Below are 144,179 nucleotides of genomic sequence, written 5' to 3'. Positions count from 1 at the left end.
CAGAAATCGGGATATGGGACTGAAAGTTCCAACCCTCTGTTCCTGGTAAGTTCCCCCGGCAACCACAGTCATCTTTAAGGGAATTCCCAGAAGTCACTTCATTAACCTAAACTCAGGTGTGCTTGAAAGGTTCTTGTTATGAATAACATGACACCCATTTCACCTTTATTGCTCTGAAGCAATTTCAGGAACTGAGGACAAGAGACCAAATATAAAAGATGCTCTTATTGGTCAGGAAATTCCTAGGGTTTGGGGAGCTGTAAGCCAGGAACCATGGACAAAAACCAAAATATATTTATAAATCACAATATCACAACATCTAAATAGAAGCCAGCTGGCAACTGCAAGACAGTATGAAGATAAAAGTTTGTTGACTGACCTTCAACCGTTGAGACCTTACTTTATAGGAAGCACAATTAACAAACATTTTTTCCTCACAGCCACACAAACTCTAAGGAGACAGAGAGGCAGTGCTCCCACCAGAATGGAGACAGTATTCTTCCGTGTACTCATAAGGAGAAGATTATGACAGAAGAATGGTTTTATTATCAGGTGCTCTCCTTTTACTGGCAATAACAACCGAAGAACTTAAGGGCATATGAAATAGGCCTTAAATGGACTTAAGTGCTGGGAAATTTTCATAAGGGTGTTTTATTTCTTCTATGGTAAATCTGAGAACCAATAAAATTGCTCTGATAATTCATTATGTTCTTTGTCGAAGTGAAGCTATTTATATTCTAAACTTTATGCTATGTTTTTACATTAATAATTATAATGTACCTCATTCGTGAATGCATGAAAACTAGCTATATAACAAGGGAAATGTAATTTAGAGACGTCTTCAAGGACTGCATAATGTAACAAATAGTTATGAATTCCTGTTGCTACTGTAAAAGTATATATATATATATCCTAAATATGACTGAAGTAAATGATCCCCTTAAGGAACCTGTGAAATATGTTTTTATTTCCACACAAACTGTAGCTGTGTTGTACTATGATTAAAAAGAAGTCACTTAAAAGTGAGAATAAAGATGTAGCTTATTAACACCTTGTTTTGTGAATTGGACGTGCAAAATTAAAGCTTTCTTCCAGGGACAAATTGAAGTTGGTTGTGTATATGGGGTGTAAATGAATAGTGTCCATCTAATTAAAGAGAAATATGTAATTTTCTTTTCAAAATCCCATTCCAAATTAGCTGTGTCCTAAGCGGTTATTCAGAAGCATTAACATTATCATTAATTATCATATAGGCCCTTGGCTCATTATAATGGGATGTTCCTATGATCCAAAGTTGCAAGATAAAGACAGATCTAGGATCTTCAATCTGTGGAAAATCAGCAGTCCTGAATAATTAGAGCAATACTTCCAGAATACTATTTCTACTCAAGCGTATTTTCATTTACAATGCACTTTTAAATGTTAACCACACACGTGTCTGACTAGTAGGAACAACTGTTACAACTGTGTACAATTATTCAAAAATAAACAATGTAGATTGAAAAAACTTTCAAGGGTCACAAGAATAAAATTTATATCAAGCATTTCTTGATCTAGTGATATATTTGAGTATCATTTTTCTGAAAATTAAAAAAACATGAATATCTTGATAGCTAGTTACGGTATCAAAGGAAAAGATATTCAAAAGCATGACTATTTTAATAAATGACGCATATGTGGGAATCAAGAGCGTGAAACCTGCACATTTAAAATTCACTTTAAAAAAAAAAGGAATCAGGGAGAAGACTGGGGTTGGCGGCGTGAACACAGCCTGCAGGGGGTTAGTGCACCACGGCTAGCCGGGAGGGAGTCCGGGAAAAGGTCTGGAGCTGCCGAAAAGGCAAGAGACTTTTTCTTCCCTCTTTGTTTCCTGGTGTGCGAGAAGAGGGGTTCAAGAGCGCTGCTTAAAGGAACTCCAGAGACGGGCGCGAGCCGCGGCTAAAAGCGCGGACCACAGAGACGGGCATGAGACGCTAAGGCTGCTGCTGCCGCCACTAAGAAGCCTGTGTGCGAGCACAGGTCACTATCCACACCCCTCTTCCACGGAGCCTGTGCAGCCCGCCACTGCCAGGTTCCCGGGATCCAGGGACAACTTCCCCGGGACAACGCACGGCGCGCCTCAGGCTAGCAACGTCACGGTGGCAGAGGCCGCAGGCCCGCCCCGCACTCCGTGACCCTCCCTACCCCCCGGCCTGAGTGAGCCAGAACCCTCAATCAGCGGCTCCTTTAACCCCGTCCTGTCTGAGCAAAACACAAACGCCCTCCAGCGACCTACACGCACAGACGGGGCCAAATCCAAAGCTGAGCCCCCTGTGAGCTGTGAGAACAAAAAAGAGAAAGGGAAATCTCTCCCAGCAGCCTCAGAAGCAGCGGATTAAAGCTCCACAATCAACCTGATGTACCCTGCATCTGTGGAATACCTGAATAGACAACGAGTCATCCCAAATTGAGGAGGTGCACTTCGAGGGCAAGATTTATGATTTTTTTCCCCTTTTCCTCTTTTTGTGAGTGTGTATGTGTATGCTTCTGTGTGAGACTTTGTCTGTATAGCTTTGCTTCCACCATTTGTCCTACGGTTCTATCCGTCCGTTTTTGGTTTTTTTTTTAATTTTTTTTCTTAATTAATTTTAATAACTTTATTATACTTTACTTTCTTTCTTCCTTTCTTCCTTCCTTCCTTTCTTTCTTTCTTTTCTTTCTTTCCTTCCTTCCTTCCCTCCTTTAGACAACGAATCATCCCAAATTGAGGAGGTGGACTTTGAGAGCAAGATTTATGATTTTTTCCCCTTTTCCTCTTTTTGTGACTGTGTATGTGTATGCTTCTGTGTGAGATTTTGTCTGTATAGCTTTGCTTCCACCATTTGTCCTAGGGTTCTATCTGTCCGTTTTTTTTTTAATTTTTTTCTTAATAATTAATTTTAATAACTTTATTATACTTTACTTTCTTTCTTCCTTTCTTCCTTTCTTTCTTTCCTTCCTTCCTTCCCTCCTTTAGACAACGAATCATCCCAAATTGAGGAGGTGGACTTCGAGAGCAAGATTTATGATTTTTTCCCCTTTACCTCTTTCTGTAAGGGTGTATGTGTATGCTTCTGTGTAAGATTTTGTTTGTATAGCTTTGCTTCCACCATTTGTCCTAAGGTTCTATCCGTCCCCTTTTTTTTCTAAATAATTATTTTTTAATTTAATAACTTTATTATACTTTATTTTATTTTACTGTATCTTCTTTCTTTCTTTTTTCCTTCCTTCCCTCCTTCCTTCCTTCCTGCCTCCCTCCCTCCCTCCTTTCTTTCCTTCTTTCCTTCTTTCTTCCTTCCTTCCTTTCTTTCTTTCTTTCTTCCTACTTCTACTAATTCTTTCTCTCTACTGTTTCTCCCTTTTATTCTGAGCCATGTGGATGAAAGGCTCTTGGTGCTGCAGCCAGGAGTCAGTGCTGTGCCTCTAAGGTGGGAGAGCCAAGTTCAGGACACTGGTCAACAAGAGACCTCCCAGCTCCACATAATATCAAATGGCGAAAATCACCCACAGATCTCCATCTCAACACCAGTGCCCAGCTTCACTCAACTACCAGAAAGCTACAGTGCTGGACACCCTATGCCAAACAACTAGCAAGACAGGAACACAACCCCACCCATTAGCAGAGAGGCTGCCTAAAATCATAATAAGGCCACAGACACCCCAAAACACACTACCAGACGTGGACCTGCCCACTAGAGAGACAAGATCCAGCCTCATCAACCACAACACAGGCACTAGTCCCCTCCACCAGGAAGCCTACACAACCCACTGAACCAACCTTAGCCACTGGGGACAGACATCAGAAACAACAGGAACTACAAACCTGCAGCCTGCAAAAAGGAGACCCCAAACACAGTAAGATAAGCAAAATGAGAAGACAGAAAAACATACAGCAGATGAAGGAGCAAGATAAAAATGCACCAGACCTAACAAATGAAGAGGAAATAGGCAGTCTACCTGAAAAAGAATTCAGAATAATGATAGTAAAGATGATCCAAAATCTTGGAAATAGAATGGAGAGAATAAAAGAAACGTTTAACAAGGACCTAGACCAACTAAAGAGCAAACAAACAATGATGAACAACACAATAAATGAAATGAAAAATACTCTAGATGGGATCAATAGCAGAATAACTGAGGCAGAAGAACGGGTAAGTGACCTGGAAGATAAAATAGTGGAAATAACTACTGCAGAGCAGAATACAGAAAAAAGAATGAAAAGAACTGAGGACAGTCTCAGAGACCTCTGGGACAACATTAAACATTAAACCCAACATTAAACATTAAACCCAACATTCGAATTATAGGGGTTCCAGAAGAAGAAGAGAAAAAGAAAGGGACTGAGGAATATTTGAAGAGATTATAGTTGAAAACTTCCATAATATGGGAAAAGAAATAGTCAATCAAGTCCAGGAAGCACAGAGAGTCCCATACAGGATAAACCCAAGGAGAAATACACCAAGACACATATTAATCAAACTGTCAAAAATTAAATACAAAGAAAGCATATTAAAAGGAGCAAGGAAAAAACAACAAATAACACACAAGGAAATCTCCATAAGGTTAACAGCTGATCTCTCAGCAGAAACTCTGCAAGCCAGAAGGGAGTGGCAGGACATACTGAAAGTGATGAAGGAGAAAAACCTGCAACCAAGATTACTCTACCCAGCAAGGATCTCATTCAGATTTGATGGAGAAATTAAAACCTTTACAGACAAGCAAAAGCTGACAGAGTTCAGCACCACCAAACCAGCTTTACAACAAATGCTAAAGGAACTTCTCTAAGCAAGAAACACAAGAGAAGGAAAAGACCTATAATAATGAACTCAAAACAATTTAGAAAATGGGAATAGGAACATACATATCGATAATTACCTTAAATGTAAATGGACTAAATGCTCCCACCAAAAGACACAGATTGGCTGAATGGATACAAAAACAAGACCCATATATATGCTGTCTACAAGAGACCCACTTCAGACCTAGAGACACATACAGACTGAAAGTAAGGGTATAGAAAAAGATATTCCATGCAAATGGAAACCAAAAGAAAGCTGGAGTAGCAATTCTCATATCAGACAAAATAGACTTTAATATAAAGACTATTACAGGAGACAAAGAAAGACACTACGTAATGATCAAGGGATCGATCCAAGAAGAAGATATAACAATTGTAAATATTTATGCACCCAACATAGGAGCACCTCAATACGTAAGGCAAATACTAACAGCCATAAAAGGGGAAATCGACAGTAACACATTCACAGTAGGGGACTTTAACAACCTACTTTCACCAATGGACAGATCATCCAAAATGAAAATAAATAAGGAAACACAAGCTTTAAATGATACATTAAACAAGATGGGCTCAATTGATATTTATAGGACACTCCATCCAAAAACAACAGAATACACATTTTTCTCAAGTGCTCATGGAACATTCTCCAGGATAGATCATATCTTGGGTCACAAATCAAGCCTTGGTAAATTTAAGAAAATAGAAATTGTATCAAGTATCTTTTCTGACCACAACACCATGAGACTAGATATCAATTACAGGAAAAAAATCTGTAAAAAATACAAACACATGGAGGCTAAATAATACACTACTTAATAACGAAGTGATCACTGAAGAAATCAAAGAGGAAATAAAAAAATACCTAGAAACAAATGCCAATGAAAACACGACGACCCAAAACCTATGGGATGCAGAAAAAGCAGTTCTAAGAGGGAAGTTTATAGCAATACAAGCCCACCTTAAGAAGCAGGAAACATCTCGAATAAACAACCTAACCTTGCACCTAAAGCAATTAGAGAAACAAGAACAAAAAAACCCCAAAGTTAGCAGAAGGAAAGAAATCATAAAAATCAGAGCAAAAATAAATGAAAAAGAAATGAAGGAAACAATATCAAAGCTCAATTAAAATAAAAGCTGGTTCTTTGAGAAGATAAACAAAATAGATAAACCATTAGCCAGACTCATCAAGAAAAAAAGGGAGAAGACTCAAATCAATAGAATTAGAAATGAAAAAGGAGAAGTAACAACTGACACTGCAGAAATAAAAACGATCATGAGAGGTTACTACAAGCAACTCTATGCCAATAAAATGGACAACCTGGAAGAAATGGACAAATTCTTAGAAATGCACAACCTGCCAAGACTGAATCAGGAAGAAATACAAAATATGAACAGACCAATCACAAGCACTGAAATGGAAACTGTGATTAAAAATCTTCCAACAAACAAAAGCCCAGGACCAGTTGGCTTCACAGGAAAATTCTATCAAACATTTAGACAAGAGCTAAGACCTATCCTTCTCAAGCTTTTCCAAAATATAGCAGAGGGAGGAACACTCCCAAATTCCTTCTACGAGGCCATCACCTTGATACCAAAACCAGACAAGGATATCACAAAAAAAGAAACCTACAGGCCAATATCACTGATGAACACAGATGCAAAAATCCTCAACAAAATACTAGCAAACAGAATCCAACAGCACATTAAAAGGATCATACACCATGATCAAGTGGGGTTTATTCCAGGAATGCAACGATTCTTCAATATACGCAAATCTATCAATGTGATAAACCATATTAACAAACTGAAGGAGAAAAACCATATGATCATCTCAATAGATGCAGAGAAAACTTTTGACAAAATTCAACACCCATTTATGATAAAAATTCTTCAGAAAGTAGGCATAGAGGGAACCTACCTCAACATAATAAAGACCATATATGAGAAGCCCACAGCCAACATCATCCTCAATGGTGAAAAACTGAAAGCATTTCCACTAAGATCAGGAACAAGACAAGGTTGCCCACTCTCACCACTCTTATTCAACATAGTTTTGGAAGTTTTAGCCACAGCAATCAGAGAAGAAAAGGAAATAAAAGGAATCCAAATCGGAAAAGAAGAAGTAAAGCTGTCACTGTTTGCAGATGACATGATACTGTACATAGAGAATCCTAAAGATGCTACCAAAAAGGTACTAGAGCTAATCAATGAATTTGGTAAAGTAGCAGCATACAAAATTAATGCACAGAAATCTCTGGCATTCCTATACACTAATGATGAAAAATCTGAAAGTGAAATCAAGAAAACACTTCCATTTACCATTGCAACAAAAAGAATAAAATATCTAGGAATAAACCTACCTAAGGAGACAAAAGACCTGTATGCAGAAAATTATAAGACACTGATGAAAGACATTAAAGATGATACAAATAGATGGAGAGATATACCATGTTCTTGGATTGGAAGAATCAACATTGTGAAAATGACTCTACTACCCAAAGCAATCTATAGATTCAATGCAATCCCTATCAAACTACCACTGGCATTTTTCACAGAACTAGAACAAAAAATTTCACAATTTGTATGGAAACAGAAAAGACCCTGAATAGCAAAAGCAATCTTGAGAATGAAAAACGGAGCTGGAGGAATCAGGTTCCCTGACTTCAGACTATACTACAAAGCTACAGTAATCAAGACAGTATGGTACTGGCACAGAAACAGAAAGATCAATGGAACAGGATAGAAAGCCCAGAGATAAACCCACGCACATACGGTCACCTTATCTTTGATAAAGGAGGCAGGAACGTACAATGGAGAAAGGACAGCCTCTTCAATAAGTGGTGCTGGGAAAACTGGACAGGTACATGTAAAAGTATGAGATTAGATCACTCCCTAACACCATACACAAAAATAAGCTCAAAATGGATTAAAGACCTAAATGTAAGGCCAGACACTATAAAACTCCTAGAGGAAAACATATGCAGAACACTCTATGACATAAATCACAGCAAGATCCTTTTTGACCCACCACCTAGAGAAATGGAAATAAAAACAAAAATAAACAAATGGGACCCAATGAAACTTCAAAGCTTTTGCACAGCAAAGGAAACCATAAACAAGACCAAAAGACAACCCTCAGAATGGGAGAAAATATTTTCAAATGAAGCAACTGACAAAGGATTAATTTCCAAAATTTACAAGCAGCTCATGCAGCTCAATAACAAAAAAACAAACAACCCAATCCAAAAATGGGCAGAAGACCTAAATAGACATTTCTCTAAAGAAGATATACAGACTGCCAAGAAACACATGAAAGAATCCTCAACATCATTAATCATTAGAGAAATGCAAATCAAAACTACAATGAGATATCATCTCACACCAGTCAGAATGGCCATCATCAAAAAATCTAGAAACAATAAATGCTGGAGAGGGTGTGGAGAAAAGGGAACACTCTTGCACTGCTGGTGGGAATGTGAATTGGTTCAGTCACTATGGAGAACAGTATGGAGGTTCCTTAAAAAACTACAAATAGAACTACCATATGACCCAGCAATCCCACTACTGGGCATATACCCTGAGAAAACCATAATTCAAAAAGTCATGTACCAAAATGTTCATTGCAGCTCTATTTACAATAGCCCAGAGATGGAAACAACCTAAGTGCCCATCATCGGATGAATGCATAAAGAAGATGTGGCACATATATACAATGGAATATTACTCAGCCATAAAAAGAAACGAAATTGAGCTATTTGTAATGAGGTGGATAGACCTAGAGTCTGTCATACAGAGTGAAGTAAGTCAGAAAGAGAAAGACAAATACCGTATGCTAACACATATATATGGAATTTAAGAAAAAAAAATATCATGAAGAACCTAGGGGTAAGACAGGAATAAAGACACAGACCTATTGGAGAACGGACTTGAGGATACGGGGAGGGGGAAGGGTGAGCTGTGACAGGGCGAGAGAGAGGCATGGACATATATACACTAACAAACGTAAGGTAGATAGCTAGTGGGAAGCAGCCACATGGCACAGGGTTATCGGCTCGGTGCTTTGTGACCGCCTGGATGGGTGGGATAGGGAGGGTGGGAGGGAGGGAGACGCAAGAGTGAAGAGATATGGGAATATATGTATATGTATAACTGATTCACTTTGTTATAAAGCAGAAACTAACACACCATTGTAAAGCAATTATACCCCAATAAAGATGTTAAAAAAAAAGGAATCAAAATAGACAAGTGTGCAGCAAGTTATGGGTACTATTATAAGACTACCCCGATCATCTAATAACAAAAGGATCTTTGATACTAAAAAGTCTAATTAGCCACTTGCCCCATGACGGCCATCATTGCTGCCATCATGTTTTATTCACACAGGCAGGTAGTAGAGATAGAGACTGATATGGGATGCCATGTGTATTTAAACCAGAGATTTACCACTTAGCCCTTAAAGCCAACTTAGAAGACACCATCTAGAGATTGGAAGATTTGTCCTTCTTCTGGAAAAGCTTCCATTGAGACAAGCAGTTCTAAGGCCACCCTGGAGACTCAATTTACTATTTGGGGTTTTAAGGTAGTTCACTCTTAAATCTCTTGGAAATGATACACATTCTTGAGAAAGGAGAAATTATCCAACTATCCTTGAACTATTCTAGGTTTTGTATTAATACATTCAAATGCCAAGTAGTTTATCATTATAGATGCACACATACCAAATTAGCTCTTGTTCTAACCTCAAAATCTGGGATAACTCCTGGCAGCTGAAGAAACGTTCTGTGGTTAGGGATATGCATTCAAGGTTGATGACTGGCACTTTCTAGTAAACTATAGATGATGGCATATGCCCTCTCACTGCCTAGATTCACCTTATAAAACACTGTTAAATAAAAGTCAGAGCTGAGTGACTTTTTTAATGACAAACTATTACACTGAAAAAGTAATGTAACCATTATTAACACCTGAAAAAAATATACAACCTCTCACTATATGATTCTGGTTTTAAACACAATTTTTAAATTATTACTTCTCTTTTATTTTCAAAAAGCCTTAAGAGGACTCTGAGAAAGCATCTAGATAATTTGATAAATATGAAAATAAATTTAGGCATGCTGAATTAAGTTAGTAATCCAACTGGTAGATGGTAACTTACAAGTTTTAAAGTCATGTAAACTGAAATAAAAGGAACATTTTCCTGAAAATGTTAAAATGCATGAAAATTAGCTGGTATATCCTAAAACCTACACAGCCTGGTATATTCTATAGCTGTAATTTAAAAAGATAGCTTTATATACCATCTGGAATTTATCCTTACACTGAATTTAAGTAAGAAAAGTACCACTTGTTATTGGAGGAGGATAATAAACTCCCACCAGAACTGACTTACATGAATGCCTATTAAAATATCACTGATGTAGAAATTAAATAATTTTTCAGCTCCAGGTGTGTGAAAGACAGAGACAATTTTCAAAGGAGTTTGGCTACTAACTTCCTCCTCCCAAAGGTCTTTGAATCAAGACAACTTTAGCCATTACTTATCCTCAAGTCTCACATTCCAAACTACATACCACTGCAACTTTAAGTTAACCAGACATTTTAAAATGAACAAATATTTAGGTAGATAGTAATGGTGAGGGAGGTCCATCTACAAGTGGGCTGGCCATGCCAGGGGTAGGGAGTGAGCCAAATGATAGTAGGTTACAAGAACAAGGGGAGAGATGAGCAGCAGAGTCCCAGTTATAATTAGAACCCAGGTATATGACATGGGATCCCTATTTCTCTCAGCAGCTAGGATTTTATTACCCTATGAGGCAGAGAGTGTGCCCTCCATTGTTTAAAAATTTAATTCCCTGCATGGTTTAGGACTGTGAACTTAATATCTATTCGTTGAATAAGTGAATAATTAATGATGACTAAAATCTGTCCACAGGTCATGTGTAGTTCTGAGGAAAGACTTCAGCTATTAAAGGATCTATTAGAAGTCTTACTTTCTAAAAAGACTCTAATTGATTATTGATATATATTGCTGACCATTTCACTCTCACATGGTAGAGAAAGCAGTGAGGTTCTCTTGGCCCTCTTCCTCTGCGTTCCACAGCCCTCTCCCCTGGTCCACGAAGGGGCAGTTTTGTGGATCTCAGTTCATTTGCACTTCTGCTAGAACCTCCTTCCATTCTGCAATGTAGCCACCTTCGCTTCTACCCAACATTCACTGGGGGAGTGGGGTGCGGGGAGCAAGAAGAAATCACCCTCTAGACGTCAAAGGGAAGAGAAGCATCATTTGGGCCACCATGACTGTCTCCTAAGCTCCAACAAATATTTCTACTGGATCTCAATGCTGTTTTCCATTGAGCCCAATCCCAAATTGGCCCCGAGTTACACAGAGGAATAAAGACTGGGAAATTATTTACCCAAACTTCCCTAACCTAACTACCAAGATGAAAAAAGTAAATGCTCAACTCACGTCCTTTTTTCTCCGTCGCATGGCGGTGCCTCCTGGTGTCGGAAACTTGACTGATAACAACCCGTAGCTCAAAAGCGTTGGTAATTTTGCCGAACCTTCTCACCTTGTCCAGTTACACCTCCAGGCAACCCCTCAGCCGGTCAGTTTAAAGCCCAGATGAACAGCCAACTTTAATTATGACCAATCAAGACTGTACCAGAAGCTGGAGTTCCTGACTACCTGATTTGCTGCCATCAGGAGGGCTAAAAATAAGAATTTGGCATCGAGAAAAGCTGATATGTAGGCAATGCCCAATAGAGACCTTTTTTTTTTTAGTTTCAAATGTATAATATCATCAGGTCCACACACCTGGGATAAAACCAGGCTTACATTTAAAGAAGCTAAAATTTTTTGACGACAATGGTAACTAATTTTACACAGGAACTTTCTTTTTAACACGCTGCTCTCCTTGTGAAACCGTGGGTTAAAACCATTTCACCTGCCTTCACTAATCAAGGTCATTTTACGACTTGCAAGTATTCCGAGCTGCACGCAGATAGCTTAAACAATAAGATGCTCGCCCGAGTTACTTTTCAGGAACTTGGAGTCAGCTGCGTCTAGTTCCCCCGGAGCTGGTTAAAACCAGATAGGACCACCAACCCTTCTACTGAGCATGCGCGGGTGTCCTCTCATTGACCTTTTGACGTCAGAGGGCCGAAAACTTGATGCTTAGAAAGGCAGAGGCCTGTAGCCTGGTTACGCATGCGCAGACAGCGGTTACCGCACCTTTTTCCAATCACGTTTTCTGCGCTTCTGAAGGGTCAGGGTGCCCTGCTTCGTTAGTGTTATACCCTGAATACTTAGAACCTCTTACCTTCAGAGAGGCGGATTTGAAATTTGTTTTCCTGGTTCCTCGCTTGGCTGCTTTGCGAATAATCACTATCTTTGCTGCAAACTTCGGCGGCTCAACATCTTGTGTTCCTGTGAGTCAGGCAGAAGGAACCTGGTTCAGGTAACACTTGTGTCTTAAATTTTGTGAGTTGCTAATATGATGCTATCTTTTTTAATGAAGTGTCCTTTTTTAAATAAAAAGGGAGTGGAAAATATACTATAATGTTTACATTATCAAAGCTGTAGGAAGGCTGTGTATATATTCCATAAGTCCCCATCATCCACCTGGTGGCCGTTTACACAAGTCGAAATTCAAATACCAAAAAAGGTAAATAAAATTTGTGTTTTCCTGGCCTTACTGGCTTCTGAGCCCAAATCTATAAAATGAGGAGTAACTTCCTAATTACTCACACTTTGCTCTGTGGAATCAAAACAGATGGATTAGAAAGGTGATTCCATAGTAAACAACTAAATGTGATCACTACCTTCTGTGCTTTCTTGGTTCATGTTTTTATTGTTTTGGGGTTTTTTTCCTTTATAAGCAGATAATACTTTTCCATAGCAATGTAAAATTTGCAGCTGCATTAGAAATGTCAATTTATTTTTTTATTTAGGTGTCTTTTCCAAAAGGTGTACAAAACAAACGAGAAAGTCTGGTGTTGGAAAGGATAAAGAAGAATAAAGCTTGAAAAGGAAGGAAAATTAGTTATATGAAACAAAAGTTCTTGAGATAAGGGAGCTAGTTACTTAGATTAAGGTTCTGTTCTAGTTTTTATTGTTTGTTCCTCTCTTAGAAGACAATATTGATAGCAGATAAGAAAGAAGGGTTTAAAAAGAAAATACCAAGGTGTTTTGAGATTGACAGTTTCATGAAGATGTTACAGAAGGTGTCCCTTTTCCAGCATTTGTCAGCATGGTGTTATATATGTGTGCAATGTGGAGAAGAGTTCACACACATTGCTGGGTGGGTGATCAAATCGTGATTCCCAGAATAGAATCAGACACTGATTCATTTTCCTCTTGAGATTCCATAATCTTAGTATCAAAAGCTGAAAATTCAGAGGAGGTGAATATATATATAATCTTTGTAAAATTAAAAATCAGGAGCCTATTACAGATAAATGTGCTTTGCTTCACAATCAATACTTAAGAACATTATAGATTTAAACAATATATACATGGTTAAAATAATATAGTCTAATATTGGATGTGTAATGTAACATTGTTCAAAATGCTTTTTAACCATGGAAATTGATCGTTAAAGCGATTATCATGGTAATTTTGGAGGTAAATGGCATTGTGGGTTATGGCAAAATGTCTCTGTTCAAATTACATGATTCTTTATTTTTTTGGCCATGCAGTATGTGGGATCCCCAATCAGGGATCGAACCCTCGCCCCCTGCAGTGGAAACGCAGTCTTAACCACGGGACCCCCAGGAAAGTCTGAACTACATGATTCTTAACAAAATAATTACCTCAAAGAAATATCTGTATCCCATGAGTACAAAAAAAAGAGCATTCTCAAATTAAGATAACTTAAATCTTGATTTAAAAAGAGACTACTTACAAAGGTGTGGGGTGATAGGAGTAGAGGCACCACAGTAAGTAGTACAGAAACTCTGTCTTAGTAGTGGCAGAGAATCCTGGGGAAGAAGCCACCTTGAGACAAGAAAGGAACATGACCTTCTTAAGAGACACAGATTGGCCAAGGAGACCTAGTAGGGAGGGACCTTGTGGAATAACCCCTGACCCCTCTCTTCCTCCCCACTAATCTCTTGAACACAGACAGAAGCCAAAGAGTAAGGGAGCCCACTGTTATATTCAATACAGGTCATTCTACTTGGATAGAAGCGGGGTAAAGTGTGGAGTACAACTCGGAATAAGGAGCAAACAGAATATTTCACATGTGCCAGTCTAGATCAATCATGTCAACAATGGGGATTTTCAGTATTTGAGTTCTCCAATGAAACTTACATGCATCGCTGTATTGTTTTGCATTTACAGTGATTCCAGATATGGGTGCAGACATGAAACTTTTATTACCTTCATTGTGCTTAAGTATGCAAAGGCTTTGGCACAACTACATACAATTTATCATATAAAATGTTTTATCATAAATTGATTTCAAATTACTTCTTCATATTAATTGGGACATCACATTTTTTAATGACTTGAATACATATGTTATGCCTTCAGTAACATTTTAGAGTAGTGAAGAGGCCATTTAAGAACTTGTTATGAAGTGGAGATATTGGATCAGATAGAGCTGAGAACCCTTGACTTAGATTTATCACTATTCATTCTAGGGCCAAGGAGGGCCCACTGAAGCTCATAGTGTCCAATTCCTACATAAAATAGGGGTTCTATTAACCAGAGGAATAAAGAATGTTTCTTATGAAAGTAAAAAGTATATCCTCTATGGCTTATAACCTATGCACTGTCTAATAATCAAATAATTAAAAGTTAAAGCCTCATGATGTGAAAGACATTTGATAAGTACTTTGAAACAAAAATATGGTCCCTGTTTTCAAGTAGTTGGCAGTCTGATTGCTGAAGCAAAATAACAGGTCTTTTGAAGAACATTAAATGGAAGAGAATGTAAGAACATCTTCTCTGTGTGTCTGCAGCGTGAGCTTTTTTTTGCTTCCTGTTAAGGGCACATTCATATGATTTAATAACTGAGCATAGAGCACCCTAAAGGATAGTTTATTATTTTATTTATTTGCCAACCAACAACTTTCTAGATCAAAAATCAGCCATCCTTTCCTCAGGAATCAGCCCTAGGAGAAGCTGTGGGCAAAGGCAAAGGGCAATTGTAGCCCCACAATAACTTTACTCTGGAAATCTCCAGGCTGTCAGTGTCTAAAGCCTACTTTTTTCTATCAGTCAGGTAACGATGTAATTGAGGTAAGCTTGGCATGCCTCGCTCTTAGTGAATCTCTGTCGCCAGCTTTTTATCCTAAGTGCTCTCAAAACACCTATTTAATGGACCTTCCTGAAATTGTGCTCACAATCAATATGAAGCTCACTGATACAGTATTTTTGGAATTCACCATTTGCTTCTTTATTAAACCTGGAATACTTACCTATCTTCAGGGTTCTAATATCCCAAACTCTCTCCTCGAGTTTCTCAAAATCACCAACATTTTTTTCCACTAGGATTCCTAGAAGACTTCTTAATAGTGTATTTTTCTGACACGTAAATTATTTTATAGCAAGGAGAATATGACATTATCTTTCCCGAACCTAAACTCACAATTACACGTCTTGTATCATCATTGAGGACCTTATCCTTAATACCAGAGATCTCTTCTTTTATAAATTTTAGTCTTGGAAATAATTTCTAACTTCTCTATAAATTTAACCAACATTCTTTACTTGTATTCTGCTATTAAGAGAATTACATAATATATTGAAGACTAAAACCTGCCCAATTTTCTGATGGGACTAGGAAGGGTTTTTTTTTTCTCCTAACTAGGCAAAGATCCTGATTTTTCATGCCAAAATATAGGCAAACTCAAGCATTCAGGCTCTGAGATTCTAAGAAACTTGATACAAGTTGGCTTTGGGTAGTTCTAGTTTCTAAATTATAACATGGGCATGTAAACATGAAGGGGAAAATCAACTATTACTATGTAAACTTCATGCTATTCAAAGGAAACTATGTATCCATGTGTTTGGGCTCACAGAGCAAGAAGTTTAGCTTGCTTGGATGTCACAAATGAAAACTTCTATTGCTATTCATAGAATTCTAATACAGTTAAGCCATCTCCAGAGTAGCACCCATGGGGAAAAGAACATATGGAAAACTAATTGTTTTTTGATTTGGCATTCCTCTGGATTAAATTTAGCACTTTCTTTTTAAACTCTCTCCTTTTGCCGGTCATATGTAATAAACTTTCTAGCAGTACAAGAGCTACTTCCATAGGAAAGGATGGAGAGCACCACACCCAACAGGGATTCTTTGCTTGATACAGCCAAGCTAGAGCAGCTTCTAAAGGTGTGTCTGAACAGTGTTCTTCTGGATTCATATTATTCACCCAAGTATGCCCTGAAAATCCTATCTGTTTATGCCATTTATAAAGCTAAACTAAGAGGTCACAAGTGTAGCATTCACAGACTTCAGACTCTGACAAAAATTAACTGTGCAGTTCAAAGGATTTTTTTCTTATTTGTTTTACCCTTCTGCACACAGTCATAATGCTGTCTTGCTGACTGCCCTCTGGGAGCAAAGTCATACCAACCAGAAATACATACCTTAAAGAGAGATGTCTATTACTCTGCTATGAATTCCATCTCCTATTATGCTTTAAGGATGCTACAGGGCTTCCCTGGTGGCGCAGTGGTTGAGAGTCCGCCTGCCGATGCAGGGGACGCGGGTTCGTGCCCCGGTCCGGGAGGATCCCACATGCCGTGGAGCGGCTGGGCCTGTGAGCCATGGCCGCTGAGCCTGCGCGTCCGGAGCCTGTGCTCCACGGCGGGGGAGGCCACAGCAGTGAGAGGCCCACGTACCACAAAAAAAAAAAAAAAAGGATGCTACAAACTTGAACCATTACTATGTAGATGACATTTCCAGCAAGCCTCCAAATAACATTTTATGAGATTTCAAATGCTAAGATTATGAAGCAGTAAAAGATTTCAGGAAATAAAGAACAATATATGTATAGATGGTATTAAAACACAAATTTGCAATTATGAAAGCATATAATGAGTAGCAAGCTTTATTTTAAACACCAGTTAAGTCAGAACCGCCACACAGGGAATAAAAGTGAATATTAAACGATTGTACCAACAATAACAAACCTTTCTCTTGCATGATGGAATTTAGTATTTACTGAGGAAAGTATAAAATAAGATGCCTTCAAGAATTTGTCTACCAGAGACAGTGTGGAGAAAAGGGAACCCTCTTGCACTGTTGGTGGGAATGTAAATTGATACAGCTACTATGGAGAACAGTATGGAGGTTCCTTAAAAAACTAAAACTAGAACTACCATATGACCCAGCAATCCTACTACTGGGCTTATACCCTGAGAAAATCATAATTCAAAAAAGAGTCATGTACCACAATGTTCATTGCAGCTCTATTGACAATAGCCAGGACATGAAAGCAACCTAAGTGTCCATCGACAGATGAATGGATAAAGAAGATGTGGCACATATATACAATGGAATATTACTTAGCCATAAAAAGAAACGAAATTGAGTTATTTGTAGTGAGGTGGATGGACCTAGAGTCTGTCATACAGAGTGAAGTAAGTCAGAAAGAGAAAAACAAATACAGTATGCTAACACATATATATGGAATCTATAAAAAAAAAAAAAGAAATGGTTCTGAAGAACCTAGGGGCAGGACAGGAATAAAGACTCAGACGTAGAGAATGGACTTGAGGATGTGGGGAGGGGGAAGGGTAAGCTGGAATGAAGTGAGAGAGTGGCATGGACATATATACACTATCAAATGTAAAATAGGTAGCTAGTGGGAAGCAGCTGCATAGCACAGGGAGATCAGCTCAGTGCTTTGTGACCACCTAGAGGGGTGGGATAGGGAGGGTGGGAGGGAGACACAAGAGGGAGGGGATATGGAGATATATGTATAGCTGATTCACTCTGTTATAGAGCAGAAACTAACACACCATTGTAAAGCAATTATAGTCCTATAAAAATGTGGGAAAAAAAAGAATTTGTCTACCAAATTAAGAAGTGCATACACTGGCCAATAAATAAATAAATAAATAAAAAGCAAAATGAATATTAGTCAAACAACAAATTACATTTATTACCTTTGTATTAATAATATGTTGAACATTATTAAGCATTAACATTTCATTCTTTGAGCCAAAACATACTTAACATCAACCACACACAGCATTGATATACTATTGAGAAAATAAAAGCTTACCATCTTCCAGTTCCTACTAAAGCCGTTATGTGTTATTTCATGCAATAATTACAATAAATCTATGAGGTATACACTGACTTTATCATTTTACAGAGAAGGCAATTGAATTGTACAGAGTAAGTTGTAATGTCATCCATATAATCAGTGGCATAGTTGAGACCTGAAGTCATCAACTAGTAGAGTTTAATTTATGAAAGAAGTACAAATGATGGTTAAAAGCATGGGCTCTGGATTCAAATTCTAGCTCATCCCCCTTAGCAGCTCTGTGATTTGGGAGAAAGTTCCCTTACCTCTCTGTGTCTTATTAGTTTTACCTATGCATCAATTTGTGCCTCTTTTGTGAGCTGGTGAGTATTATGCTAATTGATGCTTATAGAACACTTAGTGCCTGGCTCTTGATAAAGATTAGCCATCTTGTACCATTTTCTTTACCTTGAATAGTTCATGGCCTCATAGAAATCAATGTCAATATGGATAAATGCTTATAAAGGCAACAGGAAGAAATATAAAACCATATAAACAACTCCATTTTACTGGAAAGCATATTTGAAATCTATGTTAAATTGAGAAGGGGAAGGGAAGGCCTCTAAGGATGAGCTCATAATGGGGGATCAGTGACTGGAAACTGATGAGGCTTGTCTAGATCATTCTCTTGGAGATCCTGAGACTTAAAAGTTTTGATAAAGGAGAAGAGATGATTGAATAGTGTTGGGAAAAGACATTTCTGAAGCCAGCAGATATGACAGTTCAATAACAAAGACAAATGCAGTACAGGGAAACAACATAACGTTATTTAATAAGTAATAACGTTATCAGGTATCAGTAATGTCTGTCCACAGCTGAGCAGACCCTTACAGCTTGGGTGAAATTGATTGTCTTTAAATGCAACTTTTAAGATTTAAAAATCTATTGTCAGTGAGTAAAGTGGGGATTACCATCAATCGGATTACCATCATTCTCGGATCATATTACAATGTAACTCTCTTTTATCACATTCCAGACATTCCTTCTTCCTCCTGAAAACATCTTTGAAAACTGTGGCATCTCTACGCCTTTTATGTCTGTCATCCATAGACCATCAGCCTCTTGCTCAGTCTTCCATTTAATCCTGAATTCTGTTTATCCTACGTCACATGCCCTCTCCCCCAATGCAGGTTCTTGACTGTATTCTTAGCACTGACTGTGGTTACTTGGCTCTTTAACCTACTCCATTCCCCGAGCTACATCTTCAAGTATTTCTCTCTGAACTTCACCTCTAAGCACCTAGGATCAATTTCTTGCTTTCCAACTATACTTTCCCAGTGCTCCAAGTATCCCCAATGACCTCTTCTACTCTTGCTTTTCATCTACACAGATGCCAAATTCATTGATCCCTCCAATTTATCACATTTTTTGCTTATTCCAAGCCCTTATGTGTCCCTGCAATCTGTATATTTCCTCAGGAATTATGGCCCCATGGTGTATTTATGACGGTAGACCGTATGTTAGGCACTATAAAAATAACAAATCCTGGCCTCTGCCTATAAGAAGCTAGTTTCCAGCCTAAAATACTGACAAGAAAGTAAAATGCAGAATGATAGGTCTCCAGAAGCTGATGAGCACGTACCCAATTCAGATTGGGAAGATCAAGGAAGACTTCTTGAAAGTGCTGATAACGTGCTGTGACCAGAAGAACAAACAAAAAAATTAGAAATAAATAGAAACAGAGGATCCATGAGTGTAGAGAAAGGACATCCCTGTAGGCCAAGGAAGCTTGGAGTTGAGAGAAGGCATGAAAACATATAGGAAAGTTCATTAGCTCAATATGGTTGGAGAAAACAGTATGAAAGGAAAAGCAGGAGAGAAAGCTATAAAGAGAATTTTATCACAATAGGGTCTATATAAAATGCTAAGCTATTTGGACTTCTTCCTTATGGCTACAAGAAGACCTAGGAGAACTTGATGTAAAAGAATGGCATGCTTAGATGTGTGTCTTAGAGCACTCATACAGCAGCGTGGAAGACTTAGGAGACAAAACTTCCAACGACATGAGATTGTGCAATCAGGTACCATCAGTGGAGATAGAAGGAAAGGGTTATAGAGGTTAAAGAGTTGGAATAGATTGGCTATGGAGGACAAGTGTGCATTGGAGTAGAGGAAAAGATGCTGAGTATGACCCATGGCTAGAGGTGGATGACCCAGTGGCTGGTGTGGCTTTCACAAAAGATTGAGAAGTAATAACCAGAGAAGTAAGGAGAAAATTATTGGAGTGTTATATTTCCTTCTTGGTAGAAACCTAAGTAAAACGTATAATCAGATACTTGATCTTTTAACTGATCTCTACTTATATTGCTCCTGAATTAACATACATTTCAGTCTGAAAAACTGCTCAGCACTTTTGGCTGGCAGGTTATCTATTATACCCAGGTATTTTTGCTAACACCAGCTGAGGTATAGGTTTACCGAGGGTGCCTAACCTGTTCTCTACCATATATACCGTATTTTATCATTGTATGTACAAGATTATTTAAATACTATGAGCATCAATAACAATATAAATTTAGTTATAAATACTGTGAAGATTAAAGGGATGCTTTTTAAATGGCTGTCACATCTTAGATGCTGAGTTTGCAGTATGTGTTTCTAATAAACAGAATAATTAAACAAACTATCTGATTCATGATTGTCTATAGGGGAGAGACTTTAATATTGCCCTGAAACTTAGAAAACAAAGGACCATCAGAGGAGTGAATGGTGATCCAGAGTCTGTACAACTTTAGCATAAAACACAGTTCACCTGAGTCAAACATTATTGCTTTAGGGAATTACACTTTTTAGTCAATATCCAAAATTTATAATTTCAAAAATAAGGCATTGGTCTAGGAAAATTACCATTGCATATATGAAAAAATGGGGAAATCTTCCCGAGTGTAGAAATTCTAATTATTTCCTTCATCAGCTGTTTCCAAATGCAGCCCATGGAAAGCATACGTTAGGGTTATTTGGAAGGACATGCAGAAGTAATACATATCCTCAACTCCCCAACCCAGAGATGTAGGAGAAATGCTAAAATCCTGCCCAATCACAGATAGATATCTCTATGTTATAGTGTTGTCAGTAAAGGCTTCTAACAATGCCTCATGGTTACACCAGATTTGATCATTAAAATGACTCATAAATGGTTCTTATTATTCACATCACATATTAAAATAATATTTCCCAAACTAAATATTGTCTTTCATGAAAATTAGCCAGAAAATGATGACCCAAGCTTAGTCCATAATAACTGCAGAAGCATTCAAGGCATACCAATGCCTCCTGTGTTGAGAGATTAACAAGAAATTACATGTTATAATGTAAAATTTTATCTCATTTGGTAACAGGTGATCTTCATTTTGCAGCAATAGAGAATTCTAGAATTTATGAGATTCCAGTTTCTCAGGAAGCTGACATTTCAAGAGGAAGCGTAAGGGAAGGAAGAACGTCAACCCTCATTTCAGGTAATCAGAATTTAGCAAATATCCTTCCTTTGTTGAAGTCGCAATGGGCACTTCAATGCTATCATTAATTCTTTCATTATTAGATAATACTATGGGAACTTCACGGGAAATAGGCACTATAGCTCCATCACAAATCGAAACAAGGTCTTTTTTATGAGAAGCATCCCCATAAAAGCACAGTTGCAAGATCACAACTCCTAGATAATTTACTTATTACCTCTGCAGATCATGAATTATCTGATCAGCTTTCCTGTATCTTCACTTGTTCACATTTGATTCCATCATTCTATCAGTTGTTACAGAAGCATCTTACATTAACTTCCCAACTACTGTTTCGTATAATGTTGCCTTGCCATCTTGAGCAACAAAATATAGGGCTCACTCAATGAGGTGACGTAGACTCTGGCCTGTGCAGTCTTGCTTATATATGGCACCCTTTTCTACCAACACCAAGGGCAGCCATACCTACAACCATCTAGAGAACACTGAAATGGGAGAGTCCATAGATCAAAAGGCAATAATAAAGGGTTAGTGCAGGATAAAAAGGCTACCTAGACTCCTGCTTAATCCAAATCTGAATAGATTCAAAATGCTGGTGCTATTCATGCCTCTTCAACAGTTCCAAATCTATTGATTTTTCTGGGCTACACCTTCCACTGCTAAAATTACTAAATGTATAGGAAATACTACTGAATGTTGATAACCTTGTTTTGTGCCTTTGAGCGCCCTTATCTATAGTTGTGTGTTTCAGTGATCTAACTTGGGTTTAGACCCTAAACTTTACTTGCCTTGATAAGGTAAAGTTGTTAAGATTCTGCTTATTTCTTGATTGTTATCATATCAACACTTGATTTACTGAATTCAACAGTGAGAATAACAAATAAATACATTCTGTAACCTGGACGCATCTTAACCAGGCATGTTCCTTGGTCGTGCTATGTACAAAAGTGTGTGGAGATAGATGACCTGCAATGCTGCATTTGTTGCCTGTGAAACCAATGGGAAAGGCAGGCTACTGAGGTTTACTTATGCAAAGGCATATTTCCCACCAGCAGTTTTGGGAAGCTTTACCCACAGCCCATATATCTTTTGATATGTGGGTTACCTCTAAGGGAGAAAAACTGAACACAAGCATCAAATTTACATAGAGCTGGACCTGTCCCAGAGCTTTTGCATAAATTTTCTTATTAAGCAACTGTTGTACGTCAGCACATTCACACTATCAAACTTCAAAACAAGAGACCAAATTGTATATTTTGTGTTCTGTAAAATTTGATAAAAATATTTTTAAGCTTATACTCTTACAAATGCTGTTATTAGATTTTTATGGCATATTAGGATATGCCAATTAGGAGATTACTTTCAATTTAATTTAACCAGCCCCCTGCGGGTGGGCTAATTAGTTATACATCACAATTATATTGGTGGCCATGGGTCTCACAAGAAGGTCCTAAGAGTGTTATTTCACCTACAAGGGCATGAATGAAGAGACTTAATGAAAATCAGTCATTACAAAGGAAGAACTGTGGTAGCCTAGCTTTTCACTTGTAAAATCCAATTAATTTTACCATTTAATATTTTAACCTAGCAGGCATTCCTCTTATAAACATGTAAGAATAGTAGAACTTGAAACTTGCTAAAAATCCAACTATAAATGTCCTATACACTTTGACGGAGGTAGCTGTTTGGAGTTGAGCTTTTGCCAACTAGACACCCCTAGAAAATCTTGGGGGGGAGTTTTCAGGAAGTCATCACACCCCCTAAACATCAAGGTTATTGCTTTTAACATAAATATAAATAATTTATCCACTATCAACCACTTTCAACAGTCCAGTAAGTAGTCTTTATTGCTCATTGCACTGGCATGATATACATAAACAGATGATCCATCTTCTGTGGTACATTCAGAAAGTTCTACCTGGTAAAGTCAAGTTTGGAAGTTACCTTCCATGTGATATTTTTCTTATAAAAATATGTCCACTTAAAGGCCTATTTCTATCTTTTTCTCATTTTCACCTCCAGCCCATCTTTTGTCTCCTGCCTGTACCTCATGATCAGTGCCCTGTAGCATTAAATATTTTTGGAAATGCTTCAACATAAAGTTATTAGATATAGAAAAAAAAGTACTTTACCAAACTTTGTTTTATTCATGGATATCTTTACCTACTCAGCTATAGATAACTATTTATAGGTTCCATATGCTATTTATATGCAGTTTAGAAGAATTTTCTTCAAAATCAAAAGTTTTACATAATTAAAATTATGTGCTATTGTAACTATACAGTGCTTCCACTTGTATTTCAAAATTTAGAAATTGAAGGAATCAATGTCCAGGTGCATAGGATTTATAATACAAGAACAAAGGTTGCTACAGAAAGCTGTCTGCCTTATATATGTGTCTAATGACTGTTTATATGATTTTGTATATACCAGTAACTGGAGACCTGGACTGGTCAATAATTATATTAAACAAAAGAAAGAAATATTGCTCAAATTTCAACAACCAGCCAAACTGAGTAGGTTAACCCTTTGAATTAAACAGACACTAGACAGCCTTTACAAATTAAACATTTTCACTGTTTTAAAAAGTTATATAACCATCAGAGTATGAGGAAAAAAATGAAATAATCTACTTTAACTTTTTAAATTATATTAACCAGAGAGTGCTTATATCCTAACTTCATTAGTGTCCTTTGGCTTTAAAAAGAAATCTTTCTTTGAAAATTCACACAAACTAATGCTGGCATTTACTTGAGGTACTCTTTAACCTTTCGGACAACATTTTGAGAACTCATTAGCCACATATCACCATAATACAGGCTAGTAATACACGGAAATAATGAGGTCATTGTAAAGTTTAAATCAGTGATAGCGTGATCAGGAATTTTCGTTAACCTAAAATGCTTAATTAGCTCTAGAGGTAGAATGAAAGACAAAAATCACCACTACTGTTCCTTTGCTATTAAGAATCAGTGAAATCTATAATTAGGGAACATTAAGGAAAGGTTAAAGATGAGAATACATGCAGTCTATCTATAGGAAACCTAAACTGTTTAGGTTAATGAAATGTCTACTAATTAGCAAGTTCACAAGAACCTAACTTTTATTTTATAAATGCCATAATAGAAAGTATTAGAGCTCCATGCACACACCTGTGTCCCAACTAGATTACTGCACAGTGCTACCTCTTTCAAACTTCTATTCATTCCATTCCCCGCCCCGCAATTATCTGGATGCTATTAAGTATCACACATTTCTGGCAATTCTTCATGAAGTACAAATTTCATTTAATGATATGGATTTGAAGATGTTGAGAAACAGTAGAAACTTCCTATTTTTTAGAAAAAAGAATTGTTGAATTTTCAGCGTTTCATTAACATAATGTTATAAGATGCGATATTTCCTCACTTTCCTTTGTCATTTCTAATGTTGACCAAAACTATTCCTTTCATTCAAAGATGAGAATTTTACCCATAAAAATCCAGTTTAGGGCTTCCCTGGTGGCGCAGTTGTTGAGAGTCCACCTGCCGATGCAGGGGACGCGGGTTCGTGCCCCGGTCTGGGAGGATCCCGCGTGCCGCGGAGCGGCTGGGCCCGTGGGCCATGGCCGCTGGGCCTGTGCGTCCGGAGCCTGTGCTCCGCAATGGGAGAGGCCACAGCAGTGAGAGGCCCGCGTACCGAAAAAATCCAGTTTAAACTGGAAAAGAGAAGGCTAGAATCAAATCGTATATGAGGGGCTGATTGTATAATAAGTAGCAGGGCCAGAAACAAAGACAAAACCAGAATATTAACAGAATCAATCATTACCACAACACCAGTTCCACTTCTATACCATGAAGTTAACCACTTATCCACAGAAAAACAATCACTGAAGGCAGATTTTTTTTGGTGAAAGTTGATTATTGTTGTCCTTGCCTGCATCAGCTAAAATGATACCTGCAAATAATACCTTTTATCACTGTTCTTACTTTCAAATGTATGGGTATATCTGATTAGCTGAGCCTAAATTTTATATGCACATCTGCCTACATGGGATATTGGAACTTCAAGCCTTGATTCTGTTTACAGAGGGATTTACAACTTGGAAATTTCTTTAAATACAGAGAGGTCTTTTCAAAATATGATGTACAAAAGTTTAAATTACAACGATGTGGTAGTAGCTCATATCTGACTAACTCAAATGCAGAGGAAGAAATATAAACTCAGATCAAAACATTTGAAAGACATTTGATATCATAGAATGAAAAAGTAAATAGGTAGAGATATCGGAGTATGAAAGAAGATGACAGCATTAGTTAAGTTCACATTAATTCAGTTTTATATCTGATGACACTCTGCAGTCTCTGAAGAACTGGATGACTATATGAAGCAGTAAAGTTTTTCTAACTTGAGGAATAAGTAATAAGTACCGAGTTCCAGGCTAAAAGAAAAGGAGGTCTGGGAAATCGAGTGGGGTGGGAGAGAATCCCATACAATTGAAAGCCACAGAGGAGAATGTCACAGATAGTAAAGATCTGAACTATGCATATAAACACCATTCAGATTATGGGTGACCCCTAAATTACACACCCATAGGGGAAACTCCATTAGACCCCAGCAGAAAGCAATAGCTGGGGAATTAGAGCAGAGATTTCAATTACTACCCACCACAAAGGAATGAAAATTTGATGTTTGAGTACAGATAGATGCATAATACTAGAAGAAGGTCACTCTTCAAAGGAAAATAACAGAACCCAGAGTCTCTACAATGTATCAACCACAAAATCTAGTATATAATTAAAAATAGCTAGACATAAAAAGAAACAGGAAAATATGTCACATTAAAAAAAGCAGGCAATGGAAAGAGACGTTGAGATGGAGTACATGTTGGAATTTGAAGACAAGGACATAAGTATGTTCAAGATTAAAGGAACAGGTGGTCATACATATGAATATATGGGGAATTTCAGGTGAGAAATAAAAATGGAGAAATGAGGAAATAGAAATTCTAAAACTGAGAAATACAATATCTGATATGAAAATTTTACTTGATAGTCTTACCAGAATGGCAGAAGAAAATATCAGTAAACTTGAAGACAGGTCAAGAGAATTTTCCAATATGAAGAATACAGAGGAAAAAATACCAATTAAATTCTGCAATGGAATGTAATTTCTCTAAATTGACTGGACTGTTCATTGTCACATCATATGCCTTTTTCATCACTTTAATCCAGTGATTTTCAGACCACAGTAGATTTGCTTAAAATTTAAAAAATATCTTTAAGAGCTGAATTAGTGTCTTAAGGAGTAACACCCAGGCTTCTAATTTTTTTTGTTGTCAACTCCCCAGTGATTCCACTGTGCAATCTGGCTCTGCCTTATTCAACCACGTGTACTTCATTAATTTTCTCCAAACTCAATTTTCTTTTGTATGTGAAAGCCAGTTTTGACTATAAACATGACCACTTAGTTTCTTTGCAACTACAGTATATCCATTTATTTAACCAATATTTATTGACAACTGACTATATTTTCAGTTGCATGCTAGACTCAGGAATGTAGCTGAAAATTACCCAGGTAATTTTGCTGTTTGTTTGAAGACAGAGAAGTACACTCAGTCTAGAATCAAAAATGAATGTGGGGGCTTCCCTGGTGGCACAATGGTTGAGAGTCCGCCTGCCGATGCAGGGGACACGGGTTCATGCCCCGGTCCGGGAAGATCCCACATGCCACGGAGCGGCTGGGCCCATGAGCCATGGCTGCTGAGCCTGCGCATCTGGAGCCTGTGCTCCGCAACGGGAGAGGCCACAACAGTGAGGCCCGCGTACTGCAAAAAAAAAGAATGTAAAGTTCCAACAACAGAACTACATTATTCTATGAAATTCCCAACTGCTTTTATAATTTAGGTTGAAATTCTGCTAATACACAGGAAATTAATATACCATGTCATATAGAAATGGTTTAATTTTTAGGTTAATAATCTTCAACTGTTAAAAATGTACTATCAATGCCTTTTTAAAATATTTAATTTATAAGTACTTCTCTTGGAATTTGCTTGTCTAAAAATCTTTCAGTCATAAATTGATAAATAAGTTTATCTAATTACATTCAATTCATAAAATGCTGATTAATGGGGCACAAGGCTTTGAATTATAAAATAGAGGTAAATTTTTAAAAGCTAGCCAAGTTCATAACATACATAATATATATATTTTAAATTATTGTCATTAATAATTCTCTTCATCTTTAATCAGATTTGTTCTAATAGTTTGAGACTAAAGTGGACTGTGGTGATTAGATTAAATGCTTTGTTATGTACAGATGAAAATTGTTCAATGCAATTTCACATGATATTTTGCTGATATAATATCCAAGTTCCCACATAATTTATAGTTTAAGGTTTCGCTTTTAGTTTTTCCAAAGAAATTAATGAGTTTCTTCCCTGATATAAAGTTTAATGAAGCTCAAAATGCATTGAAATATTTATATTTTAGATTGAAAATTGATGAGTTACTATGATTTTTATCATCAGGAGGTAAAAGGTAGATTTTAAAATCTTACTAGTTTAAATAAATGCCACTCTATCTCACATAAAGATTAGCTGTGTATATGATATCAATATTTAGGGGTAAAGAACATAGTTGCTCTGTGTTTACATCTGGCTTGACAGGTGTGTAATGTTTCCCATCATTTTTTAAATTTATGAAGGCAAGTGTCACTTTATACTAGAAAGTTATTTTCTGCTGGTGACAAGGCTGAGAATTGCTGTAAATTGCCACCAAATGGATGACAGTGGCTGATGCATGTACACGTCACGTGCACAGCCACTGGACGGCAAAATTTAATTGTCAGTTCACATTCCCCTTCATCTGCCCAGAATTGCATCTAGATTCCAAGGACCACTGCGGGGTTTTCTGTATTGTTGAGATTTTGCAGTGGGTGGGAAGTAGCACCAAAGTTAACCATCAAGATAGACTTACTCTTATTGGGTCTTTAGTCATTAGTCCATGAAGATCACTGCTGTGTCCACTTTGTTCCAAGGACAACCATAAGACCTCTTCAGATCTGCCAGGTCTGTGGAACACATATTTCTGATATCAGGTCCACAGGCTCATGATGAAGCTCCCTTGTCATTCTACCTGCTGCACAAAGTGCACTAATTTGACTAAGCATCTCACTTTTTTCTTGAGAGCAATGTCCAGGATAGGGTCCCAGAGAGGCTTCTCAGGCCGATCTGATTCCACCACATTGCAGACATTTCTCCTGCTCCTGCAGGAGCTGGTACAGGGGAACTTTAGGATCTTGTTTTTAACCACTCTTCTTGGATTCTCCAAATCCATTTCCAACAGTCACTCCCCAATACCAGTTTCAACCTGAAGTGAGGAGAGGTTCTCACCATCAATTTCTAAGCTCTCTTAGAAATTGCTATCTGTGCTGCTTCTCCTCTGTCTTTTCTCTTCCCTACCCACAGCCTAACCTAGGGGATCAAGGGGAAGACAACTTCTCTACATCTGTGATCCCAAAATGTTTGGGTCCTGACCTAGGCTTTAAAACCCAAGAGCCTGACAAAAAAGTTGCCTGGTTTGGTTTTTTGCCCTATGCAGTGTCATCCATATTCAAATAAAAAACATATAAATTATAATTATACCACATCACCCGACAACTGGTCTTTGTAGTTTATTCTGTCTCTTATGATTTTTTTAAAATACATAAACAAATTTTAAAAGGGTATAAACAGTGACATAATTTAGTTTCCTCTCAACGAATGGATTTTTTTTTTTTTTTTTTTTGCGGTACGCGGGCCTCTCACTGTTGTGGCCTCTCCCGTTGCGGAGCACAGGCGCCGGACGCGCAGGCTTATTGGCCATGGCTCACGGGCCCAGCCGCTGTGCAGCATGTGGGATCTTCCTGGACCGGGGCACGAACCCATGTCCCCTGCATCGGCAGGCGGACCCTCAACCACTGCGTCACCAGGGAAGCCCTGAATGGATGTTTTATCTGGAGTCCTAGAGCAATACCCAGACTGTTTCAAGAGTGCTTAGTTAGTATCAAAATTTTTTTAATTAATTCATTAATTAATTTTTTAATCTATTTTGTTTCTGGCTTGTGTTGGGTCTTTATTGCTACGTGCTGGGTTTCTCTAGTTGTGGCGAGTGGGGGCTACTCTTCATTGCGGTGTGCAGGCTTCTCATTGCGGTGACTTCTCTTGTTGTAGAGCACAGTATCTAGGCACACAGGCTTCAGTAGTTGTGGCGCACAGGGCCTAGAGAACATGGGCTTCAGTAGTTGAAGCGCACGGGTTCAGTAGTTGTGGCACATGGGCTTAGTTGCTCCGCAGCATGTGGGATCTTCCCGGACCAGGGCTCGAATCCATGTCCCCTGCATTGGCAGGCAGATTCCTAACCACTGTGCCACCAGGAAAGCCCCTGGTATTAAATTCTTAAGACCATCTACAGTGTCCACTTGAAACCCAAAAAAAGGTAAATTAAGGGGAAGAATAGTTCTTCACTAATTAAAAAAGAAATTTGCATATATGTATGCATAAATCTGATTCACTTTGCTGTACAGTACAAACTAACACAACACTGTAAAACAACTATACTCCAATAAAAATTAATTAGAAAAACAAAAGAAACTTTCAAAACTCACAAACCAGTGAGTATAGTTGAACAATTAAAGATCTATCAGGAGAGAAAAAACAATTCTTTCCTGCCCCTTTACACTTTAATTCTATATGTAAGCCAGGCTTATTTCACAGTTTGTATTAACCCCAGGAACTGTGCTGACTCATGAGTGTTATCTTGGAAATTTGTTTGGCAAATGTAGTTACTGGGAACCAAGCTAGGTAAAGAGGGAAAGGCCTAGCTCTGACATAAAGTCCACACAAGGAGTGGGTCACATGCTATTAGACAGACACCCCCAGCTCCCTTCAGGGTTTGGTAAAGAAGGTCCTTGCTACTGGGAGATAATACAGATTCAACTATTTCAGTTACATTCAAGGTAAATGGATTGGCAAGGGTGTCTAAGATGAAAGAGTATATTACCCACAAAAGGACATTTCGAATAGTTAGTACTTGAAATTCAGAAAGAAATTAGGCCTTTAGGTTGAGTGAAACTTGCAAGAAAAGCGGAGATCCAGTTTTAGAATAAAATTAGGCCCTAGGAAGGTTTATAATTGAAAAATTTAGAAGAAGCCAAAGCAGAAGGCTGTCTGCCGGGGCTTTCAGGCAGTGAGAATGATTGGACCACTAAGCCAATTACCAAAACTGGAGCTCAGGAATATGGATTCTTAGGGGACAGAAACTTACTTGCCAGATTATTGAGGTAATTATGAGGTAGACAGTGGTAGAGAGAAAGAGCATGAGTCTGGAAATAAATGGGGTAACCTGAGATCTTAATTGGAAAACTCCATAACTGTCAGAGGTGTTGCAGAAATAAAACTTTAACTGTGAGCTCTTTTAATCCCCAGGATTGGTTCTAGAGACAGGGAGAGGAATATAGCCTACAGATAAGTGTGTGTTAGTAGCAGGGGATGAGACTGTGGATGGGAGAGAGGTATTGGGTTGACCAAAACGTTCGTTTGGTTAACGAATATGCTGTTCAATAAAGTTCTTGGTGAAAATGAAAAATTTGTCTTTTATCTTTACTTCACACCAAATGAACTTTTTGGCCAACCCAATGTTAAGGCTGAAAACTGGATGCAGTCTTTAAACTACGTGGAGGGATTTGACCTTTGTTGTTCCCCGCCAGCAGCTGCCAGTAGTTCTCAATCATAATCTCCTGGAGGGCTTGTGAAACCACAGTTGGCTGGGAGAGTTTCCAGTTCTGTAAGAAACCCAAATTGGAGCAAGATGGGGTAAGCTGGACATTGATGACACTGTGGGCTGCTCCTGGAAAGAACATTGACTTTGAGAGAGGTAACTATTCAGCTTAGGACAGGGGCAGACGGACAGGGAGAGGTGCTGACAGTGATGATCTGAGCCATACACCAAGACATCTTACAATTTACTCTTTATCAATACATCCAAATGGCATTGTGTCTTTAGACGCTTTAAGAGGTTAAAAATTAGAAACATACATCCAATGACATTCATTTGCCCTTGGGTAATATATCAGTCTGGATGCTTCCAGCTTGCCCTTGCTTGGTTAGAATTTTGGGTAGCTCAGAGGAGAATTTCACATTTGATCACATGAAATTTTAATGGATTCAACTCAGCCACTGACCTACTGTTGACATTTAAAAGATACACCTATATAAACCCATCTTTCTACATGAGACAATTCAGCTCTTGTTTTCCTTGTGGATTTAAATATTTTTCATAGTAGTAATGCAAAACAACATGCATAACGCAGAAAGCTGCTTGAATGCTTTGTATTGTTTTATCATTATTTAGTTATGTGGATCAAAGTCACCTTAAAATTTCAAGGATTGACTATAGATTGAGGAACAATTCATGTTAAAAGGCTGCCCTCTTGTGACAATGTGTTGTGTGTTTTACTGGTAAAACGACCTTATACCCTTTAGAATCCAACTCATAATAGTATTAAAAAGAAATAAAACCTGAACATATTTTGAGATATTTTAATAATACTTTGCATATATGGAAATTTCGGATAATGGATAGTTCTGATTAGATAGATGTTCCAGGGAGATGAAGGTTTAAACTTCTCTCATTATTTAATTTACTTAATGGATATGTTTCTAACATTTATAAACCACTTTCCTGTTTCTTTTTAAAAAAATAGTTAAATTTCACTATAGATCAAGGTGTCAGTGGCACATATCATAGAACTTAACAGCTTAAGTTGTCATCTATGTTCCTGTAACCATGAATATCACCTCCAGATTGAAGAATCAGTTAATCAGTAAACATCAGTAATGGAATGATGACTAGTACATATCTTCTGGCTTTCAAATGCTCTTGGCCTAATGTAGGAGAGAGATGATATAAATAAACAATTGCAAAGAAAGACTGTAATGTTTTGTGATATCAATTTGGGGGGTTCTTTTTTATTTCCAGTATTTTCTGAGGTCTTCTTCCCCAGTTCTAGGAGCAAAGCTATTCTGGTCTCACTGATTTAGAGAAATAGCAAAGAAGAAGGAAGAATTTCATGGAAAGGCATAAAAACCTGCAATTCTTTCTGTCTTTTGACTTCTGGAAGCCTGAGCCTTAGGGACAGTTTGGAAGCATCATGGAACTGGTGGAGAGCAGTATTTTGCTGAGTGAGAAAGACTTGTACACATGTGAAAGGAGAAAGCTTGTCCCCAGATTAGGAAAAAATCTACTGTCGATACCTCTACACTCTCTCCCCATGGTTGAGATGAGGGGAAAGGAGGGGCCCCTTGATGAACAGTAGAGATCTAGGAGCAGTTCTCTAGAAATATCCTAGGAGATGTAAAGGTCCCAGAGAAAAAACAGCAACAAGGGTGTCTAGGCGGAAGGGGCCAAGGGGAGACTCATGGAGGATTTGTGCACTCCAAGTACGATAAAGCAGCAGCAGTGAGCTTGTTGTCCTCAATGTGTCATGCAGGAATGGATGAAGGAGAGGCCAGCAGCAGACTGTGTGGACAGATGGCCAAACACTAAATGCTTAATCCCACCTCCATCCCCCATGCTCTGGCTCTGCTCACCAAGGCTATGCTCTGCCACCCTGATGCCATCTTCAGGACTATGGCATCATTCTTCTAGCTCCTGGGAGTGTTGACAGCTGACTCCTTGCAATAATGCAGATGAATATGCAGATGAATAAAATGATCTCATCCAAGTTCACAACCCCTTTTCAGGGACAGTCCCTATCCAAAGACTGGTCGTGTGGACATAAAAGGTGTGGCTTCCTTACTCTGATTTAGAAGAAATTTTAGACCCTCTCAGAGTCAAAAGAGGAGTAAAATAATTTTATCAAAGACTTAATAAGCAATCCCAAGAGTGTAACATCAAAATTGCAGTTAAACATGGTACTTCATAATGACTTAAAATGAATAGTTTAACTCCAGGTACGAGATATCTGGGATATACAAGAATTTGGTAATAGTTTTTTCTCTAGAGCAGGGAACTCTGGATCTATGTCCTTTTAGTGCATTTTTATTCTGTATCATATTGAGAGAGGAACCCTTACACAAGCAATAGGAAATTCCCTGTAACACTATATACAGATTCCAAGAGTTCTGTAACTCAGACAACTTAGACAGGAAAACTATGGCCTACAAAACCCTGTAAGATAACTTTAAAGAGGGCTTAATTGATTAAAAAAAACCATATTTATGTAAAAAAAAATGCACGTGAAGAGTTTGGGTAAATTGTTTCATGAAAAGTGAGAATTTCTATATCAGCATATCATCTTATATAATATGTATAATTAATACATTTTATAAGTAGATGTTTGACTTTTATCCACAGCATAACTTCTGTATTCAATTTATACATTCGAGTTTGCTCACATGAAAAACTGGATCTTCTCAATGGGAAAATTTGGGAGATCTCTAATACCCTCCCTTTCCCCACCCAGGGACATAAGTAGATATATATAGTTATTAGTCAGTGATTTTTTCCCTAGGAAGAAAGAGAAAATAAAAATAACATTTAAGACGCTTATCATGATCTCTTAAAAAAAAAAAAACTGAACAAAGAAAAAATACCCTTATTTTGGAGAAGGAGTTGCCGAGATGTGATGCAATTTGGGCCTAGACAGTATTGATCTAACTCATTTGGGACCTCTGTGTTTGGCAGGCATGGATTTTCAAACCATCACTACTAGTAGTACTTCAAATAGCAGGTCCCATTCAGATTTTATCTCTATTATGTAGATCAACTAAATCTGCCGTGTTCTTCAAGTCCCTGCTATTGCCAGAAAGAAAGACTATAATACGGTCTTTCAAAATAAAACGCATACAGTTTTCAGGTGGATGGTATATAGCAATCCTTAATGGTTTCTCTTATGTTTTTACTCACTCCATTTGAGGACTTTTTTTTTTTTTTTTTTTTTGCGATACGCAGGCCTCTCACTGTTGTGGCCTCTCCCGTTGCAGAGCACAGGCTCCGGACGCGCAGGCTCAGCGGCCATGGCTCACGGGCCCAGCCGCTCCACGGCATGTGGGATCTTCCCGGACCGGGGCACGAACCCGCGTCCCCTGCATCGGCAGGCGGACTCTCAACCACTGCGCCACCAGGGAAGCCCATTTGAGGACATTTAACAGAACTCCCACTGGGTTTTCCCTTTGGAACTCAAAAGGGGTCGCAGCATGTATTAGAGAAGGGATGAAGAAACTTATGTCATGTTAGAGGGCCACATCTACACAACACATGAACTTTTCCTTTGCTCTTTCCAGGCTGTTGTGACAAAACTCCAATGTATCACTGTGCTGAATCCTTCCATCTTTTATTTCCCTTGCTTACCTAACATCTCCTTTTATTATCCTACCTCAATATGTTCAGGGCTCCAGCAGAGGGGTTGGTAATGTCCTCTCCAATAAGGCATATGAGAGATATGTCTTTTTAATAACACAAGTATGCTCGTGCCTTATTGTTACCTGATAATCTTAAATAACTCCTGACTAGAATAACTCCTTTTCTATGACATACAAAACTTCATATAATCTGACCCAGCTGTATAGCATCTGTTCTCTCTTCTTGCCTCATACTCTACAACTGTACCAAGCTACATTCTCCTCTATAGGCCTCTCTTTGCATGAGCTAATCCCTGAACATCCACCAGGAACCAATTTAATCATCTCTATTATCAGTCAAGCTTTCCCTAACCTCCACTGCAGCTGATACTCAGCCTCTGCTCCACACCAGCCCTCGGAGTAATCATTATTTCTGCAATAATCACAGGGTATGATAACATGTGTTTAACCAGGTCGCTTTTCTAATAGAATATAACTTCCTTGAGTCTAGGAATTCAAATTTCTCCCTTTTTATATTCCAAATACCTAGCATACTTGAGCAAGGCTCGTTGTTAAATACACAGTAACCTCACTCCTTTCAAGGAGATGCATGAGGAACTCTTGAATGTTTACAAATATTTTAAAGCTGCAAAAGTAAGTCTTCAGAGGTACACTCTCTAAAAAATGTTTCAGGAGATAGCTAGCACAAAATTGAAGGAGATGAACAAAGTTGGAGGACTGACATTACTCAACTGTAAGACTTACTATAAAGCTACAGTAATCAAGATGGTGCAGCAAAAGGATAGCCAACTAGATGGATGGAACAGAACAGACAGCCCAGAAACAGACCCACATAAATATAGGACAAAGGAGCAAAGGCAGTACAGGGAGCAAAGGTCACTTTTCAACAACAGTGCTGGAACAATTGGACATCAATATACAAAAGAATGAATTTAGACAAAGACCCTACCCTTCACAAAAATTAACTCAAAATGGATCGTGGACCTAAATATAAAATGCAAAGCTATTAAACTCCTAGAAGATAACATAGAAGAAAACCTAGATGACCTTTATCATGGCCATTGCTTTTTAGATAAGACAACTCCCAAGGAATGATCCATGAAAAGAGTAATTGATAAGCTGGACCTCATTAAAATTAAAAACTCTGCCCTTCAACAGACAATGCCAAGAGAATGAGAAAATAAACCACAGACTGGGAGAAACACATCTGATACAGGACTTATGCAAAATATACAAAGAACTCTTAAAACTCAACAATAAGAAAATAACCCTATTAAAAAATGGGAAAAAAAACCAAACCTTAACAGACACCTCACCAAAGAAGATATAAGGATGATGAATAAGCATGTTAAAAAATGCTCAACCTCATATGTCATCAGGGAAATGTAAATCAAAACAAAAGTTAGATTCTACTATACATCTATTAGAATGGCCCACATCCAGGACACTGATAGCACCAAATGCTGGTGAGGATGTGTAGCAACAGGAACTCTCATTCGTTGCTGGTAGCAATGCAAATTGGTACAGCACTTTGGAAGACAGTTTGATGGTTTCTTATAAAGCTAAACACACTCTTACCATATGATCTGACAATTATGCTCCTTGATATTTACTCACAGGAACTGAAAACTTATGTCTACACAAAAACCTACAGGTGGATGTTTATAACAGTTTTATTCATAATCGACAAAACTTGGAAGCAACTAAGATGTCCTTCAGTAGGTGAATGGATAAATAAACTGTGATCTATCCAGACAATGGAATATTTTTTCAGCACTAAAAAGAAATGAGTTCCCAAGCTATGAAAACACATGGAGGAAACTTAAATGCATATTACTAAGTGAAAAAGCCAATCTGAAAAGGCTACATACTGTATGATTCCAACTATATGGCATTCTGTGAAAGTACAGCTATGGAATTTATCCAAACCCATAGAATATACAACGCTAAGAATGAACCATAATGTAAGCTACAGGCTTTGGGTGATTATGATGTGTCAATGTAGATTCATCAACTACAATGTAGATTCAGCACATTTTCCACTCTGTGGGGAATGTTGATAATGTGGGTGGCTCTGTTAGTATGTGAGCAGGGGGCATATGGGAAATCTCTGTACCTTCCTCTCAACTTTGCTGTGAAGCTTAAACTGCTCTTTTAAAAAGTCTTAGTAAAATAAAATTTTCCAGCAGTATTCAAATTGAGACCCTCTGGCTCACAAGCAAGCCAAATGAGCAGCTTCCAATGATGTCAGAGCACAATCTTACCCTGACATATATTGCCCATGCAGCATGGCCGCTCTGTAACTCCTGAAGTAGCTGACACCAATGACCAATGTCCTGCTTCTGGTCTCTACCATACATAAAGATAACAGTTAGAATAATTACTATGTCTCTGTGAATTCTGTCATTATGTTCTAGACATTATAATTATTTAATCCACACACCAACCCTGTGAAGAAAGTATAATTAATACTACCACTTCTCAGCTAAGGAAATGGAGACACAGGGTGCTTAAGTAGTTAGGTGAAAAGCACCCAGATGGGAAGTGGCAGATCCAGGATTTGAACTCAGGAAGACTATCACCCAGGCTTGGATTGGAAACCACTCTCCAGCACCACATCCTCCAGCAGAGTCAGAACCCCAGACACTCTGATTCTGTGAAATGCATTCAGAAATGCTTAAGACATGAAGTCCTGTGGGATGACCAATTTCCTTCTGTAGCTTATTTTGCAAGATGAGATTTCAGGGAGAAAATATAGTGACAGTGATAGCGACATTGTATTGTTTTCCCCTATACATGTATTCATCACAACGTTTTATGCCTAAACAGGTAGTTTGCATGTTCATTCCACACTTAAAAATAGATGCACTCAATCTGGTAAAACCCAGAGAAAGTGGGCAGAGTATATTTACAATCTTGATAAAATGTTTCAAAAATAACCCCATTCCCAGGCTCTTTAGGATCAGATGCACAGCCACCCATGGACTGGATTCCTTAGCTTTAGCTTGGTAGCCTTGAATGTGGGTGTTCCATGTTGAGTTTAACTTTGATTGCTCCTAAACCATAACAGTTGGTACATACAGGACTCCACAGAGTTCTCACTGATTTAGATGTTCTGATATTCCGGCAGTTCTCACCATGAAGGGATGGTGCTTCATGGGCATTTCTGTTGAGATTCTCTTTTTTTTAATCAGAAACCAATTCCTCTTGCCCCACCTACATTTGAAAATTTACCATTGAGTTCATTTATTCTAATCTCTTTTTCTTTTTCGTCTATCAATTTTACAGCAGAAAATAATCGCTACACTGTTACGACTAGAAATGACTGGCTTTATTTGTACGTCACCTCACAATATATTGTTATTTTTTTCTTAATACTATAAAGTTCATATCTCATAGTTATTATAATTATTACTATTTAGAGTGGTACTAAATAAAATCAAATTTATATTAAGCTTCTAGACTCAGAAATTAATTTTTAATACCATTTCAGAATATGATAGCACATTAAAGGCATAGTGTTATGTATTTTAAAAACTTGTTGTTTTTCTTTTTTTGAAAAACAGGATTTTGTAGGCGGTGGTGGGAGGAATGTAGATACAATTTTGGGGTCTCTTTCGTTTCTGCACAGGTTGCAGGCACTGACCTCCTAGTTCTTGACTGTCTTTGAGAATGTCTATAAAGAAAACAGCCATAGAATATAAACCATGTCTCCTTCTGGAGCAAAGAAAAGATTTGTTTACTATACAGTATAATACAGATAATGCCTCCCTCTAGGGAAAAGTTCTGCAAGTGAAGTGCATCAGCGTCCCTAAGCTTAGGTTGCTCTCCTGCACTGCAGTGTTCACGCATCACTTGGCCCACTTTGTGTTGCCCTGTGAGAGCTGGAGCTGTCAGAGTTGGATACTCAGCCTATGCTATTGTGAGGTTATTTTTTTCACTGAGTCAGAAATCATATATCTTCAGCCAGCATCCATGAAACTATAGCAGAGAAATTTGTTAGCCTGCAAGTAAGGAAATGTCTCAGGAATTTCTAAGTTCCTGGCAAATATGATCTAAAAAATCTTTCAATGTACCTTTTTATACAGAGATACATGTTTGGAGTGAATCAGTGAAGTGGGGAGAGAGAAATTAAGAAAAATGCTCACAGGGATAAGATTTTATGATTGTAAATTTTACTTATTTTTCCATTTTTCTATAATTGATAGGTTTATAAACATAAAAATTAATGTTTTATAAAAAATAACAAACTAAGTATACTATACTTCATTGCAAATGTGAAGTAGATCTCTTTTATAATTGTATTTTCAATGTTTTCTAGCTAATAATATAGGGAAGTTATTAATTTCTGTGTATTCTTTTATATTCTACCACTCTACTACATTCTTACGTTATGAGGGTAGTTTGCTCTATTGTGTTTTGTTTGTAGACAGCATTATCATCTAATAACTTTGGAAAGGAGAACTCACGACATTGTTTGCAGATGGTGGTAATATATTTCATTGTAATATGTTATACTAAAGTATCCTATATAACATTCTTCTATAAGATACATATTATATTTTGTTTGTTATCTAACAATTATATATATAAAATACACAGTTTTTCTTGCTGTCATCCATGCTCTGCCTATTTCAAGTTTCAGAAAGTGTATTGCTTAACTTTTGCTGTATAACAAACCGTCCCAAAACAGTGTCTAAAACAACCACCGCTTTATTTAGAGTTCATGACTTCATGGGTTGGTTGTGTGTTTCTTCAGGTCTGGGCCAGCTCTGCCAGCCTCTGTGTCTGTGGTCAGTCCTTTCGATGGCGTTTGTTGGCTGGGGTGTTTCAGTTCTCCTCCATTTGGTGTCTCATCCTTCCAGGAGACGAGCTTGGGCATTTCCACTGAGGTCTCTGGGATCCAATGGTATCAGGTACTTTTCAGGACTCAGCTTGCATCACATTTCGTTATTGTACCAGTGTCCAAATTAAGACATATGTTCAAGCCTACAGGAAGGGTTTGAGGGGCTTATCTACAGGAATGGTTTCAGGGAGATTTGAACAAATTGCGGGCCATTACTGAAAAAAAAAATTTACCACAGGTGGCAGACCATCATTGCCTGTCTGTATTTGTTTCCAACAGCATAATTTTCCTGGACTTGGGGACTCCTGATGACTGGAAAGTGAAATAATGGAGGAGAGTGTGAAAATTTTCTTGCTCTCAGAAAGTAATTACTTCCCAGTAGATAAATGACCATATACCTCTAGTTGGAAAGTGAAATGGAATCACAGAGCAGTGGGTCAACCTCTTCCTCCTTATTCTCAGCTCAACTGTCTGCCTCAGTGTCCTATTTGACTTTGATTATCATAGTTTCCTCCTGAAGTTTGGAAGATTGTGAACAGTTTTCCTAGATTGCAGAGATTTTCAAACCTAGATTCTGTGTATTTCCTTGACTCGTTCAATGGGAAGGGAGATAAGGGTGAATCCAGCACTGTTGGTTGCCAGCACCCTAACACTGGGGTGTCTTTCAAATAATTTTCATTTACCATATGTGAAAGACTGTGCCTATATTCAAATCTATAAATATTGATCAAGTGTTTTTTGGTACAGGCTGTGGGAAAATAAGGTTGAAATAAGATAGTCCCTATGTTCAGTAACTCATTATTTAACAAAAACTGTATCTTGGCATTTAGATGGAAAGTTTCTTGTGGGAAGTGACCCAGGTCACATGGTTCTGAGAATACATTTACTTTAAACATTAAAATAATATTACTTTTAATAAATTCTGATTCTCTTTGTCACTCTCTCTCTTTCTCATCCCATATCCCCCATTTAAATAGTATTCTGCTAGGAGTAAACCCACTTTCTAGTTCTTCACTCTTCATTAATTTTGACAACTCTTATCTTGAAAAAGCTTTTTCCATAGACATTTTCCTAATTAAACATCTCTACTACCAAGTGTTAAAAAGAAACACAACACTAATAAATATTAGAGAGTAAAAACTCCTTTGAAAACTTAGGACAGGTTCCACTGACAAAGTTCCAATGATTTCAGGATCTATGCCTGCAGTAGACTTTTTTTTTAACCTTCAAATTGTTTCTTTTCCCAGAGAGTTATTAAGGAAAAACCTAAAATTTATAATTCATCTGTGTTTAGAATGTTAATATTTTAATACTTTAACAATATATGTAAAAGAACTTTTTAATTCTAAATGCAAATTATTCTTAAATACTATAATTGTCTTGACTAACATTGTCTAATATTAAAATCAAATCTGGTTTTACTACATTCTTAGAAAAGAATGTAAGACAATAATAATCTTAAATTATCTTCGTGAGGGCTCTCTGATCTCTAACCAGAACCACTTGAAACATTTTGTTCTTCTAAGTAGCCAGCAATCATTGGTGTCTGCCCACTCCTACCCAGCTAAGCCAAAAAGAAACTTACTGCTTCATATATTTAATTTTGCATTTATCATCCAACAGATGTTTATGGAGCCCCTGAAACAAACCAGGCATTCACCTAGACCCTGAAAATACAAAAATGTATATATAACACAAAATTCCTTACTCTCAGGAAGATCACATTCTAGTGATGGATATGAACAAGTAAGCAAAGAGTTATAATACCCTATGCTGTAACAGAGACATGAAATAGCATCTTTGGGGAACAGAGGAGGAGGCAAAAGCAAAGGAAGGAGTGAGTTTGGGAGAGATAACAAGTTAACCATGGAAAAGGCCAAGAAAGGGCCCAAGCGTGAAGGAAGGTGCAAGGGTAAACCTGAGTTAAAGAGCTGGAAGGTGCTGATGGGGATCAATAGGAAATCTGGAAGAGTTTTCAAAGGGTCCTAGTGAATCTGGGTGAATGATCTGTTGCTTTGAATCTTCAAACACTTTCTGCAATATTATGTTCCATTTAAAGCACTTTAATCATGACTGCTAGCCTACATGCAAACACATTGTTCCATGTCCCTGTGAGATATGTAATCCTACCCCCAGCCAAGAGCCTCACATTCCAGAAACTCAAGCCATGGTACAGAAATCCAAATTCAACTCATCAACACCATCTGCATAACCAGCTGTTCAACCTCCCATATATCCTTCTTTTTTCATGTACCACATGTTCATAGGATAAAAGAAATTATGAATGAAAATGCTCTCTGTGCACTGAAGTCCTACATTTCATAACTCCAATGGCATCCCCTAATGTCCTCTGACAATTCTGTTTATGCCACTTGGAGAGGCAGGTTATACTATCTTGGGGAAGGATTCAGGTATTTGGTAACTTTTAGCAGCATCTTCATCCTAAGATCCTGAAAGCACAGACCAGAAAACCAGCACATGTGTCTTATAACTTGCTGGGATGTTCCCGTGCAGCAAGCTTCATGGCTGTTGGCAGGCACTCACTGGCCACATCACAGTTTCTCAGGGCCGGGCTTCCTCCTTTGTCCTGTGCTTTTTATTGAGAGCATTTGACTTCCTGTTCACCCATTCACAAACATTTACAGGATGCCTAATAAATACCCAATAGATAACTATCAAAACACAACAAATATATCTTTCAAGTATTGAAAGTAATAGTCTGAAGGATTTTTTTTTTTTTCTATTTCTCCCCTTAGTCACTGAAGGTGATAAAATAACATACCTGATAGGGCATTTGTAAGGACTAAATGAAATATTGCAAATGAAAGACTTAAAACACAGACTGGCATATAGTAATTACTCATTATGTACTTGCTATTATTATTATTAGAAAAAACAGGATTAATGCATAGACCATAAATGTTATGACTCGCGACAACACTTTTATGATTACGGCTGATTGTAAGCTTACATAATTGTGCCTTGTCAATAATGGGCACCCACACACAATTAAACAATTATCCAGTAAATTAGATTGGTATTGCAACTTATCTGAATGGTGCAATTTTTTTAAATTGTAGTTTGTTAAAACAAACAAAATCTAGTTGCCCTTTGATTATGTCCACTTAAAATTTCAGTCAACTATTGTGTGTAGCAAAGTATGATTTGTTGCTGTGTTGGGGATTTATTTTTTTAATAAAATGTTTATTATTCAATGGAAACACAAAGAGGGCACATCAGTAAAATATGGAACATGTTATTTAATTAGATAAATCCTCAAATTAACTTAAAAATACACTATATGTTGTTGAGAGGACTTTGAACGACAATGTTGAGTTCGAGACTATGACGCATGCCAAGTAGGCATCCTGAAGGATAAAGAACTTAAACAACTCCTCTCTCTGTAGCTTTCTGTATCTGACCCAGAGCAGCATGTCTTCAAAGCAGCCTGGTGTAACGCATTTTGTGCGTAATGGCTATCTGTTCCTTCTGTTGTCCTAGATAATTGCTATAAAAATACCTGTGCTTCATCACACAGTCGTTAACAGCCGTTAACAGTTAACAGTTAAATTAACAGTCGTTCAAACAGTTAATTTTTTCCCTCTTACTACTATTTTTGATCTATGATTTCTACAAATTTGGAAAAAAACAAAGATGATTAAAAGTATTGCTTGAAGACTTGTGGATCAGAGGAGTTTACTTCCCTCACCCTGAAGACAGGCTCCAAAGGTTTCCTTTCATTGTTCATCTTAAAAAAAGTAGAGGGTATTAGGACACTGGTGAAGGTAATGCAATAGGAAAACCTATAAACATTTCATAAGTTTATATCTTCAACTTATCTGTGAAAGATTCCATCACTTATGACAAGGACGTTTTCTTACGATGATTACAGGGCCCTAATTTAATGTGCTGTGGGACAAGTCGGGTACTGTTTCTCTGCTACCCAGAGGTCCTAAGCAGTCACAAATACTGGAGCAGGATTTCTGCCCCTAGGAACGTATCTCGAATGCATTTTATTTAATTTTAAATGTCACAAACTGAGATTCAAAATTTCTGGGGATATCTGACAAACTATTTGAGGGGGATTAGAAAAGTGAAATTACATAAGCGTCCGTGGTTTTGTTTAAGAATGTGGGAAGTTTGTGAGCAAATGCCCAAGTGACAGAGAGGAGAGAGAAGTATCTATTGCTTGGAGTCAGAGGCCTGTAGAGTGAAGGGCTGAGGCAGAACCTGAAGGAGCTATTTTCAAGAAGGACTGACAGACAGTAGAGGTGCAGGCAGCACTGCTTAAATCCCTAAGCAAAATGTGAAGAGCCTTCTACTTGTTTCTGCCTGGAACACACATATAATACATCAAGGGTCTTACACGTCAGTGTTTTCCAGGTAGGCACCAATAATGGTCCCAATTCACCTTCAAATGTCATTACACAAAGGTCATCATTGTGGAGCTAATGAGTGATAGAAGGTATTATGAGATGAACTTTTTACCCCCCAAATTCATATGTTAAATCCCTAACTCCCAGTACCTCAGAATGTGAATATATTTAGAGACAGGGTCTTTAAAGAGGTGATTAAATTAAAATGAGTCCGTTAGAGTGGGCCATAATCGTATAAGGACACAACTACCCAATCCTGGGTAAATTAGTTAACATTTCTGTGCCTCTGTTTCTTCATCAGTGGAGATAACAAGGCCAATCTCATAGGGCTTTTGTAGGGATTAAATGAATTGATGTATATAAAGTATCAAATTATGCCAAGAATACAGTGATGTATGTAAGCGTTAGCTGTTATTATTTTTATTATTATTATCACTATGGGCAGACACTAGTCAAAGTGCTGAATCAATCTTCACAAAGATTCTTAGGTAACTGCAACATGGTGAGGTAAATTTTGTTACTCAAGATCACACCATTAGTAAATGGTAGACCCCAGATCTGACATTAAGGATTTCAGGCCCATAGATTATCGTGCTCCACAGAAACAAAGCCTTTATTTACAAAGCATTACAAAATGCCAAATAGCTCACTAAACAGAAGGTGTATTTATGTTTACAAGATTTACATTAATCCAAGTGACTTCTCAAAATGATAAATTTACAAATTTTTAAAAAATTCATTTATTACTGCATTCTGAGCGGAGAATGATACTATTTAGACAGTGTGTTGAAGCAATAAGCTTCTCTCTTTTTCTAAAGACATATTATCTATTAATACTAAGTAATTAAGGGAAACATTCAATGAGAAACATTTGATTAAGGTAAACAGAAATAAATAGCTTTTAAAATATATTCAGAATGCTTTAGCATATGCATTTAAAAATATTCTATATTTTTGATTCTTAAAAATTTATTCAAGAAGTAGAAATATCTGAATTTCAGATTGAACAATGCATTCTGAAAGAAATACTAATTGTGTTGTTTCCATTTACAAGTTCTTTAATTCACAAACAAGTTGTTACATTTGATAGAAGAAGGCATTTTATATTTCATCTGGTGTGCATGTATTTGGACTGAGAAATATTTCCTCATTTTCTTTAAGTACAAAATTATAAGTGCATAGTGGTGGTCTGTGAAAGAGAAAAACAGAGAGAAAAAATAACTATTAGTAAAACAGCAAATTTATTTTCTTCTCATAAATATTGGAATACCCTATGCCTGTGACTAACTAGTTCTCTAAATGCAGGGAGTTGAGATAAACCTCTGGGATCATTTCTACTCCATCTAATTTGTCGATGAATAGACACAGCATTTGTGAGAAAGAAAAAATTCTCTGTGCTTCAACATCTTCTCTCTTTGCTGCTTCACTGGAAAACTTACATTGAATGGGAAATATTTTTGGATACTGAAATAGCTGAAAACTGAACTCAACTCTTAGTAGCTGGGCCACTTCTTCTACCATGAAAGCCACCATGGAAGAGTTGGGCTGAATTGCATAGACAATTTTGCCAAATATTTTAATCAATCCTCTGCCACCTGCTAAAATGGAAATAATAACATTTAAAATATTCTATATCTTGGAGAAATTGTGTATTTAGTATTTGAAGGTTTCTGAGAAGTCACGTCACTGTGGTGAATCAGGCATCTTGTCTCATGATTTATCTTCCTGTTAATGTCTTGAAAACTTCAAAAAAGCAATCAACTAGAATAAGCAAAGATTGGTCAAAATTCAGGAAAGGAGCTAAAGGAAAAAGTGGTGTAATAAATGGAAATTTCCTGTATCAGCCATACTAACTTAGTCAAGGAAAAGAGAGCAATTCAACTGCACAGGTGCTGGTAGTTCGCCTTTATTTGACATATGCACTGCTCTAGTTCAAGAGATATATTGCTGTCTGTCTCCTTCTAGCTTGATTAAGACACCGTTGAACATGTTTTAAAAATATCAACAGCGTTGTTAGGTTAAATTCTTCCATTTTAAATCAATTGTATCTGCTAATATTTGAAAAGTAGTAAAATATGAACATATTCATCTTTAATTCTAAAAGCTGATATAGAATACTACAATATTTTCCACTTGAAATAATAAATGCATCTAGGAATTTTAATTTTAATAGTATAGAAGTAAATATGAAATGACAGTACCTCAATTTGATAAGATTCTGATTCTTAGATATTAGCAAAAGTAGCTTTTTGTTAAATTGTCGGAGTTCAGAACATAATCGAAAAATCAGATATAATCCTTTCTCCATTATTAAGAAATAAGTGGAAGAATGACTTTACCACTTCCCCTAACAAATACATATATACTTATGTCAATTTTTAATCTAGCCTGCTACAGCCTTTATTCAGTGAGTGAGCCTTCAATGTTATGGATATCCCTGATCCACCTAATTTTTAAGTTGTCATCATAGGACAAGGGTGTTATTAGACTTATTAATAAATTACCTCAGTCATTAAGTAATTCTTCTATTCACATATTCATAATACAATATTATGGCAAGTGTGCTCTTATTTTCTACAAAAAAACAAAAGCTCATAACCCTGTTACCATTGAAATATATTCAATATAGTAAATGTATATTTTTATTAAATATTCCACATTTTACAAAGCTTCTGCAAGCATTACAAAACAGTTTAGTCAGGTTCATTACGCCTACCAAAGTGAAATTTTACCAAAACATATGAGAAAAATTAATTTTCTTTGTTTTTACATTGTGAAAAGCCTATCTGGTTCTACTGCCAGGACTCTGATTTTGAGATCATTTATCCTATGTTATTAATAGTTCCTTCTCCCCGAATCAAAATTTTTAAACTCTATAATTTAGAAAAAACTATGTGATATATATGAACTATCATAGGAAGAAGACTATTTAGTGGATTTTTTTAATTTAAAAAAAGAGCACTGAATATTGCATTTCTAATGCTTTGTTTACCACAAATTAGCAGAAATGAGCACAGTACATTGATAAAGTATAAACTTTAATAAAAAATAATAGAAGAAATCCAAGTGTTAAAAAATCTCTCTAAAATTCAAATACAATTAGCTTTTAATTTTAATCCATACATATTCTACCAAATTACAGGGAATAGACATGCTTCTTTATTTAAAAAAGCTCCCTAGGGCTTTTACACAACATATCACCACACCTATGCATCTAGTATTTTTAAAACTTACTTAGGACAAGGTTCCCATAATTAACAAAGGTGTCTGTTCCTACCTGCCAGATGATCAGGTAAAAAGAATAGAATGGTCTTGCCTCAGTAGTGGAGGTAATTAACCCTAAACTTAGCACTACTCCAGTCCTGCCTAAAACACCTTGAAGGCAGGACCTGAAAGAATCAACCTGTTTAAAAGTAACTTAACAGCATCTTGAGAATTAACCTGAAGAATATTTATAAGAATACAAAAATATGGAGCACCTAACATGATGAAATACACAATGTCTGATGTCTCATCAAGAATTACCAAGCATGCAAAGAAGCAGGAAAATGGAACCATATGAGGGTCAACCAATTGAAACCACCCGAGAACTAGCATAGATGTGAGAATCAGCAGACAAAGGTATTCAAAGAGTTATTATAACTGTATTTATATGTTCAAATAGCTAGGTAGAGACATAAGAGATATTAAGAGAGTCAAATCAAACTTCCATAGGTGAAAACTATAATATCTGAGTTGAAAAATACCCCGGATAGGATAAATATCAACTTAGACATTGCAGAAGAAAAGAATAGTGAACTTGAAGACACAGCAACAGAAACTATTCAAAATGAAATGTAGGGAGTAAATGAAATTTAGAACTTCACAGAGTATCAGTGAACTGTGGGACAACTTCAAGCAGCCTAATAAATTTGAAATTAGAGTCCCCAAAGGGAGAGGAGAGAGTAGGGGCATAGAAAAAGATATTTCAAAAAGAGTTAAAAATTTACATAAAATCTGATGAAATCCGTAAACCCATGGATCCAATAAGGTCAAACAGTAAATACAAGAGATATGAAAAAAAAATTCCAAAAAGCCACATCGAATCAAACTGCTTAAAATCAGTGATAAGGAGAAAATCTTAAAACCAGCCAGAGAAAAGAGGCTTATTTTCCTCATAGGAACAAAGGAAGGATAGTAATATATTTCTCATTAAGATCAATGCATGGTCTAAGACTGTACAGCAACATTCTTAACGTACTGAAAGTAAAACAACAACAACAGCTATCAAACTAGAATTCTATACACAGAGAAATTATCTTTCAAAATAAAGACGTCATAAAGACTTTTTCAGACACACAAAAGTTGAAAGAATTCACAACTATCAGATCCTACAAAAAAATCTTAAAGGAACTCCTTTTGTTATAAGATAAATTATACCAGATGGAAATACGCATCTACATAAGGGTTAGAAGTGCACCAGGAATGGTAACAATATGGAAAAAATATATAAGACTTTTCCTAATGATTTATGTATCTTTAATGGACATAACTCTTTGAAGAAAAGTGATGCACTGTACTATAGAAATCTTAGCATATGTATAATTAAAATGTATGCCAATAACAGCACAAGAGAGAAATGGAAGTATACTACTGTAAGGCTCTCATGTTATATGTAAAGTAGTAAAATTCACTTGAAGGTACACTATGATAAAATAAAGATTATAATATAAACCCCAAAGAAACCACTAAAATAATCAAACAGTTATAGATAATAAACCCACAAAGAAGATCAAATGTAATCATAAGACTCCTCAATTTACCAAAAGAAGGCAGACAATGAGAAATTAGGAACAAAGAACAGATGGGACAAACAGAAAACAAAATAGCAAGATGATAGATTTAAACCCAAATATATCTACAATTACATTAAATTTAAAGATGCAGATACCCTCAATTAAATGGCAGAGGTCATCAACATCATTTGTCATTTGAGAAATGCAAATTAAAAACACAGTGAGCTACCTCTACACAAGTATTAGAACAGCAAAAATAAAAAACAAACAACAAAAAAACTGTTGAAGGTGCAGTTTTTGCAGTAGAACTCTGATAAGTGCCAGTGGGAATACAAAATGTACAGTCACCTTGGAAAAGTCTGTCAGTTTCTTATAAAGTTAAACATACACTCACAATATGACCCCACAGTCTCTCTTCTAGGTGTTTATCTAAGAGAAACGAAAACGTATGTTCACATAAAAACCTGCAGGCAAATATTTATGTTGGCTTTGGTCATGGACAGATATCAAAAATTATGAACAAATTATATTTCCTCCAACTGGTGAATGGATAAAGGAACTGTGGTATATCCATACAATAAAATACTATTTAGCAATAACATTCCACTGATATAGGCAACAACATGGATGAATTTTAATTGTCTAAAAGTGAAAGAAGCCACACTTATAGGGCAACATACTATATGATTCCATTTATATAATGTTCTGGAAAGGGCAAATCTAGGTGCAGAGGTTGTCAGAGAGTGGGCATGGGGAATTGAAAATAAAGGGGCAGCACAAGGCAGTTTTTATGATTGATGGAAATGTTCTGTATCTTAATTGGGGTGGTGGTTTTATGACTCTATGCACTTATTAAAACTCATAGAACTGTATACCAAAAAGAGTACATTTTACTTATTAAGTAAAGTTTTTAAAAGTAGATTTAGTTCACCTTTTCTCAGGAAGTCATCCAGGTACCACCACTTGAATATTCCTCTCAGTTCCTAAGTTTGAAAGCCTAGTCCACTGGAAAAGCTCAGAAGAACTATGTTGTTTGTGTAGTCTCTATCATAGTTTGTTACAGATAGCTAATTACTGATTGAGTAGATATACAGTTTAGTCTGGACCATAAGGCATCATATTTTTATAACTCACGTTCCCAATGATTTGGCAGTGCTCATTCTCATTAATTGCACATTATCTGTATGGACAGATCTAAATGGGAAAAGCAACTAAATGGTTACTGCAATTATCTAGGTAATTAAACTTTAAAGCACATATTTCATCCAAGCATCTGTTAGCATTCACAGCCAACAGGGAATGTTAAGAGTTTTGTTAACCACCCACAAAATGTATTTTAGGTTTTTTTCCCCCTGAGTAGAAGTAATTGCATGTAAATTTTGTAAATTTAGTAAATTTTCATAGTCTATCCACTGTTTAGATTTTACATAAAAATTAAAATGACATGCATGCTTATTTTTTTTCTCTGTGGCCTATCCCAATGACTTTACCGCATTTCTTACTTAACCAATGAAGGAGTTGTATATAACATTTGTCTGTGTAAAACAAGATTAAGGAGACAGTGAATCAAATATAATAGTGGACATACCTGTCTGCCTTTACACTTTCTTTTCCTCTCATAAGTGACTTGAAAAAGAGAAATAAATGGAGCAACCTATGACTGTTGGGTCACCGACATTCTGTGTCAAGGTGTGAACATCATGTGGTGAGGTAAAAGATTTGAAAATGTTCTTTCTATGAATATAAAAAAGGCACTTGTTTAAAGTGCAGATAGTTGTCTATACATGGATACTGTTTATGAAAAACAAAAATTGGGGAAAAAGTATTCAACATAAAGGAAAATCTAAGTTGAATATTCTACAAAAGATGAAATATATTGAGTCATTAACTTACAGTTAAAAAGAGAAAAATTGCTTATAACCAGGTACATGATGTTGCACAGCTCCAAGTCCAATGTGGTCACATTATTATCTGTGTGAACAGTGACCCTTGAAGCTATTATTGTAGTGAATAAGCTGCATGATTCTACACAAAAAGCCTGCTTATAATTCAATGTAAATAGTTAAATTCATGATTCAACTGTAGCATGTGTGACTATAAGTAAGTATGACAAAATATTAAGTGTTATCTCTTAGTTGTGGGATTATATATGAATTAAATTTTCCAAATGTTCCACAGTGGGAATAATTGACTATATTTATTAGTGAAAAACTGTTATTCCTATAAAAAGAGCAGCAACTAAAAGCAAAGAAAACAACAAATGAAAAAAGCCAAGAAAAGTTTGGCTTCGAGTCATTGCAAAGGCACTTCTCAGCTGAGAAACCTTAGACATGTTATAAAGCCTCTGAGTTTCTGTTCCCTTACTAGTAAAACAAAGAAAATACTTAACTCATGGAGTTGTTGCAAAAATTGTAAAAATAGCATTTGGGATGTAGTAGATGCTAAATAAATTTAACCACTATAATTCATCTTGAAAGAAGTTCACTAATATTAAAACAAACTTCTCTGGGATATCCTTTCGAAGAAGTAATCAATCCTTTGTACACAATAATGTTTCCTTAAATCACATGCATCATCCAAAACATGCATCTTGGGAAAAAAACTAAAAATCCTCCTTCTTATATTACTAGTTCCCTAAAGGAGAAGGTTAAATTGAGTTTAGGGCAAATAACTCACAAGATAAATTCCCCTTTATGAGATAAATTTGCAATCAATGCAGATTTCTTTTTCTGAAGTTCTTAACTCTGCTGAGAGTCTTCCTATACCCACAAAACTCTGATGGGTGAGGATTCTGATCACTACATTATAAGAGTGGGAAGTGTGGCAGAAGTGAATAGAGAGTTTGGATAAGAAGTTTACAAAGTATTAATGAATGGAACTTTTACAAAAAGGTAGAAGTGTTTTTATGGTTGGAGAATGTGACATAGTTTCACAGACTTATTGGGAATGAAGCATTTTATTGATGAATTACCTCAGCAAAACAGGCCGATATTTTTCATATAATTATGGGCTGGGCCAGTCTATTGCTTGAGCTGTGTATTTATAGATAAAAGGAGGTATAATAAGAGTTAAATTGGGGACAAACAAAAGAAGGGAATAAAAATGAAACGAAAGGATTGCTACTAACTGAGCATCTGGGGGCTTCCCTGGTGGTGCAGTGGTTGAGAGTCCGCCTGCCGATGCAGGGGACACGGGTTCGTGCCCCGGTCCGGGAAGATCCCACATGCCGCAGAGCGGCTGGGCCCGTGAGCCATGGCCGCTGAGCTTGCGCATCCGGAGCCTGCACTCCGCAACGGGAGAGGCCACAACAGTGAGAGGCCCACGTACCGCAAAAAAAAAAAAAAAAAAAAAAAAAAAAAAAAGAAGTCTAACAGTATCTGCTATGAGCCGAATGTATACTTCACATATATAATGTCACTGAAAACATATGGAACATATTGCAAGGCAAATATAGAAAGAAAAGCAACTATTTTGTGAACGCAGGTTGATTGTAAAATGCATTTATATTTATATATTTATGTAATGTACTTTTAATCAAATTTTATTAAGATTTGTATCAATTATTGGGTATTTATATAATAACTATAATTGTATCTTACAGCATAGTTAGTGAAAATACATGTGCTGTAGTTTTTAGGATTATAACCTGAAATTTCTTGCTTACAATGTCCAATTATACAATTACCATTTAAAATTATGTCATAACTTTAGGCAAATTAAAAAGGTAATTACTGGGCTTCCCTGGTGGCGCAATGGTTGAGAGTCCGCCTGACGATGCAGGGGACACGGGTTCGTGCCCCGGTCGGGGAAGATCCCACATGCCGCGGAGCGGCTGGGCCCCTGAGCCATGGCCACTGAGCCTGCGCATCCGGAGCCTGTGCTCCGCAACGGGAGAGGCCACAACAGTGAGAGGTCCACGTACCGCAAAAAAAAAAAAAAAAAAAAAAAAAAAAAAAAAAGATAATCACTTATCTTAATTATCAAATATTTTTAAAAAATTTATATAACTGCAACAAAATTTTAATCTAAGATAAATAATTTTAGAAGTAGAATATGAATAAAGCATCTTGTCCCTATATATGGTAAATAAAATATTGAATTTCTAAAAATATTTAGGTATAGTAACCTGTTTGTTCAATAGTCTAATGGTATACAAAAGAAGCTCATTTCCAGTCATCCTAAAACCTTATTCTTATATGAGGCATAGTTTACATTACATATAGAAACACACAGTGGCTATTCACACTGTTGACATTTTTTGGAATTCTTTATCTGTGTCACCTCTCAACATTACACAGACCTAGAGCACCATTTGAGGACCCTCGAGAAAATGGGCTGTGGAGAGTGAAGATGGGGGACAGGCTTCAGAATGAGTGAACAAACTTTGTAAAAATGTAAAACAGTTTTGCCAAAATCGTTACCTTTAAACGCCCTTCACAATTCTAGCGTTCCAATCCCCACATTCTCCCAAAGTACCCTTGGCCTTTTAACCAGGCAGTTTAAAAGACAAAAAATGAAGTGTTAATGAGTTCAGCACAAATAGTATAACTGTAAATTGGTTTTCTGAGGTTACTCTCTAAAGACAGTTCTTTGGCTGTTCTTAACCAAATACTTACCCTCATTAAATCTAAGCTTCATGTATAATATTTTCAAAAGAATATTGAAACTATTTAATGAAATGAAATACGAAATTAACAAAAGAAGTTACCAGGAAGTAAGTAAAGCATAGAGGCCAAAGCTACAAAATTATAGATTTAAATGTTTAATTAATTTGAAAAAGGACAAACGTCTAAATTTATACATAAACCCTCATGATACTGGAGTAAATTATTTGAGGAGTTACTTCAATGTTTAATCTCACATTGTCTTGTCAGTCAAAATATTACATTATAGTCATGCAGAACTATAAACATAGCTGTTTAAAAAACCTAACTTACCCCCAAATTGTTTGAAGTATCCAGACCCTGAAAGATCTGAATTTGAGTGCTCTAGCTTAGCTATTCATTTATTGCTTTCATTCACAAGTTAATTGTGTCAGCCAGTCAGAATTATATTTTTTAGTTAAATCAATATTTAACTTTAGTAAGATATATTACAAGCCAGACAATCAATGTTTAATTAATGTTTTGCTGACTTATCAAAATATTTTCAGTCTCTCTGTAGTGGTCTGTTATTTTTGCCACCAAGCATCTATCCCTTTTGGGTAATATTACCCTCATCATTCTTTACCCCACTCTCAATCTATAAACTTTGGATGAACTTGATCCCATCTTGTCTCAGAGTTAAGCATAAAACACTGAAAGAACTTATTTCCCTGGCCAAGGAGAAGAATATAATTCCCCAAGCACAGTGTGAGGTTCAAAGATATGTACTTGCCCAATCAAAATCGGTAAGATGCAGGGGGACCTTAAAACTTTTTTTTTCCCCCTGAGGGGTGTGAACTTGGAATCAGGTAGGTATGACAGTTACCTATCATAGTACCTATTACCATCATAGTGTTAGCTAAAACATGCATCACATCACATCACATCACATAATTACCATTTAGTTTGTGGTGAGAGCATTTAAGATCTACTGTATTAGCAACTTTCAAGTATATAATACAATATCTGTTAACTATAATCACTCGGCTGTACATTAGTTCCCCAGAACTTATTCATCTTATAACTGGAAGCTTGTACTCTTTGACCAACGTCTCTTTTCCTCCACCTCCCAGGCTCTAGTTAACCACCATTCTAGTTTCTGTGTCTATAATTTCAGCTTTTTTAGCTTCCACATGTGATATCATACAGTATTTCTCTTTCTCTGTCTGACATATCACTTAGCATAGTGTGCCCAAGATTCATCCATGTTGTCACAAACTGCTGGATGTCTTCTTCCCTGTGGCTGAATAATATTCCATCACACAAACACACACACACACACACACACACACCCCTTCCACATCTTTTTTTTTTTTAACATCTTTATTGGAGTATAATTGCTTTACAATGGTGTTGTTAATTTCTGCTTTATAACAAAGTGAATCAGCTATACATATATCCCCATATCACTTCCCTCTTGCATCTCCCTCCCTCCCACCCTCCCTATCCCACCACTCTAGGTGGTCACAAAGCACCGAGCTGATCTCCCTATGCTATGCAGCTGCTTCCCACTAGTTATTGGTTTTACATTTGGTAGTGTATATATGTCCATGCCACGCTCTCACTTCATCCTAGCTTACCCTTCCCCCTCCCTGTGTCCTCAAGTCCATTCTCTAGTAGGTCTGCATCTTTATTCCCGTCATGCCCCTAGGTTCTTCATGACCATTATTTTTTTCTTTTAGATTCCATATATATGTGTTAGCCTACGGTATTTGTTCTCTTTCTAACTTACTTCACTCAGTATGACAGACTCTAGGTCCATCCACGTCACTACAAATAACTCAATTTCGTTTCGTTTTATGGCTGAGTATTCCATTATATATATATGTGCCACATCTTCTTTATCCATTCATCTGTCGATGGACACTTAGGTTGCCTCCATGTCCTGGCTAATGTAAATGGAGCTGCAATGCATGATGTGGTACATGACTCTTTGAATTATGGTTTTCTCAGGGTATATGCACAGTAGTGGGATTGCTGGGTTGTATGGTAGTTCTATTTTTAGTTTTTTAAGGAACCTCCATAGTGTTCTCCATAGTGGCTGTATCAATTTACATTCCCACCAACAATGCAAGAGGGTTCCCTTTTCTCCACACCCTCTCCAGCATTTATTGCTTGTAGATTTTTTGATGATGGCCATTCTGACTGGTGTGAGATGATATCTCATTGTAGTTTTGATTTGCATTTCTCTAATGATTAGTGATGTTGAGCATTCTTTCATGTGTTTGCTGGCAATCTGTATACCTTCTTTGGAGAAATGTCTTTGGAGAAATTTAGGTCTTCTGCGCGTTTGGGGATTGGGTTGTTTTTTTCATATTGAGCTGCGTGAGCTGCTTGTAAATTTTGGACATGAATCCTTTGTCAGTTGCTTCATTTGCAAATATTTTCTCCCATTCTGAGGGTTGTCTTTCATCTTGTTTGTGGTTTCCTTTGCTGTGCAAAAGCTTTTAAGTTTCATTAGGTCCCATTTGTTTATTTCTGTTTTGATTTCATTTCTCTAGGAGATGGGTCAAAAAGGATCTTGCTGTGATTTATGTCATACAGTGTTCTGCCTATGTTTTCCTCTAGGAGTTTTATAGTGTCTGGCCTTACATTTAGGTCTTTAATCCATTTTGAGTTTGTTTTTGTATATGGTGTTAGGGAGTGTTCTAATTTCATTCTTTTATATGTAGCTCTCCAGTTTTCGCAGCACACCTTATTGAAGACGCTGTCTTTTCTCCATTGTATAATCTTGCCTTCTTTATCAAAAATAAGGTGACCATCTGTGTGTGGGTTTATCTCTGGGCTTTCTATCCTATTCCATTGATCTATATTTCTGTTTCTGTGCCAGTACCATACAGTCTTGACTACTATAACTGAGTAGTATTGTCTGAAGTCAGGGAGCCTGATTCCTCTAGCTCCATTTCTCTTTCTCAAGATTGCTTTGGCTATTCGGGGTCTTTTCTGTTTCCATACAAATTGAGAAATTTTTTGTACTAGTTCTGTGAAAAATGCCAGTGGTAGTTTGATAGGGATTGCATTGAATCTGTAGATTGCTTTGGGTAGTATAGTCATTTTCACAATGTTGATTCTTCCAATCCAAGAACATGGTATATCTCTCCATCTATTTGTATCGTCTTTAATTACTTTCATCAGTGTCTTATAGTTTTCTGCATACAGGTCTTTTGTCTCCTTAGGTAGGTTTATTGCTAGGTATTTTATTCTTTTTGTTGCAGTGGTAAATGGGAGTGTTTCCTTAATTTCACTTTCAGATTTTTCATCATTAGTGTATAGGAATGCAAGAGATTTCTGTGCATTAATTTTGTATCCTGCTACTCTACCAAATTCATTGATTAGCTCTAGTAGTTTTCTGGTAGCATTTTTACGATTCTCTACATATAGTATCGTGTCATCTGCGAAGAATGACGGCTTTACTTCCTCTTTTCCGATTGAATTCCTTTTATTTCTTTTTCTTCTCTGATTGCTGTGGCTAAAACTTCCAAAACAAAGCTGAATAATAGTGGTGAGAGTGGGCAACCTTGTCTTGTTCCTGATCTCAGTGGAAGTGGTTTCAGTTTTTCACCATTGAGGACGATGTTGGCTGTGGGTTTGTCATATATGGCTTTTCTTATGTTGAGGTTGGTTCCCTCTATGCCTACTTTCTGGAGAGTTTTTATCATAAATGGGTGTTGAATTTTGTTAGCTTTTTCTGCGTCCATTGAGATGATCATATGGTTTTTATCCTTCAATTCATTAATATGGTATATCAAAATGATTGATTTGCATATACTGAAGAATCCTTGCATTCCTGGGGTAAATCCTACTTGATCATGGTGTATGATCCTTTTAATGTGCTGTTAGAATCTGTTTGCTAGTATTTTGTTGAGGATTTTTGCATCTATGTTCATCAGTGATATTGGCCTGTAGTTTTCGTTCTTTGTGACATCTTTGTCTGGTTTTGGTATCAGGGTGATGGTGGCCTCGTACAATGCGTTTGGGAGTGTTCCTCCCTCTACTATACTTTAGAAGAGTTTGAGAAGGATAGGTGTTACCTCGTATCTAAATGTTTGGTAGAATTCGCCTGTGAAGCCATCTGGTCCTGGGCTTTTGTTTGTTGGAAGATTTTTAATCACAGTTTCCATTTCAGTGCTTGTAATTGGTCTGTTTATATTTTCTATTTCTTCCTGGTTCAGTCTCGGAAGGTTGTGCTTTTCTAAGAATTTGTCCATTTCTTTCAGGTTGTCCATTTTATTGGCATATAGTTGCTTGTAGTAATCTCTCATGATCCTTTGTATTTTTGCAGTGTCAGTTGTTACTTCTCCTTTTTCATTTCTAATTCTGTTGATTTGAGTCTTTTCCCTTTTTTTCTTGATGAGTCTTGCTAATGCTTTATCAATTTTGTTTATCTTCTCAAAAAAACCAGCTTTTATTTTAATTGAACTTTGATATTGTTTCCTTCATTTCTTTTTCATTTATTTCTGATCTGATCTTTATGATTTCTTTCCTTCTGCTAACTTTGGGGTTTTTTGGTTCTTGTTTCTCTAATTCCTTTAGGTGTAAGGTTAGGTTGTTTATTTGAGACGTTTCTTGTTTCTTAAGGTAGGATTGTATTGCTATAAACTTCCCTCTTACAACTGCTTTTGCTGCATCCCATGGGTTTTGGGTCGTCGTGTTTTCATTGGCATTTGTTTCTAGGTATATTTTGATTTCCTCTTTGATTTCTTCAGTGACCTCTTGGTTATTAAGTCGTGTATTATTTAGCCTCCATGTGTTTGTATGTTTAACAGATTGTTCCTGTAATTGATATCTAGTCTCATAGCATTGTGGTTGGAAAAGATACTTCATACGATTTCAGTTTTCTTAAATTTGCCAAGGCTTAATTTGTGATCCAAGATATGATCTATTCTGGAGAATGTTCCTTGAGCACTTGAGAATAATGTGTATTCCGTTGTTTTTGGATGGAATGTCCTATAAATATCAATTAAGTGCATCTTGTCTAATGTGTCATTTAAAGCTTGTGTTTCCTTATTTATTTTCATCTTGCATGATCTGTCCATTGATGAAAGTGGGGTGTTAAAGTCCCATACTGTTATTGTGTTACCATCCATTTCTCCTTTTATGGCTGTTAGCATTTGCCTTATGTATTGAGGTCCTCCTATGTTGGGTGCATAAATATTTACAATTATTATACCTTCTCCTTGGATTGATCCCTTGATCGTTATGTAGTGTCCTTCTTTGTCTCTTGTAATAGTCTTTATTTTAAAGTCCGTTTTGTCTGATATGAGAACTGCTACTCCACCTTTCTTCTGATTTCCATTTGCATGGAATATCTTTTTCCATCCCCTCACTTTCAGTCTGTATGTGTCCCTAGGTCTGAAGTGGGTCTCTTGTAGACAGCATATATACGGGTCTTGTTTTTGTATCCATTCAGCCAGTCTATGGCTTTTGGTTGGAGCATTTAATCCATTTCCATTTAAGGTAATTATCGATATGTATGTTCCTATTACCATTTTCTTAATTGTTTTGGGTTTGTTATTGTAGGTCTTTTCCTTCTCTTGTGTTTCTTGGCTAGAGAAGTTCCTTTAGCATTTGTTGTAAAGCTGGTTTGGTCGTGCTGAATTCTCTTAGCTTTTGCTTATCTGTAAAGGTTTTAATTGCTCCATTGAATCTGAATGAGATCCTTGCTGGGTAGAGTAATCTTGGTTGTAGGTTTCTCCCTTTCATCACTTTAAATATGTCCTGCCACTCCCTTCTGGCTTTCAAAGTTTCTGCTGAAAGATCAGCTGTTAACCTTATGGGGATTTCCTTGTATGTTATTTGTTGCTTTTCCCTTGCTGCTTTTAATGTTTGTTCTTTGTGTTTAATTTTTGGTAGTTTGATTAATATGTGTCTTGGTGTGTTTCTCTTTAGATTTATCCTGTATGGGACTCTCTGCACTTCCTGGACTTGATTAACTATTTCCTTTCCCATATGAGGTAAGTTTTCAACTATAATCTCTCAAATATTTTCTCAGACCCTTTCTTTTTCTCTTCTTCTTCTGGGACCCCTATAGTTCGAATGTTGGTGAGTTTAATGTTGTCCCAGAGGTCTCTGAGACTGTCCTCAATTCTTTTCATTCTTTTTTCTTTATTCTGCTCTGCAGTAGTTATTTCCACTATGTTATCTTCCAGGTCACTTATCCATTCTTCTGCCTCAGTTATTCTGCTACTGATTTCTTCTAGAGAATTTTAAATTTCATTTATTGTGTTGTTCATCATTGTTTGTTTGCTCTTTCGTTCTTCTAGGTCCTTGTTAAACGTTTCTTGTATTTTCTCCATTTTATTTCCAAGATTTTGGATCACGTTTACTATCATTATTCTGAATTCTTTTTCAGGTAGACTGCGTGTTTCCTCTTCATTTGTTTGGTCTTTTGGGTTTTTACCTTGCTCCTTCATCTGCTGTGTGTTTCTCTGTCTTCTCATTTTGCTTAACTTACTGTGTTTAGGGTCTCCTTTTCGCAAGCTCTAGTTAGTAGTTCCCGTTGTTTTTGGTGTCTGCCCCCAGTGGCTAAGGTTTGTTCAGCAGGTTGTGTAGGCTTCCTGGTGGAGAGGACTAGTGCCTGTGTTCGGGTGGATGAGGCTGGATCTTGTCTTTCTGGTGGGCAGGTCCACATCTGGTGGTGTGTTTTGGGGTGTCTGTGACCTTATTATGATTTTAGGCAGCCTCTCTGCTAATGGATGGGGTTGTGTTTCTGTCTTGCTAGTTGTTTGGCGTAGGGTGTCCAGCATTGTAGCTTGCTGGTCATTGAGTGGAGCTGGGTCTTGGTGTTGAGATGGAGATCTCTGGGAGATTTTTCACCATTTGATATTATGTGGAGCTGGGAGGTCTCTTGTGGGCCATTGTCCTGAACTCAGCTCTCCCACCTCAGAGGCACAGGCCTGACGCCCGGCCAGAGCACCAAGACCCTGTCATCCCCATGGCTCAGAATAAAAGGGAGAAAAAAGAAAATAAGAAAAAAATTTAAAAATAGAATAAAGTTATTATAATAAAATATAATTATTAAAAATAAAAAACGGAAAGAAGGAAGAGAGCAACCAAACCAAAAAACAAATCCACCAATGATAACAAGCACTAAAAACTATTCTAAAAAAAAAAAAAACGGACAGAACCCTAGGACAAACGGTAAAAGCAAAGCTATAACGACAAAATCACACACAGAAGCATACACATACACACTCACAAAAAGAGGAAATGGAAAAAAAAAATATATATATATATATATATATATCGTTGCTCCCAAAGTCCACCGCCTCAAGTTGGGATGATTCGTTGTCTATTCAGGTATTCCACAGATGCAGGGTTATGTATGTTGATAGTGGAGATTTAATCCGCTGCTTCTGAGGCTGATGGGAGAGATTTCCCTTTCTCTTCTTTGTTCGCACAGATCCTGGGGTTCAGCTTTGGATTTGGCCCCACCTTTGCGTGTAGGTTGCCTGAAGGCGTCTGTTCCCCACCCAGACAGGATGGGATTGAAGGAGCAGCTAATTAGGGTCTTTGGCTCACTCAGGCCAGGGGGAGAGAGGGGTATGGAGTGCGGGGCGAGCCTGCAGCGGCAGAGGCCAACGTGACATTACAACAGCCTGAGGCGCACTGTGTGTTCTCCCGGAGAAGTTGTCCCTGGATCACGGGAACCTGGCAGTGACGGGCTGCACAGGCTCCTGGGAGGGGAGGTGTGGAGCTTGCACACAGGCTTCTTGGTGGCAGCAGCAGCAGCCTTAGTGTCTCATGCCTGTCTTTGGGGTCCGCGGTGATAGCTGCAGCTTGCGCCCGTCTCTGGAGCTCGTTTATGTGATGCTCTGAATCCCCTCTCCTGGCGCACCCCAAAGCAATGGTCTCTTGCCTCTTAGGCAGGTCCAGACTTTCTTCAGGGCTCCCTCCCGGCTAGCTGTGGCGCACTAGCCCCTTCAGGCTATGTTCACGCTGCCAACCCCAGTCCTCTCCCTGCCTCCGACCAAAGCCCGAGCCTAAGCTCCCAGCCCCGCCCACCCCAGCGGGTGAGCAGACAAGCCTCTCGGGCTGGTGTGTGCCGGGTGCCCCGATCCTCCATGTGGGAGTCTCTCTGCTTTGCCCTCCGCACCCCTGTTGCTGTGCTCTCCTCCGCGGCTCCGAATCTTCCCCTCTCCGCCACCCGCAGTCTCCACCCGCGAAGGGACTTCCTAGTGTGTGGAAACCTTTCCTCCTTCACAGTTCCCTCCCACTGGTGCAGAACCCGTCCCTGTTCTTTTGTCTCTGTTTTTTCTTTTTTCTTTTGCCCTACCCAGGTACATGGGGCCTTTCTTGCCTTTTGGGAGGTCTGAGGTCTTCTGCCAGCGTTCAGTAGGTGTTCTATAGGAGTTGTTCCACGTGTAGATGTATTTCTGATGTGTCTGTGGGGAGGAAGGTGATCTCTGCGTCTTACTCTTCCGCCATCTTGAAGCTCCTCCACATCTTCTTGATCCATTCATCCTTTGATGGATACTTAGGTGGTTTCCATATCCTGGCTATTGTGAATAATGCTGCAATAAACATGGGAGTACAGATATCTCTTCAATCTTCAATATCCTGTTCTCATTTCCTTTGGATATATACCCAGAAGGTAGAATTGCTGAATCATATGGTATTTCTATTTTTAATTTTTTGAGGAACCTCCATACTGTTTTCCATAGTGGCTGCAACAATTTACATTCCTACCAACGGTTCACAAGTGTTTCCTTTCCTCCACTTCCTAGCCAACACTTATCTCTTGTCTCTTTGATGATAGCCATTCTAATAGGTGTGAAGTGGTTTTGACTTACATTCCTCTAGTGATTACTGATACCTATTTTATTCCTAAACTGGCATACAATGAAGAAAACCCAAATGGCAATATTTAATCTATCTACTTTTTTATTAATTTATTTATTTTATTTATTTTTTTGGCTGTGTTGCATCTTCGTTGCTGCACGCAGGCTTTCTCTAGTTGCAGCAATGCTTTCATTGCAGTGTGCGGGCTTCTCATTGTGCTGGCTTCTCTTGTTGCAGAGCATGAGCTCTCGGCATGCAGGCTTCAGTAGTTGTGGCACATGGGCTCAGTAGTTGTGGTTTGTGGGCTGTAGAGCGTAGGCTCAGTAGTTGTGGTACACGGGCTTAGTTGCTCCATGGCATGTGGGATCTTCCTGGACCAAGGATTGAACCTATGTCCCCTGCATTGGCAGGCGAATTCTTAACTACTGTGCCACCAGGGAAGTCACTATCTATTCTTTTTTGAGCTATAAATCAGATAACTACTTATTGAAGATAAAATATAAAATCCTCAGTGATTTTTTGGAGGAACCAAAGATCTCAATTCTAATAATTACCACAAACTATTATTTGCCTCTTTGTTTTTAAGGAGTCTATAAGTTTTAAAAATTCAAGAGGTAGATATGGAAATAATTTTAAAATCACATCATCAACTTCAAAATCCAAAAACAATTTCTTATTTAAATATTAAAATATTAAACAATTTCACTTTTTGTAAACACTACAGTTTTTAGTATATGCTAATTTTTCTACATAGTAACCAAGAAGAGCAATAATTGTTAAAGTATACAGCAAATTACAACTTCTTAAGAAAGTCCTTCATTTAGTATCAGTATAAATTTAATTTATCAAGGTCCCTTTATAAGAGGAAATAATTTCATTAAGTTTTTTCTAATTATGGCATACATATATTTTTATTATATTAAAATGAGTCATTAACCATTATGTTATGGTAATTTTGCCATTTTAATGATTGCCTAACATTTCATATTGTGGATACTCCATAATAAATTTATCAAGTGCCTCATTGTTGAGCAGTTAATTTATTTCTAATTTTCAGCACTATAAATCAGACTGTGAAAAGAGTTCTCTTCTATACAAATATTTATGTGTATTTCTGATATTGTATCTATTTCACAAACATTTGTGTAACCCTTATTCTATGTCAGACAATATCCTTTATAAATGTTACAATATTTAACCTTAGTAGTGAAGTTGATTATCACTACACTCATTTGACAGATTAAAAAACTGAGACACAGAAAGATGAATCAATTTGACAAGGTCAAATTGAACTAGCAAGGAACTGAACTAAAGTGAAAACTCAGGCACTCTGAACATTACCCTATGCTACCTGGTCTCTGAAGTATAAGTTCTAGAAGAAGAAATAACAGGCTAGAAGTATTAACATTTGAGGATTCTTGACATATTTTGCTAAATTCTTTCCAGAATGTGCTTATAAGTTTACACACCTACCGGCAGTGAAACACAGTGGAAATTTCTGTATAACTTCAGCAACAACAGATATTTTTCTTTTTCCATCTTGGGAAGAGATATATCTCATTGCCTTAATTTTAATTTATTTGAATACTATTGGGGTTACAAATTTTAAAATATGACTGTTAGCCATTTATTCCTTTAATTTTTTAAACTGCTCTTTGTCAATTTATTTCTGTGGTTCTTCATTTAACTATTCACTTAGTGTCTATTTTGTACCAGGCACAGTTGAAGTACTTGTGTGAACAAAATGGATAAAATCAATGTCCTCAAGGAACTTAAATTCTACATGGGAAGAGACAACCAATAAACAACAAACATAATAAATAAGTATGTAGTATACTACCTATAAGTCCTCTGAGGAAAAACAAAACAAACAAAACTTGAGCAAGGTCAGGGAGATCAGGAGTGGTAGGATTGCTATATTGAAAAAATGACATCTGAGCAAAATCTTGAAGAGAAAGTTAGGCTTCTAGGGAAGGCAATTTTCAGGCAGAGGAAACAGCCCGTGCAAAGGTTCTAAGAAAGATCCTGCCTGGTCTGTTCAAGGAACAGCAAGGAGGCCTGCAATGCTGGATCTAAAGAGCCAGTTCAGTGAAGGAAGAGCTGAGGTCAAAGAGGTATGGGATAGTGGATGTGTAGCCCCCGAGTCAGGTGGGATTTGTAAACCATCGTGAGGGCTTTGGCTTTTATTGAGACTGTGGTTGAATACTGGATATGTTTAGAAGGTAGGGGCAAAAGATTTTATGATTGGATGTGGAGTGTGACAGAAAAAGACGTCTATGCTGAACCCAGGTTTTTTGACTAAGGCAACTAAAAAGATGTTTCTCTATGTTTTAACTGAGATGTGTCTTTCTGTATTTTTTTAAAATGTATTAATATATAAATAATTTAAAGCCATTCTGTATCCCACACATTATAAGTTTTCTTATTTTGTTTTTGTTAATGTTTGTGACATACAGATTTTATTTTCTTAATTTGTATGGAGGCAAATTGATTAATATTTTCCATTTAGTTTCTCTGTCTTGGCTGTCATTATTCTGCATACATAAACATTTGCCTATGTTTTCTCCTTACTGTTTTATATTTAATATGTTACTATATCTATAACTAATTTTGAGTATGTTATAATTAAGACATTAAACTCTTTTTCAGTTGTCATTTATTGTTGTGTCATTACTTGAAAGGTTATTCACATGATCTACAAAATTACGTTTTGGAGTTTTCCTTTTACTCCCTTAAATGCATATATATTCTTCTGCCAGTATCAAATTTTTTAAATTATTGCTGTTTTGGAATTTGCTTTTCTGTTTCATAGTTAAAGTTATAAACACGACTCTCATTATTCAAATTTTCTTGGCTCATCTCAGTAATTTGTTATTCCAAGTTAATTAGGAAGAGCTAAGCCATCTCTTCTGGAGATTTTGATGGGAGTCCTGTTAAACTTACAGGTGAGTTTAATAAGAATTGCCATTGCTACAGCATTAAATCTTCCATTCCATGAAGAAGTTTTGAATACTTGCAGAATTCTATACTTATCACTCAATCTTAAAAATAAAATATATGAGTGGCTCAAAATGTTGCTCTCTTTTAGTTTCCTGGTTCTTAGTTCATTCTATCAATTTGAGATCTGTATCTTTTTCAGTTGAGGAGAGATTCCTTTCATCAGATCTGTAGTTACTTCTTCTGTTGTGTCTCCTCTTCAGCAATACTAGGTATCTACATTTTTTCATTTTAATTATTTCCCCAAAAAATGATTCCTCAGTCTTCTCTATTACCTTATTCTGTAGGTTATTAAAAATGAGTTTTCTACATTATAATTCTACTCTTTCTTGTTTTTAATGTTGACACTAAATTTGATGTTGACCTTAGTTTCTTAAGTCTCAGTTCCATTTAATCACGGTCAGTTGTTTGATCATCTTGCTCTTCACTTGTTCCTTCACGGATTACTGTTTCCTTAAATATTATTGAGAACACCAAGCAATTCTTTGTGAAATTTCCTGTAATAAATCTTTTAAAAAGTCAACCTTATTTCTAAATCTTGACTGTTGGATCTTTCTCATGTTGCTGATGCTGAATTAGGCACCATTTTGTTGTGTTTTTCCTGTTCACCTCTGCTTGAACAATGAGAGATGAGTATCCAGCTCTGGCACTTGCCCATATATACATTATCCTTGGTTCCTTTTACTGTACAGATGTATGGAACTAAATTTCTCTTTCTCATAGTGAGCTCATGTGCTGTTTTATATACAAAGATTCTAGCTAATGCCTGGCCAAGACTTACAGCATATGCTTCTTCTAGACTGAGGAAGAAACTCTTTTGTTTCTCTTTCCAGTTATGATATACAGGGAGAAGACTATATTCCAGAACAATATAAATCCTTTACATTTAAGTGCCAGAAACAGAGCATGTAAAACTATAACAACTACACTTCTTTATTCATACTCAGCATCCTGAGGCTCAGACAGGTATTAATGGAGGAGACTAGTGGAATATGATAGTGCAAGTTATCTCTCCGTTACAATGACATTTCACTCATTGACTGTTTTTTTTAAATAAATTTATTTATTTATTTATTATTTTTTGGCTGTGCTGGATCTTCGCTGCTGTGTGCGAGCTTTCTCTAGGTTGTGGCGAGCTGGGTCTACTCTTTGTTGTGGTGTGCAGGCTTCTCATTGTGGTGGCTTCTCTTGTTACGGAGCACGGGCTCTAGGCCCTCGGGCTTCAGTAGTTGCGGTGCTCGGGCTCAGTAGCTGTGGTGCATGGGCTTAGTTGCTCCGTGGTATGTGGGATCCTCCCGGACTGGGCTCGAACCCTGTGTCCCCTGCATTGGCAGGCAGACTCTTAACCACTGTGCCACCAGGGAAGTCCCCACTCATTGACTTTTGAATGACTAAATATTCTCATACCAAAAGTTTACAAAATAACATACTTCAAAGAATTTTCCCAGTTCTCCTTTGTTGAAGTAGACCTCATCTAAATGCATATGCTTACCACTTATTATTTTTATTCTCCAGAAATTCTTATTTACTGTGTTCGACATTCACAAAAAGGTAATTGGGAAATCAAGTATATAAATACAGGAACATAAACAGAGATAAAGATAAAGTGTTGCAGTCAACCAAAGAAGAGAGATTTCTAGCAATCCAGAAACCCATTGAAATGACTGATAAAGTTCTAAGGCAGACATTTGTCTCACTTTTTTCATGTTTATTGTGTCTCATGAAATTATTGTGTTTTTTCTTTGCTTGGGTAATGTGATTCCAAAATAAATCTCATCTAAGCCAAAAAAAATTTTTGTATCTTTTAGATATTCCAACATTTATATAAAATACAATCTAAAATACAATAAACAGATATTCAAATACATGAATTTTTAAACCACTCCTTAGCAAAGCAGTATTTTCAAGTTTAAAAGATAACATTGAAATCAAAATTTAGTTTTCTTACCTTTCTGGATATGTAAGTGATTTTAACTTGAGACGCTGAATAGTGTATCTGCATGTGGAACATTGCTGATTTGAGCTCTGAAAATATGCCAAACTAATGGCTGAAATATTTACAACATCATTTAAAAACTGAGCAAGAATCTTGAATTCTTGAAGTTTATAAAATAATCTGTTCTTCCTAAACAGAAAATTTCATATCTCATTATATTAGTAATTCAAAATGTAATACAACTTCAAAATCAATACAATCTTATAAACATTAGATAGAAATACCGATATTATAGGGAAAAGGCCAAACAATAAAATATGTGGTAAAGTATTAATTAAAATAATTTAAACAGTAATTAAAAACAAAATAAAATAATAATAATATATATATCCCCACACTCAAATAGTTTGGGAAAACTTTTCTGAGAAAAACTGGGACATCTTGTCTTTCTGACTTGGTATCTAGATTGTACATATTACTAAGATTAGAGAAGTCACATTTTACTTCTTTTTATAGGCCCCTGAACAACTATTGCCATTCTTTGAATAGACGGAGCCCTCAGATAGTGATGCTTTGTTGTTCTGTGCCACTTTATCACTTCATGGGTCTGCCTGACTCCAAAGGAAACAGAAAAGGAGTATGAAGAGGAGAAAGGTAAGAAAGAGGAGGAGGAGGAAAGACAGGGAAGGGGGAAGGGATGGAGGATGGGTGGAAGGTACAAAGGAAAGAAGGAAGGAAGGGGATGAAGGAAGGAGAGAAGAGAAGGAAAGGGAAAGAAAAAGAAGAGGAAAAGAAACTGAAAAAAAAATCTGTTGAAATAATTTCTTCCTTTGAGGCAACAATGACTGACTTGAGCAAAGGCAACTATCACACATAGAATAGCTGAAAAGCAACTAGCGGGACACCCAGCACTTCTGCCATCTTATATTTGTCCCTGCTCTCTTCTACTTTTGATTCTCCCACAGCCTCTAGATCCAGAAAAGGTTGTTATCACTCCCCTCAAAACCCATCCCTCCTCCCTGCGGCAGAGTGACTACCTCCTCTTTCATAGAATATAATGTCATTGGTCATATCTCTAATTTCTGTCCAAGAGCTTATCTAGGTTTCTCAGAGATACTTCAGAGTCAACATATCCAGATGGAAACATGTTGTCTTCCCCCCAAAACTCACATCTGCTCCACCGGTTCCAAATACCAACTGTGTGCTCCACCAAGCCTCTGCCCCCAGCTGAGCCCTGTCTGATGAGACCCAGACACATATACCCGCTGTTACTCACCATATCTACTTGGATATCTCAAGGATGCCTAAAGCTCACTAAGTTCAAATTTAATGACATCTTCCCCAACACTCAACTCTCACCAAAAAAGAAAAACAAAACCCCTAAAACAGGGGTCCCCAACCGCCGGGCTGCCGACCAGTGCTGGTCCATGACCTGTTAGGAACCGGGCCACACAGGAGGTGAGTGGCAGCCGAGCGAGTGAAGCTTCATCTGCCGCTCCCCATCGCTCACATTACCACCTGAACCATCGCTAGCATTACCAGCTGAACTCCCCCCGTGCCCCCGCAGTCCCTGGAAAATGTGTTTTCCACAAAACCGGTCCCTGGTGCCCAAAAGGTTGGACACTGCTGCCCTAAAACTTAGAAATTTTCTTATAATTTTAAATGGCACCACTATCTATTGCCCAAGCCGGACAACTAGGCTTTGCACTTGAGATCATCCTCTCTTTATTTTTTATTTTTTAATTAAAAAAATTTTTTTAGCATCTTTATTGTAGTATAGTTGCTTTACAATGTTGTGTTAGTTTCTGCTGTGTAACTAAGTGAATCAGCCATATGCATACATATATCTCCATATCCCCTCCCTCTTGCGTCTCCCTCCCACCCTCCCTATCCCACCCCTCTACGTGGTCACAAAGCACCGAGCTGATCTTCCTGTGCTATGCGGGTGCTTCCCACTAGCTATCTATTTTACATTTGGTAGTGTATATATTGTCAATGCTACTGTCTCACTTCATCCCAGCTTACCCTTCCCCCACCCCGTGTCCTCAAGTCCCTTCTCTATGTCTGTGTATTTATTCCTGTCCTGCTCCTAGGTTCATCAGAACTTCTTTTTTTAGATTCCATATATATGTGTTAGCATACGGTATTTGTTTCTCTCTTTCTGACTTACTTCACTCTGTATGACAGACTCTAGGTCCATCCACCTCACTACAAATAACTCAATTTCGTTTCTTATTATGGCTGAGTAATATTCCATTGTATATATGTGCCACATCTTCTTTACCCATTCATCTGTCAATGGCCATTTAGGTTGCTTCCATGTCCTGGCTGTTGTAAATAGTGCTGCAACGAATATTGTGGTACATGACTCTTTTTGACTTATGGTTTATTCAGGGTATATGCCCAGTAGTGGGATTGCTGGGTCATATGGTGGTTCTATTTATAGTTTTTAAAGGAACCTCCATACTGTTCTCCATAGTGGCTGTATCAATTTACATTCCCACCAACAATGCAAGAGGGTTCCCTTTTCTCACACCCTCTCCAGCATTTATTATTTGTAGAGTTTTTTATAATGGCTATTCTGACTGGTGTGAGGTGATACCTCATTGGAGTTTTGATTTGCATTTCTCTAATGATTATGAGCATCCTTTCATGTGTTTTTTGGCAATCTGTATATCTTCTTTGGAGAAATGCCCATTTAGGTCTCCTGCCCATTTTTGGATTGGGTTATTTGGTTTTTTGATACTGAGCTGAATGAGCTGCTTGTATATTTTGGACATGAATTTTTTGTCAGTTGCTTCATTTGCAAATATTTTCTCCCATTCTGAGGGTACTATTTTCGTCCTGTTTATGGTTTCCTTTGCTGTGCAAAAGCTTTGAAGTTTCATTAGGTCCCATTTGTTTATTTTTGTTTTCCATTTCTCTAGGAGGTGGGTCAAAAAGGATCTTGCTGTGATTTATGTCATAGAGTGTTCTGCCTATGATTTCCTCTAAGAGTTTTATAGTGTCTGGACTTACATTTAGGTCTTTAATCCATTTGGAGTTTATTTTTGTGTATGGTGTTAGGGAGTGTTCTAATTTCACCCTTTTAAGCTGTCCAGTTTTCCCAGCACCACCCATTGAAGAGGCTGTCTTTTCTCCATTTTATATTCTTTCCTCCTTCATCAAAGATAAGGTGACCATAAGTGCGTGGGCTTATCTCTGAGCTTTCTATCCTGTTCCATTGATCTATATTTCTGTTTCTGTGCCAGTACCATACTGACTTGTTTACTGTAGCTTTGTAGTTTAGCCTGAAGTCAGGGAGCCTGCTTGCTCCAGCTCCATTTTTCTTTCTCAAGATTGCTTTGGCTATTCGGGGTCTTTTGTGTCTCCATACAGATTTTAAGATTTTTTTTTCTAGTTCTGTGAAAAATGCCATTGGTAGTTTGATAGGGATTGCATTGAATCTGTAGATTGCTTTGGGTAGTATAGTCATTTTCACAATGTTGATTCTTCTAATCCAAGAACGTGGTATATCTCTCCATCTATTTGTATCGTCTTTAATTTATTTCATCAGTGTCTTATAGTTTTCTGCATACAGGTCTTTTGTCACCTTAGATAGGTTTATCTCTAGGTATTTTATTCTTTTTGTTGCAGTGGTAAATGGGAGTGTTTCCTTAACTTCTCTTTCAGATTTTTTGTCATTAGTGTAAGGAATGCAAGAGATTTCTGTGCATTGATTTTGTATCATGCTACTTTACCAAATTTATTGATTAGCTCTAGTAGTTTTCTGGTAGCATCTTTATGATTCTCTATGTATAGTATCATGTAATTTGCAAACAGTGACAGTTTTACTTCTTCTTTTCTGATTTGGATACCTTTTATTTCTTTTTCTTCTCTGATTGCTGTAGCTAAAACTTCCAAAACTATGTTGAATAACAGTGGTGAGAATGGGCAACTTATCTTGTTCCTGATCTTAGTGGAAATGGTTTCAGTTTTTCATCGAGAATGATGTTGACTGTGAGTTTGTCATATATGGCCTTTCTTATGTTGAAGTCGGTTCCCTCTGTGTCTACTTTCTGGAGAGTTTTTATCATAAATGAGTGTTAACTTTTGTCAGCTTTTTCTGCGTCTGTTGAGATGATCATATGGTTTTTATCCTTCAATTCATTAATATGGTATATCAAAATGATTGATTTGCATATATTGAAGAATCCTTGCATTCCTGGTGTAAATCCTACTTTATCATGGTGTATGATCCTTTTAATGTGCTGTTGGATTCTGTTTGCTAGTATTTTGTTGAGGATTTTTGCATCTATGTTCATCAGTGATATTGGCCTGTGCTTTTCTTTTTTAATGACATCTTTGTCTGGTTTTGGTATCAGGGTGATGGTGGCCTCGTAGAACGAGTTTGGGAGTGTTCCTCCCTCTGCTCTACTTTAGAAGAGTTTGAGAAGGATAGGTGTTAGCTCGTATCTAAATGTTTGATAGAATTCGCCTGTGAAGCCAGCTGGTCCTGGGCTTTTGTTTTTTGGAAGGTTTTTAATCACAGTTTCTATTTCAGTGCTTGTGATTGGTCTGTTTATAGTTTCTATTTCTTCCTGGTTCAGTCTCGGAAGGTTGTGCTTTTCTAAGAATTTGTCCATTTCTTCCAGGTTGTCCATTTTATTGGCATATAGTTGCTTGTAGTAATCTCTCGTGATCCTTTGTATTTTTGCAGTGTCAGTTGTTACTTCTTTTTCATTTCTAATTCTGTGGATTTGAGTCTTCTCCCTTTTTTTCTTGACGAGTCTGGCTAATGGTTGATCAATTTTGTTTATCTTCTCAAAGAACCAGCTTTTAGGTTTATTTAGCTTTGGTATTCTTTCCTTCATTTCTTTTTCATTTATTTCTGATCTGATCTTTATGATTTCTTTCCTTCTGCTAACTTTGGGGTTTTTTGGTTCTTGTTTCTCTAATTGCTTTAGGTGTAAGTTTAGGTTGTTTATTTGAGATGTTTCTTGTTTCTTGAGCTAGGATTGCATTGCTATAAACTTCCCTCTTACAACTGCTTTTGCTGCATCCCATGGGTTTTGGGTCGTCGTGTTTTGTTATTTGTTTCTAGGTATTTTTTGATTTCCTCTTTGATTTCTTCCGTGATCTCTTGGTTGTTTAGTGTAGCATATTGTTTAACCTCCATGTGTTTCTATTTTTTACATTTTTTTCCCTGTAATTGATATCTAGTCTCATAGCATTGTGGTTGGAAAAGATACTTGATACGGTTTCAATTTTCTTAAATTTACCAAGGCTTGATTTGTGATCCAAGATATGATCTATTCTGGAGAATGTTCCATGAGCACTTGAGAAGAATGTGTATTCTGTTGTTTTTGGATGGAATATCCTATAAATATCAATTAAGTGCATCTTGTCTAATGTGTCATTTAAAGCTTGTGTTTCCTTATTTATTTTCATCTTGCATGATCTGTCCATTGATGAAAGTGGGGTGTTAAAGTCCCATACTGTTATTGTGTTACCATCCATTTCTCCTTTTATGGCTGTTAGCATTTGCCTTATGTATTGAGGTCCTCCTATGTTGGGTGCATAAATATTTACAATTGTTATACCTTCTTCTTGGATTGATCCCTTGATCGTTATGTAGTGTCCTTCTTTGTCTCTTGTAATAGTCTTTATTTTAAAGTCCGTTTTGTCTGATATGAGAACTGCTACTCCACCTTTCTTCTGATTTCCATTTGCATGGAATATCTTTTTCCATCCCCTCACTTTCAGTCTGTATGTGTCCCTAGGTCTGAAGTGGGTCTCTTGTAGACAGCATATATATGGGTCTTGTTTTTGTATCCATTCAGCCAGTGTATGTCTTTTGGTTGGAGCATTTAATCCATTTCCATTTAAGGTAATTATCGATATGTATGTTCCTGTTACCATTTTCTTAATTGTTTTGGGTTTGTTATTGTAGGTCTTTTCCTTCTCTTGTGTTTCCTGCCTAGAGAAGTTCCTTTAGCATTTGTTGTAAAGCTGGTTTGAATTCTCTTAGCTTTTGCTTGTCTGTAAAGGTTTTAATTTCTCCATCGAATCTGAATGAGATCCTTGTTGGGTAGAGTAATCTTGGTTATAGGGTTTTCCCTTTCATCACTTTATATATGTCCTGCCACTCCATTCTGTCTGCTGAAAGATCAGGTGTTAACCTTATAGGGATTCCCTAGGATGTTATTTGTTGCTTTCCCCTTGCTGCTTTTAAATTTTTTCTTTGTATTTAAATTTTCATAGTTTGATTAATATGTGCCTTGGTGTGTTTCTCCTTGGATTTATCCTGTATGGGACTCTCTGCACTTCCTGGACTTGATTGACTATTTCCTTTCCCATGTTAGGGAAATTTTTAACTATAATCTCTTCAAATATTTTCTCAGACCCTTTCTTTTTCTCTTCTTTTCTGGGACCCCTGCAATTAGAATGTTGGTGAGTTTAATGTTGTCCCAGAGGTCTCTGAGACTGTCCTCAATTCTTTTCATTCTTTTTTTCTTTATTCTGCTCTGCAGTAGTTATTTCCACTATTTTATCTTCTAGGTCACTTATCCGTTCTTCTGCCTCAGTTATTCTGCTATTGATTCCTTCTAGAGAATTTTTAATTTCATTTATTGTGCAGTTTATCATTGTTTGTTTGCTCTTTCGTTCTTCTAGGTCCTTGTTAAACGTTTTTTGTATTTTCTCCATTCTGTTTCCAAGATTTTGGATCATGTTTCCTATCATTACTCTGAATTCTTTTTCAGGTAGACTGCCTCTTTCCTCTTCATTTGTTTGGTCTCATGGGTTTTTACCTTGCTCCTTCATCTGCTGCATATTTCTCTGTCTTCCCATTTTGTTTAACTTACTGTGTTTGAGGTCTCCTTTTTGCAGGCTGCATGTTTGTAGTTCCCGTTGTTTTTGGTGTCTGCCCCCAATGGGTGAGGTTGGTTCAGTGGCTTTTGTAGGCTTCCTGGTAGAGGGAACTGCTTGTGTTCTGGTGGGTGAGGCTGAATCTTGTCTTTCTAGTGAGCAGGGCCATGTCTGTTGGTGTGTTTTGGGGTGTCTGTGAACTTATTATGATTTTAGGCAGGCTCTCTGCTAATGGGTGGGGTTGTGTTCTTGCCTTGCTAGTTGTTTGGCATGGGGCCTCCAGCACTGCACCTTGCTCGTCGTTGGGTGGAGCTGGATCTTAGCATTAAGTCGGAGATCTCTGGGAGAGGTCTCACCAACTGATATTACGTGGGGCCGGGAGGTCTCTGGTGGCCCAATGTCCTGAACTCGGCTCTCCCACCTCAGAGGCTCAGGTCTGACACCACCCTGGAGCACCAAGACCCTGTCAGCCACATGGCCAGGCACATGGACCCTGTCAGCCACATGGCCAGGTACATGGGGTTTTTCTTGCCTTTTGGGAAGTCTGAGGTCTTCTGCCAGTGTTCAGTAGGTGTTTTGTAGGAGTTGTTCCACATGTAGATGTATTTGTGGGGAGGAAGGTGATCTCCACAACTTACTCCTCCGCCATCTTGAAGGTCCCCCCATCCTCTCTTTAACTCCTACATCTAATCTATCCCATGTGCCTGCTGACTGTCTATGAAATATCCTGAATCTGCTTTGAATCCATCCTCATTCTCATTTTTCCATTTCCACTGTAAACACTTTATCTCAGGGCACCATTGTTCCTGGTCTTTATTCTTGCAACAGCATCCTGTCTTTTCCCTCTCCAATCCACTGTGGTTAAATTGTTTTTCCAAAATAATAATCCAGTCCTGGCTCCAACCAGACTGCCCCAGCGCAAACACTTCATTGGTTTTCACTTGCCAAGTGAATAAAATAGAAATCCTTGAACATGTCCTACATGTTCTAATTCCTACAAAATATAAGTGTTTTCTACCTCTCTCATCATTCTCTTCCTTTCCCTGCCTCTGTTCTCAGACATAATAAACTTCCTTCAGCTCCCAAAATGGACTCTACTTTCTCCTGCTTCAGGAGTTTTGCCTTTGTTGGCCCCTCTGCCCAGAATGCAGCAGAGCGACTAACTCCTGCTCCTCCTTTTGGTCTCAACTGATATAAAAAGGCGTTAGAGAAAGTTTAGTGACCCCACTAACTATTTCACATTCCCTATTCTGTATTCCTGTACATACTATAATTTGCCTCAAGACATTTTTCACAGACAGATTTTTATTTACATATTTTTATAATTATTTATTTTATATCCCTCATTAGACTGTAAATTTAATGAGGGTAGGATCATGTCTGTTTTTCTCATCATAGTATATTCAGCACCTAGTACAGTGCCTAGCTCAGTATAGATATTCATTAAAAATTGTTTGAGGGCTTCCCTCGTGGCACAGTGGTTGAGAGTCCGCCTGCTGATGCAGGGGACATGGGTTCGTGCCCCAGTCCGGGAAGATCACACATGCCGCGGAGCAGCTGGGCCTGTGAGCCATGGCCACTGAGCCTGCACGTCCGGAGCCTGTGCTCCACAGTGGGAGAGGCCACAGCAGTGGGAGGCCCATGTACCGCAAAAAAAAAAAAAAAAAAAATTGTTTTGAAAACAGGAATGATGAACATCATCATTTTATTTGTATTATGTATTTGCAAACTGCTTACTAGAGAAAAATTATGAAAGGACAGAAATCTATAATTCTCCCTAAATTTTGTCCTTAATTTCTAGTACAGTTCAAGAAATTTTATTGAATGATTAAATTGGCTCCTCTCCATGTATCTCCTAGCTCAGTAAATGGCACCATAATTCAAATAGTCACCAAGCTTAAAACTCAAAGTCACTCCAGATTGGGTTTTTTCCCTTCACTTTCACATGTTTAATTAATCACAGAAACGAATCTACTCTAAATCCTAAAAACCCACTTCCACTGACTCTATCCAAGCCTCCATTATCTTTCCTATAAATTATTACAATAGCAACCACTCTGAACTTGTTCCACACTAATCTCCCCATTACTCATCCATCTGGGGAGTCATTCTACCCTGAATACACAATATTGACACTCTGTTTAAAATCCTATATTGCCATATTAATATATTTGGCATCCTATTATGATGTGTAAGTGATTTTCAGTGACACAGAAAAAATGATCACACTATAGCATTCAGTATAAAAATCAGAATGCAGAACACATTTGCAAAATGATCCTAATTTTGCTAAGTAAAAAAATAATGTATGCATGTTCAGGGGCATGTAGAAGAAGAAGAAAGAGGAGGAAAAGGAAGAGATGAAAGTGGAAGAGAAGGAGATGGAAGAGGAGGGGGAGGAAGAAAAAGAGGAATGTTTATAAACCAAATAGTAAATGTGAATATCCCTGGACAATGTAATTATAGATTATTCTCACTTTCTACTGTATAACACATTTTCTACAGCAAAAAAAAATTCCTTTTCTAATTTTTAAAAGGGAAATAAAAGATCATTTAAAAGTCTCTGATTGGGCTTCCCTGGTGGCACAGTGGTTGGGAGTCCGCCTGCCTATGCAGGGGACACAGGTTCGTGCCCCAGTCGGGAGGATCCCACATGCCGCGGAGTGGCTGGGCCCGTGAGCCATGGCTGCTGAGTCTGTGCGTCCGGAGCCTGTGCTCTGCAACGGGAGAGGCCGCGGTGGTGAGAGGCCCGCGTACCAGAAAAAAAAAAAAAAAGTCTCTGACTTCCCTGGCATCTAATAGGGTTAAAATCCTAAAGCATGTATAAATTTATGAGCAAAGAATTATTAATAGAAAAACAAGAAGCCATTGGCCAGGCTTAGATGGATAGATTTACCATGCATATGGGTTTTATATTTTACATTGTTCATGAAAAAGGCAATAATCAAGTGTTTGAATAAAAATGCATCAGTATTTCATGGTGTTCTGCATAGAACATGATTCTTGTAAAGGAAAGCAAGACTCACAGTTTGCCTTCTGAACAAGTTTGAAACAACTGCTCTAGGACTGCAATCTGTGCTATTAATGAACTCACGTACTTACCTATCCATGCCTTTGAAAGCACCATCTCCCATTCCCTGACTGCAATACCACCCTTTCAAATGCTTCCTTGCTTCTTCCTCTGTACTCCCATAGCACATAAGTGTTCTGCTACTATAAAACTTATTACTCAGAGCTGTAATTATGCATTAGTCTCCTCCAGGATTCCATGACCTCCTTGAGCATGGTAACATTGCTATTTCAGTTTGGATCACCATGTGTCTGATCACCATGTGTCTGATAAGAATAAGTGATGAATCATACGTATATGTGTGCATGGGTATATACATATATACACAATTCTAAGCAATTTAAAGTAATAAAATATTATGGGGTGATATTATTAGTTATTACAACGCATTCTATCAGTGTTCAAAATTAGGTGGAAAGTTTCTTCTCTTCTTCTAACTCTTGTAGTAGCTAGATGTATCACATGAACAAGTTATTTAGTTTCTTTCATATTCGGCATCTCCCTCCATAGAATGAATGAATTAGAATATGACACCAGAGATCCATTTAATATTTAACAGTTTAAGACTCACTGCATAGAAAATTTATACTATTTAGATTATCCTCCAAAAGCTCAAGAAAACATATTTTACAAAACAAAAAGATACTAAATTCTACTTACTCAAAGAGCCTTGGCTCTTCAACCATTCCAAGTTGGTTTAATAATTTAAATGTAATACAGCCATCCTTCATTGTTTTATCCAGAACAATTATACTGAGAACAAAATAATAGGCTACAAAACAAAAATATGGAATGCAATTCATGTTATTTTTTAACTTTGGTTTGGTGGAGATATGCATGTAAATATATATTTATGTAATCTAGGCATATATAATATCTGCAAATAATATTGTGAGGCACTCATTTGGTACATATGTAATATATTTTACCTATTGTTAATCTTTTTTTAACATTTATTTATTCGGCTGTGCCGGGTCTTGGTTGTGGCATGTGGCCTGCAGGATCTTTAGTTGTGGTATGCGAACTCTTAGTTGCGAACTCTTAGTTCCTTGACCAGGGATCAAACCAGGCCCCCTGCATTGGGAGCACGTAGTCTTAGCCACTGGACTACCAGGGAAATTCCCTCTTGTTAATTTTTAACTGGTCTTGAAAATGAGGAATAAAAGCTTGCCAGACAGTCATGGGTATGGTGAAAAGTTGGTCAAATAATTAGTAAATACTAACTTGTCTGCAAATCGAAAAATATCAGAATTTAGGTCAATTAAACAATTTTTCTCTATCAATAGCACATCTAAGGTAAATATGATAAGGTTCCTTAATCATCTGATTAATAGTCCTAGCTAAATTTGCTTGACAAATATAATTCCCGATTTCACTGGTTGTTTTGGAATGACCGTAAAATTAGACAGTCCTATACAGAGTGAGCTCACAGTAGTTCTTTTTCAAAATTCCCGTACAAAAAAATTGATATATCTTTCAGAGGCAAAGATGCTGAACTCATCCCTATACCCGATATTGTCTGGTGTACACAGAAATTTCTTACTCTCCGTGAATTTTCCCAGTATTGTGCAAAACTCTTGGAAGACAATGTATATAAACAGAACATGGGATAGATGAACTTTTCTTGTGAAATACATATGTACTAAAATTGTGCATGCTAGCCATTAAATGTTGCTACTCAACAGCCCAGAGTAACTTCTTGCCTATGCCAGATGCTTAGTACTACCTCAAATAAGGTAATGGATTTATAATTGACCCTCATCAATTGCTAACACAAAAGACATAAAGGAACACTTCTTACTTTGAAGTGACTGCCCAGCTTTAGATAAAATACTTTGGTTCCCTCACCCAAAAAAGTGGGTGCTCATACTTGCTCAGATGATTCCTGGCAGTATGATATATTGAGATGTTACATAATAAGCCTGCCTCCTGCTACAAGTGTATAGACATTCTGGGTGTAAATTGAAAACAGGACAAAGCTCAGATGAAGGAAGAGAAAATATCAGGAGACAGCAATGAAGAGAAATTAAAGGCAAGGCTTAAGAAGAACTGAAGCCCTGTATCTGCATGGGACTTGAGAACTGGGTGTAGCATGGAGACAAAGGATGAAGTGTCAATTTCCATGGTACAGCAGGAGACAACACTAAGTGATGGAGCTACAATGAAAAACATTGCACAGTCAGGGACCTTAGCTCTCTGCTTTGTCATTGAAAGAGAAACTTGAAAAATTCTTCCTACTGGTTGTGTATGGGTCTTAAGTGGAAAAATAAATTCCTTAAGACTAAATAAAACTCCAGGTAACACAGAATTTAAATTTACAAGTCCCCATTGGCTAAGGACCTCCAAAAATTTACATGAAAAATCCTCTAGTATTATGGTAACTAAATTCTGGAAAAAACAAAATCCAACTTGTTCCTGAAGGGAGAATTTTGAAGAAGAGCAGACTGATGAGAGTTTTCTGTTAAAATGTGACATGAATCTTTATTTTGAAATAACACAAATATTTTTTTCTTTAATAGAGACTTGAACTGACCACTGAGACTAGAAAATAACAACAAATCATGCATAAATTAATAGGTGGATAAATAAATACATATATACATACATAAGTTTAACCAGAAGAAAAATATAGATTATCTGCAGGGGACAATTAGACTGCTAATAAATGATAAGAAAATTATCTTAAAATGAGAGAATTAATATCTTCAAAGTACTCAATGAAAAAACTCTCAATGTAGAATTCTATTCCGGACTAAATTTACATTCCAGAGTAAGAAAAAGATAAGGACATTTTCAAGGAAACAAACAAACAAACTGAGAAACATTACTTAGTGAAAAGTCATTAAGGATCTATTTTAGCAAGATAGAAATTAAGTCCCAAAGGAAGGAGTTGGGAAGGGAGGAAAGGACAAGATAAAATGTAGAAAACTGAAATTGGTAAATATAAGTGAGCATTTGATTAATGATAATATTCATAATAATTATTTATTGTTAAATAAGTGAAATAAAATACTACTGAATATAATACTGAGGATAGAAAAGAAGACACAAGGTTCAAAGGCTCTATGAGACAAATTGTTGTTGTGATAAAATCTGATAAAATAGTCTGTGAGGCAAAAAAAAAATGCATTTTTATTTATGAAGCACAAAAAAAGAGCAAAGTAAAGCAAATCACCAGGAGAATATGATAATCCTGAAGCTTTATGTAGCTAAAACTCACAGTCTCAGAATACATAAAGCCAAAACCTAAACAATATAACTCCTGCTAAAATGGAAGATTTAAACAGGACTCAAATTGTCACATAGAGAAAATGTACAAGATGTGACTGAAAATTACCCATTATACCAAGAACAAAGAAAATCACAACTCTGGTGAGAAAAGACAATCGACTAATGCCAGCACTGAAATGAATCAGAGGCTGGGATTATCTGACAAGGATTTTAAAGGAACTGTCCTAAAAATCCTTCCAAGTCAGAGTCTCTTGAAAAAAAATGAAGGAATAGCAAAATCTCAGCCAAGAAATAGAAGCTATAAAAGAAAATAAAAGTAGACATTACATAAATGACAAATACCATAATGGATACAGAACTCACTGGACAGCCTCAATAGCAGAGTGGAAATGAAAGAGGATAGAAATCAGTGAACTGGAGAACAGATCGATCTGCCTGAAACTCCACCTGAAAACAGAGAGAAAACAGACTGAGAAAAAAAAATGGACAGAATCTCAGGGACCTGTGGGAGTATAACAAAAGAATTATAATTAAGCTTCAGAAAACTAGAAACAAAGAAAAATCTCTTGAAAGCAGCCAAAGAGAAATGATGTGTTAACTACAGGAGAACACCAAATTGAGTTACAATGGATTTCTCATGTGAAAACACAGAAGCCAAAAGGAAGAGACACGGCATTTTTCAAGTGCTAAAAGAAGGAACTCAACTCTAAATCTTATACCCAGAAAAACTATCCTTTGAGAATAAAGGAGAAATAAAGACATTCTCAGACAAAGAAAAACTTAAAGGATTTCTCTTTAACAGACCCATTCTTAAATATTGTAAGAAGGAACACAGAGGAATTGATGAAATAAATAATCTTGGAATATCAGAAACAAAAAGGTAATAATGGGAAGAGAAGAAATATGGGTACGTACAATAAATTATCCTTATCCTTGTGAATTTATACATCATATTTGATACTTGAAGTAAAAATTATCACATGATCCGATACTCAAGACAATGATATATAAAAGTGGAGAATGTAAAATAACCTAAATGGAAGTGAAGTTCCCACGTTTCACTTGACGTGGTAAATGTTGATACCAGTAAACTGTGAAAAATCACATATGCATATTATAATTGTGGTAGACCTCCCCAAATATGTCCGTGCCCTAATCTCTGGAACCTGTGAATATGTTACCTGAAATGGCAAAGGATAATTAAGATCTCAAATGGAATTAAGATTGCTAATCAGCTGCCCTTAAAATAAAGAGGTTATCTTGAATTATCCAAGTGGGCCCAATGCAGTCCCAAAGATTGTAATCACAAACCCTTAAAGGTAGAAGAGGAAGACAGAAGAAGAGAATCAGAAAAAGAGATGTGATACAGAAGAAAGGTCAAATTGATTATTTCTTCTTTATTCTTCTTGGCAATGATTATTTCAGATATTCTGGGGTATGTACTTTTCAATATAAATTTAAAACAAGGTTGTCTGTGTTTAAAGGTACAAACAGAACTATAAAACTGTTAGAAAAAAATTGGGGGTGAAAATCTTCAGGACCTAGGGCTCAGCAAAGAATTCTTAGATACCGAAAGCATAGTCCATGAAAGGAAAACATGATAAATTAGACCTCATCAAAAGTAAACACTTTTGCCCTTGTGAAAGCCCTTGTGAAGAAGATGAAAAGACAGTCAAGTTTCAGACTGGGAAAAAATAATTGCAAACCAAATCTTCAACAAGGAAACAAGGACTACTATCAAAAATATATAAAGAATCCTCAAAACTCAATAGTTAAAAAAACTCCAATTGGAAAATGAGCAAAAGACACACTTCACCAAAGAGGATATACAGAGAAGATACACAATCTCATAAGCCATTAAGGCAACAAAGATTAATACCTCAACAAGGCATCACTATATACCTATCAGGAGGGATAATTTTTTTAAATAATGACAACACCAAATGCTAGTAAGAAGACACTCATTATATCACTCATACTTTGCTGCAGGTAATGTAAAATGGTCAGCCACACTGAAAAACACTTTCTCAATTTCTTATAAGGTTAAATGTACAATTAACTTCTGACCCAGCATTTGTATTCCTGGGCCTTTCTAACAGAGAAATGATAACCTAAATTCACACAAAAACTTTTATACAAATATCCACAGCAACTTTAATCATAATAGCCAAATCTAAACACATGCCTAATGTCCTACAAGAGATGAGTGATTAAACAAACTTCAGTACGTACGTACTGTGGAATACTACTCAGCAATAAAACGGAATGAATTATTGATACATGCTGGATGAACCTCCAGAGAATCATGCTGACTTTAAAAAGGCCAATTAAAAGGTCACATAGTGAACGATTCCCTTTATATAACATTTTCAAAATGACAAAATTTTAGGCGTGTATTAATGGATGTCAGGGATTAGAAACAGCAGGACAAGAAGCTGGTATATATGGCTATAAAAGTGCCACCCAAAGGGTCTGGTAGTGATGGAACTGTCCAATATCTTCACTGTGGTGATAGATACAGAGCCCTATATGATGATTAAGTTGTACAGAGCTAAACACACACACACACACACACACACACACACACCAGTGAGGAAATATAAATAAAATGGATGGATTCTAGCAATATCAGTATCATGTGGTAATGATATTACATTTATTCTATAGTGCTACAAAATTTTACCACTGAAGAAAACTGAATAAATTGTACACAGGATCCCTCTGCATTATTTCTTATATCTGCATGTGAATCTAAATTTTAATTCAATAAAAATTTTAAATTAAAAAATGGATGAGCCCAATTCTGAATGACAGGGCACATCACAAATGTTTAAAGAGTATCTTAAAAATTGATAATAACTTTGACTGCAAAACATCTGCAATAACTGACCTAAAATATTTTTAAATAATAAGAGTCTATTTTAAATATTTATTCCCCAGTAACCAAGATCAATGGCAGTGACTGGAAACTTATTTCATAAGATTCTTCATATCATAGGATTTGCTTTTATTTATAAAGCACTTTAAGATCTTGCTCTCCAAACAGAATAATTTTACTTTTTTAAATAGCTCCTCATAAATCTAATTAGTTATTACATTTCTGAGATTCTCTTCTGTTCTTCAAATTTTTTCCTCTTGTCTAAATATATTGGGAAGATTATTATTTACTTGCATATTTTTGTATTTATATAATTTAGTTTCAGTTTCTGAAAGGGTGGTAATAATGTAGACAGATGTCTTAAACTCTGTAAGCTGACATAACTCTAAACGTGGGAAGAAGAATCATGGAAATTGGGGGTAAAAAAAAAAAGACCTTGATTTTTTTGGAAGAATATTACCCAAAGCATATGCTCATTTTATTCAAAAATTAAGTCCTTATTTGAATTTGTATAACTGGCTCTAACAAAATTTAAAGTTCCTTGAAAGTACATTTTGAGATTTGAATTTTGAATAAAAATATGAATTACTATATAAAACTAATCAATTGTTCATTTGTTAAAAATGTTAACTTACTACAGAATGGATTTGTGCCAACAGTATCCAAAAATACAGTGGTCCTGAGAGTTCTGTTCTCTATTCTCTCTTTTAAAACATCTTTCCATAGCTCAGTTTGATAACCTGAGATTTGAGAAATAGAATATTAGTAATTGGACTTTTATCAAATAGCATACAAAAATATCAAATCACTAAAAGAACTAAAGGATCAATGTATTATGATAATTATTATAATTTATGAATTTTTATAATTAAAAAATCATTTTTCAAATAATTTCACATTCTATTTATTTCAACTACAGTAACAACTCTTAAATTCAAGATTCACAAATAAATCTACTCCCTGGAAACCTTATCAGAGCTTTGCACATGCCATATAGTTAAAGTCCATTTGTATAAGTTTTTACTATTACAAATGCAGAATTTTACTTGAAACTCTTTTCAGTTAATTCAGCAGAATAAATTGATTAGATAAAACTTGAACACAGAATTTAGCTCCATGAGCACAGCCTTCAATTATCCTATATACACATTCATACAGATACAGTACGCATATGTATACATTATATATACAATGTATATATTATAGATAGCATCTATGTACACTATATATTGTATGTATAATATATATTTCAGATACAAACAATATTTGTACATACAGAATATATAACATATACACACACACATATTTAATATGCTTCCTACTTCATGTATGTGTCTGTTTCCACACTGCTACCTCCGAATTCGAAATTTGAATGCAGTAGAAAGAATACTGAATTGAAAATTCAGAGATTTAACTCCCGTTTTCACTTGTGCCCTTCAGCAATCCATATGTTCACACGGGGTCACAATTTCCTCATTTATATGGAAAAGCAACGGGACCAGAAAAGCAATCCCCAACATGAGGACTGAAGAAAACTAATCCCACAAGATATTTTGTGGACAGAAGGGGTCTATGAGGAAATAAGTCATGCAAAGCCTGCATATTGCCTGCCTCTTCTAGCAATTCTCTAGTATATTAGTATAAACCTCCTGTGAAAGAAAACCGCAGGAGGCTGTTTAATTCAGCCTTTGTAATTGCTACCCATTTCATTGAGGTTACTTGGCTTTGGAAACATTTCTGGTAGAGCCTATCATGATACTGATCAGATGTCTACATGCCCATGACACGCTTGGGGTCTGGTATTGTCTTTGGCAAACCCTGAACAAACAGCCTCTGAGATTCTTTCCAGCTCTAACATTCTATTTTTTATATGGATTCTTTTTTTCTCTATAATTTCCCACTGGCAGGCTTTAGTTATCAAAAGTTGCAACACTTAACTGCTCTTAAGTTTATTGATTTAGATGGTGTGAACCATGCGTGATTCATATCTACTTGCTAATAGCAAATGAAAAGCTAACCATGGTTCACACCTCTTCACTTGTTAAGAATTCCCTTAAAAATACAAACTAACAAACAAACAAAACCCTCAGTACCACTAAGAATGCACAAGTTTCTTTCTTTAGTGGAAATATAGATGGATGCTAAAGAGTGAGATCCTTTTGTGAATCAAGAACAAGTATCATCATGAGACGACCAAATGCGCCCACAACATGGAACACAGAAAGGAGGTTGACCAAGTTCCTCTCACTAAGAATCTGAAAAATATTTAGTAGGAAATAACTATTTTCTCTGTTCCACGGAAAATTTTTCCATAAAATGTTAATAGCATATTCACAAGTAAGTATGAAACCTTCCAGCAGAAATTACTAACAAAATTACATTGTTCATTTTCCACAAAGAAGTATAGTAAGTATGATAATCTCTCTTACCTAGTTTAGGACACGATTTTTCCTTAAAGTCGGCACAATCCACACATGAACCAGTCTTGTAATCTTTGTACGAATGACAAGGAAATGAAATAAAATTGCAGCTTGTCTCCAAAGCTGCCATGAATAAGTAAACTGCTCTCTGATGGTCGCATTTAATAAATTCAAGTCCTTAAGTGTTCAAAGTCAAGCAGTTAGATGTATTAAGCCAAGTTCAAGTAAGTTTGAAAAAAAAATATTAAGTTCTACCTAATGCTGTGCACTGTATGAATATCAAAGTGCTGACTACAATGCAGTTTTATCTCAGGCACCTAAACAAATGTTACCATTTAAAACTTAAATGTAATATGCCTTTTACATGAGATTTATTAGAAATTTTTCTAAAGTAATAACACAGCAAAAATGTTTAATTTCAATTATTCAACAAACTCTACACACAGTGCTACCATATTTAATAACTAGTGTACACATATCTCCCTTCTAAACTCTCACGCTTAACATTTCTATTCAGTGTCAGAGATGAATGTGAAACAAGGCGACATTAAAACTTTATCATGTCCCTTTCCTTTCCTAACTTCTCACATCCCTATCCCTTTAACCAAACTTCTCTAGTTGCAGTGGCCTTTAATGATGTGGTACGTGACTGGTTGCCACTGTAGACCTCAGAACATTTTTTTGCCATAGCTCTGAAGTGAGCCAAATTCCACACCTGGAGATGTTGCTCAGCTATTTATGTACAGAATAACCAAGTGCAGAAGTTCATAAATCTGTGTTTGTACAATACTATGGTAATGGTAAAAATTAAATCCTGAAGCCAAACTTGTGTTATATAACTTTGCTATACATGCTTCTTCATTGACTTATAACTTCTCCTAATGTTTAAAATGATAAACTAAAACTGTTGAGACTATAATGTAATAGGTTTCACCCATAACCAAATGGGATGTCTACTGGTAACATTTATGAACCGAGAAGGATCACATTAAACCATTTTCCACCAATAACTCCTGAATCATGAGCAATGGTGATAAAAAAAATCTTGCCCCCAGATTAATAAGGGAAAAAAGTAAACTGATTTTCTTTCATTATTTTGACTCACGCACAATTTATTCTAAAATACTATTGGTATACCTGAAAAAATTGATTTAGGACAGCCAGGTTGCTTTTTCCCTCCATTTGGATAGAAATCTATATGTCCCAAGGGTTCTTTAATGCCTAAACCTGAGAAGAAAAGCACCCAAGAATCACAAAGTAAATATAATCAGGTCAGCAACACTTATGTAAAACAAAATCTCCTATAAAATCCTTTGAAAGTGACTCAAAATTTGAATTGAAAATAAGATAAATGCTATTTTTTAAAAGCTGAGTTTTTCTGGTATTAATTCCTCAATTAATTCCTCATGCAAATTATGTTTCATTAATTTAACACATTTACATGTGATCAGTTTATTATGGGTCCATCACAGTTCTTTGCGCTATGAATATATAAGTGAAAAAGGAAAATAGAGCAAAAATCCTTATCATAGTGGAAATTACATCCTAATGGGAGAAAGACATAATAAACAAGTAAAAATACAGTATGTCAGATAATAATAAGTGCTGTAGAGAAAAATTAAGTAGAATAAGGAACAGTGAATGCCTAGTGAGTGTGTTAGGTTGCACTTTTAAGTAGTTTGGTTGGGGAATTTCCCACTGAGGAGGTGAGAATTGAGCAGAGATGTGAAGGATGTGAGCAACGCAGTGAGTCAAGAAGGTATCTGTGTGCACATGGAGTATTCAAAGAATCCAGGTTAGCTGGTGTATTGCGTGAGAAAGAGCATTGGAGGAAATGAAGCCAAGTCATTTAGGATCTTTTAGGTGAGTGTGATCATTCGCTCTCATTCTGGATAATAATGTGTAGGATTTGGTGCTAGACTCACTAACTGGAAAAATCGAACGCTGCTTCTGCTAGAACAAGTTGTGCCAGAGTGACACGAAACATGTAGCTATGATTTAAGAGTTTCTGTATACACTTGTCCATTGATATCCATGGGATATTGGTTCCAAGACTCCCCCCGCCAGTCTCCCGCCCTCCCACACGGACACCAAAATCTGAGGATGCTCAAGTCCCATATATAAAATGGCGCAGCACAGTCGTCCCTCTGTGCCCAAGAGTTCCACATCCGCAGATACGGACGGCCAACTGTATCTGTAGAGCCTTGGGGCACCAGGGAAGATGCAAGTTCTGGGTGCATTACCACTATGGGGTCTATAACCCAGGGGAGCCATAGGAAGGAAAGAGGTTAGCAAGCTCAGAATATTCAGGACTGCGGTTAGATATAAAATCTTGCTGCCAAGTAAGATTGCAATGCTTTGGGTTGGGGTACAAGAAATTTCCTACAACATAATGAACTCTTGAGAGAGATCAGCAATAGATTCAGTACAATGAAGATAAATACTTGGGTCTGACGGTACGGATTAAGTTGCAGTTAGTTGATTTAGTTCTAGTATGTATCGGAACACGATAACAGCTAGTGAGGTGTTAGCAGGGCATGAGGACACTGGGCAGGTACATTACAGGGGAGGGGATACAGCATATAAGGAAAGACAAAGGACACCTTACATGACTTCCTTAGAACTCCCTGGAATCCAGGGAAGCATATGTATGATTTGATTGTGACAGTGGTGAGGGTATGCTAACCAATTCCTCTACATTCCATTATCCACTTAGCTTGTGGAATTTTAGTAAGGAAGGACAGTCTTCTAAATATAACCCCAAAAAAGTCCAATAATTTTGGAGATCTTTACAATTTCCTCCTATCTGAACTCAACATAGAGTTCCAAGACTAGGGTGTTTCAGGTTTAGAGCCATCATTTTCTCCAATCTGCTTCTGAAGTAAAATCAAACCAAGAAGACTGCTCAGGAATCAGGAAGAAGCAAAAGATATTTATTATTACAAGCAGCCCTTGATTCAGGCATGTCATTTCCCTTTTATCAGATGGAAGGGGCAGGGCAGCTTGGTCTGCTTAGGCCATTCATTCTTTTGATTTCAAGAAGGGTGGGGAGAGCAGATATGGCTTTCTAATTTTCTTTTTATTGTAAAATATAAAACCTACATGCAGAAAAGAACATAAAACTAAAGATTAATTAATGAATATAAAGCAAATAGCCACTTAGCTACCACACCCATGTCAGGAAATAGAACCTAGAAACTCCCAGTGTGACCTTAACCCAGTAACTAGCTTCTTACTTTTCTATAAAACTAAGAACCATGTTTACTTTTAATTTTTTTTTTCTTTTTTGCTATTGCTATTCTTTACCTTCCACGGATGCCTCTAAAACAATATATTTTAGATTAGCTCATTTTGGAAATATATTTGTATTTGTATTCATATTTGTATCTGGCTTCTTTCAATTATCAGTATATTTGTGATATTAAACCACATTGTCAGGTGTAAATGTAGTCATTCATTTGTAATCATTCATTGCTATATAGTATTTTATTGAATGAACATACTACAACTTATTTATCCATTCTGTTGGTGGACATATGTTGTTTCAAATTTGGGGTTAATATGTGTTAATACTATGAACATTCTTGAACACACACATCAATGCATATGTGAAGGAATATCTGTTGGTTTTATACCTAGGAGTAGAATTGCTGTGTTATAGAATATGAATATCTTCAATTTTAATAAATAATCCTAAATAATTTGCCAAAGAGGTTGTACCAATTTACGCCCTACCAACAACATGTGAACATTTCTGTTATTCTACATCCTCTCCAATAAATGGTCTTGTAAGGCTTTCTAATTTTAGTCATTCTGGTAGGCATGTGCTGTTTCACTGGGGTTTTAATTTACATGTTTCTGCTCACTGAAGATTTTAAGAACTTTCCATTGCCTAGTTGGAATTTCTCTTTTGTAAAATGTCTGTTCAAGTCTTGATTTTTTTTAATTAAGTTGTATTTTTCTTTATTACTGATGTATAGTGCTTACTTATCTCTTTTCCTGTTTTGCCTTGCTGTTAGCTTTCATAAAGTGTTCTTTAGTGAAGTTCTCAATTTTAATATAATCGGACATCTTAATGTTTGAATTTGGCTTATGCTTTTTCATGCACACTGAAGAAAAATGTTATGAAGATTTTTTAAATAATATCTTGTAATATTACAAGCAATATTTATTGCTTTTCCTTTCACATTTATACACACCATAGGAAAAGAATTTTTGTGTTTTATGGGAGTTAGAGACCTTTTTATTTCATTTTGAGTTTTCAGTTGACTGACACAGAACCACTTATCAGAAAGTCTACAAATAACAAATGTTAAGAAAAGGGAACCCTCGTACATGGTTGGCGGGAATGTAAATTTGTGCAGACACTATGGAAAACAGTATGGAGGTTCCTTAAAAAACTAAAAATAGAACTACCATATGATCCAGCAATTCCACTCCTGGGTGTATATCTGGAATAAATGAAAACACCAATTTGAAAAGTTACATGCTCCCCAGTGTTCAAAACAGTACTATGTACAACAGCCATGACATGGAAGCAACCCATCAACAACTGGATTAAGAATATGTGAATGGAATATTATTTAGCCATAAAAAATGAAATATTGACATTTGCAGCAACATGGATTGATCTAAAGAATATTATGCACAGTGAAATAAGTCAGACAAAGAAAAACAAATACGATATTACTTATAAGTGGAATCTAAAATATAATACAAATAAATGTATATACAAAACAGAAACAGACACACAGACATAGAAAACAAATTTATGGTTACCAAAGGGGAGAGAGCAGGAGGAGGGACAAATTAGGAGTATGGGATTAATACATCAAACAGATAAGCAACAGGGTTTACTGTATAGCACAGGGAATTATACCCAATATCTTGTAATAACTTATAGTGGAATATAATCTGTAAAAAAAAAAAAAAGAGAAACACTATCCTGTATACCTGAAACTAACACAATATTGTAAATCAACTATTCTTCAATTAAAAAAATGAAACCCAGAAAAAAAAAGAATCATTTTCACACCGTCCAGCAGTACCAAACTCATAATAAATGTAATAAGTCCCATAACTCTGTTTTCTTTTTTTTTTTTTTGTGGTACGCTGGCCTCTCACTGCTATGGCCTCTCCCATTGCGGAGCACAGGCTCCGGACACGCAGGCCCGGCGGCCATGGCTCACGGGCCCAGCCGCTCCGCGGCATGTGGGATCCTCCCAGACCGGGGCACAAACCCGCATCCCCTGCATCGGCAGGCGGACTCTCAACCACTGCGCCACCAGGGAAGCCCTGTTTTGCGGTGTTTTTTTTTTACTGACTTTTTGGTCACCCTTACACTAATGACACTGTCTCCACTATTACCATTTCATAAGACTTGATATCCGGAAGCACATGTGTTTGCACTTTTTTCTTCTTCAAGAACACTTTAACAGGGGCTTCCCTGGTGGCGCAGTGGTTAAGAATCCACCTGCCAATGCAGGGGACATGGGTTCGAACCCTGGTCCGGGAAGATCCCACATGCTGCAGAGCAGCTAAGCCTGTACGCCAGAACTACTGAGCCTGCACTCTAGAGCCCGCTAGCCACAACGACTGAAGCCTGTGTGCCTAGAGCCCGTGCTCCGCAACAAGAGAAGCCCCCAGTCGCCACAAGTAGAGGAAGCCCGCACGCAGCAACAAAGACCCAACACAGCCAAAAATGAACAAATAAATTAATTTAAAAAAAAAGAATAATAATACTTGACCCTTTGCATTTCCATGTTAATTTTATAATTAGCTTGTGAGGTTATTTAAAAAATATTGGCTTTTGACAAAGATTGCATTGAATCTGTAGGTCAACTTGCAAAAATTGACATGTATACAACACTCACATTCATATGTGTGGTTTAGTTCCTTTTTATTTTGGTCTGCAATGTTTTGTGGTTTTCTGCGTAGAGCACTTGCACAATTTTCTTAAGAGTTATTTCTAGATTTTATCTTATTAAAATGGTATAATTCTAAAGTTTTATTTGCTAACTCTTATTGCTGGTTCCTAGAAAGAATTGAATTTTGTATATATAGCTTATATTCAACAACCTTGCTAAATTTTCCTGTGAATTCTAATTATCTGGAGATTCTTTGGGGTTATCTATGTATGCAAACATATCATCTGAAAATGATTTTATATTTTTATATCTTTTAATACTTTTCTCCCCTTACTGCACTTAAGACATCCAGTAAAATGTTGCTTCAGAATGACTAGACTAGGCATCCTTTTCCAGTTCCCAGTCTCAGAAAGAAAGTCTTCCAAATTCCATCATCAACGTGACATTTTCTACAGATTTTTGAATAGATATATTTTAACAGATTGTGGAATTTTACTTCTTTTCCCAATTTTCCAGTTTTTGCCATACATAAATTCTCCCTAAAGCTTTTTCTTGATTTGATTGAGATTATTAAATGAATTTTCTCCCTTATTCTTTTGCTAAGATGAATTAAGAAACTGATTTTTGAATGTTAAACTACATTTGCTTTTTGATAATAAATCCAAATGGATGTGATTCAGTACCAATTTTATATGCTGCTGGCTTACTAATTTTATATTTTATGCAGAATTTTTGCATCTATGATTATTACAGAGAATGTCCAGCAAACTGTCTTTTCTGCAATGTCTTTCTCAACTTTTGACATTAAGTTTGTGATGGCTTTCTAAAAAGGTTGCAAACCATTTCCTATTTATTTGTTATTATCTGAAGGTGTTTGTGAAACAGTGGTCTTATTTATCACTTAATTGTTTGGTAGAGAACAAAAACTTTCCTGGGAATTTACTCTGATGGAAGGCTTTAAATTACAGTTTCTATTTTATCAATAGTTAAAAAACTCTTCAAACTTTCCCTTTTCATTTGTCAGTTTGGTAAATGCTTTTGCTTTTCATAAGAATTTTTATATTTCATATATCATACCATATGGTCATATATTTTCATATTTATTTGCAAAATATTGTTCATTACATTGCTTTGTGATGATTTTAATATCTATAGTATCTGTAACACTGTCTCCTTTATTATTATTGATATTAGTTGTGTTTTCTCTCCTTGTCCTTTCTGTTTTCTTCTCTCCAAGGACTCATTACTCTGGAGGGTGATATATAAAGTTCAAGCATTCTATGTTCCTTTCATTTTATTGAAAGAAGGTAAAAATGACATAGTTTTAAATAATTAATGTTGTCTTTTTAAAGTGCAAATTTTTGGCTTTTTATATCACTTCTAATTGATATTTTTATTCCATTTTTGTATGTTTATCATCAACTTCTTAATATCTATGGGTATGTTTTATGTTTAATTCTTAATTTCCCAAGATAGATGCTTAGATTATTGATTTTCAGCCTTTTAAGATATCTGTAACTGGACATTTATTTCTAGTCATGGCTTTTGCTGACTCCAACAAACTTTAATATGTAGTAACTTTAATACTATTGAATCAAAATATTTTATATTTCCATTATTATTTATTCTTCCTTCATTAGTTATCTAAAAATATGTTTCTTCTAAAAATATATGGATTTTCTACTTATATTTTTCTTATTTATTTATAGTTTAATTGCTTTGAATATAGAGAATACTACCTTTTATGCTTCCCCCTCTATGAAAATTTTGAGAATATTTTTAAGGCCCAGTGTATAATGTTTCTCTAAAATATCCATGGTGCTTTAGAAGAATGTATATTCTCCAGTTGTTGGGTATAATGTTTTATAAATGTCCATTAGATCAATTTTTCTAATTAAAATCTCCCAGTATGATTGCGCAGTTGCTTTTCTTTCTGCAATGGGATAGTGTAAAGTTTGCTTTATGTAATTTTAAGCCATGTTATTAGGTATATACAAACTATCTTCCTGATGAGTTGAAAGTTTTATAATTTTAAGCCTTTCTGTTTCTACTAATTTTGAGATAAAATTATTTTAGTCTAAGTTAATGTATGTAGATTCACCACCTTTTGGTGGATAATATTTGCATATCAATGTTCTACTTTCACATATTCTGCTTCCTTACTGTTATATATGTCTTTAATAAATAACACATAATTGAATTTTTGTCTTTTTAGCTAAGTGTGACACCATATTTTAATTAAATCTAATAGGCTAAATTTCATTTAGGCTATTTACATTTAATGGTATAGCTGGGTTTAATTTTACCATCATATTATTTACTTCTATTTACTTTGTCTGATCTTTATGATTCTTTCTCTCCTTTCTTGCCTTCTTTTGGACTTAAAAAAAATTATTCCCTTTTGTCCTCCATTGCTTTGGAAGTTATATACTCTTTTACTCTTTTCTTTTTGGATACCTAGAGATTTAACAGAAAGCCTTGATTTATAAATACCAACTGTTGACAATTACTTTTAACCTTTCTTCCATACAATTAAAGGAACAAAAAATGCTTGAACTTCAGTTAACAGCCCCCAAAATATGCTATTTTTGTAATATATTTTAATCCTCTCTATATATTCCAAATTTCATAAAACAATGTGTTTTATGCCATCAACATCCATTTAGATTGAACTGTATTTTACCATTTTCAATAGTCTTCCTTCCTGAATAGCCATCAAAGGATAATTTTCCTTCTTTTGATGACAGTTTCTCTCAGTGTATACTTGTCTGAAACTATATAGTTTCCTTTTTTTTTTTCCTGAAACAGATTGGGATACTAGGCAGCTGTTTTCTTTCACCATATTGGAAATATAACTCTATTCTTTCCTAGCTTCCACTGTTTCTGTTGAGAAACTAGTTATAATTTGGGTCATTTTTTATTCATTTAATTTTATGCTGTATGCTTTGTTGTGGTCTTTTCTGTAACTCTACTATCATGTGTCTCAATGAGGACGTCTATTTATTCACATTGGAATTAACTGCATTCCAATTTTTTTATTGATTATAATTCCTCAGTTTTTAGAAATTCTGAGATATTATCTTTAGATATCATTTCTGTCCCATTTTTCTCTCCTTTTATTTTGAATTTGAATGAAACATGATTGACCTTCTCACTATTTATCCTATGTACCCCTTACCTCTCTGTATGGTCTGCTCTCTGATTTTTGCTCCGTATTGTACCCTTTTACTTTATTCTAGAAACAGACTTCTCACCTATTTTCCAAGTCACTCGCTTTCTCTTTTTACCTGATTCAAAATTTTTGTTCAACCCATTCAATAATTGTCAATTATTTTATTTTTTAAGTTAAAAACTTTTTATTATTTTTATCAAATATAATAGGTCATATTTATACTTAAATGTCATTCTCTGCTGATATTTGCGGTCTTATCTTATCTCTTTGAAAATATTAAGCACGTTTTAGCCAGTGTATAATAATTCCAATAGTTGCAGGCCTATGGGTCTGTTTCTGCTGATTATTGTTTCTGTTGGTTCTCATGCACGTTTCTTGCTTCAAGTGTACCTGGCTATCTTTATTTGGATGCTGGACATTTAAAAATATATTTATAGGGCTTCCCTGGTGGCGCAGTGGTTGAGAGTCTGCCTGCCGATGCAGGGGACGCGGGTTCGTGCCCCGGTACAGGAAGATCCTACATGCCGCAGAGCGGCTGGGCCCATGAGCCATGGCCGCTGAGCCTGCACGTCCGGAGGCTGTGCTCCGCAATGGGAGGGGCCACAACAGTGAGAGGCCCGCGTACCGCAAAAAAAAAAAAAATATATATATATATATATTTATAAAAATAATTTGAGACCAAGGATGATGTGATCTTCCTACAAAAAAGGACTATTATTGGCTTCTATCAGGTACCTAGCAGGTCCAACAATCCAAGAGCTCCTTAAACAAAACACAATAAATGAGATTTTTCTGGCAACTTCAGATTATTAAAAGCTTTTCTAGAGATTATAAAAAGGCTGGTTTATTTCAAGTTTACCTTTATTCCTATAGCGCTACCCTTTGGGGTCCTAAAAAGTAGTATAAGATGTTTTACAAGCCTCATATGAGGGTTTCAAAAACACTTCCCATATTCTCTACACCAGAGGAAAGTGACTCCAAATTACCAGTTCATCTCCCTGGAATTTTTCTGTCTTCTGGATATTAGACTGGTAATTTTTTCCTGATATCCCAGCAGGAATGTTTGTTCAAATTACCTAATCAACAATTATGAAAGGCAACATAGCTTCCTTAACATATACAACTGAAAAAGGACAAGAATTACTGGCAAGTAGAAAATGCACTCATAGGTTAGTATTTAAGGAAAGGGCAGTATCTCATTCAGAGATTCCTTGAGACAGGTGAATATGCAGTATCAAAAATCTGTGTTCCTCATTTGTGATAGTCATAAAAAGATCAGTTAAAGGTGCCAACTATGTGGCATCTAGTGGAAAGTTAGATTTGATAAGCTGAGTCATCAAAAGATATTAAGAATATAAGACAATCCAAACAGTTTATTAGGAAAAGTCAAAAATGCAAACAAAAACAATAAAAAGTATGAAGAGCCAATTCAAAAGGCGATAAGCAGAATTGAAGTTGGAATTTCAAAAAGAAGAGTTCAAAGTTGCAGGGTAATTGGCACTAGGTGTGCTGTGTGTGGGAATGTTAAGCTGATATACAGGGCTAGAGAAAGAAAACGTGAAAGGTTGAGGGTATCAGAACTATGAGACTTTAGGCACTGACTCTCTGTATGATGTAGATGAACTTAGATTCCAAATAAAGAGCATAATTGTTCTGATTATAGGCTCAGCCCATGGGCATATAGACACAGAATTTGAAAAATTGTCATCTATGGCATTAATGGTATTTATATATCTCACAGAATCATTGGTATGGATCACCACAGGGTAAATTCAGAATAATATGGGAGAAAATAAATTACCTGGACCAAAGAGAAAATAAACCTGAGGAAACAGGGAGTTGGGAGCAGTCTTTGGGTCACTTCCTCCTGTCTCTGCCTTAGCACTATATCCTCCCCATGCACCCCAACCAAACACATGTAAATTTCCAGTTAATTTGAGCAGCATACTTGTGAAGTGCAGATTTTGGAATCAGAAGATTCTATTTCAAATTCTGACTCTGCCTCCTACTGGCCTTGTCACCTTGACCTGAGCCTCTTCTCCATTTGTAAAAGGGGGATGATAACGTTTACTTACTCATGGGGACTTAGGAGAATCCCATAATTAATTCACATAAAGAACTTGAAGTGCCTCGTATATAGGAAGTACTCAATAAATATTAGTACCATCAGTTTCAACTCAGGAAGGGGATCTGGGCCATCTAAAATATTATCTGAAAGTGTCCAACGCACTCTGGTTAAAACGATCAATAGTTGGTTAGACATTTTGAGGAAAATAATTAAAAATCTTTAGGGAAAAGTACTCTCTCTGTGCCTGAAGATCTGTGCTGAGTTTGAGTTGACATACAACAAAGTGATAAAATGATAAGAGAGAATGGTAATCTAAATGCATCAGGGACATTAAGCATGAGGGAAGTTGTAATCAAATCAATAAAATGTTAATAACATGAAAAGGATGAAGTATATTTTTTTTATCAAATTTCAGTTTTTTTAGGATGACATGACATTTCTTGAAACCTGAAGGAGGAAAGCTGAAGGCAAAGAGTTCCATTGGACACCACAGGTTTTCGCTAACTCCAAGAAATGTTGCTTGTGGGAAATATAATCACTATATAATTACAGTCTTATCACTTCATCCACTACTCTCTCTTATTAAGTTTTCCTGTTCCCCAGTGTCTACATCTCCTTTTCTATTTTCAAATAATTAAGCAATAAATCCTATGTTGTTACCATTGGTATCAGTGTGTATGACATCCACAATATGTGCATCAGTGTAATCTAATTTGCCATTTGATGGTTTTCCAGAGAATTGTGGTCCAGCAGGGTCAAGACCTGAAATTCAAGAAAGAAGCTATTAATCTATTAATCAAGTCATACTACAGAGTTCAGTAGGTCATATGCTTGCATTATTATTACATTATAAACATAATGAGCCTATATAGTTTTAGCTTAAACCTGTCCAAAAACAAATCTAACAATAAATGAAATTAGATGAATAGCAAGTATCTTCTTTATTTGAATAATCTTTTTTCCAGTGTTCAGAGTTCATCAATGATGTAGTGTTAAGCCACACTACAGATGCCTAGACAAAATATTGTGGGGTTTTTTTTTAGCATTTTTACTTAAGAAGTAATTAGGAATACACTGATTGATAGTAAATCTCTATGTAATAGAAAGTAACTACTACTACTGCTGAGGAGGGGAAATAATAAATACTATCCTGGTCCTGTCTTGAGCCTCATTCTGCACCAGCTCATCCTGGATCTCTCTATAGGTCTAAAATGTTAAGTGCAGTTTGAGCTTGGAATAAAACATATTTATTATTAGCTTATCATTCATTTCTCACAAAAGTTTCCCGCATACACATAAGAAAAATATATTAAAAGTTTCATAAAATACAGATATTATTTCTGGTATACTTGAAATTCTCAATAAAAATTTGAAGCTCATGACCTACTGCAGTGTGTCAAAAAAGGTGGGGAGGACATGAAATGCAATGCCTTGAGAACATCTATGCAATAGGGCAACAATCATCTTAAAAAGTAAAATATAATATTGCTTTATCTCAGTACCTTCTGTTAGCCCTAGTTTATTTGGCCCACATGACTGAATGAGACAGAAACTTCTCTCTTCCTATAAATTGTTCTGATGTAGAATCACTGCATTTGCTGGCTTTTTAAACCCTGATGATTGCTTGGCATGTGGAACCATTCAAACTAGACTATATGTGAATCAACACACCTTAAAATAAAGTAGGATTACCAGCAGATCAAATTGAGCTAGTATGGTGGTTGAAAGAGAATGGACTTTGGATGCTAGAGGCCTTTGTATAAATCCTGGCTTAGCTGTTACTAACTTTTTGACGCTCCTGCATTCATTCAGTTAACCTCAACTTTCACATCCATATAATGAGAATCAAGTTAAAACTGATCAAAGTAAGTAAGGTATACTTAAGGTTTGTAAAGATCCTAAATATCTAAACAAGTTATTCACCTCTACCCTCCCTCTTTGTTAACTTAAGACTCTAGTATTAACATTTGAAATTATTACAAATCATCTATGGGAATAGATCTCAATAATTCTAAAAAGCTAAATTAACTGGGGAAGGATAGTTTTTAAATCACCACCATTCCTAAAGGGAAGCCTGAACGTCCATGTCAGCATTATTTGGTTACTAAGCTTTGTGGATGCAGTAACCTTGTTAAGGAAATACAAGGAGAACTGGGGTCCAGAATCCCTCAGGCATGGATATCAACTCCTGATCCTCCCTTCTAGTGTTCAAGTAAAATTGTTAAAAGAATTAAAATACATTAAAGTTTCTAAAATTTAAGTACATGGTAATAGGTTATCTTCTTAGTCAATACATGAAAAAAGTTTTACATTTAAGGGGCCAAACTTTCCTTAGGATTGATACAATAATGTGTCCTTAAAATTCATATGGGACTGCAGAAATTAATCATTTTCCTCTCATTTCTATATGGGTAATTTAAGTTTGGTGAAGAAATAAGTAAGACTTAAGAGTCTAACCAAACAAAGACCAGCATCTGAATATGATATAGAAAAAAAAAGTTTGTGCATCATTTCCTTTCCTTAAATATTGCCCCTGTTAAATGTTAAATAAAGTAATAACTTCTGATGCTAAAAGTATATTAAATATTAATTTTGTCAAAAATATTTTACCTGTTATTCTTCCAACTTGACCATGAAATATCTTTCCAACAAATCCACTAATATGAGCCCCTAAGCTCACACCTATGAAATGAAAATTATCAAGAGATGCTCCATGCCCCTGCAATTCAAAATACAATGTTACAATTTTCATTTCAGAAAATCACAAATTATGCCTGTTGCATCAATATTCTAAAATTCATTATTTTTTCTGGTTTAATCCATTTCTGGGAGACAGGGAATGGGATTTTATAATTTCAAATAACTATATCTTTGTTCAACTTTTTCCATAAAATATCTGATTTTTCTGTACAGTTTTAATACCATTAAATTTTTATTTAAAAATTTAGAAAACGTCATTTTTATCTAGAATAGCATATGCAAAATAATACATTTAATTAATAAAGCATTTTGTAATAATAATAACAAAACTAACTTTGTGCTAGCTACCTTGGTATGTGTTTTTTAAATCTCATATGTAATATTTACAATAGTCCTATGAGTTACATATTTTTATCCTATTGCCTAAAACTTTCCCCAGCATCTATTAAATACTGAATAAATACCGTTTGATAATGAGTTGCCCAAAGTCTCATATACTTATTACTATAAGGGAAAAAGACTTGAAATCCAGGTCTGTTCAACTCCAAAATATAAACTAATCTACCTCCCTTTTTTATCTGTAGATTGTGTCAATAACTTTAGGAAGACCGAACCGTGTGAAAAATCATCCTTACTTTGGAGATGATAAAATGAGACTCAGAGATTTTAAGTGATTTCCCCCAGCACAATCTGGAGAGTAATGGAGTCTGATCTTCCAAGCCCAAGTTTTGAACACCTTCTAGAGTCTCAGCCCAGGGGAGGGGGAGGGGGGCATTAGGAACTTAAATGAGGAAGATTTCTTCTACCACACTCTCAGGAAGCAGGTCATGGTCCATTCTACACAGTGACACATCCAATGGCTTACAGAAAGATGTGGAAAATTTACTCTAATGAGAAACTAGATTCAGGTTTTCCAGGCACAGAATGATAATTTTCTTCAACCAATTTCTCAGACCAATGCCTGGAACCTCCAGGGAGTATCACTCTCAACTTCAGTGCTACTGAACTTTTCATCCCTTCTCCTTAATACGGAGACTTTGCAAGCAAAAGCACTGTTAGAAATCTAATACTACAATTTTCCTAAATTTCTCTACTTAACATTCACATGTTCCACACTTTGAGGTACATATTTATGAATTAGAGCAAAGACCACCGCTAAAAGGAAAAATCAATTATGCAATTTATAGACTATCAGTAAGAACAGGTGAATCAATTACTTCTGTCTCCAGAGGCATAGTTTGGTTTTGTCCAAATTTGAGGATGTAAAAATAATAATGATAGCTGATTTTATTCAATGGTTATTATATGCCAAGTGCTGGTTAAGAATTAATTTCATTTAATACTTAAATAAAATATTGTTAGAAAGTTTTGTTATCCCAAATGTATAGACAAGGAAATGAGGCAGAATAGTAAAGCAATTGCTCCAACTCACACAGATGATATGGATTTGGTGGTCTTTGAACCCCTCCAGTCTGACTCCTAACCACTGTGTGCAACTGCTTCTTGGATCTATGACGCTTGCTCGATTTCAGCAGAGGCTTGGAAGTTCAGCACAACACAACTCAAAGGCGATTTCAAGCTCAAGAATGTCCCCAAATCATATATCACCCTTCCTTCTCTCGAGTGCCATCACTACCACCTCCCTCTAGAACAGACATGGATCTTCATATGTATTGACTTAGCAGTCAAAGATCAATCAAACTATAGATGATCTAGAACTGGCCTGAATTTATTTGACTCATCCCAACCCTGGACCTAAACGCTGGAGAAACGTAAATGGAACTGAGACCTGCCTCCACGGTTGGCAAAAGTATGCTACTTTTCAAGCTGTTTTCCCCTCACTTTTACCAACGCACACTTGATTAATTTGAAACATTTTAGACGTACCTTAGAAAATATATCTAAAAAATCTAATGATTGTATAGTTTATCCCCTCTGTATACATAGAATGACTACATTATCCTGAAGTATAGGTAGAGTTAAAAAAACAAAAATCTTAAAAGATTTTAAGATAAAACACAATAATTGAGTCTTTAAGATAATTTTTAAATACTAAGGTCACGTCTAGGTATAGAATTATCCTTACACAAAGAAAAGATGGCTGCATACATTAGCATATCAATGCAGTAATTCTAAATGCTACAGGAAAATGGTATTTTATTACCACTTTGCAGTATTACATAACATACTGTATATTGTATAACATATATAACACATAAAATTCCAGACTTACCAAAAGATTCTGAATGTACCTACTCAGACTCACAGCAACTTTTCTGGTATTTTTAACCGCTCTACTGTAAAGAAAAGTTGTAGCACCTCGGTTCCAGTCTACTACAATTATATTTATATCGTCTTGGTCCAACAAAATTCTCACAAAGTTCTGAAGCCATGGTGGAGTGGAGCCCGTTGGTCTGTATCCATGAATAAGCCAGACTGTTTTCTTTCTTGTGTTGAAATTAACATTAAGTGAGTTATCCTGCTCAAACAGTGACTCAGCACAGCTCGGGTTGTTCCTTGTATACAATATCAAAAATACCTCCATTTTGGGATTAAACAGATCTCTGAAGGAATCCTTTAAACTTAGGTGAGAGAATGTAAGGCATGGTCCTTTACTCTCTGAAATAAAAAAAAGAAGTCAGTCAAGCTGAGTATTGGGATAGTATTTGATTCGATTCCTGTTGCTGTTGCAAAGAAAAAAATTGAACTTGGAGGGTAGGGAGGTTTTCACTTTATTAGCCTTTTAACATAATTTTCTGAGCAACTACAATGTTTTAAGTAATTCGCTGATTACTTAAATAGACTTTTTGAACTAGATGTATTCAAAATTTACAACGAAATATAGAAATAAATGTGGTTGGCTAAAAATTAAGAATTAATTTTTATCTGTACAAAATAGCAACCGTGTGATTAAAATCGTTAACATTAATAAGGAAATTGTTATACACACCAATAAAAGTCCATAAATTGACTATGAACTTTAACAGAAATTTTACAGGGACTTCCCTGGTGGCGCAGTGGTTAAGAATCCACCCGCCAATGCAGGGGACATGGGTTCGAGCCCTGGTCTGGGAAGATCCCACATGTCAGAGAGCAGCTAAGCCCATGCACCACAATTACTGAGCCTGCGCTCTAGAGCCCTCGAGCCACAACTACTGAAGCTCACGTGTGTAGAGCCCGTGCTCCACAGCAAAAGAAGGCACTGTAATGAGAAAGGCACGCACCGCAACGTAGAGTAGCCCCTGCTTGCTGCAACTAGAGAAAGCTCATGCACAGCAATGAAGACCCATTGCAGCCAAAAATTTAAAAAAAATTAATAAATTTACAGAAGAATATTTAGGTATGGATAATAACCATTAGAAAAAATATATTTTACCTGCCTAGTAATCAAATAAACACAAATCAAAACAAAAAATGTATCATTTTCTTCCTATCAAATTAAACAAAATGAAAAAATCCTTTAAATACATAATACTTACAAGGGTAAATTTGTAACAAATTTTCATATACATGGATGCTGAGAGCATAAGTTGACACATCCTTTTGAAATTTTATATGTGTCTAAGTGTATACTACACAGACATAATCTTAAAAATATTTACTCTTCCTGATTTCTTCCTAGGATTCACATTAATGAAATAAATAATTTGTATTAAATATAAAGACATTAAATCAACTATCCTCCAATACAAAAAAAACTTCTAAAAAATATAAAGACATTAATCAGAGGGTTATGCATAATCACACAAAAATTTAAAACGCCTTAATTATCATCATATAGAATTTCATCAATGTGTGCATCCTATTTGTCTATCTACCTACATACCTATGTATCTATCCATCCATCCATCCTAGAAAGTAGAGCAGAAAATGAAATAACTAAGCCAAACCAACAGCAATAGTCATTACTAGGCAGTGAAACATGGCTGCTTTTTATTTTCTTTTCATAGTTTTTAAGAATTGTATTTTTTTTCCCAAAATAAGCATATAATCCCAAAAAAAATTTTAATGAGAACATATGCTCGTACTGCTTCTGGAAATTTAACTTGGTAAGAAGATTTGGGAAGACAATTTGTCAATATATATCAAAAATGCACAAAAATATTAGTAATGTTTATGCCAGTAATTACACTTCTAAGAATTTATCCCAAGAAAATAGTCTGAACACGTGTAAAAAATGAATATACATTATTTTAATACTGGTGCTTATCCACCTTCCTACCAGCTGGAACTCTGAGAAGTCTAAATGCAGTTGATACAACCAAACTGCTGGTCCACTCCAAGCCAAGGTAGATTTTACCTGGTCCTGGAATGAGTAATGAGGAAAGAAATACAAAGGAATGAGGAAGTAGAGAGGAGAAATAAACCTCAGTGCAATATCAGTGCTTACTACACAGTACAAAGAAATCCCTTAAAACAGTCAACAGAAAAGTCTATGGCCTATTACCAGGATCCAGAAGTAATAGCAGAAAACTCTTTAGCACCCTCATTAGAATGAAAGAAAAACCACATCTCAAAAACAGGAGGCCACTAAGAGAAAATTTACTGAGGCGAAAAACAATAGGTTAAGTTTAAAATGGAATAACGAGGAAATTCCCTGGCAGTCCAGTGGTTAGGACTCTGTGTTCCGCTGCAGGGGTCACAGGTTTGATCCCTGGTCAGGGAACTAAAATCCCGCGTGTGGTGCAGCCAAAAAACAAAATTGATAAAATGGAATAACAAGATACTCCACTTCAGGAAAAGTAAAAATGCAACTGCAGAATAAAAATTCACTTTATAAATGCTAAAACCTGGAAATCTCACCTTATAGTAAGAAAATGAAGGAAGAAAGACATTTAAATTATGAAGGTAAACACAGATATGGGATAGGAAATAATGAATCAAGTTAAAAATCATCAATGTTTCCCTGGCAGGTGGGGGAGGAATTGGGGAGAGAGAGGGTAGCGGTTAAAACAACTAAGGAAATAATTGCATACCAGGGTGTGCAAACTGAAAAAGCCTCATCATGACCTAGAGAAAATCAGTTCATCAGACTCACCAAGAGACCTCCTAGAACCCAGTTTTGGTTTCAATGAAAGAAAAAATATCCTAAAAATATCAAAGCAGAAAATCCAGGTACAAATAGAAGAATGAAGTTATGGTGACTTCAGATTTGTCTTCCAAAACAACACATCAGACAGATAAAAGTATAATAAATGAAGATTATAAGTGCAAAAGTTTGTGGCCTAATAATTTTATATTCTTCCTAAAGTATACCACCCATAATGACTAAGTACAGTTCCTGACATCACTGTTAAATAAATGATAGATTTATTGAAGACAAGATCGATAAAAACTCACAGTATAAAAAGAATGAAAGTGAGCACAGAAACAAGTTAGACACTAATATAAGTGTAAACAGCATTAAACTGAGTAAAAAAATATGCAATATCAAGTTATTCTTGTTCAAATGTTTAATAAGAATATTTAGTATAAGTCAATATGCTAATAAAATGGGAATGTAGGTTAAAAGGGGTATAGAGAAAGTAAGTGTGGTACAAAAATTCCTTAACTGGGGGATTCAAAATATGTCAATTAAAAAAATTTTAATAAATAGATAAGTGTGGGTTTTAAAACATATTGAAAACTTAACTGTTAACCATTACACTATATAAAACAGTACACATAAATTTCTACACACTAAATAATATATAAGTATAGCAACAGTGTATATATACAAGACACAAAGAAAATGAAAAATATAGAAAGTAGAAAGCATAAAACGAAATGATAAAATTACACAAGAGAAAAAGATATATATGATATATAAAGTTATGTAACTGTAATAAAGCCTTCCTATTAAAAACCAAAAAAAATCAGCTTTCATAAAAAAAGAAACATCTATAAATTATTTAAAGAAGTACATGGGAAATTTTAATGGAGAGGTAGGTATATTCTACACAAATAAAATAAAAGGAAACTAGGTTGATATACTAGATTGCAGTGATGGCTCCAATTCATCACTCTTTCGTGAGTCCATGCCATTTGTCTTGTAACTTTGAAGTATTCCCATGATAAGCGGGGTGATTTGCCCCGCTTCCTGATGCGGGTGCAAATAGTAGAGCTTGCCCTGGAAAATAGGACGTTGGTAGACGTAATGCAAGCAGACGCTGAACTGGGCTTGCACGTTAGGGCTGGGCCTCCCACACTTCTGCCATCACCGTGAAAATACCCCAGGTCTGGCCTGCTAGAAAAGTAAGGACAGGTGTGAAACAGCTAAGTTGTGTCAGTCTCCCCAGCTGACTGACGGCGAGTCAACAGCCAAACCCGCCAGCAAACCCAACAAAGAAAAGCAGTGCCGACCCAATTCCCACCTGACTCCATAAATGTGATAAATGTGAGTAATAACTGCATTACCTCAAATGCCACTGAGGATCTGGGTTTTTATTTTGTTTTGTTTTGTTTAGCTTTATTGTGACATCATATAATCAATTTCATCAGCAATATTAATATTAGGTAAAGAAAATAAAAACAAAATTTTTCCAATGATACAAAAAAGTTAAACTAGTGTACTGTAAAACTCTTAAAGAACATCGAACTGACTCAATTCAGGTAGATTATAGGAACAGAAAGAAAAATAAAGTTCTAGGCATCAGACACTTATAGGAATCCCCAATAAGATTATCAGTGGATTTCTCAGCAGAAAGTTTGCAAGCCAGAAGCAGTAAGATAATATATTTAGAGTGGTTAAAGAGGAGAACTTTCAACCTAGAATTCTATATCCAGCAAAACTGTTCTTCAAATATGAGAGAGAGGGCTTCCCTGGTGTCGCAGTGGTTGAGAGTCCACCTGCCAATGCAGGGGACACGGGTTTGTGTCCCGGTCCGGGAAGATCCCACATGCCGCGGAGCGGCTGAGCCCGTAAGCCATGGCCGCTGAGCCTGCGCGTCTGGAGCCTGTGCTCTGCAACAGGAGAGGCCACAACAGTGAGAGGCCCACATACCGCAAAAAAAAAAAAAAAATTAAGTTAAATCACCTTTCATTAAATCGTTGATTAAAGCTGTTTATTTGTGAGAAACGAGTGGTTATTTTGCCAGTGAATCCAACGAACCTTAAAACCGAAAGCAGGCTTTCGGCAAAACAACTATTTTATGTGAAAGTTAAGTTTTTACTGAAGTCTTTATTGTCTTAATTGGAGTTAAGTTAGTATCAATTTAAGATAAATTGTCATAACTTTAGATGTTATATGTAATCCCCATGATAAACACAAACAAAATAATCTATAGAATATACACAAAAGAAAATGAGATGGAGATCAAAATGTGTCAGAACAAAAAATCAATTAAAAACAATGAAGAAAAGAGATAACACTTCAAACACATTAGGATGGCTACTATTAAAAACAAACAAACAAAAAACCAGGAAACAACTCTTGGCAAGAATGTGGAGAAATAGAACCCTTGTGCATTGCTGAAAGGTTGCAGCTGCTGTGGAAATGTTATGGTGGTGCCTCAAACAATTAAAAATAGAATTACTACATAATCCAGAAACTCCACTTCTGGGTATATATCCAAAAGAATTGAAAGCAGATATTCAAAGAGATTTTTATACACGCATGTTCATAGCAACATTATTCACAATAGCCAAAAGGTAGAAGCAACCCAAATATCCATCAAAGGATGGATGGATAAATAACACCTGGTATATACACCCAATGGAATATTATTCAGCCTTTAAAAGGAAGGAAATTCTTACACATGTTACAACGTGGAATAACGTTGAATATGTTATATTAAGCGAAATGTCAGTCACAAAAATACAAATGCTGTATGATTCCACTGAAATGAGGTACCTAAAGAAGTCAAATTTATAAAAACATAATGTAGAACAGCGGTTGCCAAGGGCTGGGGAAAAGTGGAGAATGGGGAGTTCAAGGGGTACAGATTTTCAGTTTGGGAAGCTGAAAATGTTCTGGAGATGGAGGGTGGTGATGGTTGCACAGCAGTGTGAATGTACTTAATGCCACTGAACTGTACACTTTAAAACGGTGAAAATGGTCATTTTTAATATATGTTTTACCACAATTAAAACAAAACAAACAAACAAAAAATCTTACAGAATCCAATTCCTGTCATTATAGATACTATTCCAGACATGCTTTACTTCTGTAAACAACTAGAACACTCGATAAAATATATGAAAAAAAAAGTTTAGACACTGGACAACAAGAACCACAGGACTATAATATCTAAAAAAAGGTAAACAAATGATTTAAACCATATACCTAATACCTTTCTACCTGGAGGCAGTTTCCAGACGTCAGTGCAGGAAGGTTGAACCCAACAAAGCATGGCGGTTTTGCCAAGTTGAGGAGAAAGACGGGAGTTTGAAGAAGTTGAAGCAACTAGGATTTGTATCACAGTGTGCCACAAAGGAGGGAGCCATGCAGAGGCAGAGCTCTAAACCCTGCAGAGGAGCCCTCTTGAATCTGTTGCTGGAGACAAACCTATGCCTGCATAGGGTGAAACTCCACAAAGAGCTGTAAGCTCTACAATTCCAAAGGTCACATCAGGCTAGGAGACACTGAAGTTCTGACCAGCCAGAGTAGAAAAACCTTAATGAACATCAGGGACATTCAGTGGGGACCCCAGAAGGGTCAGACTTAGTTACAATGGAGCTAAACTAGTTCTAGAGTAAAAGAGAACTTAGACCCAGTCTCTCTCCTTCTCATTCTCTCAGCTCTGCTTGCTTTGATTTGGCTTCATTCTCTGGCAGGCAACAGGCCTTGTGTGTGAAATACTGAGAGAAAATATTAACAATCTTGACGTAAGCAAAGATTTTTCAGATACGATAGAGTAAGCACGCAACATAAAAGTGATAAATTGGAAATTGTCATAGTGAAGGATGTCTGCTCCTAAAAGGACACTGTTAAGAATGTGAATATGCAGGCTTGCAAAATATACACCTGAAAAAGTACCTGTATCCAGAATATATGTGTGTTATGTTGTATGTGTGTGTATACACACACAAATATGTAAAATAGGAAAACGTGATTTTTAAAAAATGACAAAAGAATTGAAGATACTTCACAAGAGATGGTCTAATGGCCACTAGGCTCAAAAATGTTCAACATGATCAGTTATCAAGAAAATGTAAATTAAACCAAAACAATGTACTGCTACACAATCACTAGAATGGCTACAATTTAAAGACTGACAAAATCAACTATTTGGAAGGATACAGAGCAACTTGAAGCATCCTACAGTGCTGAGGAAAATGACAAAATGATACAATACTTTGGAAAACAGTTGGTAGATTTTTTCTAATGTTAAATATACACTTACATGACCCCAAACATTCACTTCTAGGTGTTTACACATAAGTAATGAAAACATTTTCCACAACGTGTATAACAAGTTCATAGCAGTTTTTTTTCATAAAAACCCCAAATTGGAAAAAAGCTACATGCCAATCAAGAGGAATCCGGATAAACAAATTATGGATTATCTACATGATGTAATACTACCCAGCAATAAAAAGGAATAAGCTGATTACACATGCAAAAACTTTGATGAATCTCAAAAACATCACCCTGAGCAAAAGACTCCAGAAACAAAAAAGGACATATTCCCTCTTGCACTGTTGGTGGGAATGTAAATTGATACAGCCACTATGGAGAACAGCATGGAGGTTCCTCAAAAAACTAAAAATAGAATTACCACATGACCCAGCAATCCCACTACTGGGCATATACCCAGAGAAAACCATAATTCAAAAAGACACATGCACCCCAGTGTTCATTGCAGCACTATTTACAATAGCCAGGACATGGAAGCAACCTAAATGCCCATCAACAGACGAATGGATAAAGATGATGTGGTACGTATATACAATGGAATATTACTCAGCCATAAAAAGGAACAAAATTGGGTCATTGGTAGAGACATGGATGAATCTAGAGACTGTCATACAGAGTGAAGTGAATCTAGAGACTGTCATACAGAGTGAAATAAGTCAGAAAGAGAAAAACAAATATCATATATTAACGCATATATGTGGAACCTAGAAAAATGAACCGGTTTGCAGGGCAGAAATAGAGACACAGATGTAGAGAACAAACAAATGGACACCAAGGGGGGAAAGCGGGCGGCGGGGGGTAGGATGAATTGGGAGATTGGGATTGACATATATACATTAATATGTATAAAATAGATAACAAATAAGAACCTGCTGTATAGCACAGGGAACTCCACTTCACTGTACAGTAGAAACTAACACAACATTGTAAAACAACTATACCCCAATAAAAAAAGAAATTAAATAAATAAATAATAAAATAACAACAGAAAAAGGACGTATTGTTTAATTCCATGTATACAAAATTCTAGAAAAGGGATAATATCTAATCTAGAGTGTCAGAAAGCAGAGCAGGGTTGTACGGAGCCAGAGGTAGGGAGCAGATTAACTGCTAGAAGCTACATTTTTGGACGCAAGAAATGTTTTGTATCTTGATTGATGCGATGTCTTGGGGAAGGGGAAAATTGCACAAGAAAAATGAATGAACTTTACAGATAATAAGATGGCATGATTAAAATTATATTTATATGATAAGTCAAGTAAAAAGAGGCCTATGAAACTGAATCAAGAAGTGACAGATAGATTAATGAAAAAGAATGGAACACCCAGAAATACACTCTATTATCCATGATACCTAAGGATACCTATTTTAAAATAAATAATGGCTGTGATAATTATTTGATTCTAGTTATATAAAAAGCATTCCATGTAAAAGTAAAATTATGTGAACTAGAAGAAGAATACAGTTAATATGTACATGATCTCAGATTGAGGAATGACTTTTTAGCATAAAAACCAAGGAAGAAACCAACCATAAAGTATGACCAATAGATTTCACAGCACATGAATTTAAAACTTCTGTAACATAAACACTATAAACTAGCCAAATGCCAAAAAAAAAAAACTTAGGGAAATATTTTCAGTGTAAAGTAGAAAAGGAATTTATATATATAAAAAGCTATTAATGAAGAAAAAGAACACCCCAATTGAACACCAAGTGAAGAATATAAACATACATTTTACAAAATTAAGTATTCAAGCAGCTCATAAATGTATCAAAATGTGTTCAATCTTCTTAAAATCTAATAAAAATTAATTAAAATAATGACATATCATTTTTACCATTATACCCATGACCATTAACACCAATGTATATCACAGAATTTTTAAAACTAGTTATTTAGGGGGCTTCCCTGGTGGTGCAGTGGTTGAGAATCTGCCTGCTAAGGCAGGGGACACGGGTTCGAGCCCTGGTCTGGGAGGATCCCACATGCCGCGGGGCAACTAGGCCCGTGAGCCACAACTACTGAGCCCGCGTGTCTGGAGCCTGTGCTCTGCAACAAGAGAGGCCGCGATAGTGAGAAGCCCGCGCACCGCGGTGAAGAGTGGCCCCCGCTTGCCACAACTAGAGAAAGCCCTCGCACAGAAACGAAGACCCAACACAGCAAAAATAAATTAATTAATTAATAAAAACTCCTACCCCCAACATCCAAAAAAAAAAAGTAGTTATTTAGGAAAACAACTAAATATATGGCAATGCAAGTCTATAAAAATAAATTATGATGTATCCATGATAATGCAGGAATTAAGAAATCTATATAGTCCATAAATACACACATATAGTCCTAATTTTAGCTGTAATACATAGTGTATATACAGGGCACTCTAAATGCACATTTGTGCACGTACAAACATATTTATTGTAATAGAACTGGTAGGAAATAAACAAATACCTTAATTGTAGTTTGTGATGATGGTAATTTTTTATGTGTTTTTCTGTATTTTTCTGTGTGTTTTCTCTCTCCTGTATTTTAATCTTTTCTGAGTATTCTAGATCTGACATACTCTTTGTTAGTGTTATGAGGAAATATGGTTTAAATAGACTTCAGTTAATTAAAAACTGATAACAAGTAATGTTACCAGCAAAAAGATAAAGATATTTAGAACAGAAAAATAAGCACTGATTTTGTTTGAAACTTGAACAAATTGAGGTTCTGGGGACTAGATTAAGTAATGCTACTGTGATTAGAAATTTAGTAGCAGGGGCACAGTATTGGATTTCATTGCCAAATATGTAGAAAGATGATGACTCTAGCAGTAATCTCAACAGAGCAGTACACAGAAAGAATTCTGAAAATCTTCTTAGGTTTCAAATTATAGAAGCAGTAAAATTTTTTAAAATATCAAAGACATATGATGTTAGGAATAATGATTCTAGGTTGTTCAGCTCTATCTCTGAAATATATTTCCATTATAGTTGCAATGGCTGTGAAGAGGAAGACAAGGTGATCAAATGGACAGAGTCCAGAGGTGTAGACAGCACCTTGGACGTGGACAGCTGAGACCCAGGTGACTCTAGCTTCTCTCAAACCTCCCTTGTGACTCTGAGCAAATTTTTTTCTCCTCTCACTTCTGAGCCTCAGTTTCTTTAAATGGAAGGAGTTGAAACAAATGGTCCCCTGTGACTTGTGTTATTCTAATATTCTTTGATTTCAAACCCATTTGTACACTCGGTTAGCTGCTGAGACAAGTTAGTCTGTCTTGCAACTTTCAGCATTGACCAAATGAATAACAGAGGGGCCTCAAAACCCAGTCATAAAAATTTACCAATCCTAACACATCCTGGAAAGATTTAACCCTTCTTCCTTCCTCTGAAAATCCTCTGAAATCCACATTTATCCCCAAAAGCCTGCATGAAAACCTCCTTCCTTCTCTTTCTCCATTTCTGAACACGAAATGTATTTGTTAACAGCAATAACAATAACATCAATAATGTTAATGATTGCTTATGTTTATTTAGGAATCACTCCATGTAGAAACTGTACTGTTTTATATTTGCTATCCTTTCCCTCAATTTATGTATGAAGAAAGTGAAATTTAAAAAGATTAAATGGGGTTTCCCTGGTGGCGCAGTGGTTAAGAATCCGCCTGATAATGCTTGGGACACGGGTCAAGCCCTGGTTCTGGGAAGATCGCAGATGCCGCGGAGCAACTAAGCCCGTGTGCCACAACTACTGAGCCTGTGCTCTAGAGCCCACAAGCCACAACTACTGAAGCCCACGTGCCTAGAGCCCGGGCTCCGCAATAAGAGAAGCCACCACAATGAGAAGCCCACGCACCACAATGAAGAGTAGCCCCCGCTCAGCACAACTAGAGAAAGCCCACGCGCAGTAACAAACACCCAATGCAGCCAAAAATAAATAAATTAAATAAATAAAGTTAAATGACCTGTGGAAGGTCACACAGAAGCAACAGAACATTTGTGGGTGAGATCTGAAAAGCATGAGTTTATTTATGGCACAAGTTATTATGCAAACAGTTGAGCAACATAAATAAGACTCTATCAGAAGTTCACTAACTCGATTATTTATTCATGTGTAATAAGAAGAATGAAGACCTTCTGGGGCCAGCAGAATTTCAGGTAACAAACGGCTGACCGATTTGATACTATAAGACAGTTAACTGAATTGAAGACAGAGGTTTGCATGGCCATAGAGCCAGTTGAGACAAAAAACTGTAGGTAGAAGTTTAAAATCCCTCAAAGCTTGTGACAGAAAGTGATACAGTACGTTTAATTTTCTGATTCTGAAGCAATCAAAGCACATTTTGAAAACATACATTTATTTAACATGTCACAAGAAATCAAGATATTCAATCAGTAACTTTTTCAACTATGCAAATGTTTGGAAAGCTGTTGAAAATGCAGCTGACTACACAAGCAAAATAAAGTAGGTGACTGATAAGTCTTTAGACCAGAAATTCCCAAGCATGGGTTTAAAAATGGGTGTAAAAACTGACCGGAAAAGTTTATTCAAATGTATTGTTAGTTTTCCGGGCCATCCCCAGAGATTCTGATCTGGTAGGTACACCTACACTTTTAAATGCATAACTCAGGGAATTCTGATATACATACAGGTCTAACATAACTGTACACAGGTAGATACAGTGTGAAGCCCTACACCTGGAAATTACTCTGAGAGAAATACAGAGAAAATGCATGTGGAAGAAAACACAGTGGATTATTCTAACCTAATTTATATTGCTTTACAATTGACCAAATCACTCATTTATGTTATCTCTTTCGAGCTTTACAATGCACTGAGATAGTATTATAAATTTTACTTACATTTAAAAATGAGTGAACTGAGGTTCAAGGAGGTTAAGTGATTTGGCCTAGGAGAACAAGCCACCAGAACTAGCCACCACTACTATTCATTACAAAAACATAACATGCCTATCAGGAGAATTCCAAGTGAGTAAAATATAAATAATAAACTGTATATTATTACTGTTTAGATTCTGTATTTGAATGTAAAACTGAAATATTTCCAGAATGTACTTCTAGCTCAATATACGATTGAAAATTACAATTTAATTGAAAAGAAATAAGGAATAATTTGAATTTCTAGCTGACATTTTAAGGTTATTCTAGTACGCATTCAAGAATTTTTTTAAAAGAAATTTAAAATGAAGGAAATGGCCTGCTTTTGCAAAATCTCTACCAAAAAACTGTTCATTGTGAATTGTAAATTTGCTACTTTTCTTATTATCATAAAGTAGAACAAGTAGTTCTACTTTATTACCATAAAGTAGTAAATGATGTCACTAAAATTAGTAAACTTTATTACCATAAAGTAGTAAATGATATCACTAAAATTAGTAAACTTTATTACCATAAAGTAGTAAATGATGTTACTAAAATTAGTAAACTTTATTACCATAAGCCAGTAAACCAGGACGATAAAGTTCTACTTTATTACTGTAAACTTGTTTTGGTTTAGTGTAATAGGACAAAAAAAAAGTTGAAGAGTATGTTTATACTGTTTCTTTTATAATTGACAATTTACCCATGTAAAAATGTTCCTCAAAGTCAGGGTTATTTGAACAAATGAAATTGAAACAAGATGTTTATTAAGTCATGATTTCCAAATACTGAATTAATTTCTCTATTACTAAATTATTCTAAATTTCTCTTGAATACTTGTATTTGTTCTCTATTTATAGCTCCTTGTAAAAGATTGTCTAGTTACTAATTATCTAGAAAGTAAAATAAAATACAGAACATACAATTTACCAAGCTCACATACATGCACACACACACACACACACACACACACACACACGAACTTTCTTCATAATAATCTGTTTGATATAATTAGTACCCATAATCATAGTATATTTTTATACCATAATGTCATATCATTCTTTATTCCAGAATACAGACCATACTGATTATTTTATACATAATTTTTAAAGATAAATCAAAGCATTAGTTCTTACCAGATCTTGCCCAGCACATCAAACAGAGAAAAATGTATACTCTCATTTGGAATCTGATAAAAGTAAAAGAAGCACTCAGGTTCACCGAAAAAGAAATTCTGAAATTCATTAAGGTTTCTCTGGTAGGACTGTCACAGTCTGGTAGGTTTTAATGTAAAATACCCCTGGCCTTTGCTCCTCCTTGTTTGTTGAAAAGGTGAGGCAGTTTGTTTTCTCCAATTTAGCTTGTACTTGTGAGAAGGATTTTTAAGTTAAAGACTGTAATAAGTCACAAACATTCAACTACACAAGTTGAATTTAAGGGAAAGAAAAAGCTAAAAATATCTTTCTTTATTCCTCTAAGCCTCAGGATTTCAGAAGTGGTTGGGAAGAATATGTTTCTTGAAAGCCTAAAGCAAATGTAATGTTAGAAAATGCTAGAAATGAAAAGAGTCAGAAAAAGTTGAGGTTTATGTGCATTTTGATTACAAACTAAGTTGTCTTTATCCACCATAAAATCAATAATAAAATCCATATCCACCAAGCTGCCAAGTATAAAATATGGCCCTTTTATATTTGTGTCATTTTGCAACCCAAACTCAGTGGCTATTTTAAAATTCAAAATGCTAGCCTGTCTCTTGAGATCTACTATTTGCAATTTTAAAAAAAAATTTCTGTTTTCAATATAACAAACATTTAAAAAGTATTACAGGATTTCTTTTCACATGTTTACTTAATTTTTCCCTTATTTTCCTTCTTCGAAATGGACGTTAGTAGGCAAGCAAAATACAGAATTGCTATTCTCTATGTACATGCCTTATAAGTTCAAAAACTAAACTTGCATTTTGGAAATTCAAATCTCTGTAAATTTCCAAAGATATTTTAAGAACAGACCTGTTTAATTTACATCAATCCGTAGAAACTATGCTGAGGTCTGGGGAGGTGTTTCAGAGGAACCACAAACAAAATGAGGTATTCAGTTAAAAATCATGAAAAATGTAACCGCTGATGAGATGTCATCATTATTTTGGCCTGTTTGATCTCTTGGAATTTTATGTAGACTTCAGTTTTAAAAGGGTGCCACCACGATAATTTGACTGGAGACCAACAAATAACCTAGTTCCTTCCACACCATTTAGCTGTAACAAGTATACTTTTCTAACAAAGATATAAGTAAACTACATCTTTTCAGAATGTGGGAAGAAAGATATGTCATTCATCTTTAGAGAAATTCTTAATAAGTTTATAATCAAATTAACAGATAAGCCTTTCCTATTTAACATATCATTTTTCTTTTGCTCTGTGCCTTTGATGTGACACTGTAATATGAATCTTGCAAATTATTTTCATCTTAGCCATTCTAAAGTGCTCATTGAAAATATCAAGTTGGCATTTAAGACAATACATGGCAGAGTTTCAAAATATAAAATTATATTTCATTTTCATATTTTTCACTTACTGTCAATACTGAGAAAGTTGGGATTGTTCATGGCCATTGCATTAAATAGCAAAATATTGAGGAATGATGCAATATTATATAAAAGGCCTATAGCTTAGTAAGACAATATATATGTACTATTTAGTCTCCTTGGATATAAAAAAATTATTTTAAGAATCTTGCAGACATGCATACAATATAAATCATACTATAAGACTGAAAATGAGAATGATGATGATGAAGATATAAAATTGATGGAGCCCTATGCATCAGGCAAGCTTCTAGGCACTCTAGCTAATTACAGTAGGTAGTTGACTCGTATTTATTGAGATGAGGAAGTCATTTTTTGTCAGAATATATTGTGGCACAAAAAGTTGAATAATTTAGCAACATGTGTCAAAATGCTTAATGAGCTTACCATTTGGTTCCGTAATTAAATATCCAAGATACTTTCCCACAGAAATACTAACATATGTGCACAAAGCTATATGAGCAAGGAAGTTCATCTCAACATTTGTATAATAGCCAAAAAATGGAAACAATATAAACGTCTAACAGTGGGGGATTAGTCTAATTATATACATACTGTGAATTAAAATTAATGATGTAGAGAAATCAGTATTTATTGGTGTAGAAAGCCTTCATTACATGGTTTTGGGGTTATAAAAGGCAAGCTAAAAAACAGTATGTATAGTAAGGTTTATTTTCCTAAAATATGCTTCATGTATATATGTATAGATCAAAGTTAGGAGGATTTTCCTCCAAAATGTTTATATCTGCATGGTAGACTCGATGATTTTCACTCTCTTAGTTATCTCTTTAAATATTATGAACACGTCTTTACAATAAACATCTTATGTAAGTAAAGCAACACAAAGTTATATTTACTTGGGACAAATATGGTTAAGAAAATCAGAATAAAGACAAAAAGACAGTAAGAAGAAAAAAATGAAGACAAAATTGAGGTCAATTTTTAAAAGGCATCCACTACACTCCCTTAACATTAATTTCCCAAGTTTCTCCATTCATTCATTCATGTGTTCACTCATTTATGCAACTTTTATTAAGTATCTATTAATTTCCAGGCTTAACTTAGTTGCTGGACATACAATGTAGAGACATTCCTTTAGTCAAACTGTATTATTTCAACAACTATTTATGATACATCTACAGAGGTGTCAGGGATTGTTCTAGGTACCAAAATATATTTATCCTACAGTACTTCACAGTGAGGAGGGCTGGGAAAAGGTATATCTAGGAAACTATGGAACCACACAGGTGGAACAGCCAGCTAATCTACAGTGCAGAATGGGAAGCCTTGCAGGAAATGCTGTCTACAAGAGACAAAAGAGCTGAACTACAAAAGAGAATAAGTCACCTGGGCAAAAAAGGGGAGAAAGGAACTCTAGAGCTCTCTATATATCTATATCTATATCATCTATATCTATGTATACACACACACATACATTTTCATTTTTGATGTCTTCATGCAGTTAGGGGTATAAGACATCCTGATATGAGTGAAGAAAGGTTAATTCTTTATTCATTCATTTAACCCATTAAACCTTATACGTGACTAATGGCCCAGGAAATTCTGAGAATAAAGTGGATTCTTTTTTACCTACCACTAGCATTCACTCAATTTCAATTAGGAAATACAGTAAGCTTACATTAGAAAAACTCTCTCTCTCTCTCTCTCTCTCCATATATATATATATATATATATATATATATATATATATATATGGAGAGAGAGAGAGAGAGAGAGAGAGAGAGGTCAAATTCTAAGCAAACAGCTAACTGCATTGAGCTGACCTTCAGAGCTTAAAACATTAAATAATTACTCTAGAAGTACTACATGAGCCATAAACTTATGTACTGCCAAAAGAAAAGAGGATGTGATAAGAACACCAAAATCATACACACTGTAGACAAAGAATGATGCAAATTTCAATCCAGCAAGAAAATATGCTCATGACTTATATGCACTACATATTTTACAATGAAACCTGAAGTTACAGCTCCCAGATAAGTAGTGTCTGAGGGGAAGTTAAAGAGAAAATATCTTGGTCTGGATAAAATTTATGGGGTAAATGAATTTTAAAAATAAATAGGTCTACACATAATACAGACCTGCAAGTATCCACTCATTTGATCAACATATATTTGTTACATGCCTACAATGTGCAAGTTTTCTCAACCACCTCCTACCCTACTACAACAATATTGATGATAGAAGAAAGAAAGAAGAAATGAAGACAGGACTTATAGATTCATAATATATCAACCAAAGGTAACTAGTGAAAGTTACTGACACATGATTTTATATTTATATGTTCAAGAAGTCTGTTTCTCCCATTACACTGTACGGTTTAGGAGGGCAGATCTTTATACTCACCTTTGTTTCCCAAGGATTAAAAACAGTGCCTGGCACATAATAAGCACTCAGAAAATATCTATTAAATGAGGTAATTATATTAGTCCAATCTGTTCCTTGAGAAACAGAACTTGAATTTCAAAAAGTGAAATTACTTGCTTAAAGTCATAAAATTAAGTATTGTCAGAGTTCAGTTAGAAATCAGGATTCTAAAGATGTGTCCCTTTTCATTAGAAAAGATGATTTCTTTGGTCCAGTAACCATGTAAAAGAATACCTTTTCAATTAAAAATGAATGATCACCACACCTAAGTAAAGGCCAAATAGTGATTACTTGCATGATATTTACAGGATGATTTCAGGGTCCTATGTAGACATATCATGTCAGAAAGGAAGCCAAGTTAACAGTTGACAGTTAATTTATCAAAGCACTGAGATTCTGAGTAAGTTTTCTTCCTCCTTTCTTTTAATTATCTTTATTGTTTTTAGGATTTTTTTTTCAATCTTCAAGTAAGAATTAATTCTTCACCCTGGTCCCACAGCTTACAAAGTACAGCCCTGATACAAAATACAAACATTGGATCCTACCACAATCACCCAGCAGCCATCCTCAAGAATTCTGGCTTCAGTAACAAAACTTGCTATATTCTTTCCAGTATGCCTTGGTATAGTTTGTTTTCTCAAGTTCAAATGCCTTCTGCAGTCCACTTAAAACCTGTGTCCATTTTCAAAGACTTCACTAGGGACCGCTTCCTAGGTATATAAACTAATTCTAGTACTCTACTGTATCGACATCCATGCATGCATGCATGCACTCACTCTTTCAAAAAGTAGTTTATGAAGAATACAAATTTCAAATCCCAATGATTTATTCATTTACTCTTTGGAAGCAAAGAAATTAGTCTTCCCCCTTAGCCTGGGAGCTTCTGTAATGAAGTTAGTATGTTTTAAATCACCTCTATAGTCATTTTATTTTAAATGTTTGTTGAATAAATCCAAAATCAATTCATAATGTCGTGCCCTGTTAAATGAAGGAACCTCCATAAGCAAGAGGTCAACGCCCCTTGCACACTAATCTTACTTATTGTCACTCACTCTCCCAAGGTCCCAGCCGGATCCGGGGCGTGGCGAAGGCGCGCTGGGCGGTTACCACGGGGTGCTGGGGGCGTGGCGCCGCAACCTCGCTCCGCCCCTTGCGCGCTTATTCTCGTAGCCGGCTCCGCGGCTGAGGAGAAGGGTCGTGGTCTCGAGACGAGGGGTCGTGGTCTCGAGGCCTCCTCCGTTCTTGGGCCGAGGCGAAGGCATGTTCCCTGCTCAGGAGGAAGCCGACAGAACGGTGTTTGTGGGAAATTTAGAGGCCCGAGTGCGGGAAGAGATTCTTTACGAGCTGTTCCTTCAGGTACTGTCGGCGGGGAAGGGGTGGCTGAGGGGCAGGGTGCGTCGAGCCGGAAACGCAGCCAGAGGGGCGGGCCGCACCTGAACCATCCGGAGCCCGGCCCACTTCCCGCCCCATCCTGTGCCTTGGTTTTAATTTAGTTCCGCTTTGGCGCACCTGTCACCAGGTGAGCAACTGGGTAGTGAAGTGACAGAGTGCGCCCCGTCCCCATCCCTTCCGCATCCCATCCCCACTGCAGAGTCCTGGGGTGAGCAGTGACTGGGCCCCCTTCAACCCCCAGCCCTGAGTAAGGGCTTTTCAGAGGCGCTGCCTGGGCCTTGGGTGTGTTTAGGCAAAACACAAAACAGCCCTGTCGCTGTCTTGCTTCAGGTAATAAGCACCTCACGTCTTACATCCCGCGAAATGAGAGGAATACATTTTAACATGTTTCCATCTACATTACTTATTCCCCCCAAGCCCTTTTACACGGCAAGTATTTTTACTCCAGAATGATAAATGAGATTTGAAATGATTTGGGCAGCCAAATCGTGACTGTGACCAATTGATTCCCTGGCCAGTTCCCTTTATTTCATACCAAGAGGATCTTATGAAAACTTTTCCAGACCTGGTACCTCCAGGATTAAAACTCCTGTCCCCTGTAAACACTCACCTACTGTATACACATAGGTCTCACTTGCTAAAGAGATGTCTTCATTCAGCCATTCATTTAACCATTTAATGATCCACAATTATGTGACAAACAGTAAGTAAGGTGCTGGACATACAAATTTAAGAGACAGCCCTTGGTCTTCCTAAAAGGAGAAATTTCAAATTAATTACCATGATTTAAGATAATCTGCAAAAAAGAAAAAGAGGGACACATAGTACAGAAAAGTTGTTTAGAGTGTGAATTCTGATGTCAACAATGTGACTTTGGCCAACTAAATGAATAGCTCAGTGCCCAGTTTCCTCAAATGTCAATGGGAGTAATAGTATCCACAATATGATGTGGTGTGAAGATTGAATAAACTAATCCGGATAAAACAAAACTGAACCTGGCCCTTACTAAGTGTTTGCTGCTGCTGCCACTACTCATATCACTACTATTACTATCAATAATACTACTGATACTAACATCAAGAGAAATCAAGAGTGACTTCCTCCTATCAGAATAAGGGCAAGTTCAAAGGGAGCAATAGCAAAACTAAATATCAAAGGCTAAGTATGAGTACCAGAGGTGAAAGGCATTCTTTATATAGTTTCTAAAAGGCTCTACCTTCATCTCTGAACTAAAGCACCCCTCTGTTAATTACAGATACACACAATTTGATAGAATTTCCTCCAGGAACTCAGTTACCTTTCCTGGACATAAAACATTTTTATTATTTGAAAAATATTGTTGATTTTAAGGCTTTTATTCTTCTAACTTGCCGTCTTTTTTAAACTCGCCCTTTTTAATCTACTCTAATGCTTGTCTTTTCCTATGGTTATGTTTTTCTCCCCGTATTACTTGAAACTTATCATTTTAACTTAAAAAAAAGGGGGGGAGGAAGGGAGGGAGAGAGGGAGGAAGGGAGGGAAGGAGGGGGAAAGAGAGAGAAAGAAAACTAGTTCTTTTTCTCCAAGAGGCTTCTTTCATGTTGAGCCAACAAAAAAGGAGCAGAGGGGACTGATGAGGGGAATGGGATAGGCATGAAGGCCCCCATGCACATATATTATTTCTAGTCAGTAGGGACTGGATCTATATCAGTTGTATGTGGATCTACAAGATAGATAGGTAGATCTCATTGCTTATAATTTCTCCCTAAACAAAATATTCATCTCTTTTAACAGTTCAGACAACCAAGCATATGTTTGTTTTTTGCCTAAGCCCTTCTGTATTCTAGAAGAATTTGTTAAAGTGCGGTATCTTTTAGGAAGGCTTCAACCCAGCAGAAGTTAGCAGATCTTGACAACTGACCACACTGTTTATGTGTTTCATTCTGTTTTAAAGAGACTAAAAAGTTTTGATGTGATTGTTGCTACTGGCAAGCCTTCTTGTTGGACTTTAAAAATGCACGGGCATAGTTTTGAATTTGTGAAACTCAAAGCATGTAAGCACATTCTGTCCATTCGCGATTTTATATATTTAATATCAGCAGTGGAAAAGTACTGATTAAAATTGATTTATTTTATTACTATATATAGTTATCCTTTTTACTGGTTTCTTTCAAATTTCTGCTTATCCTTGGAAGAGTGGACATCAGTTTCAATATCTTTGTACTTTTAACCAAGAAATACTGAAGTAGAGATTTCAAGGGGAAAGATAATGAATTCAGTTTCAAATATGTTGAGTTTGAAACACAATCACATGGAGGTCTCTAGGAGACTGTCTCCATGAATGAGGCATGAGTGGGAAAAATAGATTTGTTGATGCAGTGGCTCTTGAAGACAGAAGGGAGGATGAGCTACTCTCTGGGAAAGTAGAGAATAAAAAAAGAAAGATTGAATCTTAAAATACAGCATCGTTTTGAAGACGATAATTAACATTTTTCTTTAGACTAGAAACAATTTCTTAATGTACTTATCCAATTCAACAGAGATCAGTAATCAATCATTAAAGTACGATGGAAAACTATGAGCTGTTCACCATTAACTCTTAGGTATTGTGAGTCTTGGTGAGCACTTCCTCAAATCACTATCATGGTGGAGAGGTAACATTCTTTTGGTTGTAATTAACACATTTTACAATAGTTGGCTCTGCATTTTTACTCTGTATTGCTAATTATAGGTTTTATTATCAATAAAATCTGAATATTTTCAATTTATTTTATTCTATTTTAATGATACACCATGGAGTAATATTCTCCTGTTGTTGGATTTAGAGCCTTCCTCATTTTTCATTCTTATAAATAATGCACCTACCTAAAAGTGTTAAACATATTAAAATATTTTTCCCTTTGGGAATATTTACCAAATGGGATTACCAGATCAAAATAGTTTCTATATAGATCAAAAATTTAGTTTCTCCTGTGAAAATGTTTAATCTTGTCAGAAAAAATTAGACTTTGATGTAATATTACCAGTTTCTTTATGATAAGTCAAAGAATATTGGGTTTGTCATTTCAATTATTTTTGAGTTATACACTGTTAATATGTGTGGAGACAAAGTAGTATTTTAACCTTAGATTTAAATGCACTCTAAATTGTTTTGTTAGGCCTAACATAAGGGTAACATATCTTTCCTTTTAAGATTTGGAACTATTACCTAAAATTTCCTGATCTTAACACCATAAATATTTTTTGATGAGCCAGAAAAATGCCAAGAAAGTGTAAGTATGATATTTATTGTTAGGGAAATACATTATTAACAGAGCTGTTATTGCTAACAGATTTTTTTTTAGTCTAAAGTTGAGTATACTTGATTTTCTCAGTGTAAAAAAAATCTTTAGATTTATGAGAAAATAATTTTTAAGTTTCTTACAGGCTGGGCCATTAACCAAAGTGACTATCTGCAAAGACAGAGAAGGAAAGCCGAAGTCTTTTGGGTTTGTCTGCTTTAAACACCCAGAATCAGTGTCTTATGCCATAGCTTTGCTGAATGGAATTCGTTTATATGGAAGACCAATTAATGTGCAGTATCGATTTGGTAGGTTTTGTCACTGATGAATCTTCCAAGTGTGTTTTGTTGGTGGTGCTGTTCCCAGAGGTGTAAACATTTTTGTTTTTTATATTATAGCCTAAGACCAAAACAGTGCCCCTGTAGTCTCTTAAAATTTCTCAGAACACATTCATAATGTTATGCAATTAGTTAATATTACCAATTAGGTTGCCAACTCTATAGCATCTTTTGTGTATTAAAATTTTAAATGTTCTATTTTAATGTCAGCCAGCAAATAGCTATGATAGTTGCTATTGGCTGTTAAGAATTAAACAAATCTAAATGAACTGGGGACACACAACTCTAGCTTCTATATAGCAATGCTATTTGCTGATCTTCTTGTCAATGGTGTCAAATATCTACTATTTGGAAGATAAGGTGGGTGCCTAGTTCTTCTCCTGGTGTCATCATGCTATACATATCACCCTGGATCTGAGTCCCCGTAAAAGCAGCTGGCCAAAGGCTGACCCTTAATGGAAGAAAGCTTCCTGACATGAACGGCCTCAAATGCCTTCTCCTGCTACATGTCAAGAACTGATCATCTTCGATTAGATGCCCAGAGAACATTGTACTATTGCTCTAGCCCTTTCATAGTTTGAGGTACTGATAGAAGCAATGCTTATGCTTTTGCTGCAATGTTTGCAATGCTTATGTTGCCTACCTCCCCTAATGATTCAGGTTTATTGATGTATCTCTTGTTTGTTTGGTTTTTATTCTTCTTGCTGTACTAAAAAAAATAAATAAGAATAAGGAAACAATGCCTTTTTGCAAAGGAAAAGCATAACTTTGCATTTCGTTTTGTTTTATTTTGTCTTTGCAAAGATAATTAATTGGTTGCATCATGCTCTCACGTACTGTCCCGTTAACTCATACTGACTGGTAAAACGGGTCAGGCCATATCGTGTTCTGACACATCCCCAGCCAGCTGCTCATTATCCTGTCAGGTTGCATTCACTTTTGTCAGTACAGTTTAGAGAACTCATGCCTTCAAAACAGGAGGCAAATAACACTGATTATTTGCCATTTTTAGTTTCCAGGTGTGTATTTGCCATTTTTAGTTTCCAGGTGTGTAGAACCAAATAGCATCACCTGTCTTATGTGGCCCCATGTCAACATAATTCTTTTCTACACCCATTGCTTTGGACAAAGCTTGGTTATAATTCAGTCATTTATAGTGATGTAAACAACTTATGAATATTGGGAGATCAAAGATATATCCATGTATCTTATATGGAATTTTTTTAAATGGTTTAATGTGAGAACTCCAGAAACTTGTACCATGAAGTAATCTGTTATTCTGTTTCTTTTAAAGGGAGCTCTCGCTCTTGTGATCCAGCTAACCAAAGTTTTGAGAGCTGTGTTAAGATAAATTCACACAGCTACAGGTAATTAAAAATATTTTTTTCATAAAGGTAAAGCAAATAAATATGGTCTCACGCCAGGAAAGGTTTTTATATATTCTGGACTACTGTAAAACCTTACTGTTTAGACATAGGATAATATTAAGGAATTCATTTTTCCTGAAAACATGAAAAGCGACAGAAAATATTTTCATTTAAAGTTCAGTCAATATTTTCTGCAGTAGGTGGGAGAGATATATATTTGTGGCATTCTTTATAGGTTACTGCATACTTTTCATAACTGTTAAATCACTTAAGCATCCAAAGTCTCATTGCGATGGATCACAGAGACACTATTATCCACATTTTATACTTGAATAAACATAGAGATGCAAAAGTTAACTAATTGCCAAGGGCACAAAGATGAAAAAGTGATAGTTGCTAGGCTTAAAATTAAGCCTTCTGACATTAAGCCACTCTACCGTTTATGTTACTATTTTTAAAAACTTCTCTATGGTAATTTTCAAAATATTCTCAAGTTTTGTGTAGGCTGATTTCTCGATGCAATGGTAGCCTGCAAGGACACTCTCAGTGCAGCTATCCCAAAGGTCGTGGAACAGAAAGTCTCCCAAACCAAATAAGATGCTCAAATAGCAGCATTTAGTAAAACAATTTAAAAGATACAGTCAAAAGCAAAAGGAAAGATACTGGATAGTGAAAAGCAAAAGGAAAGATAGTGGATAGTTAGCATAAATGGGCAAAAGGAGCATACTAGCTGAGTTCTGATTACACTAATATTCATATGCCCTGTTTCTCTCTCTGCTGCATCAACCTTTCCCACTGATAGTGTGGTCATGAACCCTAGAGTTGAGGTTTGAGTAACGAATTCCATTCAGATAGAAAGTTCCCGGAGCTAGTTTCACTCACTTGCTCTCTCAAAAAGACATAGGGGCAAATACACCTGGCTACAGAAGGAGCTAGGTACTCACAGGTTCTATCTGAGTTTCTTAGGTAGAACAAAAACAAGAGCAGCAAAACTGTCAGCCCATAGGTGCCATGATAAGTACTAGGTATTTCCTTTACTTTCTTTCTATGAGTAACAATCTTATTTGTTCCATCATATTTTCTATCGGATCTATCTGTGGCATCTCTTGAAACACACTAACTTATTTATTATGCATATTTAATATATATTATGAATTCTGCCTGTGTCTCCCAAGCCACTTGCTTATTCTGTTTCTAACACGGTTTCATTGCTATCTCATAAGCTCGTATTAGCTGAGTTCTGGCTACACTAATATTCGTAGACCCTGTTTCTCTCTCTGCTGCATCAGCTGCATCAGTGTAGCTTACTTAAACGCTACCCTAAGCATTTCTTGTGAGTTTCATCCATCCCTGTTTTTTTATTGTTTTCTGTAGCAGAACTGAGTATTCTCCAGTAGGCTAACAACAGCTGAACCTCCCATGCCTGCTAATTATATCAGCCCTCCTAGGCATGGAAGAGTGGCCTCTTAGAACTGACAATTTCCCAGTCTTATCTTTAGGAGAAGTACTGCACTCCAAGTACAACACGGTGTTCTCCATGTCTTCATTCTCCCCAACATTTCTGTATCAGTGAAATAAAGACAAAATAGGTACTGAAACCAGACTGCCTGAATTTGAATCCTGCCTGTGCCACTTTATTAACCTTGGACAGATTATCACCCTGTAGCCCATCTCTAAAATGAGGATAGTACTTCAGAAGGTTATTGTGAGAATCAAATTTTATAATAAATTCAAGGTATTTAAAATACTGAGCACATAGCAAGCATCCAGTAAATACTTTCAGCAAATGTTAGCAAAAAGGGGTAGTGATTCACTTCCTTCATATGAGAGGAACTATGGACTCTTGAATTGAGCCGTTTATGTAATATAAAAGCTTCCCCTCTTCTTCTAGTGGGAAAAGATACCTCTTTTTTCTCAGCATTTTGGAAAAAACAAGCTATTGCTAGGTTTGGGGCAGAACAAGAAAGACTAGATAAACAGCTAGAAGATGGCAGTAACTTGCATTCTCTACTTATGATTGATGTACTCTTAATCATCACAAATTCTAGGGTAGAAGATCAGAAATATGTGTATATTCCATAATACTCCACTTCACTGGTTGTACCTTATTCTTCTAGTATGTGCTACATTATAAAGGAAGAATGGGAAAAGGTTATCATGTTCTAGAAGTGTTGTGCAGAGAAAAATGGTGCACTTGTTATACCCTATAGTCTTTCTTGGAAATGGGTTTTTATGCTTGTTATTGACTCTTAGGCAATAAATAGTTCTGTTATTAATAAATAGTTCCTGTATTAGCGTGCTAAGGCTACCATAAAAAGTACTGCAAACAGAGTGCTTAAACACAGAAATGAATTGTCTCACAGTTCTGAAGCCTCAAAGTCCAAGATCAAGGTGTCTGCTAGATTTCTTTATGAGGGCTGTGAGAAGGAGTCTGTTCTGGGCCTCTCTCATAGCTTGTCCCGGTTTGTTGGCAATCTTTGATATTCCTTGGCTTGTACAAGCATCACCCGGCTCTCCATCTTCATCTTCATATGGTGTTCTCCCTGTGTGCATCCGTCTCCAAATTTCCCCTTTTGATTATAATAAGGGTACCTGTTTAACCCATCCTACTCCAGTATGACCTCCTCTTAGCTAATTACATCTGCAACAATGCTGTTTCCAAATAAGGTCACATTCTGAAGTATTGGGAGTTAGGACTTCAACATATAAATTTTGAGTTGACATGGTTCAACTCACAGCTCTTCCCAATTTACATGTGATTCCTCTGTGGAGACAACTATGCATGCCCTGAGATTCACATAGGAAAGGTAATGGTTTTAGAAAGTCGGCAGCTGTTTTCATAACGGTGCTAATCTCACCACCTCTGTTACTGGGTTGTATCTTCCCCACTCTATAACTTCATTGCACTTTTTATCTTGTTTCTTTTCCATCACTTACCCCACACACATGTTCCAAACTCCTTGAACTCTACCTCCAAATCATGCTGTTTTGTTTTTCCCCTTCCTCTCACGGAAAAATTATCTTTCACATCCTTACCTCCTATTCACTTCTTAACCCCATTGTTATGTGGAAGTTGTTCTTTTAAAGGTTATCAGGAACCTTCTGATCAACAATTGAGTAGCTTTGGTGCTTACCCAGTTTACTGTTCTGTAACACCCGACCCTAAGTATTTCCTTAATGAAATGCATCTTCCACTGGCTTCTGTGATACTACTCTCACCACTTACCAATGCCTATCAATCTGACTGCTTCCCTTTGTTCTCCTGCCTTTGCCTTTGCCTCCACCTGCCTGTATTAATTTCACCCTTCCCCACAGTAAACTTCCTGTCCTAAGATTAGTAGTATTAGCATTAAAATTGTGGAATACTATGGAGCAAGTAAGCTAATGACTAGCTGTAGAGTCTAGTCACTATGCATACCATTGGAATTTATTAGACATCTCCATAGAAGCAAATATTACATGTATAAATAAACCTTTAGGACACTACTGCTTTTAAATTAGGGATTGGTATTGTTTTAAATAGTGTGTGGAAGAAATCAGCAGATATTATGTGTTCATATTAACATCAGCAGACCATTTAGGAAAGAACATAATTTTTGTAGTTATACAGTGAACATTCCTTCAAAAATAAATTGAGAAAATTTCTACCTTTCTTTTGCTTTTTTTTTTTGTAGAAGATTGAATGTACCCTTGGTGATTATTAAGAACTTGCTTTGCTTTCTTCATATCTAAGTGTTCTTTGTCTTTATACAACTATAACATTGATTAACATTTTCCTATCAGAAAGCCAAATGTGACTCTAAATATTGAGCTTTCAGTATGTAGTAATTAGTAAGACTTGTGGTACTGCAGTGTCACTACATTATCAGTGTAATAAGGATCGTGTGTTTAAAGTTATCTTAATTGAGTTCTTTTAGAAAAGCTCTTTTTTTAAAAAATTATGAAGACCTATCTTATTATAAGAATAAAGGACATTTATGCATAGGAATTGTAACTTTGTGTTACTTCTTTTACGTCCCCCAAGAAATGAAGAAGTCGTGGGCAGAACTTCCTTTCCCATGCAGTTCTCTCCAATTAATAATGCAGCTTTACCTCAGGAATATCTTTTCTTTCCGAAGATGGTAAGTTTGATATGCCTTTGGTTCAATATATAGCATGATACAAACTATAAAGAACATGAAAACTACTTGGAACTTAAGCTGCTCAAATCTAAACCTAGAATGAAGGCAGCAGCTGCCCTGAGTTCTATGCCCCAATGGCAGTCTGCTCTAACGCAATCATCTGAAATTCTACACATAGTATGTAAGCAAACAGCCAGTGTGTCAACAGAAAAGGAGCAGGTGCTAGTGATGATTCACTGTGGTACAAGTAAAATTTGACTATAGAGTTCTCATTTAAATTGATAAAGCCACTGTATAAAACAGTATGGAGATTCCTTAAAAAACTAAAAAATAGAACTAAAATAAATAAACTAAAAATAGAACTAAAAATAGAATATGACCCAGAAATCCCACTACTGGGCATACACCCATAACCCATGTACCCCAGTGTTCATTGCAGCGCTATTTACAATAGCCAGGACATAGAAACAACCTAAATGTGCATCGACAGATGAATGGGTAAAGAAGATGTGGCACATATATACAATGGAATATTACTCAGCCATAAAAGGAAATGAAATTGGGTCATTTGTAGATATGTGGATGGACCTAGAGTCTGTCATACAGAGTGAAGTAAGTCAGAAAGAGAAAAACAAATGTATATTAACGCATATATGTGGAATCTAGAAAAATGGTACAGATAAACCTATTTGCAGGGCAGGAATAGAAATGCAAACGTAGAGAATGGACACATGGACACAGAGCGGGAAGGAGAGGGTGGGATCAATTGGGAGATTAGGTTTGACATAAATACAGTACCATGTGTAAAATAGATAGCTAGTGGGAACCTTCTGTATAGCACAGGGAGCTCAGCTTGGTGCTCTGTGATGACCTAGATGGGTGGGATGGAGGGGAAGGAAGGTCCAAGAGGTAGGGGGTGTATGTATACATATAGCTGATTCACTTCACTCTACAGCAGAAACTAACACAGCATTGTAAAGCAATTATACTCCAATAAAAAAAGTGGAAAAAAATGACTATTTTAGAAGATATGTTCTTAGAATCGAATAATTTCATTTAGTGAAACATTTTGGTAAAATGTAATCATCAATTACAAATATATTGCTTTTGGACATGGATATTTTTAAAAATAAATTTCTTCTTTTAACTAAAGGCAAAGATTCTCAACTGGTAGAGTAAACCACATTATTTCCGAAGACTCTCAAAAATATGGTTCTGGCCTAGAAATCATAATGATGGTCTATATTGTTAAAGGGGAACTTATGAAATTTTTTTTTTCTAACTCCTCATTTTATACATAATAAAATTGAGGTTCAGAGGTATTAATCAACAAGCCCAAGATTATACAACTTGTTAATAAAAGATGTGGACTATAACACAGGTATTCTGATTCACAGGATGTGATTTCTTGCAAACATCCCACATACCTGTGAGCTTCAGATTTTTCAAATAGCCATTTTCACTTTGCAACCATAAGGAAAATTGGTAATTTAACCTTTAGAAAAATCTTTTCTTAGTTATAGTGAGATATTAATAAACTGCCAGTTCTTGTCTAAAACTGTCAATATCTTCTTTCTGGCATTTTTTTAATCTTTGATGAGATGAGAAATACACACACACACACACAAGATCATGTTATCTCTATTAATCTTTAATCTACTTTGAGTTAAAAACTATTTTAAAAACAAGGATGTGTCTATCTTAACAATTGAAAACTGCTGTATAATATGGTGGCCATCAGCCATCCATAAGGAGCTGAGTTTTAAATTTCTTTTTAATTTTAATTAATTTAAATTTAAAAACAGAGACTTGATTCAGTTATTATAAAACTTTTAAGTATGTTTGAAAGAACTTGGGTAGTATATCTACTTTTTCAACTAAATTTTATGTAATCTAAATTCAGATGAAGTATTTTCAATGAAAATTTACCATCCAAATGAAATACGCTATAAAAGGCACACCAAATTTCAAAGACTTAGTATAAAAAAAGTAAAATGTATCATTAACAATTTTTATATTGGTTACTTGTTGAATTGATAATATTTTGGATATTTGGGGATAAATAAATTATATTATTTAATTGCACCTGTTTCTTTTTTTTTTTTTTTTTTTTCTTTTTTTTTCTTTTTGCCGTATGCGGGCCTCTCACTGTTGTGGCCTCTCCCGTTGCGGAGCACAGGCTCCGGACGCGCAGGCTCAGTGGCCATGGCCCACGGGCCCAGCCGCTCCGCGGCATGTGGGATCCTCCCGGACCGGGGCACGAACCCGTGTCCCCTGCGTCGGCAGGCGGACTCTCAACCACTGTGCCACCAGGGAAACCCCTGTTTCATTTTTATTTTCATATTGTGGCTACTAGAAGACTTGAAACTACATACGTGGCTTACATTATATTTCGATAGGACAGCACTAATCTGTATTGTAGTAAGTTATACACTACCTTGAATCTTTATGTTAACCATTTAAGGAAACTACCATATCCCTAGTATGAAAAGTCACTGTCCTTCTTATACCAACACATGGTTTGGTTTGCCTGTAGTTATTTGTGTAATGAATGTAAACTGTTAACTCTTTTTTTTTTTTTTCCCTAACTTTGTGGGCTTGTTTTGGTAGATGAATGTTTGTGGGTTTTTTCCACAGCAGTGGCATGCATATAATCCAGCACTGCAGCTTCCTTACTATGAGATGACAGCACCACTTCCTAATAGCACTTCTGTGTCTTCCTCACTGAATTGTGTTCCAGATCTAGAGGCTGGACCCAGCTCTTATGAATGGGCACACCAACAACCAAGTGACTCTGACCTTTATCAGATGAATAAACGCAAGAGGCAAAAACAAACCAGTGATAGTGATAGTAGCACAGAAAACAATAGAGGAAATGAATATAGCCAAAATTTCCGAAAGTGTAAGAAAAAAAGGCACTAGTATTTACATTCTAATGAAATGTATCTACACTGGTCTTCATTCTCTTAAAAGAAAACTCTGTATTCCACTAAATGACCAATTCCATGGCTTTCTTGTCTTCTTTGAAATATATAATAATATGACCTCTGATTTGCTATTCAATTTTTGTCTTGAATGACAAAAACTTAAAAATAATATAGTGTGCTTTTTGTATTTGTAATGGTGTTGTTAACAAGAAATGCTCTTTGAGTTGTTATATTTTAGTATTATAATGAACTTGCACTAAAATATTAATCAAAAGTCACTTACTGAGCACTTTTGTATTTTGTTATTAGAAAATATAAAACTTTCCTTAAAAAGGTTAATATCATCTACAATCCTATATTATTTTAAATTATCAATTTTCCCAATGTTATATCTTTGAGTTAAAAATTATTTAAATTATTTTCCTTCAGTATTTAAATTATCTTTCCAATTTTAATTCTCCACTCTCAAAATCTATTTATTTAAGTATATGTGTACACATTCTGCTTCAAATGCTAGAAGCTTGGAATTTGTGAACAATCATCTTTTTATTCTCACATTCACTACTTTATTTTGTAAATGAGTTTCTGTAATACTGAAAAACAAGGCAGTTGAAGAACAAGACGGAAATTACATTTAAACTTGGTCAAAAAGATGAATGCAGAACACACCCTGAAATCTTTGCTGAAATGACACGTCCTGAGGTATGGTTTCAAATGTATTGCTGTTAAAACAAGTATATCACCTTTGAAATATTAGCATTGAATGCAGCTATAATAAGATAATAACTAATTTATTGTTACATGATTATTATAAAATTCTGATGTAAAAATGTTTTTGGTAACAGTTTAATGAAAGAAACAGCGTTAAGAATTATTACCGTTCCTTTAGCACCGTCCACGTGCTGGGGCATTGTACACTGATGTGTAGTCAACCCCTTCCTTTGTATTGCTAAAATAATAACTGATGGGTGATTAGAGAGTGAGATCTCTCCCTCTTGCCAGAACATCCAAAGCGGCATCCCCAGACCATTTTCTCCTGTGCCTACAGAGCATACCCACCTGGGTGTCTCATTAGCACTGCAATTCAACACTTTCAATTTTACCCTAATTTTTTTCTCTCCAGATAGTTTCTTCTTTGACCAGCTTGGGCCAATATTCTACTATGGACCAGTTGCTGGAGGGTTTCGACAATTGTTGACCTCGTTTCAATGACTTAACAGAGAGCTGTTCAGTCCGTCTTAGCCCACTTGCATGCTTCAGTGGTAAGGAAGCACTCTTGATGTCAGGCACTTAGAGAAATGAAAATAGGCCCATTTATCAGGATGGTGAACAAAATGAAAAGATAGATGTGACACTGGTTTTTCAGCTTCATCTCAATTTAAGTATATTTAAGAGCTGGGTGTATTCTCCCTTAGGGTAGATGTGGCCTGTGGCAGATGTGATTTCAGTAGCTATTCCCCAAGGATGACTTGGCTGTTTGGTTCCCAGCCTTCCCTCTCTCTAGGAAGGGGCGGAAGGCTGGAGGAGTAGAGTTGGCTCCTATAATATCATCCTAAAGAACCGATGGCACACCAACTGCAGCCACTCTGGTCTGTGTTGAAAGCTCAGGAGCTTTAGAGTGTCCGTATCCTACCACTGTTTTCTGTTTCTGTACATCCCAGTAAAGCTAGTTAAATCAGAATTGAGTTTGTCTCTCATTAATTTACTTACCATCAAGAAAAGTAAATTGATAGCATGGGTGTGATGTTGGTGAAAAATGAGCATAATATATAAATCTCTATAGAAATCACATTTAACTTCAGAAAGCTCAGAAAAACCTCTTTTTAACAAAGATGATATCTACCTCGATACCTCAAGCCCACAAAAGTTCAGTGAGCACAGCCTCTCCAGTCTGCACTAAGCAATATTTGCTGAAGTGGTTAGTGATGATGTTTTTCTGCCCAATCAGGATGAGATCTATGAGGTCACATGTCACCCCATGACTGTGGGCTAAGTCTCTTTATTCCCAATCATGCCCAGCCTGCAAAAATTACTTCATGTACATGCAGAAACTCCCTTAGCAAGTGAGACAAGTGATCTATTATCTGGTTCCTGGTAAAACTTACTTTTGAGCTTCCAGTACTACCTTGTTACATTATCAACAGGTTATGTATTGATTAAGAAACACACAAGCTACTTGCATTGTAATTAGAGAATATAACCAGTAGGTAAGGATACTAATATATTTCCTGTGTTATAAACCCTGGGAAGGATTGAGCCCAAAAAGCCTGTATAGTATCTACTGCAAGGAACCTGGATCTAACAATAATTGGCACAGCTACTTGACCTTGCTTGAGGAGCTTAATAAATGAAAACATTTTTAGATGCATACTGTTGATCAGTCCAGCACACTAGCTGAATCCTAATAATTAATGTCTTTGCTTCTATTTTTAAATGAGAAAAATGGTAAGATCCTGGATAGAAAAATAACCCTCATCTCAGCCACCTATCCCAGGCTGAAAGTATCTTCATTATTTTATTCCACCTCCAAGTCAATCACAAGTGAAACATTGCAGACTCTCCTGCATGCCAATCAAAACCCTGGGAGTTACTCTAGACAATTTCCTTCACTTTGTTTCTAAGTGGTTATTAGCTCCTCATTGTGAATTTGTCCAGGTTCTGTTCATTTCCTGCTGGGAATTTTCATTAAGCAAACCAATCAACAATGAATGAATATCATTCTAAACAGAGATTTTGGTGCTGAGGTTACATCACTGAAAGAGTGTGGTCCCAACATTCAAGGAGCATGTGGTCTACTAGCATAGCCCGACAATTAGGTAATTTCAGGATAACATTATAATATATATATATAACATATATATATAACATATATATAACATGTAAACACACACTGCAGTAGGAGTGCATGAGAGTCTCCATTCCTCTGGGAGGACAGAGACTTGCCTGCTCATCCAGCTACATTATTTTAGACGTGTTTCTTTGTATCAGAGAGATTTTCAATTGAGACATAAATTCAAAGATTTCTATTTTCTGAGGCCTCTGGATTTAGGGCAGTTGTGTCTTTGGAATATCTGTGTACTGCACTCCACAAAGGCTTTAGAATACTCTCCTTCCTTCCGAGTGCCTAGTTCTACTTTAGCCCACTTAACTTTTGAAGGGAAGTCTTCTCTGGCTCCTGTCAAGTCCTAAATATCAGCCAAGAAATGGCTCCAATTGGGCCATTTCTTGATCATTTGGAGGAGGGCCTGGGAGAGGGTCTGGCTGTTTATATACTCAGTGAAGAGGATTTTCTCCAGGGGGCCACCTGGCTTGTCATATGACTCTAGTATAATCAGAGGTGGGAAGGACACTCTTTGGTAGCCCTATGAGCGGGATTGTGGATGGCCACCCATCTTTCTATTGCTAGTTCTTCTCTGGATGCAGTAGGATCTCCAGAAAGTGGGGGTGAAAAGGGTTTTGTAATTTAGAAGGTCAGCTGCTGTACAGGGTTCATGAATTCTTTGTGGTGGGGATACAGGGAACCTGCATAATGGGGATTTCATAGGAAGGCTTGAGGCTGGTTGGGCCTGATTGTTTTAGGCCTGATTACAGAGTCACCGAAAGTAGGTGGAATCAAAAGGGATTGGTAAAATGAGCCTTGCTGTGCATCTCTGGGGCTTCAGCTAGAGCTACTTCTTGGTTGACACTAGTCACATGAATGACTTGACTGCCTCATGTTTTGAGGTCAGTTTTAAAAGCCTCCTATAATTGTTGTAAGGAAAGAGAGGTTAAAGCAGGTGTTAGGTGGTCAAGAGATTTTCTGGGGAAGCCAGAGAAGTTTGGGGGATTAAAAGAATTGGTTGAAGAAGTGGGGCTGGGCTTGGAAGCACGTAGATTTGGGACAGGGGTCCAGAGATCTAAAAGATCTTCTGGGGGGTCAGGAACAGGGAACTGGGGCTAAAGGTGAGTATAGGAGGGAGGCAGAGGAGAATTTATGGTGAACTTAAATTTTTGTCCTAAGTCTGACTTCTGCTGTTTTCTTTTGTTAAGGGAATCTTTTAAGCCAGCCGTAATACATTCTTGTGACCTGCTTTCAATTTGATCCTCCCAGAGGTACCAAGAGGGTATTTGTTTAGGATGAGAGCTCTCTATAAATCCCCTTAAATATGAAAGTTTTATAAATCATAGGACCCATTGTCTGGCCACCGACACTTAGGATCTGCATAAGTATACCTGTTCAAATGTAACACAAAACAATAAGTCTCTTTTTGGGAAGACTTGGAGGTAACCTTCCAGGCTTAGAATATGATTTAACTATGTACACAAGAGATGTCCCTGAAGAGGGCACAGAAAATGCAGCCTCCGTAATCCAAAGTCACTCCCAAATATAGCTGGAAAGAAGGAGAACAAGTTGCTACCGGCAGTAAGAATGGTACTCCAGTCTCGCACAAAAGGGAGACACCTCTAATCAGGAACCATCTAATCCATGATTCCGGATGGGTAATACTGAGAAAGGAATCTCAACACTACAAAGGCAGTGAGATAGGAAAGGTTTTAGATTAGACAATTCCCTGAGAGCTGATAATGGTACCTCGTGTCTCAGAACCCTGACCTGACAGTCAGCCTCATGCAGGCACAGACCCTATAATCTGCACCTCCAGCAGGCAGAAAATTAGAGAGAATGCTCTTTCTGGAGCTAGGCCAAGCTCTCAGAACGCAAAATCAAGATGGAAGGAGGGCCTCATCCAGTTTTAGAGGTGACTCACAGAAAAGTTCATCCAAGTGAACAACAGTCCAGCGAGAATCGCAAACTCACTGGCCTATGAGGCCAGCTCAAACTACAGATTTATAAAACCTATGCCTGTATTCTACCCTATGATTCTCATTCTTATGAAAAACACTTTTAGACGGCACAATGCAAAACAGTAACACACAAGACAACGACAAATGGACACAATGATTATCCCTGGGAAAGACTAATCCAAACCAAGAATCACAATACCCAGAGAACTAGTTCTAGCCAAAAAGTTTTTTTCTTGTAAATCTAAATTATGGATATTTCCCTTTTTAAAAGTCAAGGGAAATTTCTTATTGGCCTCACTTAATTGGACACTTAGCAGAGACCCAAGAGTCTGACTGGTAAGAAAGCTTACTTTCTCTGGCTTGGTTGGAGGTTTCAAAATCTCAACTGCAGGGACTTCCCTGGCGGTCCAGTGGTTCAGACTTTGCCTTCCAATGCAGGGGGTGCGGGTTCGATCCCTGGTCAGGGAGCTAAGATCCCACATACCTCGTGGCCAAAAAACCAAAACATAAAACAGAAGCAATATTGTAACAAATTCAATAAAGATTTCAAAAATGGTCCACATAGAAATGGAGCTAGAGACTGTCATACAGAGTGAAGTTAAGTCAGAAGGAGAAAGACAAATATCGTATATTAACGCATATATGTGGAATCTGGTACAGATGGTACAGATGAACCTGTTTGCAAGGCAGAAATAGAGACACAGACATAGAGGACAAATGAATGGACACCAAGGGGGGAAAGGGGGAGAGGGATAAATGGGGAGATTGGGATTGACACATATACACTAATATGTATAAAACAGATAACTAATGAGAACCTGCTGTACAGCACAGGGAACTCTACACAGTGCTCTGTGCTGACCTAAATGAGAAGGAAATCCAACAAAAAGAGGGGATATATGTAAACATATGGCTGATTCATTTCGCTGTAAGTAGAAACTAACACAACATTGTAAAACAGCTATACCCCAATTAAAAAAAAAAAAAAAAACTCAACTTTAGGCTCCAGAGTGAGTGGGGAGCCTGGAATACCCCATCCTCATTATCAGAACTGTTGGGAGAAAACAGTTCCCCTATCAACTTATGTCCAAGTGGGTGGGGACCTGTGAATTAATTAACAACATACAGATCAACAAGATGTATTGGAGTTTTCTAGAGAAACAGAACCAATAGGATTGGTTGGTTGGTTGATTGATTGATTGTAAGGGATTGTCTCACATGATATGGAGGCTGACAAGATCTGCAGTAGGCAAGCTGGAGGTTCAGCGGAGCCAGTGATGTAGTTCCAGCCCAACTCAATGCCTGAGAGTCAGGAGAGCCAATGGTGTGCTTCCAGTCTGAAGGACATTAAAAAACCAAGGTCCCAGCTTCAAAGCTGCCAGGCAGGAAGAATTCCCGCTTATTCAGGGAGAAGTCAACCTTTTGTTCTACTCAGGACTGTAACAGATTGGATGAGGACAACCTACATTAGGGAGAGCAATCTGCTTTACTCAATCAATTTAAATATTAGACTCATCCAAAAACACCCTCCCAGAAATACCCAGAATAATGTTTGACAAAATATCTGGGCACCCTGTGGCCCAGTCAAGTTGACACATAAAATTAACCATCACATAGGAGGACAGTTTAATCCACATGCATGAGGGAACACTATAAGGAGGGGCTCCCCAAATTGCCAGAGGTCATGGTTTATACACCAGTTTAACAAAAGGGGAGGGGTGTTTTAGAGCTTCAGTGGAAAAGTATAGAAGTTTTTATCAGGCTTGTTTACACAATTTTTCATCCAGGTGCTGGGGCAACCTCCTTCTGAGCTGGAACCTCCCCCTAAGCAGAGTTTATGGCAGTTGAACTCTCACATCCCAGTGCTAAGGATCAGTCTTCTCCCAAACAGGAAACTCCTTCAGAGAGGGGATTATAGCTCTGCTTAAGTCAGTAATGGGAAGTTTAGATAAGGTTTCTTTCTGAGGCTGCTGTTTGTTCAGATGTTTTTAGTTTAAAGTAATCCTTATACCATTCTGGTGGGTGGTTGGTCCCTTTATTAGCAAATTCACTTGTCTGTTTATATTTATGTAAGGAACCTGATACTACATTTTGAAAAAAAAATTAGTCTTTCTTAAGTGGCAAAATTCAGTAACCCTTAAATTCTGTTTATTATGAGCTAAGGTGTTTTGGGCTCAACTAACACATGCCTCTGTATGCATGGCCAGACATTTTTTAATTGTTCAAATGTCTGTACAACACTTGGTCTGAAAAATTGTCATCTTTTTTTAACCGGAGATTCTTAAATAATCATATTGCTTTAAAATTGAATTAAAATCGCCTGGGCTTAAAACATTATCCCTAGGTAGTAGCAAAGCTCAGGGCCATACAACCAGATTTTGGATGGCAGATCAGACCAGTCATTTGCCCCAACTTGCCCTAACTCAGAATATGTGCAAAAGATAGAATCTGATTAAAATAAACATCATACCCAGGAAACAAGATGATAAGAAATTCTAAATGTCAGCCTGTGGGTTGTATGTGAACATAGGAGAGAGGCAGTTACATGCCATTACTTTGATGAAAGTCTCAGATCTGTCTTTATCACAAATTGGTACCACCTCCAGCTTCTGCCCACAGATTATCCAGCTGCCCATGCAGCAGTTTCTTTCCTCCTCATCCCCCATTAAAGTAGGACTAAGACAATCATTCTGGTCCACTGTACCACAGAAGTAATTGGGAACCTTATGAAAGAATTGTGCAGTTTACCATAATGTACTTTTCTGAAGAACACTGAAGATGAATTCACTGAACTGCTTCAAAGAACTAAATCTTAAGGCGATAGCAGAATAGAACATCAGTCAAACTTTGTTTAGTACAGATGTTCATTACTTGGTTTGGGGAGTATGAATGAATGAATGGGTGAATGATTAATGAATGAAGGAATAAGGGACTGAAGCTGTAAGAAGCTAATGATCTGAATAACTATTACTTATTCAGGCTGCTGTGTGCCAGACATTAGTCCTGAGAAAAACACCTGTAAATGAGGAAGCTGAAGTTTAATTGCCCAAAAATGCACATCTTTTTTCAGCAGAGAAAAGCTAGGATATAAGTGTCATGGGACCTGTTCCAGGGCTCTAAATATACTACCACACTATTGGTACTAAAGATTTACTGGCAGATCCAGAATAACTGATTGGTGCTTTATTTATTTATTTATTTATTTTTGGTACGCGGGCCTCTCACTGTTGCGGCCTCTCCCGTTGCGGAGCACAGGCTCCGGACGCGCAGGCTCAGCGGCCATGGCTCACGGGCCCAGCCGCTCCGCGGCATGTGGGATCTTACCGGACCGGGCACGAACCCGTATCTCTTGCATCGGCAGGCGGACTCTCAACCACTGTGCCACCAGGGAAGCCCTGATTGGTGCTTTTAAATGGAAATTTGTTAACAGCTATCATAATTACCTCTTTCTAGAATTGATTTCATTGTCACTTCTCCTAGATACAAACCTGGACCTAATGGTCAGTGTGACTAAAAATGAGGCTCTGTGTAAAGACTCTGCCTTAACTTAGTATAAATTTCAAATCTATTAAGGTTGCTTTGGGTAAATTAAATGGAGGCTTTCCTGCAAATATTCTTTGGAAGAGAATCATTTTATGACAAAACTGCTTTTACATTCTTTGATTCCCTAATTTTCCTATTTTAATCCCATATTTCCTGAAGTTGCAATTCTTTTTTCTCCACATAACATTCACCACTGAGAAAAAACATGAGAAATTTTAAAAGAGCAAGTGGAATGTGTGTGTGTTTGTGTATGTGTGTGTGTGTGTGTGCGTGTGTGTGTGTGTGTGGATGGGTGTCTGTGTTTAAGAGTTATCGGTATCAAAAAAATCAAACAAAAAACAGAAATTAAAAGAATTTTTAAATGCAAGACAACACCTACAAAGATGAATGACGATGAAACGACATACTTCACTTTTAATTTTTGCTTGGTTAGTTTTTATGTCACTTGCTTAAAGAAACCTAAACTTGAGGCATATTGACTGTACCGAAATTTGAAAGAAAGGTACAATATAAAGCAGGATTTTTGTCTGGAGAGAGTAGCCAGCTCCCTGACAAGAGGACTTACAAGGTGGAATTGTTAAATTTAATACAAAGAGCAGTCTATGAAGAGTCTGTTCCTCCATTTCAAAGTTCAGAAACCTGATTATATCTGCACACCTATTGCGAATTGACTCACTTTAAATAATCTCATTGAAATACCAGTTCCTTACCACCATTATCCACACTATAGCAGCCAAAGGACACTGGTTCCTTAGTCATGAATGTTTGAAGCAGCTAAATGTACAAAACCCAAGCCTAGCCAATCAGAGCCTCTTGGTGCCTTCAACTTCTGGCCAAAACGACTTGATCAGAATTGGCACCCAATCCAGGATGGCTCAATCATGGTCTCTTCCTCTGGAAAGGACGAAAGGGAAAGAGAAGGAATGGCTGTATTCAGAAAATGTAAATTCAGGAGATGTCTGTAGCAGTTTTCATCTTGTGTGTAAGGAAAACAGATAAAGTCCTTTACAGAAGAGAATAACATAGATATGCAGAGAAACAAAAGAGAGTAATAAAGGCATTTGGGACCGTGGTTCAAATAATCTACCTGAGAATCTGTAGTTTTACAATAAATTTCCTCTCTTTGCTTAGGTCTTTGATTTAGATTCTAAATAATATACTCCTTAAATCCAAGCATTTATTGTAAAATAAGGATCATAGGTCAAGCTGGTAGTGATCTCTGTGTCAAAAACCAATCTGTTACTTAGGGTAAGTGGCTTAACTCTTCTTATTTTGGTTTTCTTTTTAGAAAGATTATGGTAATCTATGTTTCTATCAGCAGTATTAGTCACTTCTAGCTGCTATGTCAAATTACCATAGACTGGGTGTCTTATAAATAAATAAAATTTATTTCTCATAGTTCTGGAGGATGGACATCCAGGGTGTTCTCTAGTGAGAACTCTCTTCCAGGTTGTAGGCAGTGACCTTCTCATTGTTTCCTCACATGGCAGAGAGCAGAGAGGTGAGGCAAGCTTTCCCATGACTCTTATAAGGGCACTAATCCCATTCAGGAGGGTTCCACCCTCATGACCTCATCTAGTCCTAATTACTTCCCAAAGGTTCCACCTCCTAACACCATGACATTAAGAGATATGGTTTCAACATATGAATTCTAGAGGAACACAAACATTCATCCATGACAATGTAAGGTAGCTCATTTTCCAACAATCTTACCCTCACTAGATATTTAATTTCTTTTATAATTGCCAGTCTCTAATAAGCCAAGTATGTTATCTTGTTGTTGTTGTTACTTTATTATAAATGAAATTTATGAGGAAAAAGAGGGAGAATATTTTATTTTAATTATTGATCACTTCCTGGTCTGTGTAAATGAAGTTCTTTGTCCATTTTGTCTAGTGGGGACTCATATTTTTCTTAATTTTCTTAGTTATTTTAAGTGAGTCCTTTATGAAAGGAATACTAACCATTGCATTCATAGTTGTTACAAATGTACTTTCCCTGTTTGTCAAATCTTGTTTGGGGACCTTTGAACTGAAGAATTTACAATTTGTTCTCAAGTCTGTCATTCTTTTCCTTTGTGGTAGGTACCTTCTTTGGGTGTCATTCTTAGGAAGGCTTTTTCATTATTAAATTATGTGACATTTTCTAGCTTTACCTCTGGCATGTTATTTCATATTTAGCATTCAAATATATAATATAATCTATCTAGAATTAATATTGTTGTGTGGTATAAGTTAAAGATCTAACCTATTTATTCTCCAAATAGTTAGTTAAAAATGACTCCTCTGTTACATAATAAATTCTTACTTGTTCGTGTTTCTGTGCTTTTTACTATATTCCATTGAAGTATTTGGCTTTAAAAAAATACTACATTGTTTTAATTACTCTAGCTTCAGAATATAATCTTCACAGGCTTTTGTATCTCCATAAAACATTAAAATCAGTGCAATTTTATTGCAGTTAAAATTTGTTTTCCTGCTTATTTAATCTTATTGATGTAAGATAGTTTAAATTCAAGAACTATTTACCAGTAATTAAATAAGGAACCTAGCAAAATAATCACCTTGAAGGGTTAATTTTGCTTAGGATTCCTTTTTTCCTTCTTTTCTAATGTGAGTTAAAATATCTACAGAATTTTTTGAAGTCCTGGCAACTTATTTTGAAAATATATATGAGAAGGCTGCCCTCTTGTGTCAATGTAATTTACATTTTATCAGTCATTCCAGTTTTAAGTAGTCTCTATTCAGGGTGAAAAGGATAAAACAAAATCAATATTTTTGAACGTTTATATGACTGTGTCATTAGAAATAAATTATAAGGGAAAGTGAGCAATCTAATATTGCTTTATTTTTTCTTCACTCTTCTTTGTTCAATTGGTAGCTCTTGTAACATGAAACTTTTTTTTCTTCAAGTTCTCTTCCTATTATAAAAATGTGCCAACCCTAGTTCCAGTGGTATTGACACATAATACTTTAAAAGGACTAAACATCCCCAAGTCCTTGAATATTTATATCTATGTAAGACAAGTTTTTCCCCCACAGAGAGACCTTCAATGGTATAGCCTTTTAGCATCCAGAAACCAGGAAAAGGCTAATCTGGAATTCATATAACATGACCTCCAGCTCAAGAGCAGGAAGTACTAGAGTTATAACAGGATGGTGTAGTTATTACAGGTGGACATGCAAATATTCTGTCTTAAATGAACATGTACATGAAAGTTATGGAATTCAGAAGTGGAGGAGAGACTGACAGAGTTATCTGTTCTCTCTGGGCTATTAGGTACATGAACACCAGAAACATCAACAGCAGCTTCAACTGAGAAATCTTCAGAGGAAGTTTTCTCTAGCTGAAACAAATATGAAAGCAGGAAGACTTTGTAGGTCTAAGCAATTCTACAACAAATGGTAGAAGCAACAAGGCTAAAAATACCTTCCCACGTGTGGAGTCCACATTACCTGACAAAGCTCCCCTTTAATACAGCAATAAAGATCAAGGAAGTGAAAATGAAGAGGGTTTTCCAGATTGCAAAGAAAAGCTTCCAACTTTGCAAATGTCCACACTTTCTAAGACATTAGCAATGTTTTGATTGCCACTTTGGAAAAAAAAAAGAGGTATATCTTTGTGGACTTTACCCAGAAATGTGGTAAATGCTTGTACCAAAATAACCCTCCTACAGGAATGAGTTGAGGTTTACAATTTATGTATCTATACAGTGAGCATCGACTATCTGGTATTAAATGGATAGCACTAGCA

At 36.4% G+C, this 144,179-nt stretch overlaps 2 protein-coding genes across 2 annotated transcripts; one reads left to right on the top strand and one right to left on the bottom strand.

Annotated features, from left to right (window-relative positions):
* Window positions 1-45,238: 45,238 nt before the first annotated feature.
* LIPI (lipase I) lies at window positions 45,239-120,026 on the bottom strand. Its single transcript, XM_070045424.1, has 10 exons — window positions 119,749-120,026; window positions 101,758-102,143; window positions 99,435-99,543; window positions 97,485-97,586; window positions 86,855-86,944; window positions 85,727-85,894; window positions 83,933-84,037; window positions 77,849-77,960; window positions 67,282-67,458; window positions 45,239-45,326 (listed from the first exon to the last, which is right to left on the bottom strand). The coding sequence occupies exons 2-10, from the start codon at window positions 102,067-102,069 to the stop codon at window positions 45,239-45,241; spliced, it is 1,263 nt and encodes a 420-aa protein (XP_069901525.1). The 5' UTR covers window positions 102,070-102,143; window positions 119,749-120,026.
* Window positions 119,831-132,439, top strand: RBM11 (RNA binding motif protein 11). The gene is made up of 5 exons (XM_030877777.3): window positions 119,831-120,052; window positions 123,494-123,656; window positions 124,981-125,053; window positions 129,078-129,174; window positions 131,812-132,439. The coding sequence occupies exons 1-5, from the start codon at window positions 119,957-119,959 to the stop codon at window positions 132,094-132,096; spliced, it is 714 nt and encodes a 237-aa protein (XP_030733637.1). The 5' UTR covers window positions 119,831-119,956; the 3' UTR covers window positions 132,097-132,439.
* Window positions 132,440-144,179: the final 11,740 nt, after the last annotated feature.

This window comes from Globicephala melas, chromosome 4, assembly GCF_963455315.2.
Source record: "Globicephala melas chromosome 4, mGloMel1.2, whole genome shotgun sequence".
In the NCBI taxonomy this organism is placed as follows: Eukaryota; Metazoa; Chordata; class Mammalia; order Artiodactyla; family Delphinidae; genus Globicephala; species Globicephala melas.
This window is presented reverse-complemented; position numbering and strand designations above follow the sequence as displayed.

What these genes read in the sequence shown, in the direction of transcription:
- LIPI (XM_070045424.1), bottom strand. Translation starts at nt 102,069, where the DNA reads ATGGAGGTATTTTTGATATTGTATACAAGGAACAACCCGAGCTGTGCT. An exon ending in CATACACACTGATACCAATG is followed by an intron (nt 86,945 to 97,484) that starts GTAACAACATAG and finishes TTTTCTTCTCAG; the next exon opens with GTTTAGGCATTAAAGAACCC. An exon ending in AAAATCGTGTCCTAAACTAG is followed by an intron (nt 84,038 to 85,726) that starts GTAAGAGAGATT and finishes CTCAAATCTCAG; the next exon opens with GTTATCAAACTGAGCTATGG.
- RBM11 (XM_030877777.3), top strand. Translation starts at nt 119,957, where the DNA reads ATGTTCCCTGCTCAGGAGGAAGCCGACAGAACGGTGTTTGTGGGAAAT. An exon ending in TAATGTGCAGTATCGATTTG is followed by an intron (nt 123,657 to 124,980) that starts GTAGGTTTTGTC and finishes TTTCTTTTAAAG; the next exon opens with GGAGCTCTCGCTCTTGTGAT. An exon ending in ATCTTTTCTTTCCGAAGATG is followed by an intron (nt 129,175 to 131,811) that starts GTAAGTTTGATA and finishes TTTTTTCCACAG; the next exon opens with CAGTGGCATGCATATAATCC.